Raw genomic sequence first — 119,074 nt, forward strand, 5'->3', positions numbered from 1 at the left:
TGGGAAAAGTTTGTTCTGAGTGATGACGTCTTGTACAGAGTGTCACGTGATCAAATTTCAAAGACAAGACGCCATCAGTTTGTTGTTCCCGATTGTCTGAAGACTAAAGTCTTGAAAGGAGTGCATGACAGTGCAGGTCATCAAGGTCAGTCAAGAACCCTGAGCATTGCCAGACAGAGATTTTTTTGGCTGCACATGGACAGAGATGTGAGAGAATACGTTCGTCATTGTCAGCGTTGTATAGTGAGCAAAATGGCCGAGCCTGTAGGAAGAGCTCCTCTTGAAAGTATTGTCACCTCCAGACCACTGCAACTTGTATGCATTGATTTCTGGTCAGCTGAAGATTCGCACAACAAATCTGTGGATGTTTTAGTAATGACCGACCATTTTACCAGACTGGCTCAGGCCTTTGCCTGCAGGGATCAATCAGCCAAACAAGTAGCGAAAGTCCTCTGGGAGAAGTATTTCTGCGTCTATGGATTCCCTGAGAGGATCCACAGTGACCAGGGTCCAAGCTTTGAAAGCGAGTTGATCGCTGAACTTCTACAGTTATCTGGTGTGCGAAATTCCCATACTACTCCATACCACCCGATGGGAAATGGCAGCGTCGAACGTTTTAATCGAACGCTGGGCGATATGATCAGAGCTCTTCCCTCAGAATCAAAGCAAGACTGGCCCAGACGTTTACAAACTCTCACATTCATGTACAATTGCACTGCCCATGAGACAACAGGATATGCACCATTTTACCTGATGTTTGGAAGGGTGCCCCGTCTTCCAGTAGATATCCTGTTTGGAAACATCTTGACTGACCCTGATGTGACCGACTTTGGCAGATATGTCACAAAGCTGTCTGAGGACCTTAAGGAAGCCATGCTAATTGCTCAAGAGCATGTGACAAAGGAACAGAACAGACAGGCAAGACTGTATAACAGGAAAGCGAAAGGATCGACAATTGAAATTGGAGACCGAGTGCTTGTGGCTAATAAGAAAGAGAGAGGAAAGAGAAAAGTTGCTGACCGATGGGAGTCTATTGTTTACACTGTGACTGAGCTGAATCCCCAAACGCACACATATAAGATACAGGACACTGTCACAGGGCCTGAGCGGATTGTCCATCATAATCTACTTATGCTGGTGAATTTTCTTCCTATTCAAGATGTGCCACAGTCTTCTCAGTCTGGTCTCTCAATGTCCTCCATCCAGTCCTCCGTCTCTGTCCATTCCATGGCCTCAGGTCAAGCTACGTCAGAGCACACTCAGACTCAAGTGTCCGTTCAGCAGGATGAGACTCAATGTGGAGTTGATGATGTGCACAGTCTTGTGAGCGTCCCTGAACCTGAAAATTACTCAGATATCCTGCCTGCGTCTGAGGAGAGAACCAGAGAATGGGTCAGTCACCTGAACAACACCCCAAGTCAACAGTCTCCTGAAGGAGGTGCTAGGGAGCCTTCTGCTGACTTTACTAATGATGTGTTCACTGACAAGGTCCCAGACTCACACCCTGAACTCTCTCACGCCTCACTCACTGATGACACTGTTGATAGGGATGACAGCTCGACTGTTAGTGGCCATCACACAGTTTTGTCTACAGTTACTTCTGACTCTGTAAGGGACGCTGCACATACTGTTGCACCCACTGAACTGCCTGAGTCTGCACCACACCGCACTACACGTCTGGGTCGTGTCGTTCGACCAGTTAACAGGCTCCTTTACACTATAGCTGGACAAGATGTCACTAGACGACTGCGGCAGAATGTTCAGACTGTATGCAGCGCTGTAGTTCAAGCTCTTAGGGCATAAGTCTCTTTGTTTTTTTCTTTTTTTGCAGATCTTTCTAATGTCTTTAGAAGTGCGGTACTAGGTGAACACTTATACCTACTTCTATGTGCATTGACAGTTTTTGGGCAAGTGTAGAATGTGTAAGGCATTCTATAACTGGTGGTTGGTTGGAGAGTTTTTGACGTCGCTCTCTGTCCACCTCATCCTTAAAGGATACTTCTAGAGTCGGTCTTCTTGTGTGTAGTCCCATGACACCAGATGAATCATAGGTATAGTTTGTGAACACGTGTATAATTTTGTCCAGAATTCAGTGGGGGTGGGTGTAACAGAGTTGAAAATGACCTCACTCAGATAAAATGAATTCTCCCAAAATTTGTATTTTAACATGTTATTGTAATCCAATGCTTTTTGATGGTTTGTGTAAACCCCAGATGTTGTACCGCATTCACTAAGGTTAAATATGAGGCTGCGCGACTGTTTGTCTATTTACTCTCACTTTGACACATTTTGGGCATTTGCGCGATCCGTACCGTAGAGCTAGGCCATTTCCGCTGGAGACTTGTATGCAGTCGCGTTGCAGCAGAAATCTCATGGCTTGTTTTATTTGTGAATGCAGGCAATACAAGCCACTGTTAGGAACCCCTGGTCTGAATCTCTATCACGAACACCTGCACAAGTGAGGGTCGTTACACAGGCTTATCAGCAAGTTCTGTTAGGTAATGTCTTGAATTGTCCTCTAACTATCAACACACACAGAGGGTTGTATCACTGCAATAGGTTACCCTACGGTGTTGCTAACGCCCCTGCTATTTTTCAAAAGATTATGGATCAGGTTCTTCAGGGTATGGAGGGGGTCATCTGTTATTTAGATGACATCTTAATTACTGGAAAAGATACAGAATGGCACCTGACTAATTTGGAAGAGGTGCTTAGCAGACTTGAAACTTGCAATCTCAGGGTTAAAAGAGAGTAGTGTGCATTCATGCAGATCAGCGTTTCATACTTAGGGCATGTCATTGATGCCATGGGCATACATCCAATGAAGGAAAAGACATGCTATTCAGAGGGCTCCAGTTCTGAAAAATGTAACTGAACTCAGGTCATTCTTAGCTCTGTTACACTACTATGGGAAGTTTATCCCTAATCTATCTACTCTGATTCAGCCAATGACAGCACTGCTGCATAAAGATGCAATCTGGGAATGGTCAGAGAAATGTCAAAGTGCATTTGATAGTACAAAGAAGTCTCTTCAGTCAGATAAATTGTTAGTACATTTTGATGCAGAGTTACATATCATACTAGCATGTGATGCTTCTCCTTATGGAGTTGGTGCTGTAATCAGCCACAAAATGAAAGTGAGAGACCTATCGCATTTGCATCTAGAATGTTAACTAAAACAGAACAGAATTACTCTCAACTGGAAAAAGAGGCACTGGTTCTTGTTTTTGGAGTTATGAAATTCCATGAGTATCTTTATGGAAGGAAATTCTGGGGCCTAAAACAGGTGTGCCAACACTGGCTGCTGCTAGATTACAAAGGTGGGCTCTAATTTTGGCAGCGTATACATACGAAATCCAGTACAAGAAGTCAGAGCAGCATAGCAATGCTGATGCTTTATCAAGATTACCTGTGAAGCCTCATGTAGATGTGGTGTCAAACCCAATGTACAGAGTGTCTTACCTGGAAGACTTACCTCTTACTGCTAGAGAAATAGCCAAAGAAACAGACAGAGATCCTGTGTTAAGAGTGGTTAAACAGTTGGTGTTAACTGGATGGCCTAAGCATGTACAGGATGAGTCACTGAAGCCTTATTTTCAGAGAAAATTAGAGCTTAGCATTGAGGATGATTGTTTATTATGGGGTTACCGTGTGGTAGTGCCTGATAAACTAAGAGACTGGCTATTGTCTGAATTACATGAGCACCACTGGGGAATAGTTAAAATGAAGTCCCTCGCCAGAAGTTTATTCTGGTGGCCTACATTAGATGACAGTATTGAACGTGAAGTGAATCAGTGTACTATTTGTCAGCAGCAGCGTAGTATGCCTGCTACTGCACCGATACATACATGGAAATGGTCTTCGAGTCCATGAGAAAGAGTACATCTTGATTTTGCTGAGGACCACAAGCAGATGTTTTTAGTAGTGATGGATGCCTATGCTAGATGGCCAGAGATAGTTCCCATGACCACTACTACTTCATCTAAGACAATTGAAGCAATGAGAAATGTATTTGCAGCTTATGGGTTGCCTAAAGAGGTTGTAACTGATAACCGACGTCAGTTCGTATCGCAAGAGTGAGAGTCATTTTTGACTAAAAATGGAGTAAAACACATCAAGTCCCCTGCATACCATCCTGCAAGTAATGGTTTAGCTGAAAGATTGGTCCAAAATCTTAAGAAATCCTTTGCAAAGAATAGAGCCATTGGTGGTATGACGCTTGAGCACTGTGTAGAACATTTTCTGATTGGGTACAGAAACACACCCCATACTAAGACAGGAAAGACCCCAGCTGAGCTATTTCTGAGAAGACAGGTGCGAATCAGGTTGTGTCTCATCAAACCAAAGTTCTCTCAGAGAATGCAGACCGAGTCTGAACCAAATCTTCCCCGTGTTAGGTCTTTTAAGGTTGGTCAACATGTGTTGGTAAAAAATTACAGGGGAGGGGAGAAATGGTTGAATGGAGTTATAAGTGTAGTGTTGGGTCCTGTCACATACAGTGTTGAAATAAATGGAAATTGTGTGAAAAGACATGTGAACCAGATGTTGGGTGTCAAGGGAAATCCAAATCAGACTCAGATGGACTCTTGTGATAGAGCTTCTTGGGAGATTGATGATTTCAATGCAGACACTGATGTGTCAGAACATCCTGAACCACAGGTTGTGGAAGAACGATCTGTAGAACCACCACCACCAGTTGTGGAAAGGAACACTCGTCCTGTGAGAGACAGACGTCCTCCTGATAGACTGAACTTGTGACTGACACGCAGATTGGTTATTGAAAAAAAAAATCTGTAATGTAATGTATGGTTACTGTTGAAGAAATACTGTACAAGGTTATGAGCTTAAGAGCAAAAAGGATATGTTAGAATCCTAGAAAAAAATGAACTTTGAATTTAAAAGGGGAGGAGCTGTGGTGTTCCCAACACAGAATATTAACCAGTGTGGTTTTATTAGTTTTGAATATACACAGATCAATGTGATTGGTACTGAATAAGGTGGAGGTCATCTATTGGTTGTTCCTGAATAGTATATAAGGCAGAATCGCCACCAGGGCGTTCTCTTGGTACTCTGCTCTACTCTGGATAGCTAGGTTGTTACAGTGTAATAATAAATATACTACGTTACTGTCATAAGTCTGCCGTGTGCACTTTCCAGTTATCTGCTTAAACAGCTTAGAACATTATTAGTGTTTCATACACGACACACTGAAAATAGGCTTATTGCCCAGAAACTGGTCACTTATGTAAAACTCTATCAAACCTCACACAATACTATTAAAACTGCAAACAGCAAGTTACCAAGGAATATATTTATAAGCTAAAAGGATAACTAAGTCAAAACAGCTAGGCAACAAGAAATATTTAAGGGCACACTAGGTGAAAAACAGCTACAGCTAGAATAAGTAAATAAGACAAGTATGTAAATAAAATAAAGACAGCTAAAGCTAGAATAAGATCCCACTAGGAACCAGCAGCAGATGTATAGACAAAAATACTAATACTCAAGCAGCTGGAATAAGAATAGTAGCAACTTGTTAAGCAAGAAAGACGATACTTACTCTATTCTAGATGAACCAGCAATTCAGAATCACTCCAGAAGTTAAGATGCACACTGGATTAAAGCCGAATCAGGCCAGATTTATAAATCCCTGTGATGTTCTGGCCACATGACACCCAATTGGCCGAAGAGGTACACTGAAACTAGGCCTATTGCCCAGAAACTGGTCACCTATGTAAAACTCTATCAAACCTCACACAATACTATTAAAACTGCAAACAGCAAGTTACCAGGGAATATATTTATAAGCTAAAAGGATAACTAAGTCAAAACAGCTAGGCAACAAGAAATATTTAAGGGCACACTAGATGAAAAAACAGCTACAGCTAGGTTAAGTAAATAAGACAAGTAAGTAAATAGAATAAGACAGCTACAGCTAGAATAAGATCCCACTAGGAACCAGCAGCAGATGTATAGACAAAAATACTAATACTCAAGCAGCTGGAATAAGACTAATAGCAACTTGTTAAGCAAGAAGGAGGATACTTACTCTATTCGAGATGAACCAGCAATCCAGAATCACTCCAGAAGTTAAAATGCACACTCACTACTACATACGTATATACACATATAACAAACAAACAAACAAACAAAAAAGCAACTGAAGACGCCGGCTCTTAAATAACCAGGATTAGGTAGCAAACAAACTCAGATCAGACTGAAAAAGGAAACAAAAACAACAGCACGTTTCACTCTCCTTCTCAAGGAGTTAACACACGTTTCACCCTCCTTCTCAAGGAGCGCTGACTACAAACACAAGCGCTCGCTCTCTGGCTGCCAATAGTGACCCAGTGGCACAGTTGGGCATCTCTCTCCAAGTTATATCCCCAGTTGATGAGGGATTGGAATCACCTTGGCTCATCCAGCAGCCCCACAGGAGGCGGGGCATTACCTGGGAAGGGATAATTACACACAGAAAACACACGACACTACAGTCGTAACATCAGTAAAAACTCTTCCATCCCCTGGCATGCCTGCCATTACATTGTCCAGTTGTCTCCAGAAATCCACCTTTTCTTCCTAATTGCACCCCACCTGTGATGCAGACGAACTTAGTATGTCCATACAAATCCAACCTCATCCAAATCAGCCTATCAAATTCCCTCTTTACTTCTACGATTTTCTGTTGTAGCTCTCTGGCTAGAATTATTCCCACACATTCCTTTTACTGTCTGTATAATCTCCCCCAATCTCTCTTGCCTTGCTTCCTTTCCACTTTGTCTCTTGAACACACATCACTTGTATTCTTCTCCTGTTCATCATGGCTGTTGTTTCTCTCCCTCTGCTTGCCATTGTCCCAGCATTAAGTGTGGCCATTCTAAAGTCTTTCTTCTTCAGTTGTCTCCTCTCTTTGTCCTGTCTTGCCTGTACCCTTCCTCCCCTCTATCTTTTCTTACGTTTCCCAGTGGGCGCAAAGTTTCCTTTAGTACCCTGTGAGGGCACGGCATCAATGGTGGTTGTTGTTAACCTGGGCCTCGACCGGTCCGGTATGTCATTACTGGTTTTATCTATTTTATCTAGTCAGCAGCCCTCCCCGGATCGGCAAAGGGGGTGGAGCAGTGAACGGGGAGGCTCGGAAGAGTGGAGTAAATTGGCCAGATACAATTGACAAGTGAGGAGAAAAGGGGGATTGAAGGGTTTCAAACAAGAACGCTGTGTTGGTTAGTGTGAGGGAGAAACTGTCGACGCACAACATTTCTCTTTCTTCAAATGAAACTTTTAGGTCAACAGGAAAACAACACTGTAGAATTGAAAGTCCTTTATTGTTTACTGTATGTATGGCGAGCACGTGACAAAAGTGTAAAATTATATATTCATCAAATACAGGCTTCACAGGGTCCAGGTTGGAGTTGGACAGTTATTTTATTTATAGAAATTAGATGTTTTGTGTTGTATGTATGTACGGTTGTAGTTAATACAGTACATTATATGTAAATAATATAACATTGAAATTTACAGTTTATGTAGTCATTTTATTATGATGACAACCATAGGGGAAGTAGATAAATAAAATAAATAAATTCTCACACAAAATCTTGAATGAATGAATGAATAAATAAATAAATATATACAGCTCAGTAGGGTACACAAGCCTGGTCCAGGCTACATTAGGGACATGTTGGTTAATGATTTTGTTAATTCACATCATCAGTTTAGAAAAAATAAATAGAAATATAATAATATATAAATAAATGATACATTCATAAAAAATGGCGGCCCAATTCCTGATGTTGTCTTCACCTGCAAGCCTCCTACCTTTATTGTTTGTTAGTATTACACAGTCCCTTTGCCTCCAAGTCTTTCAACTCTTCCCCCACATGTTCCAGCAGATCCTTAAGGCTGGATATGACGGCCCATCCATAGCGTTTCTTTGTAAAGTCGCTAATGTCGGGCAGCTCTGGTGGAGCTGGCTCAGTTGGGGGAGGCTGTTCTGGGTCAAGGATATGAAGGAAGTGCTTTACTTTTTGGAGATGATAGGTGAGTCGCTCCATAGTGAGGTTTATATACTTCTGTAGTGATTCCGGGTTGCCCCAAACTTCGACCTGGTGCTTCTGTATTTTGCGGAGATGCCAGCGGAAGAGCGCTTCCTTGGTGTAGATGTCCTGCAGTCTCTCGGTGATGCTGGTGTTGGAGATTGTGGCACTGGGTACCACATCTGGCATGGCGGTTTTCAGGGGGTCATGGACTAACACCTAATGGAGATTCAAAGGGATCATAATCAATCACCTGAAGCTTGATTTAGAGCACACAGAGACATAAAGTTGTGCAGACAAGTTTTTACTGACAGAAACTTGCTTTAAATGCGGAACTTAAATCCTTAACGGTTCTGTTTCGTGGATAATCAGCTTCGATTTGTATTTGAAACTCAGGTTACATGAACTTGCGGCTTCATAACTAAGTTCCAGGGTTTTTGTACAGTTGAATGAAAAGTGCCATGGATTTATTTCCAATTCATGACGAGGTGTACAAAGTAAAGCCAGGAGTACACACATTGGAATAAAGGAAGGAAGACTTTCATTTATTCATTCATTATCCAAGCCGCTTATCCCAACTGGGGTCTTGGGATGCTGGAGCGTATCCCAGCAGACATTGGGTGGCAGGCGGGGAGACACCCTGGGCAGGCCACCAGTCCATCACAGGGCCGACATATTAATGCCTAGGGACAATTTAGTACAGCTGATTCACCTGACCTACATGTCTTTGGACTGTGGGAGGAAACCGGAGCACCCAGAGGAAATCCACGCAAACACGGGGAGAACATGCAAACTCCACACAGAGGACGACGTGGGATGACCCCCAAGGTTGGACATCCCCGGGGTTCAAACCCAGGACCTTCTTGCTGTGAGGCGACTGGGCTAACCATTGCACCACTGTACCGCCCTACTTTCTTTCACAGGTGTGCAAAAAAAAACTATTTCCAACAGTACACGAACTTAACTGTACGTCCAAAGTAATTGCTGCCTATGTTAGAGAATGGACATATTATTGGCAAACTTAAGTCATGTGAATGCACAAAAATGAGTACATCTTTTTTGTCATTATATGAGCTCCATACAAATTTTTAGTATAATTGTTGCTAGCTAAACATTACTGAAGTTTGGGTTAGATCAATCTCTGTTCTGATTTTTCACACATGACAACAAAAGTCTTCAGAGGGACTTGGAGGTAGGTATGTAAATTGGTTGCTCAGTTCATGTGCACATAGAAAAGTTGATGATAAACGGTAGCCAAGACCAAAAATACCCAACTGACCTACACCCTGTGGTAACTGCATCGTGTATTAATTCAAAGCAGCACCAGGAAGGCTTTGCTTTAACCGCATCCTTACATTTACTTTGGTCGCATAGTGTAGTGTAGATGGGAGAATGACACATGGCTGCTTCCCAAACACAATTACGTCTCAAGTCTAAATCTGACAGCTATGCAAGTATGTGGATATGCAAGTACTGTAGTCAAAACCCTTTGTGGTTCACTTTAATACTTGAGAGTTGAAAGAAACATCTTGAACTGGGTCACTGGGTCAGACCACCTACAGAACATTTCCTGTAATGGCTCTTGTTCAAGTTGCCTATATCTTATCTTATCAGAAGCTTTTTAAGAGCATTAATAAAATATTTAAATAAATATTATTTAGAGAAATAATAAATCATATATAAATAATTAATATATTGATAAAATATTGACGATATATTGATAGAATAATACTATGTATAGGTTTCGACAGAATTAGGTTTTGTTTATGCAACAACATGATCAGGATTTTACTTTCGCTAGTCTATTAAGAGCAGATGCATTGACTCTCACTGCAACAACTCCGCATGCTGCACCTCTATGGATGCAGCAGTAGTGTTACCCCACTGCTGGAGTATGACCCTGCAGCACAGGGCACACACGTGTATGTATGTGTGTGCGTACGTGCATGTGTGTTTTGAGACTGCTGTCATCCCACAGCATCGCTGACTGGTACTCACATACTCTTCCAGTAGCAGCTTCATCTCATAGGCTGCAGTCTTGGAGAGTTGCTTGGTTTTTTCTAAGGCACGGCTACAGCCACTCTGTGTGGGAGTGGGCATGGAGAGCACCAGTCTCATCTTAACAACCAGGAGAACTGAGAGGAGTACTGGGAAAAAGAGGAGTGGGGTTACTGGTGGATGAGACAGGCTGGATTTTGTCCAGGACATATTCACAGTAACACTAAATGAGTAAGTTAATGCTAATGTTACACAACTCTGCAGATACAGACGCGCACATACACACACACACACACACACACACACTCTTCCGATCTCATGTGTAAAAATCAATGAAAAGATGATATCTAAGGCAGCATGTAGATAATGACAATGTAAAAGGTGCTCTTCAAAACAACTGTCATCACACCGAGTCCTTGAGTTGGATTGACTGTACTCTAAATTATTGTAAAGATATTTACCACAGCGGCATAGAGGTCCATTTGGTTGATAATTCATGGTGACAACAGCACGTGAATGGCTCTGATTTATTGTTGAACCAATTATGTCTGTTCAGAGCATCAGTAACTTTTGGTTGGTAAGCTGGTCTATATATTTTTGAAGTGCCCCTCCCCTCTTTACTCACCCACACACACAATGACACAATAAGGAAGGACACCTTTTTTCTTTTTTGCAAATTTCCGCCTAATAAAACATTCACTTGTTATGAGTGTGCCGTACGTGTGAATCCTTTTTTTTCCTTTTTTTTTTTGCGCAGGTATGGCCTCATTGTTCTATTCTGATCCATCCACGTATCCAAGGGTAATCAGTGTCAACCCTAAACTTGATGTAGAGGCATCTCTTAGAGGCAGAATTTACAGAAGAAACTGATTAAAAAGAAACAACAACAACAAAAACATGGCTTTATATATAATTATAACACAAAACCTTAATTAAAAAAAAACACATCACATCATCATCAGTTCCGTAACCTGTGGAAGTTGTAGGAGCACAGCTGATGCCTCAACATGTCTCGGTTGAATCATCATGGTGTTTCAGTAGGGGGAGTACCTGGTGGTCCTTATCTCCTCTCCAGGTATGGACGGCCGTTGGTTCACAGGGGAACTCATCCGCCCTCTGGCAGGTTTTGTTTTTCGTCCCGCTGGGTATCCACACCTGCTCCTCACAACAACCCAAGGATTGAAGTGGGGGTGCCGGTTTAGTTGCAGACGACCCGACAGTTGCAGTATAACGTCATACCCAGGACATCACATCATGCAGACAAACAAATCTGAACAAGACCAGACGGTAGCGTTACACAACATCGAGTCTACACTGCAGTTTCTCACCTTAGTGCAAAGAAACTTCCCTCACATCAAATTTCAGACTTGTTATTAATCCATTTCTAGACAAATCCACCCACTAATAGGAGAATTAAAAGAGACAGGTGAAAGGTCACCTGAGGTTTGATACAGTTGTCATGTCTAGCGTGCTGGTTTTCCACCTCTTCACCGACGGCATGCCATATTTCCGTGACATGATTCCATGAAAGACACAGTCGGCTTCATTCACATTATAACTATAAATGGACTGTGACTGCCCAGCCTCAACACCACACACACACGCGTGCGCGCACGCACACACACACACACACACACAACTGATTCAGGACTGAGAAGTTTCCTCTGACAAGGTAATGACTAGACAAGAGGAAGTACAGACGGGAACCGGCCTCGGAGAAAATGAGCTCTTTTCTCCTTATCGGCCAGTTTCCGTACGTGGTACAGCTCGACAGCCGTGGTGACACTTTGACAGCAAGGCAACAGAAACTGGAGCTTATTTCATCATCACATTGGTATAATAATCACCAAAAAATTAAATATATATATATATATATATATTATAACCATCCCCTTGTGTAAGAAACAAAATTTTCATTTGGGAGTTGTAATTTTGTTAAGATTTAACAGAATTGTAATTGTGTTAAGACCCCAAAGCATGTGCAAATCCAGTTTGCCCTCACCCGACATAAAATGATGGCAATCAGTTGGACTAATAATTACATATTTTAACTTCACTAAATTAAAGTATATTGCATTGCACGTTTATGTCAGAAGTGCATTATATGAATAAAATTCTATCGACTAATTTAATTCAGGGTTTACTGTAAAGGACTTCTTGTTGAGTTGCATGTCAGTGTGAAGAGACACAAACAGGATCTTAAATAACCCCCCCCCAAAAAAAATCACCAAAATAAACTTGCTTTCATACATTTGTATACATCTGAAATAAAGAAAACCGAGGGCTTCGTTTCAATTCTCTTTATTCCACGAGGCAGCACAAAATAACATTTTACCAAATACTGGTTTAACTTCAAATTTTACAAAATGTTACTGTACCAAAGAAAACTTATATAAATGATAGTAGCTACTTAAGTCTTGGAGTGCAAATAACTAGACGTAAGACATCGTGCTGACCTAAGGGTATAGTGTTAAAAGGTTAAGAAATGTTGACCCTTTGAAAGACAGAAAAATACTTGTGCCGCTGTAAAATTCCACTGACCAGCATCGCTGCCATGACTGACAGAATGTGACATGGTCTTTATTTCTAATACGACAAAAACTGCACATTCTTCCTCAACAGAAACTGAGTCTTATCCCTGGTAAGGATAAATAATAGCTTAGACTTTCCCTTTGCCAAAAGTCAACACCAGATGACCACTTAAACAGGCCTCAACCTCACTCTTTACTGAGTTTTCACAAAATAAAGGGAAGAAAAAAAAAACAAAAACTCAGTTCTTGGCAATGACCTCAAGACACAAATGGGCCGTTCGGACACTTGACATTACAATACTAACACCACTGGAAGACTCGGTTGTGTGTTCACAGCAAGAGTGATTCATGATTATTCATTGTGTACTGTTGTGAACGGCCAAGTAATGTTTACAGGAGCGACCCACTTCAGACCAGAGATCTGACAGTTGGGAGTGTTTCTGCATTTGTGTTTCTCTGCATGTGTGTTCAAATGAGAGAGGGAGAGAGAGAGAGAAGGGAAAGATGGGGAGGCAGAGAAAAAACTAGAGACCTACAAATGTGCACACATCTGCTTTTGTGCTTGTGAATGTGTGTGTGTGTACTTATCTGAGAAAAAGGGAGAAAAAAAAGGGGGAGGAGGAAAAAACAGAGTTGTACATATCTGCTTTTGTGTGTGTGTGTGCCGGTGTGTTTTACATCTGATGGTGCATGAGTGTGATGATGACAGGCCCGCCAAAAAGTAAGCGCATTTGCCCGTTAGGTAAGACAAGAGGCCTAAGCGCCCCCCCCCCCCAGAGAAGCGCTTCGGGTAGTCATGGCAAGGAGTTCATAGTAGTTAATACTGCTGGCAATGCAGCCTAGTCTAGGCACGGTTAACCTCCTCTTCCCCCAGGCTACTGCAGTGGAGGAGGGGTCGCAATCGGGACCAGGAACATCTGACTGGGATGGGAGACACCACTCGCTGCTGGCTCTTTCCTCTGATGATGGAGCATATCAGTCACACTCACGATATCCTCCTCAGGGACCTAGAAAAGAGGTGAGAGGAGAGGAAACGTCATTTTTAAAAATGAATCAGTTGCATCTTCGGTTGTTCCTGTGACCTACCTGTGTACAAGGTGCAGCAAGATTACATCATCAAAAAGACTCATGAAACCAGAAGAGTAATTATTTGCCAATGGACGAATTCAAAAATCCCTCTTTTGCCTATAATCTCTTCATCAACATTTTCAAGTTTCTAAATCAAGTGAGTAAAGACTTTTTTTAAATTTGTTGCAGTGACTAACTGCATTCTCTGCAAGGGCAGTTATACCAACCTTCTGAGTTCACTGATTTGTAAGATAAGGGACAAAACATGTCAGACATCGAAAAGTCTTTGCATTAAAAATCAAGAAAGTAATAATAATAAAAATACTTTAAAAGTTAAATCTGACGGACCTGTGTATACGCATGACATTAACTTCATATGTTTTTAAATAATTTCATTAGAATTTTTTAAAATGCAGGCTCTGTACTCGGGAAAGTACATGTAACTTAACCTGTCCTCAGCAAGAGGTCACAACGTCAAACTGCCAAAAAGAGTGTGAAAAATTTCTAAAAAATGTACAAATATAAATATCAAATGAAACGAATGGCTAAATAAGATGTCACATAATTCATAAAGTGAACTTTAGTTTATATTTTCTGTAAAAAACTGCCTATCAAATTTGCGTCCTCACTTTCCGCCAACTCCCGTCAGATTTTTTTAATATTCCTGAATAAATCGGGTAATGTCATTGTCAGCTATAACCTTGGGGACCCCTTTTCCACTTCCTGCTGTTGGTGGACACAACAGTAGGGTATTAACATTTGATCTCGTTTGTAAGAAGAGGGGTTGATGTGTAAGCAATATAACACTGCACTGTTGAACTCTGGACCATGTTCACATCAATGGGGTGGAAGTGGAGCGTGTTTGCAGCTTTAAATTCCTTGGAGTCCACATCAGCGAGGACCTTTTGTGGACATTAAACACGCAGGCCCTTGTGAAAAAGACCCAACAACGCCTGCATTTCCTGAGGAAGCTGAGGAGCGCCCGTCTACCCCCCAAAATTCTCACCAACTTCTACCACTGCACCATAGAGAGCATTCTGACCATCTGCATCTCAGTGTGGTACGGCAACTGCACCTCAGTAGACCAGAAAGCTCTGCAGCGGATCGTCAAGGCGGCCCAGCATATCACTGGTACCCAGCTCCCAGCCTAAAAGACATTTATCACAAACTCTGCCTTCGAAGGGGTCACAGCATCAGCAGAGATCCCACCTACCCCAACCATGGACTGTTCTCCCCCCTGCGCTCTGGGAGGCGCTACGGGAGCCTCAGAGCCCGCACTACCAAGCTCAAAAACAGCTTCTTTCCACAAGCTGCTGCCCACCTGAACCTGGCCACCCACTGACTGTCTGTAGATATTTTAAATATTTTGTACTCCAGCTCTCTTTTAACTTATTTTTGCTGTGTTTGTCTGTGTCTGTCTTGCACTGTTTGGTGAAGCCACAGCCCTCATTTCATTTTTAACATGTGCCTGCACATTGTTTTTAATGACAATAAATTGAATTGAATTGAATTGAATGTTCCCTACATGGCCCTGTATGCAAGCTACCTGGGAGATTCCAAATGAAGTTTAAAATTACAAAAAAATAAAAAATAAAATTCGTATAAGAATACTAGGATGCTTAAATTGATTTTTCCCCCTTTTTTTTGGATGAGAACTCTCACCCAAAAAAACAGAAATTAGAATACACCGTGTCACAAATGAAAGGAGTTCCCAAGTAACACACTGACATTAACTGGAAACTGACTAACCCTCTGAGGTAAGAATCTGGTGCCTCCTGTCATCCAACATCCCCTTGTTATGTTTCTCTTTTGTGTCACTATGTTTTGCCTTTTCCTTGCTCTCTAATACATTAGCCCCCCCCCCAAACGAACAAAAAAAAAACAAAACAGTTTGGCTGTAAATGAAATGACAGGGAGGTACCCATTTCATAATGAAAATGTGCAGTTTGCAGATTCTGTGTTCACACGGGCTTCTTCCCACAGTCCAAATGCATGGCTGTTAGATGCATCAGCGATCTTTAATTTTGATTTTGATTTTTTCGCCCCTTTTTCTCCCAAATTGCGCCTGGCCAATCACCCCGCTTTCTGAGCCATCCTGGTCGCTGCTCCACCCCCTCTGCCGATCCGGGGAAGGCTGCAGACTACCACATGCCTTCTCTGATACATGTGGAGTCACCAGCCTCTTATTTTCACCTGGCAGTGAGAAGTTTCACCAGGGAAACGTAGCACGTGGGAGGATCATGCTATTCCCCCCAGTTCCCCCTCCCCTCCGAACAGGCACCAGGCAGAGGAGGCACTAATGCAGTGACCACGACACGCCCACATCCGGTTTCCCACCCGCAGACATGGTCAATTGTGTCTGTAGAGACGTCCGACCAAGCCGGAGGTAACATGGGGATTCGAACCAGCAATCCCCATGCTGGTAGGCAACAGAATAGATCATTATGCTACCCGGATGCCCCCGGAGACCTTTAATTTACCCATAGGTATTCATTTGATTGATTGGATGGGGCCTGTGATGGACCTGCCAGGGTGTCTCTCCCTGCCTTCTGCTGCATCTGTCCCTGGATAAGTAGGCAGAGAGATGGACTGACAGCAAAGTAGAAAGACAGTGAGCCGTCCCTTATTCATTACCATAGACTTCACAGTAGTGGACCTCCAAATCAGTGAGGCTGAATGCTTTTTAAAAAAAAATTATTTCTGATTTTTCCCTTTTTTCTTCCAATTTAGTGGCCAATCAAGCCCTATTTTAGTTCAAACACCCACCCTCGTAGTGCATGCATTCGCCAACTGCATCTCTCCGGCCGGCAGTCTCGAAGGAGACGCCTCCCCACTTTCGTGGCAAGACGAATCCAGGCCAAACCACTGCTTTTTCCCACACACACAGAGACGCATTCATGTGACGAACACAAGCCGACTCCGCCCCCCTCCCGAAGACAGCGTTGCCAATTATTGCTGCTTCGTCAAGTCTGGCCATAGTCAGATCTGACGAGACCGGGGCGTGAACCCTAGTCCCCAGTCGGCAACTGCATCGACACAAAGCCGATGCTTAGACCGCTACACCACTGCGGAACCTGAATGCTCTTGAAATAGCATCCTATGAGAAGACATCTTTCTCTCCCTGAACATTTTCATGACACAAGGTAGGAACTTTTTCTTCACTTGTCAAGAGTGTCCTAGGTTGTTTCAGAAGTCTTTCCACCCTGCCTGTGTACATTTTTAAATAAACCACGATGACATGCATGAAAATAGGTTACAAATATCAGTAGCCAAAGATAAAAAGCTAATCATATCATTTAGCCAGACTGATTCACCAGGAGAGAATTTTGTAAGCACAAACTACTTGTAATCTCAAAGCCATCTTTTTCATTAGATCTGTTCAACAGGGTAAGATGTTATTAGCAACGTTTGTCATCAAACTGTAATCCCTTTCATGTGACCAACAATGTAATCGTAATTATGAAATGCTATGATGTCTGCAATGGAAAATAACCTGGTTCCAAAAAAAGGACTTTATTTCCATGAGACACAATTGAAAAGAAAATAATTGCGAAATGGATTGAGCATATCTTGAACCTCTTTTTGTTGACCCACTAATTCACATTCGCTCAATGTCTTGATAAAAGGCCCATTTACTTGCATGAACCTCCCTGCAGTAGAGCTGGAAAAAACACTGATATTGTGATATTGGAGAATAAATTGTCTGGGATTTTGGTTATTGTAATGCGGTGATATAACGTGATGTTGTCATGAAATTGAAGGTGTATTGATGAATGTTACCAGTGCATATGCCCTGCAAGTTGGGTGTGAGATGGAAGAGAAAGAAGAATTTTGGATGAAGTGGTAGAGTGTGTACTCAAGGAAGAGAGAGTGGTGATTGGTGCAGACTTCAATGGGCATGTTGGCAAAGGAAACGGAGGTGATGGGTAGGTATGGTGTCAAGGAGAGGAATGTGGAATGACAGATGGTGGTGGATTTTGTGAAAATGATGGAAATGGCTGTGGTGAATACATATTTCAAAAAGAGGGAGGACACAGGGTGATGTATAACAGCGGAGGAAAGTGCACACAGGTGGACTATATCTTATGTAGGAGGCGTGATCTGAAAGGGATTGGAGACTGCAAGGTGGTGAGAGGGGAGAACGTAGCTAGGCAGCAACAGATGAAGGTCTGTAGGATGACTTTGGAGATCAAGAAGAAGAAGAGAGTGAAGGCAGAGCCAAGGATCCAACAGTGAAAGTTGAAGAAGGAAGACTGTTGTGTGGAGTTCATGGAGGAGTTAAGACAGACACCGGGTGGTAGTGAAGAGTTGCCAGATGGCTGGGCAACTACTACAGAAATGGTGAGGGAGACAGCTAGGATGGCATTTGGTGTGTCATCTGGAAAGAGGAAGGAAGACAATAACACTTGGTGGTGGAATGGGGAAGTACAGGAAAGTATACGGGGGAAGAGGTTGGCGAAGACGATGTGGGACAGTCAGAGAGATGAAGAAAGCAGACAGGAGTACATGGAGATGCAGTATAAAGCAAAGAGAGAAGTGGTGAAGGCAAAGGAAAAGGCATATGGTGAGTTGTATAAGAGGTTGGACACTAAGGAAGGAGAAAAAGACTTGTACCAATTGGGTAGACAGAGGGACCAAGCTGGGAAGGATGTGCTGCAAGTTAGGGCAATGAAGGTTAGAGATGGAAATGTACTGACAAGTGAGGAGAGTGGGTTGAGAAGGTGGAAGGAGTACTTTGAAGGGCTGATAAAAGAAGAAAATAAGAGAGAGAGAGAAGGTTGGATGATGCGGGGATAATGAATCAGGAAGTGTGGCAGATTAGCTAGGAGGAAGAGTGAGGGCAGCTAAGAAGAGGATGAAAAGTGGAAAGGCGGTTGGTCCAGATGACATACCTGTGGAGACATGGAGGTGTTTAGGAGAGATGGCAGTGGAGTTCTTAACTAGATTTTTAAAAACACCATCTTAGAAAGTGAGAAGATGCCACGGAGTAGAGAAGAAGCATACTGGTACCGATTTTCAAGAATAAGCGTGATGTGCAGAGCTGTAGTAACTATAGAAGTATAAAGTTGATCAGCCACAGCATGACGACATGGGAAAGAGAAGTGAAAGCTAGCTTAAGAGCAGAGGTGATGATTTGCAGCAGCAGTATGGTTTCGTGCAACTAAACAGCATTACAGCTGCCATGTTTGCTTGAGAATATTGATGGAGAAGCATAGAGAAGACCAGAAGGAGTTACATTGTGTCTTTGTGGATTCAGAGAAAGCATATGACAGGGTGCTGAGAGAAGAGGTGTGGTATTGTATAAGGACGTCGGGAGTAGCAGAGAAGTATGTATCACATTACATTACATTACAGTAATTTAGTCGAAAGTGCATTTAAAGTAGGAAATCAGGAGAACTACTAGTCATCAGAGGTCATAAGTGCATCTTCTCTCTAAACAAGCATCTAAGAGCAAAACCAGTGCTAAAGTAAAAGCGCAAGAAAGAGTTTTTTTTTTAAAACGAGTGAATACATTAAGTGCTAAGAGCAAGTAACAGCGTAGTAGTTCTTGAAGAGGTGAGTTTTCAACCTACGCCAAAAGATGAGGAGCGACTCCACTGTCCTGACATCAGTGGGGAGTTCATTCCACCATTGTGGGGTCAGGACAAAAAAGACCTGTGACCGGGTTGATTGGCAGCAGGGGCCTCTGAGCGACGGGGCAACCAGGCGTCCCAAGGCAGCAGAGCAAAGTGGTTGGAAGGGGGTGTAGGGCTTGACCATGGCCTGGAGATAGGAAGAAGCTGTTCCTTTCACTGCCCTGTAGACTAGCATCAGTCTCAAACTGGATGCGAGCAGCTACTGGGAGCCAGTGTAAGGACATGAGAAGGGGAGTTGTGTGGGAGAACTTAGGGCGGTTGAACACCAGATGAGCTGCAGCTTTCTGAACAAGCTCCAGAGGTCTGATGGCCGATGCCGGGGCGCCAGCAAGGAGGGAGTTGCCGTAATCCAACTGGGAGATGACAAGAGCCTGGATGAGCACCTGTGCTGTCTTGTCAGTGAGGAATGGGCAAATCCTCTCCTCCTGATGTTATAGAGGAGAAATCTGCAGGAGCGAGCAACTGATGCAACGTTTGCAGCAAACGACAGTTGGTCATCCAGGATCACACCCAGATTCCTCGCAGTCTGAGTTGGCATCACCACGGTGTTGTCAATGGCGATGGCCAGGTCTCAGTGCAGGCAACCTTTTCCCAGAAGGAACATCAGCTCTGTCTTGTCCAGACTGAGCTTCAGGTGGTGTGTTGCCATCCACTCCGAGATGTCAGTCAAGCACGCAGCAATGCGCGTCTCTACTTGTGTGTCAGAGGGAGGAAGGGACAAGATCTGCTGGGTGTCATCGGCATAACAATGGTACGAGAAGTCATGCGAGCGAATAACAGAACCCAGGGATGTTGTGTACAGGGAGAAAAGGAGAGGACCCAGAACCAAACCTTACTGAACACTCGTAGTCAGTCTGCGAGGCTCCGACACAGATCCCCTCCATTTCACCTGGTAGGAGCGACCAGTCAGGTAGGATGCAAACATTGAGAGTGCAGAGCCTGTGACACCCAGCCCCTCGAGGGTAGAGAGGAGGATCTGGTGGTACATTGTGTCGAACGCAGCTGACAGGTCCAGGAGTATCAGGACAGAGGAGAGAGAGTTTGCTCTCAGAGAGTGCAGCAATTCTGTCACTGCAAGGAGGGCCGTCTCTGTCGAGTGACCCGCCCTGAACCCAGACTGGTTGGGGTCCAGGAGGTTGTTCTGGTGGAGGTACAAAGAAAGCTGTTTATAGACAGCAAGTTCGAGAGTTTTGGATAGAAAGGGTAGAAGGGAAACCGGTCTGTAGTTTTTTATGTCAGAGGGGTTAAGTGATGGTTTCTTGAGAAGTGGTGTGACTCTAGCAGTCTCGAAGGCAGATGGAAAGCATCCTGCCTGGAGGGAGGTGTTGATGAGGTGGGTTAGAAAGGGAAGGACTTCAGGTGCTATGGACTGAAGAAGAGGGGAGGGGACCGGGTCAAGGGAGCATGGGGTGGAGCGACTGGATGTGATGAGGTTGAGGACCTCGTCGGGGGAGAGTGAAGTGAGGTGGGATAGGGTGGGATGTGGAGAGGTGAGGGAGGGTGCAGATGGTGGGATAGTGCAAGCAGCACTAACCGGGTGGTGAGAAAAGGAGGATCTGATGTCGTTTACCTTCTTGTCAAAGAAGTTAGCAAAGTCATCAGGGAGAAGGGAGGAAGTAGGAGGAGGAGGTGGGGGTTGAAGAAGTGTAGAGAAGGTTTCAAAGAGTTTCTTAGGATTAGAGGCAGAGGATAGGACTTGAGAGTGATAGAAGGCAGCTTTAGCAGCAGAAAGGGAGGAGGAGAAAGTGGAAAGAAGAGATTGGAAGTTGAGAAGGTCCTCTGGGAGTTTGCCTTTTCTCCATTTGCGCTCTGCCACTCTTAGGCTCCGTCTGTCAGTACGTACTGAGCTGGACAGCCAAGGGGCAGGTGGAGTTGGGCGTGCAGACCTGGAGGTGAGGGGACAGAGATTGTCCAGAGAAGAGGAGAGGGTAGAGAGAAGAAGATCAGTAGCAATGTCAGGGGGTAGTAAAGAGAAAGATTCAGGTGTAGGGAGGATAGAGGTAACAGAGGAAGAAAGATCAGTGGCAGAGAGAGAGCGCAGGTGTCTACGGGTGGAGACCATGTGGGTTGGGGGAGGGGCCGAGGAGCGAGAGAGAGTAGGACATGAAATAGTGGTCAAAGAGCTGGAGGGCAGTAACAGAGAGATTGGAACGGGGACAGTGTTGATATGCTTTCGGCACTGCAGACTGGCAATTCCAGAGCCCCCCCGTCATCACTTGCTCAACGTGAGTAGAGAGAGTGGGATCGATGAGATTGGTAGGGTCACAGTGCCTAGGAATGACCCAACATCTATGCCAGCCCCGGGAAGAGGAAAGGACAGGAATGCAAAGGAAACACATAATCTATACTAGGTACACAAAATACAGATGACTGACCGGATCTAAAAGGAGCAGTCCTTGCTTGACGAAATCGTGGCTTGACGAAGTCTTGGCTTGAAAAAGTCACACTTGCCTTTGTTCACTCTAGCCTTTGTTCAGCCTAGACCTAGGAGCCTAGAAGTGGTGCAGGATATGTATGAGGGAAGTGTGACAGTGGTGAGATGTGTGGTAGGAATGACAGGTGGGTTCAAGGTGGAGGTGGGATTACATCAAGGATCGGCTCTAAGCCCTTTCTTGTTGGCAACGGTGATGGACAGGTTGACGGACGAGATAAAGCAGGAGTCTCCATGGACTATGATGTTTGTGGATGACACTGTGATCTGTAGCAAGAGTAGAGAGCAGGTTGAGAGGAGGTGAAGGTATACACTGTAGAGAAGAGGAATGAAAGTCAGTAGGAGCAAGATGGAATACATACGCGTGAATGAGAGGGAGGACAGTGGAATGGTAAGGATGCAAGGAGTAGAGGTGATGAAGGTGGATGAATTTGAATCAGGGATGGGCAACATGATCCAGAAAAGGCCAGTGTGGGTGCAGTTACACACCTCATTCTATTAGTCAACCAATAGTCTCTGCTAAGAATCTTGATTTGTAGATTTGTAGCCCTGCACCCACACCGGCCTTTTCTGGATCATGTTGCCCATCCCTGGTTTAAATACTTGGGGTCAACTGTTCAAAGCAATGGGGAGTGCAGAAGAGAGGTGAAGAAGAGAGTGCAGGCAGGGTGGAGTGGGTGGAGAAGAGTGTCAGGAGTGACTTGCGACACAAGGGTACCAGCAAGAGTGAAAAGGAAGGCTTACAAGATAGTAGTTAGACCAGCTATGTTGTATCGTTTGGAGATGGTGGCACTGATGAAACGACAGGAGGTGGAGCTGGAGGTGGCAGAGATGCTAAGATTTTCATGGGAGTGACGAAGAAGGACATGATTAGGAACGAGTATATTAGAGGGACAGCTCAGGTTGGATGGTTTGGAGACAAAGCAAGAGAGGCAAGATTGAGCTGGTTGAGCATGTCCGGAGGAGAGATGCTGGGTATATTGGGAGAGGGATAGTGAAGCTGTGAAGATGGAGCTGCCAGGGGAGAAGAAAAAAGGAAGACTAAAGAGATAGTTTATGGATGTGGTGAGGGAGGACATGCAGGTGGCTGGCATGACAGAGGAAGATGCAGATAACAGGAAGAAATGGAAGGATGATCCGCTCTGGCGACCTCTTATGGGAGCAGCCGAAAGTACTAGTACTAGTACTAGAAGTAGTCTGAGCAGACCAAGTTAATACTCATCCAGTTAGGAGTGGTTAGGAGTAATGTTAAGCATACACCGTTTGTATGTTCCTTTAAAGACTGTCAAATGGGGGCGTCCGGGTAGCGTAGCAGTCTATTCCATTGCCTACCAACACGGGGATCGCCCATTTGAATCCACGTGTCACCTCCGGCTTGGTCGGGCGTCCCTACAGACACAATTGGCCGTGTCTGTGGGTGGGAAGCCGGATGTGGGTATATGTCCTGGTCACTGTACTAGCGCCTCCTCTGGTCAGTCGGGGCACCTGTTCGGGGGGGGGGACTGGGGGGAATAGCGTGATCCTCCCACATGCTACGTCCCCCTGGTGAAACTCCTCACTGTCAGGTGAAAAGAAGCAGCTGTGGGTAAGGATAGAAGAAGAACTAGTATACCCTTCCTCCCTAGAGGCATCTCTGACACAAATGGGAAGAGCAATACCATTCAGGAACCCATTGTTATCTTTTGCTCGGGAATCTTGGAGAATGGCGCATCATATTATGAAATCCAATACATATCTCACACCTAAAGCATCCATATGGTACAATAAGAAGCTTCTCATAGGCAAGAAGACATTCATGTGGGAAAGGTGGGCTAGGTCAGGTATACATCTTCTTGGAGATCTGTTTGGGAAAGATGGAATGAAATCCTTTGAGGAAGTGAAGACAGAATATAATCTAGACAAATCAGACTTTTGGAAATTTTTGCAAATTAGACATTGTATATTGGGCCAGGTAAAATCTGAATTGAATCCACAAACTAGAATACAGGATCTATTCCATACAACATGGATGGGAAAAGGGGGGGCCTCAATATTTTATGTGCATATTAGGGAAGCACACAAGCTACAACTAGAGGGCCTGAAAATGTGTTGGGAAAAGGATGTTGGGGGGGAGATTTCGACAGAGGTCTGGGAGAAGCGTGTTGCATCGTGGCATAAATGCTCACATGAAGCACAGTCACAACTCATTCATTATAAGGTGATCAATAGAAGCTACTGGACCCCATGTAAACTGGCCAAACTGAAACTAAGGGACAATGATGCTTGCTGGAGATATGGGAAGGAGTCTGGGACTTTAGTACATCTACTGTATTATTGTGAGAAGACAGTATGTATGTGGGACGACATCGTTGTTTTTCTGAACGGGATGTTGAAGTTATCACTGATTAAAACCCCAGCACTGTGTCTTTTGGGACTGTTACCAGAAAATGTCAGAATGTCTAATCGGATGAAACTATGGGTACAGCTGCCTCTGATAACTGGCTGTAGAATCAATCTGAAACACTGGAAATCCTCTGCTCCTTCAACCTACAATGAATGGATGGAAACAATGTATAAGATGGCAACATATGAACGAATCACTTATAGAGTGGCGGGTAGAGAGAACATGTTTAAGGAGGTCTGGGGCTTATTCTTCACAGAAATGGAATGTGGACATTGAAATAGATGATTACTCTGCATGAATATTCATATGGACTCTATGGCTATGTGTCTTGTCTAATTGTTTTTTTTTAATTTGTGTATGTTTACTTTGTTTGTTTTTTTTGTTGTTTGGGTGTATGTTGTTTAAAAACAGGAAAAGAGGACAGTTGAGTTTGTTGGATACTTGTGTTATGATGCATTGTGTTTATGGATGCAATTGTTGATCTGTCCAGAAAAATATCAATTAATAAAAAATAAATAAAAATGAAAAGAAGCAGCTGGCGACTCCACATGTATCATCGGAAGCATGTGGTAGTCTGTAGCCCTCCCCAGATCAGCAGAGAAGGGTGGAGCAGTGACCGGGATTGTTCGGAAGAGTGTGGTAATTGGCCAGGTAGAACTGGGGAGAAAATGGGGGGGGGGGGACTGTCAAATGCCCATAAAAGGGGGATTTGAGGTGAACGGAGTACCAAGCATCTTCATGTTCTTGGATATGCATTTATCAATTTTATGTTTTAGTTATTTTGGTTATCAAGGGAGGGGTCCTAATTTCTTGTATACTTGTATCTGTTCATGTTTGAGCAGACCAAGGCAATTTCCTAATATCCCAATGTTGATGCGACAGTTGAAATTTTTCAAACTCAAAGTTAAATGTGCGTTGGTAATACAAGTATTCAGTGCATCCATTCTCTACAGTGCCTGAAAAGTGTCACTTGCATTACGACTCTCCTAGATGACCTGACCAATAATAGTATTGTATTTAGGTCTGGTCTACACATGACTTATGTCTTTATATAAGACTCTCCCTACCATGTCACAAGTCAAACAACACTATGGTAGCCATAAAGCAATCTTTAAAAACCGTTTGATTGGTTCTTTAAAGTTACAGTCCTGAAGATCATTGATTTTGTTGAACTGATGAATGCCTTATACAGTATGCGGTGACTGCAGTGGAGTTTGAGCACTCATTTCCATTCCAGATGGAACAGTCTCCAGCGCTGTTGCGTCTCCACCTTCATTCCCGCCAACCAGAAAGAAAATGTATGGTTAAACCTCGGTTTTAACTGTAACTACGTGCCTTCTTCATCCACGTTTGGTTGCTATAGTTAAAGACGGAAAACGAAATACATCATATCATTTTTCTTGGACAAATCCTAAAATCAGCTAATAAAATTAGTCATTATAAAAGTGTTCATGTTTTGGATTTTCAAACTGCTATTATCTATATGCGATTGGAAATCGAATACACGATCGTAACTTTAAGTTATGATATGATTATTATGATGGCATCTGTATGACCTGGAAGCATCAGTGCAGCTCTGGCTTTAGTAACCCATTTAGGGCATCACCCGTTTTTGATATGCTTCTGGTAATGGCAAAGAAAAAAAAGGCCACCACCCCCATAAATATGTCATTTGGCAAATGACAGCACATACACCCACAACCCTGGGAATGAGAGGAAACAAACAAGTAACCACAGAATTTTCAAAACGATTTTATGTGGTAGGGACAGTAAGTAAGAGGTTCGCAGGTAGATTTCACAATCTCACAGAGTACTGAAAATGAAATCAAGATGGTTATCAAAAAAGTACGAAGAAGTAATTAGCATAAAACAGAATCCAGCATTACTGTACGTAAAGGAAACGGCAGTAAACACTGATTACATGACTGACTCTTCAGCATCAAAGTTCACACAGTTTCTCATTTTAGGTGAAATTTGGCCACTGACAAATAATTACATATTTTGCTGGGGATTTTGTGTATGGCAGTCTTGATTTCCCCAATCTGTCTCTCCCTCTGTCAGGGAGAACTACAAACAAGGTGCAGCACACCATTTTCACTTGTGTGCCATCAGCTCAGTAGTAAACAGTTCCCACCATTGTAAAAATGGCATACTCGGACCAAAGCCAACACCATCTAATGTATTAAAAACTACATCAAACAATATAGGACCACTGTTGTACTGTAATATTGATTGTGGAATTGGCAGATTAGGCTTGCAACAGAAGAATCGCCTCATCATCTTCATCATATTTCAATGCTTTTTCCTGCTGCTGCACCAGTGTTTGTCCCACCCGGTAATAAATGTTAAGTTGTATATGGAGAGTTTCTCCGACCATTGTAAAGATGCCAGTTAGTAATATGTAACCTGACTTCATGCTCCACATAGATAAAATAACTATTCATTAATTTGTAATATTGGGCTATACAAATAATTTTAAAAAAGACTATTAATGGAGGGAAATACCATATTTCGGCTTAAAGAAAGTGTCGACATCACCAGCTGATGGTAAATATTTTCAATGGTAAATAAATGAAAATATTCAAGTGGTCCTGGGTGGAAGTTAAACAAGAGCGAGCTATATCTTGAAAACATTACTGCAAAAGAATCCGCTCCCTCGCTTCTGCATAAGAACGGTTTGAATGTGCAAACTGATTGACAGAAAGTAGGGGCCAATGGAGTAACTGAATTACAAAGAACTCTCCTGATTGTCTGATAAGGAGCAAATACAGAAAACATTTCCTGTCTCCTTTTACAGCATCTAGGACGGCTACAGAGACCAGAGAATTTTCTCAATGCATCTACTTTACTTGATAGAAGTCGCGATGTAGAAAGAATTTGACCAGGTATGATAAAAGGTGTTCTAAACTAAAATTGCTGATAGGCACTTTAAGGGCAGCAAGAGATATACTGTAGGGTAAGGGTAGAGCCAAACCCAGCAGGGAGCTCTACGTCTGACCCCTGTAAGAACTCATCTCAAGAGAGAGGTCCCTCGTGTAGGAAATGCAAAATTTTAAACGTAGGAACATGGAGTGGCAATCATTTTAGATCCTAAAACTAAAAAAGCCCAATAAGCTATGACCCAATATCTGATCGTATCCTTATGGTAAAGCTTGACACAAAACCAACAAAAACAACACTTATTCAAGTCTACGCACCAACCTCTCAGAGTACAGAGGAACAAGTACAGGATTTTTATGAACAGCTACAAACAGTCAAAGACTCCCGGAAGGACAAAGACCCACTCATAATAATGGAAGATTTCAACGCAAAATTTGGAGAAGGTGAACAGAGGAACAGCGGTCTCGGACCGTATGGCCTAGGACAACGCAATGACAGAGGAGATAGACTTTTGAATTTCTGTCAAGCAAACAAAATGACCATCATGAATACAATGTTTAAACATCATCCAAGAGGACGCTATACATGGATTTCACCTGATCAACAATCAAGAAACCAGATTGACTACATTTTGGTAAATAGAGGTTGGATGACATCTTTTCTCAACTGCAAATATCGTCCAGCAGATTGTGACACCGACCACATCTTGGTTTGCGCAAAAGTAAGAATCAAAACATTCAAAGCACAAGCAACAACGCTCACGCTAAGTCATGATGTAGAAAAACTCATAAATTAAAGCATAAAGATGAATTTCCAAATTAAGACAGAAAATAAATTTCAAACTCTCCTCACAACCATCTGAGAAGAGACACCGCCTGAGGAATTATGGCAAAGCATCAAATCTATATATTTGCCCGCCGCAGACACAACATTAGGGAAAAAGAAATGAAAGAAGACAAAGCCATGGATAAGCAATGAAACTGTAAAAACTGCAGAACAAAAGAGAAAGGCTAGAACAAGCAACAATTTAAAGGAATATAAGAATCTCAAAAGAAAAGTACAGCGACAGATTCAGCGAGATAAGCGTACTTGGCTGGAACAGGAATGCCAGAAGATTACAGAATTTGACAAAGAGAACAAATCAAAAGAATTCTTCAATCAAATTAAGTCTGTGAAACGAAAACCTTTTTCACCTAATCAACTATGTGTGAAGGACAAAGACACGAACATTATAAATGAAAATGAAAAAGTCATGAACAGATGGAAAGAATATGGAGAAGAGCTTTTCTGCCTCCTGCAAAATGAAGTCAGCCCAATCATAGCAGAAGTAAAAATAGAACTTGAACCTCCGCCACTTATGAACGAAACTGAGGATGCTATAAAACACCTTGAAGCAGGCAAATCACCAGGTTTAGACAACATACCTGCTGAACTAATTATACATTCTGGAATCTTAGGAAAACAGGCCATCCACCTGCTATGCACCAAGATTTGGCAAAAACAAGAGTGGCCACAAGAATGGAAAAAGCAAGAAGTTATCATGCTTTACAAATCAGGCGACCCAAAGGAATGCTCAAATTACCGGACCATAGGTCTTACTAGCCACACAAGCAAAATTTTACTTTACATCATTTTAAACTGACCGAAGAGCAAAATAGAGACTGAAATTGCAGAAGAACAAGCTGGTTTCAGAGCCGGAAGAGGAACAGCTGATATGCTATGCACATTACAAGTCCTCATTGAGAAGATTAACGAATACAATGAAAAAGAGGGGTACATAGTTTTCATAGACTACAGTAAGGCTTTTGATAATGTAAGTCATGCAAAACTCTTTGACACAATGGAGAATATGGGCTTTCCACCTCACCTCATATCACTCATAGCATTGCTATACAAAGACCAAGAAGCTGTTATCCGTTGGAACAACAATCACATAAGCCCCTTCAAAATTCAAAAGGTGTTCATCAAGGATGCATCCTCTCTCCTCATCTCTTCAGTATCTACACTGAACAGATCATGAGAGAAGCAGAAGTTGAGAATTCAGGAATCAAAGTCGGAGGCAGGAAAACATCAAACCTGAGATACACAGACGACACGGCTCTCTGTGGAAACAACCACCAAGAAATAACAAACCTCCTCGACAACGTAAACAACGAAAGCAAGCTAAAGAATATGAAATGAAATGCAAAAAAAGACCAAAGTAATGCACACTGGGAAAGGCAAATACCAACCCATCAAAATAGAAGACAAAGAACTTGAAAGAGTTGAACACTTCAAATACCTGGGCTCCTTAAAATCTCATGATGGCTATTGTTCCAAAGATATCCAAACACGTATTGCCATTGCAAAAACAAAAATGATTGAACTGAAAAATATCTGGAAAGACAAAGACCTATCCAACAAACTAAAAATAAAAATTCTAAAGGCAATAATATGGCCTACTGTGACATATGGGGCAGAAGGCTGGACATTGAGACAAAAAGATAAAGATAGAATACAATCTGCTGAAACATGGTTCTACCGAAGACTCTTAAACATCAACTGGCGAGAGAAAAAAACCAATCAAAGCATCCTACAACAACTTGGTGTCAAACGAGAACTATATGGTGCCATTATTAAAAGAAAGATGAGCTTCATTGGGCATTTTAGCCGTAACAAAAAATGCTCTCTCACAAGAGACATCGTACAAGGGTAGATGGAGGGTAAACAAAGATGTGGCCACCCCAGGATGAAGTATATGGACAATCTAAAGGAATGGACAGGACACTCTATGGCTGAAACTTTCAGCACCATTAAGAGACAGGGACAGATGGGGCAACATCAACAGGCAGGCAGCGTGAGCAGCTAACACCCACAAGGACGATGCTGGATGAGTGAGAGAGTGATTGGGGTGTCCGGGTGGCGTGGCGGTCTATTCCATTGCCTAACAACACAGGGATTTCCGGTTCAAATCCCCATGTTACCTCCGGCTTGGTTGGGCATCCCTACAGATACAATTGGCCATGCCTGTGGGTGGGAAGCCAGATGTGGGTAGGTGGCCTGGTCGCTGCACTAGCGCCTCCTCTGGTTGGTCGGGGCCCCTGTTCGGGGGGGGGGGGTAGTGTGACCCTCCCATGTGCTACATCCCCCTGGTGAAACTCCTCACTATCAAGTGAAAAGAAGCAGCTGGCGACTCCACATGTATCAGAGGAGGCATGTGGTAGTCTGCAGCCCTCCCTGGATCGCCAGAAGGGGTGGAGCAGCGACCAGGACAGCTTGGACAAGTGGGGTAATTGGCCGGATACAATTGGGGAGAAAAAAAGTTAAGGCTGAATAAGCTGAATCAATCCAGAGGGCAGTGGCCCAGTACGGGAAGCAAAGCAGCGTGTTTACAACCCTATGTGCCGCAGGAAACCAAGCTACAAAGGGCAGCTATAAAGCTAACCCTAACCCAAACCCAAACCCAAACCCTATGACTTAAGTCACAGGAAGACCTTCAGTAACCAGAAGACACTCTTCTATGCATTCCAGGCAACTCTCACTCCACTCAAATGAGCGCAGTCAGAAACAGGAAACCATTATCTGGTTTCACGCGCCTCAGTATTCTTGTTTATCACACCACACAAAGATGCTCAATGATGTGACCCATATATGGTTTTGCTAAATCTGTCCAAGGTTGACTCCCTTGTAGAGAAACCTGTGATCTTTGTTTTCTGTGTCATCGAGTTGGGAAACTCCACAAAACATTGACACTGTGTGAAACAACCTGTCGGGCATCACTGCCTTTAATGACATCTCACTGAACCTAATCGTTGGCAAAAACGCACTGGCTCTGTTGGCCACAGTTTTAACCTATTGGTACAACTGAAATACAGTTTTAATACAGTAATAATTTTAATCCAGTAAGAATTTAACATTATGCGGCCATCCTACGGCAGCGCTTGTCAACAGTGACATCTGGTGGCCAGAGTATGCCAGTGAAAATCTTACCAGTGCGTGGTCAAAGCTGAAAGTGCTGATGTAGTAAGCAGAGATGTCGCTGTCTGCTAGTGGCTGAGATATCTGGGCAACGATGCCACACTCATCTAGATGAGGGCAAAAGGAAGGAGAGCAGGGGTTAAATAACAACAGTTTATGCTTCAGTTGACAGCCACTTACAGATAATGTTAAAGGTACAATCCATAATGGCCTGCGCTGCTGTGGCTGTGTGGAGCACTGCGATAACACAAGCGCTCGACTGACAACAAGAAATGTGACATATCTCGCCATAGCGTCAACATTTTGAATTTGTAATTTGTTTGCGAAATGGAGACAACTGAAAGCCTCAGAAGGGGTTGAAAACGACGCAGCATTGGCTTGTTTTGTTGTTTGCAAATAGTTAAGGTAGCAAGGTTTACAAAGTCTGACCAAAACAATGGCAGGAGCGGGTCAGAAAGCCGCTGTGTGCGTCAAATTGTGGATTGTACCTTTAACTTATGGCACTTTAAAATAATGAGATCAATATCTGATGCAAGTATACGACATCTGAACTCTGGGCCATCTTACCAAAGCCGAGAGGTTGTCCTCCGATGCGCACCATCCTCCACAGCTCCCCAGAGGAGGAGGTGAAGAGGAGATCAGCAGGAAATCTGAGTGACCAAAACACAATCAGTTCATGTGACACAGAGATGTGTCATGTCAAACACATTAGGGATGGGGATAGGAGAACTAACTTGTTAGGGTGGGCGAGAGAGAGAGAGAGAGAGAGAGAGAGAGAGAGAGAGAGAGAGAGAGAGAGAGAGAGAGAGAGAGAGAGAGAAACAAAGTAGATGAAGGGTAATGGTGGCATAAATACCATAGTTAAGGTAAGGTGTGAAATGTGGTGTTGGGGGTTGACATCAGTTATGAATCCTGGTTTTTGAGTAAAGGAGTGAAAGTTTGGGATTGAATATAGGGGAGGGTTAGGAATAAACTGGGTTTGGATTTAAGTGTAGATGGAACACACACACACACACACACACACACACACACACACACACACACACACACACACACACACACACACACACACACACACACACACACAAAGTATATGGCCACAAAACTTACTATACACAACACACTGCTACGGGCAGTTACCATGTAGGTGTTGTAAGTGCATCAGTAGAACGTCTCACCTGACATCCTTTCAAAAACGCTTTCCAAAGGCCTGCAGTACTTTGCATGTGCCCTAGGGGGCACCAGGCCCATATACAAGTGCACGCATTTTATGAACTATCATCGTTGCCAGTTGCCACCAGCAATAATTACATCTGATGGTTGGTGGCCGCAGTGACTTTTGGTTTCTATTCAAGCGATGACCAACCTGTCATCACTGTGATGGTCATTGCACCTGTAACCCACATGATTACATGTACCCTGTGACGTATGTAAGTTCCACGAGTAGCCTCTAGGAGGCACACGAGCTACAGAGTTTAAACCATGCAAACAACCGTCGACAATAGAGAAGAGAAATACGGATATTTAGAAATACGGACAACTTTGACTATGGATACCTGAATTATTGATATTTGAACTACGGATATTTGAGCTACAGGACATTTGAACTACGACAAAAAAGATCCCTCCCACGAAGCTTCCTTGACAGATGATCTCCCGTTGAAGGAAGAAGGAAGACTCTTTTCTCTTGTGTTTTGTACGCTGCTGGAATCCTGACTGGTTTTTTAGTACCCCGAACAACCCCCCTTGCTACACCCTTTTGGAACCCTTGGATACCCCCTTTGGATTGCCCCCATCATCGCCCTGGATTTGGATTCATCATCATCGCCTCTACATTAACTTGCCCCTGTGATTGTGGTAGGACCTGGACATTGCACCTTGCACAGATTGGAAGACTGAATCATTCCCCCTTTTCTTTTCTTTATTATTTTCTTTGAGTGCACTCATACTTTATTTTGGATTATTTTCTTTAATTTGTTAGTGTAGAATATGGCTGCATGAGTAATATATTAGAAGGGTATAAAATAGAATATAGATAGATATAGACAATAAATAGAATATTAGGAAGAACTTTTAAAAAGTATAATAGAGTAAAATATATATATATATATATATATATATATATAACACATCTAATTTAGTATTGATATTGAAATAACTTTACTTTGAACTGTTGAAATAAATTGGTTTTTTATTGTAAACTATACCCACGAGTGTGTGTGTTGTCTTTGGGGTGAGTACTAGAATCCGGTCTAGAAAAAAACCTACACCAATCTCCACTGAACTTAGACATTAGACTGTAAACTGTCCCTGCGCAAGCATAGGCCCATTCCCCTGTCGTGCAGGTTTCAGAAAGCTGGCTCGCCAACTTTCTGTAACCTGCACGACAGGGGAATGGGCCTATGCTTGCGCAGGGACAGTTTACAGTCTAATGTCTAAGTTCAGTGGAGATTGGTGTAGGTTTTTTTCTAGACCGGATTCTAGTACTCACCCCAAAGACAACACACACACTCGTGGGTATAGTTTACAATAAAAAACCAATTTATTTCAACAGTTCAAAGTAAAGTTATTTCAATATCAATACTAAATTAGATGTGTTATATATATATATATATATATATATATATATATATATATATATATATATTTTACTCTATTATACTTTTTAAAAGTTCTTCCTAATATTCTATTTATTGTCTATATCTATCTATATTCTATTTTATACCCTTCTAATATATTACTCATGCAGCCATATTCTACACTAACAAATTAAAGAAAATAATCCAAAATAAAGTATGAGTGCACTCAAAGAAAATAATAAAGAAAAGAAAAGGGGGAATGATTCAGTCTTCCAATCTGTGCAAGGTGCAATGTCCAGGTCCTACCACAATCACAGGGGCAAGTTAATGTAGAGGCGATGATGATGAATCCAAATCCAGGGCGATGATGGGGGCAATCCAAAGGGGGTATCCAAGGGTTCCAAAAGGGTGTAGCAAGGGGGGTTGTTCGGGGTACTAAAAAACCAGTCAGGATTCCAGCAGCGTACAAAACACAAGAGAAAAGAGTCTTCCTTCTTCCTTCAACGGGAGATCATCTGTCAAGGAAGCTTCGTGGGAGGGATCTTTTTTGTCGTAGTTCAAATGTCCTGTAGCTCAAATATCCGTAGTTCAAATATCAATAATTCAGGTATCCATAGTCAAAGTTGTCCGTATTTCTAAATATCCGTATTTCTCTTCTCTATTGTCGACGGTTGTTTGCATGGTTTAAACTCTGTAGCTCGTGTGCCTCCTAGAGGCTACTCGTGGAACTTACATACGTCACAGGGTACATGTAATCATGTGGGTTACATTCTCCCCCTCTAAACCGCATCAGTCTCTGCATGCGTCTAAACACTGTATGGTCTTGCAGAGGGCACTCTAGAAGAATCAGGGACATTTCTGCCCAAACTTTCGAAAAATGAGGCCATGGCTAGGACTAAAGGTCTTCCTAGTTCACCATAACAGAGTCTCTCAGGGGGATGTCTTTCTCTGATAGATCTTCTGATCGGTTCGCTCTCAGACGGGTTTCCGTCAGACAGGTCAGCCTGGCCTGTCACACCAGTGGGCGGTGCACTCTCGGGTTCAAGTGGGTTGTTTTCAGGTGAACGTCCTTCAATAGGTCCAAATTGAGGTACAACAGTAGTGGATGATGCGGGGTCTCCCTCAGGTAAGTGTCTTCGAACAGGTTGAGAGAATTCATCTGTGACTACTTCTGTCTCACGCCCAATTGGTTTCTTTTCAAGTAACTGATTGTGAACAGACTCAGGGGTATGGGGTACTTCACTAAGGAGTGGACTATCAGATTGGGAGAACTCCGACGGACTTGGATTCAACCCGACTGGGTTCAACAGTTCCGTGGCACGTGCTAGAGGGGTGGCCTGTGTGGTTGTCCTAATGCTTTGGGGAAACCTTGTGGAGATCTGTGGATAGCAATCCTCATCCTCGTCACTGCTGGGCATATCTGAGTCAACAATATTGTCGTGCCTGGTCTGCTGCGAGACTGTTTCCCTGCGTCTCAGCCTCCTTGTTGGTAAGTTTGTGTCAGGTTCTGAGACTTTATCTGTAACAGGTAGAAAGCCGCAGGGCAGAAGAAGGTCTCTGTGAAGGGTACGGTGTGGACCTTCACCCTGTTCTTGCTTGACGACATACACTGGGCCATCTCCCATCCTCTTCACCACAGTATGGACTTCCTTTTCCCATCTGTCCGCAAGTTTATGTTTTCCTCTTAAATTGACATTCTTCACCAGGACTCTATCTCCGGTAACAAGTTCTGCGGCTCTGATCTTTTTATCAAACCTGGCTTTATTCTTCTCTCCCATCTTCTTAGAGCTTTCAGAAGCAAGTGCATAGCTGTCTTGGAGGCGCTGTCGAAGATGTTTAACATACTCTGAATGCGACTTGAATCCAATTTGGTCTGGTGTAAGGCCTAGAACCAGATCAATGGGTAGTCTTGGCTGTCTACCAAACAACAATTCATATGGAGAGTAGCCTGTGGTGTCATTTTTCGTGCAATTGTATGCATGGACTAGCGGTTTGACAAAGTCCCTCCAATGATATTTATCCTTGTCTTCTAGTGTCCCGAGCATGCTGAGAAGGGTCCTGTTAAATCTCTCGACAGGGTTTCCACGTGGATGGTATGGCGTGGTTCTGATCTTTTCGGTTCCAATCAGACAACACAACTCCTTGATGGTGTGGGATTCAAAATCTCTCCCCTGGTCACTGAGAAGGCGACTTGGAAAACCATACTGTACAATGAAGTTTTCCCACAGTGTTTTGGCAACCGTATTCGCCTTTTGGTCTTTCGTGGGGATGGCAACGGCAAACTTGGTGAAGTGATCCGTGATGACGAGGATGTTTCTAGTGTCCTTACTATCAGGCTCAATACAGAGGTAATCCATACACACCAGTTCAAGGGGATAACTGGTCTGTATATTCTCCATATGAGCAGCATGCTGGGAATTGGCTTTCCGCCTCACGCATCTTTCACAAGTCCTACACTTCTGTTCAACAGACTGAAACATCTTTGGCCAGAAAAATCTGGAACGAACAAGATGAAGGACACGCTGAGCGCCAAGATGACCGACTTCATCATGAAGGCCTTGCAATGCTCTTTCTCTGTGGCTACTAGGCAGCACCAGCTGATAGATCTGATTCCCACGATCAAGACATTTCCTGAACAGTACTCCATCTATAAGCTCTAGTCTATTCCATTCTCTAAGGAGCAGCTTGACTTCTGACAGTTCAGAGGACATCTCTTGAAAAGTGGGTTTTCGGTTTCCTTGAATGAAACTGATCACACGTCTGATAGATGGATCCTGTCTTTGAGACTGATACCAGTCATTGTGAGTCATTCCAGGGAGGGTGCCTTGTCCAGAGAACACAAAGTCATCAGGGATGGCAGAAGCATCTAAAGCTAAGGATTCAGCAAGAATGGGGAGTTCTGGCTGCAAATAGTCAGCCAAAGTGGTCACAGAGTGGCGTTGACATAAAGCAGACAGCATGTCACCAGAAACAGTTTTGCTTTCTCCATCCAAAACCCTTTGCTTCAGCTCTTCTATCCTCGCTTTCTCCTGCTTGAACTCCTCATCTTCTTCTGACGGACTCTGGGGTCTTCTGGACAACCCATCGGCATCTTGATTGCTGATCCCAGCCCTATACTTTATAGTGAATCTGTAGGTTGACAGAGCGGCTAACCAGCGATGTCCTGCTGCATCAAGCTTTGCTGTGGTCAACACATAAGTTAGGGGGTTATTGTCTGTTAAAACCTGAAATTCTGTTCCATAGAGGTAATCATGGAATTTCTCACAGATGGCCCATTTCAAGGCGAGGTACTCTTGCTTGTGGGCAGGATAGTTTTGTTCACTTCTGGATAGTCCTCTGCTGGCATAAGCTACAACCCTCAGCTTCCCATCGTGTTCCTGATAGAGCGCAGCACCGAGACCATCGCGGCTGGCATCAGTATGCAGGACGTAAGGAAGATTGGGATTGGCGAAGGCAAGAACAGGGGCCGAAGTCAGTTTATCTATGAGAGTTCTAAAAGCAACGTCACACTCTTCAGTCCACTCATTTCCAAAAGGTAAGGTGGGATTGATGGAAGTCTTGACCCTGTCCTTCTTGTAAATCTTCCCTCTTTTCCTTGGAGCAACATAGCCAGCAGTTAGAGCATTCAATGGCTTTGCTATTTTAGAGTACCCTTCCACAAAACGTCGGTAATATCCAGCAAATCCTAGGAAGCATTTGAGCTCTTTTCTGTTGGTGGGTTGAGGCCATTCTCTCAAAGCAGAGACTTTGCTTGGATCTGTGTGGACTCCATTGGCATCTACAACATGGCCAAGGTATTTAACAGAAGTCTGGAAAAAATGGCATTTTTCAGGGGACAACTTTAGGCCATAGTCTTTGAGCCGGTTCAACACTTTCATCAATCTGGCCTCGTGCTCTTCTAGTGTGTCAGAGAAGACAATCAGGTCATCCAGAAATACTAGTACTTCATTGAGATGCAGGTCTCCAACACATTTCTCCATCAGTCTCTGAAAGGTGCTTGGTGCATTTGTCACACCTTGGGGCATACGATTAAACTCATAGAAGCCTAGAGGGCAGACAAAAGCGGTCTTGTGCTTATCTTCCTCTGCAACTTCTACTTGATAGTAGCCTGACTTCAGATCCATGACAGAAAACCATTTGGCTCCACTAAGAGCAGAGAAGGTGTCTTCGATGTTGGGGAGAGCATAGGCATCTTTGATCGTTCTCATGTTCAGCTTCCTGAAATCTATGCAGAGTCTTATTGCACCATTCTTCTTCTTGACAACTACAATGGGGGAAGCAAATGGAGACTCTGACTCGCGAATAATTCCAGCGTCTAGCAGCTCTCTTAGGTGTTGTTTGACAGCTTCTCTGTCAGAGGGATGAATGGGTCTGGGTCGCTCTCTAAAAGGGGCCTCATCCTGGAGTCGGATGCGATGTTTTACTGCAGTCGTATGACCATGAGACAAGTCATCAACAGCAAACACCTCTGGCATGCTGTTCAGCTGGTGTGTGATCCGTTTTTTCCACTCTTCTGGAATGGGGGAATCTTCCAAATCAAAGTTGGTGGTGTTACTCTGAGACTGAGGGATGTCAGGCACAGTCATATTTTGGGATTCAGACGGCATCACATACTGTGCTACCATCATTTCAGCTATCACCTGCCTTGGATGCAGTGTGACACTACGATCAGTCACATTTCTGAGAATGACAGGAATCTTGTTTAAAGATCGAAGTGGAGTTTCTATCAAGGAATTTTCAACGAACACTCCACCAGGTAAGGAAACGGTTTCAGGGGATTCGACCACGAAAAGGGAACGTGGGAAATGTTTCTTCACTCTGACATCTCCAAAGACAGACACTTTTCTTCCTGGTGGAATGGTGACAGGATGGCGTCCATGCAACTTAACATGATTGGCTGAAATCTCTTCCTGATGACTTAGGGCAACATGCTGGAACAGCAAGATACAGTCACTATTGATATTGGGCCTTTGTAAGAATTCTCTTCCATGCTTTTCTATGCCACCTTCATATAATCTGTCAAGGACATTGGTTCCAATCAATAGGGGAATCTGAGTGTTAAAATGGCAATTTGGCACAATGAGAACTAATGAAGAGACCTGTTCAGCTACGCCAGTGATGCTGCTGGGGAAGGAGATGAGGGCTTGGATATAACCCTGGTAAGGAACATGTTGGCCACCTGCACCTTCTATCTGGAAAAGAGTCTGAATGGGCTGGATGGGGAGGAACGATAAGTGGTTCAAGTAGAATGTCTCTGAAATGGTTGTTACTTGGGAACCGGTGTCAAGGATTGATTCACATTCTATTCCTTCAATGGAGACAGATGCAGTGCAGCGTGGCCCTACAAGTTCACAGGGAAGGGATTGGCTATTTTGGTATCTTTGTCTGTATCTATTTTTTCTTGTCTGGGTTCTATTCATAATATCATTAATGGGTTTGGGACTGTTATGCTGGTACTTAGCTCCTGAACGTCCCGAAACAGAAGCTGCTACTAGTTTAAAGGCATGGAGGTGAGGGTATGCGTATTCCTGTGAGCTTCACGTTTTTGTCTCAGCTTGGTGTTCTTTTGATGGACAAGAGCGGGGTTGGGGGCACTCACACAGTGGGCAGCAATGTGACCATCTCCACCACATTTAAAGCAGAACCATGGCTTGGGAAAACGACGCGTGTAAATTCGAGGTGTGGAGGCATTCATGACCATGCAGCTGGTTTCAATCTGAGTTCTGTTTGGCTGTGGTTCTTCCTTGATGGACAGGGTTGCAATTTGTTTCTTTAACTCAGCTACCTCATCGCGGAGTTTCTGTGTGTCTTCATTTTTGTTTTCGGCTGGGGCTTCGATTCCATAAACAGTGTGGGCATGCACTGAAGCTTTTGAGCTCCCTAGATGTTTCTTCATCCTATCTAGTTTAGCTGAACGACGGCCTTCTTCTGTCCTAAGCTGATGAAGCAATTCAGGAAATGAGGGTGGGCTATTTTTTTTTTGTTCAAGCTGAAGACCTAAAATCAACGAGTGGTCCCAGCATCCTCTGCAGAACTGTCTTATTAAGTGTTTTTCTGAATCTACAAGTGAAGCTCCCCCTCTAGAGATGACTTTAGTGAGGAGGGTCTGAAGTCTGAATAAATAATCAGATGGCTTCTCTCCAGAATTCTGGTTTGCACTCAAGAATGCAGCAAAAAGCTCTTCTCCATCTTCTACGACTCCAAAGGCTGATTCGATGTGGTTTACGTACGCAACAGGGTTAGGTATAAGGCCAAGGGTATCTGGGGTTATCCTGGTGATTGACTTTTCACACTCAAATTCTATTATTACCCTACCATTAGGTTGGTTGGGCTCATCCACAACTCTGATGCAGGATGAGATCTTCCCATGTTGTTCGAAGAAGCTTATTATCGTTTCGGCAGAGCTCATTTCATTGACACCTTCAACTAATAAGCAGTTTTGTCCATGGACTTTATACTGATTGCAAAGATCCATATTGACTGTGTTATTTTCAAAATAAAAATATATATAATCAAGTATTTTATAGAGAGGTGTGGTCAGTGGGGTAGTATATGGCCTGAAACGCTAATTAACCAATCTCCTGGCTGGCTCGCCAACTTTCTGTAACCTGCACGACAGGGGAATGGGCCTATGCTTGCGCAGGGACAGTTTACAGTCTAATGTCTAAGTTCAGTGGAGATTGGTGTAGGTTTTTTTCTAGACCGGATTCTAGTACTCACCCCAAAGACAACACACACACTCGTGGGTATAGTTTACAATAAAAAACCAATTTATTTCAACAGTTCAAAGTAAAGTTATTTCAATATCAATACTAAATTAGATGTGTTATATATATATATATATATATATATATATATATATATTTTACTCTATTATACTTTTTAAAAGTTCTTCCTAATATTCTATTTATTGTCTATATCTATCTATATTCTATTTTATACCCTTCTAATATATTACTCATGCAGCCATATTCTACACTAACAAATTAAAGAAAATAATCCAAAATAAAGTATGAGTGCACTCAAAGAAAATAATAAAGAAAAGAAAAGGGGGAATGATTCAGTCTTCCAATCTGTGCAAGGTGCAATGTCCAGGTCCTACCACAATCACAGGGGCAAGTTAATGTAGAGGCGATGATGATGAATCCAAATCCAGGGCGATGATGGGGGCAATCCAAAGGGGGTATCCAAGGGTTCCAAAAGGGTGTAGCAAGGGGGGTTGTTCGGGGTACTAAAAAACCAGTCAGGATTCCAGCAGCGTACAAAACACAAGAGAAAAGAGTCTTCCTTCTTCCTTCAACGGGAGATCATCTGTCAAGGAAGCTTCGTGGGAGGGATCTTTTTTGTCGTAGTTCAAATGTCCTGTAGCTCAAATATCCGTAGTTCAAATATCAATAATTCAGGTATCCATAGTCAAAGTTGTCCGTATTTCTAAATATCCGTATTTCTCTTCTCTATTGTCGACGGTTGTTTGCATGGTTTAAACTCTGTAGCTCGTGTGCCTCCTAGAGGCTACTCGTGGAACTTACATACGTCACAGGGTACATGTAATCATGTGGGTTACATTCTCCCCCTCTAAACCGCATCAGTCTCTGCATGCGTCTAAACACTGTATGGTCTTGCAGAGGGCACTCTAGAAGAATCAGGGACATTTCTGCCCAAACTTTCGAAAAATGAGGCCATGGCTAGGACTAAAGGTCTTCCTAGTTCACCATAACAGAGTCTCTCAGGGGGATGTCTTTCTCTGATAGATCTTCTGATCGGTTCGCTCTCAGACGGGTTTCCGTCAGACAGGTCAGCCTGGCCTGTCACACCAGTGGGCGGTGCACTCTCGGGTTCAAGTGGGTTGTTTTCAGGTGAACGTCCTTCAATAGGTCCAAATTGAGGTACAACAGTAGTGGATGATGCGGGGTCTCCCTCAGGTAAGTGTCTTCGAACAGGTTGAGAGAATTCATCTGTGACTACTTCTGTCTCACGCCCAATTGGTTTCTTTTCAAGTAACTGATTGTGAACAGACTCAGGGGTATGGGGTACTTCACTAAGGAGTGGACTATCAGATTGGGAGAACTCCGACGGACTTGGATTCAACCCGACTGGGTTCAACAGTTCCGTGGCACGTGCTAGAGGGGTGGCCTGTGTGGTTGTCCTAATGCTTTGGGGAAACCTTGTGGAGATCTGTGGATAGCAATCCTCATCCTCGTCACTGCTGGGCATATCTGAGTCAACAATATTGTCGTGCCTGGTCTGCTGCGAGACTGTTTCCCTGCGTCTCAGCCTCCTTGTTGGTAAGTTTGTGTCAGGTTCTGAGACTTTATCTGTAACAGGTAGAAAGCCGCAGGGCAGAAGAAGGTCTCTGTGAAGGGTACGGTGTGGACCTTCACCCTGTTCTTGCTTGACGACATACACTGGGCCATCTCCCATCCTCTTCACCACAGTATGGACTTCCTTTTCCCATCTGTCCGCAAGTTTATGTTTTCCTCTTAAATTGACATTCTTCACCAGGACTCTATCTCCGGTAACAAGTTCTGCGGCTCTGATCTTTTTATCAAACCTGGCTTTATTCTTCTCTCCCATCTTCTTAGAGCTTTCAGAAGCAAGTGCATAGCTGTCTTGGAGGCGCTGTCGAAGATGTTTAACATACTCTGAATGCGACTTGAATCCAATTTGGTCTGGTGTAAGGCCTAGAACCAGATCAATGGGTAGTCTTGGCTGTCTACCAAACAACAATTCATATGGAGAGTAGCCTGTGGTGTCATTTTTCGTGCAATTGTATGCATGGACTAGCGGTTTGACAAAGTCCCTCCAATGATATTTATCCTTGTCTTCTAGTGTCCCGAGCATGCTGAGAAGGGTCCTGTTAAATCTCTCGACAGGGTTTCCACGTGGATGGTATGGCGTGGTTCTGATCTTTTCGGTTCCAATCAGACAACACAACTCCTTGATGGTGTGGGATTCAAAATCTCTCCCCTGGTCACTGAGAAGGCGACTTGGAAAACCATACTGTACAATGAAGTTTTCCCACAGTGTTTTGGCAACCGTATTCGCCTTTTGGTCTTTCGTGGGGATGGCAACGGCAAACTTGGTGAAGTGATCCGTGATGACGAGGATGTTTCTAGTGTCCTTACTATCAGGCTCAATACAGAGGTAATCCATACACACCAGTTCAAGGGGATAACTGGTCTGTATATTCTCCATATGAGCAGCATGCTGGGAATTGGCTTTCCGCCTCACGCATCTTTCACAAGTCCTACACTTCTGTTCAACAGACTGAAACATCTTTGGCCAGAAAAATCTGGAACGAACAAGATGAAGGACACGCTGAGCGCCAAGATGACCGACTTCATCATGAAGGCCTTGCAATGCTCTTTCTCTGTGGCTACTAGGCAGCACCAGCTGATAGATCTGATTCCCACGATCAAGACATTTCCTGAACAGTACTCCATCTATAAGCTCTAGTCTATTCCATTCTCTAAGGAGCAGCTTGACTTCTGACAGTTCAGAGGACATCTCTTGAAAAGTGGGTTTTCGGTTTCCTTGAATGAAACTGATCACACGTCTGATAGATGGATCCTGTCTTTGAGACTGATACCAGTCATTGTGAGTCATTCCAGGGAGGGTGCCTTGTCCAGAGAACACAAAGTCATCAGGGATGGCAGAAGCATCTAAAGCTAAGGATTCAGCAAGAATGGGGAGTTCTGGCTGCAAATAGTCAGCCAAAGTGGTCACAGAGTGGCGTTGACATAAAGCAGACAGCATGTCACCAGAAACAGTTTTGCTTTCTCCATCCAAAACCCTTTGCTTCAGCTCTTCTATCCTCGCTTTCTCCTGCTTGAACTCCTCATCTTCTTCTGACGGACTCTGGGGTCTTCTGGACAACCCATCGGCATCTTGATTGCTGATCCCAGCCCTATACTTTATAGTGAATCTGTAGGTTGACAGAGCGGCTAACCAGCGATGTCCTGCTGCATCAAGCTTTGCTGTGGTCAACACATAAGTTAGGGGGTTATTGTCTGTTAAAACCTGAAATTCTGTTCCATAGAGGTAATCATGGAATTTCTCACAGATGGCCCATTTCAAGGCGAGGTACTCTTGCTTGTGGGCAGGATAGTTTTGTTCACTTCTGGATAGTCCTCTGCTGGCATAAGCTACAACCCTCAGCTTCCCATCGTGTTCCTGATAGAGCGCAGCACCGAGACCATCGCGGCTGGCATCAGTATGCAGGACGTAAGGAAGATTGGGATTGGCGAAGGCAAGAACAGGGGCCGAAGTCAGTTTATCTATGAGAGTTCTAAAAGCAACGTCACACTCTTCAGTCCACTCATTTCCAAAAGGTAAGGTGGGATTGATGGAAGTCTTGACCCTGTCCTTCTTGTAAATCTTCCCTCTTTTCCTTGGAGCAACATAGCCAGCAGTTAGAGCATTCAATGGCTTTGCTATTTTAGAGTACCCTTCCACAAAACGTCGGTAATATCCAGCAAATCCTAGGAAGCATTTGAGCTCTTTTCTGTTGGTGGGTTGAGGCCATTCTCTCAAAGCAGAGACTTTGCTTGGATCTGTGTGGACTCCATTGGCATCTACAACATGGCCAAGGTATTTAACAGAAGTCTGGAAAAAATGGCATTTTTCAGGGGACAACTTTAGGCCATAGTCTTTGAGCCGGTTCAACACTTTCATCAATCTGGCCTCGTGCTCTTCTAGTGTGTCAGAGAAGACAATCAGGTCATCCAGAAATACTAGTACTTCATTGAGATGCAGGTCTCCAACACATTTCTCCATCAGTCTCTGAAAGGTGCTTGGTGCATTTGTCACACCTTGGGGCATACGATTAAACTCATAGAAGCCTAGAGGGCAGACAAAAGCGGTCTTGTGCTTATCTTCCTCTGCAACTTCTACTTGATAGTAGCCTGACTTCAGATCCATGACAGAAAACCATTTGGCTCCACTAAGAGCAGAGAAGGTGTCTTCGATGTTGGGGAGAGCATAGGCATCTTTGATCGTTCTCATGTTCAGCTTCCTGAAATCTATGCAGAGTCTTATTGCACCATTCTTCTTCTTGACAACTACAATGGGGGAAGCAAATGGAGACTCTGACTCGCGAATAATTCCAGCGTCTAGCAGCTCTCTTAGGTGTTGTTTGACAGCTTCTCTGTCAGAGGGATGAATGGGTCTGGGTCGCTCTCTAAAAGGGGCCTCATCCTGGAGTCGGATGCGATGTTTTACTGCAGTCGTATGACCATGAGACAAGTCATCAACAGCAAACACCTCTGGCATGCTGTTCAGCTGGTGTGTGATCCGTTTTTTCCACTCTTCTGGAATGGGGGAATCTTCCAAATCAAAGTTGGTGGTGTTACTCTGAGACTGAGGGATGTCAGGCACAGTCATATTTTGGGATTCAGACGGCATCACATACTGTGCTACCATCATTTCAGCTATCACCTGCCTTGGATGCAGTGTGACACTACGATCAGTCACATTTCTGAGAATGACAGGAATCTTGTTTAAAGATCGAAGTGGAGTTTCTATCAAGGAATTTTCAACGAACACTCCACCAGGTAAGGAAACGGTTTCAGGGGATTCGACCACGAAAAGGGAACGTGGGAAATGTTTCTTCACTCTGACATCTCCAAAGACAGACACTTTTCTTCCTGGTGGAATGGTGACAGGATGGCGTCCATGCAACTTAACATGATTGGCTGAAATCTCTTCCTGATGACTTAGGGCAACATGCTGGAACAGCAAGATACAGTCACTATTGATATTGGGCCTTTGTAAGAATTCTCTTCCATGCTTTTCTATGCCACCTTCATATAATCTGTCAAGGACATTGGTTCCAATCAATAGGGGAATCTGAGTGTTAAAATGGCAATTTGGCACAATGAGAACTAATGAAGAGACCTGTTCAGCTACGCCAGTGATGCTGCTGGGGAAGGAGATGAGGGCTTGGATATAACCCTGGTAAGGAACATGTTGGCCACCTGCACCTTCTATCTGGAAAAGAGTCTGAATGGGCTGGATGGGGAGGAACGATAAGTGGTTCAAGTAGAATGTCTCTGAAATGGTTGTTACTTGGGAACCGGTGTCAAGGATTGATTCACATTCTATTCCTTCAATGGAGACAGATGCAGTGCAGCGTGGCCCTACAAGTTCACAGGGAAGGGATTGGCTATTTTGGTATCTTTGTCTGTATCTATTTTTTCTTGTCTGGGTTCTATTCATAATATCATTAATGGGTTTGGGACTGTTATGCTGGTACTTAGCTCCTGAACGTCCCGAAACAGAAGCTGCTACTAGTTTAAAGGCATGGAGGTGAGGGTATGCGTATTCCTGTGAGCTTCACGTTTTTGTCTCAGCTTGGTGTTCTTTTGATGGACAAGAGCGGGGTTGGGGGCACTCACACAGTGGGCAGCAATGTGACCATCTCCACCACATTTAAAGCAGAACCATGGCTTGGGAAAACGACGCGTGTAAATTCGAGGTGTGGAGGCATTCATGACCATGCAGCTGGTTTCAATCTGAGTTCTGTTTGGCTGTGGTTCTTCCTTGATGGACAGGGTTGCAATTTGTTTCTTTAACTCAGCTACCTCATCGCGGAGTTTCTGTGTGTCTTCATTTTTGTTTTCGGCTGGGGCTTCGATTCCATAAACAGTGTGGGCATGCACTGAAGCTTTTGAGCTCCCTAGATGTTTCTTCATCCTATCTAGTTTAGCTGAACGACGGCCTTCTTCTGTCCTAAGCTGATGAAGCAATTCAGGAAATGAGGGTGGGCTATTTTTTTTTTGTTCAAGCTGAAGACCTAAAATCAACGAGTGGTCCCAGCATCCTCTGCAGAACTGTCTTATTAAGTGTTTTTCTGAATCTACAAGTGAAGCTCCCCCTCTAGAGATGACTTTAGTGAGGAGGGTCTGAAGTCTGAATAAATAATCAGATGGCTTCTCTCCAGAATTCTGGTTTGCACTCAAGAATGCAGCAAAAAGCTCTTCTCCATCTTCTACGACTCCAAAGGCTGATTCGATGTGGTTTACGTACGCAACAGGGTTAGGTATAAGGCCAAGGGTATCTGGGGTTATCCTGGTGATTGACTTTTCACACTCAAATTCTATTATTACCCTACCATTAGGTTGGTTGGGCTCATCCACAACTCTGATGCAGGATGAGATCTTCCCATGTTGTTCGAAGAAGCTTATTATCGTTTCGGCAGAGCTCATTTCATTGACACCTTCAACTAATAAGCAGTTTTGTCCATGGACTTTATACTGATTGCAAAGATCCATATTGACTGTGTTATTTTCAAAATAAAAATATATATAATCAAGTATTTTATAGAGAGGTGTGGTCAGTGGGGTAGTATATGGCCTGAAACGCTAATTAACCAATCTCCTGGCTGGCTCGCCAACTTTCTGTAACCTGCACGACAGGGGAATGGGCCTATGCTTGCGCAGGGACAGTTTACAGTCTAATGTCTAAGTTCAGTGGAGATTGGTGTAGGTTTTTTTCTAGACCGGATTCTAGTACTCACCCCAAAGACAACACACACACTCGTGGGTATAGTTTACAATAAAAAACCAATTTATTTCAACAGTTCAAAGTAAAGTTATTTCAATATCAATACTAAATTAGATGTGTTATATATATATATATATATATATATATATATATATATATATTTTACTCTATTATACTTTTTAAAAGTTCTTCCTAATATTCTATTTATTGTCTATATCTATCTATATTCTATTTTATACCCTTCTAATATATTACTCATGCAGCCATATTCTACACTAACAAATTAAAGAAAATAATCCAAAATAAAGTATGAGTGCACTCAAAGAAAATAATAAAGAAAAGAAAAGGGGGAATGATTCAGTCTTCCAATCTGTGCAAGGTGCAATGTCCAGGTCCTACCACAATCACAGGGGCAAGTTAATGTAGAGGCGATGATGATGAATCCAAATCCAGGGCGATGATGGGGGCAATCCAAAGGGGGTATCCAAGGGTTCCAAAAGGGTGTAGCAAGGGGGGTTGTTCGGGGTACTAAAAAACCAGTCAGGATTCCAGCAGCGTACAAAACACAAGAGAAAAGAGTCTTCCTTCTTCCTTCAACGGGAGATCATCTGTCAAGGAAGCTTCGTGGGAGGGATCTTTTTTGTCGTAGTTCAAATGTCCTGTAGCTCAAATATCCGTAGTTCAAATATCAATAATTCAGGTATCCATAGTCAAAGTTGTCCGTATTTCTAAATATCCGTATTTCTCTTCTCTATTGTCGACGGTTGTTTGCATGGTTTAAACTCTGTAGCTCGTGTGCCTCCTAGAGGCTACTCGTGGAACTTACATACGTCACAGGGTACATGTAATCATGTGGGTTACACACCCATCACAGAGACTTAAATTTTATTCAACTTTGACCCCATCGTGGGCTCAGATGTCATGAAGAAGGTTCTTATTCTAATCATCACATCATCCGTTTGAACTTACAGCACATGCAGTGCCTGGTTTTCTGCCTCCCCATCTTAAGAGCAAATATCTCAACTTTGGCTACACGGTCTATTATCGCTACTAGAAAGAGCATCCAAAAACAAAGTCAAGCGGTGATGCAATGTTGGTAACATTGATCTGGCAGTCATAAATCACCAGATCAGTGCCAAAACCCAAAAATCAACATTGCAACAGGACGCTAGTCATCTCGGCAACCATTTCTAAAATTCAAATTTACAATCACAGTTTGTGTTCATAAACAAACTTGTGGACATGTGTGATTTACTCAAAGAATTATGTCAAGCTGCCCTTTTTGTTAACAATGAAACCATATCATTATCCTTCAAGTGTCAGCCATGGAAAGTGAGAGGAGACCAAGTGGAAAGCAGTCATTATAAGTAGGATGTGGGACACGGTCATGGTCAGACTTGAGAGTTGGGTTTCATGGCGTCTTACTGTCTCTGAGCCTCAGTGTCCATCACCAAGGAGATGTAGCCGTCGATGAGGGAGAAGGAGAAGAACTTGATGCAGTCCAGGCCCTGGCTCGGGGTCGACTGTGCCTCCCCCTGCGGGCTACCACAAAACAGACACGATAAGATGAGGAGAAAGAGAATTCTACTCACCTACAGTTTTCAAGATCATTTTAGACAGAAGGAAAGCTGAAATGGAAGATGAGTTGGGGCATCTGATCTTAGGCTGATCGGACCTCAGCTATCTCTCGGTCGGTACACTAATGCAGTTTCTTTTGACACCTTGACAAAAGCTCGGGATGTCCACAGACTAGTGTGCCATTACAGATGCACAGGTCATATAATAAAACACCAACGGTGCTTGAGAAGTAGGACAAAATGTGAAAAATGTGCTGGAGCACAGGGTACACAGAGTACCCACCCAACCACACAGGGAGGTCAGAGGTCAGGTCAGAGGTCAGGGTTGTAAAGGTCAGAGGTCAGGGTTGGTTTTAGAATAGCACTCGAAGAGCTGTATGAGAAGCAATGTTTTGCTCGAGGACACTTCAGAGTGTTTGCCAACATGGGAATTAAACCCCCGGCCCCCCTGATGAATAACAATTTCTCTACCTATTCAATCATCACATATGAGCTTCAGCAATGACTGCCATTTTCAAACACTCAACAAGATTAAAAAATAAATTAACCGTGCCTTAGTATGTCGCTGTCAAAATGTGCTGCCGCCTTGTGGTTCAAACAGGGATCTCAATAGTAGGGTAACCAGAAACTCACCTGTTGGAATAGAAGAGTACATCTATAAGGGTGGTTGCGATGGACGGCAGCGTGTCTGGGTCGAGGGACATGACACAGAACTGGTTCTGGGGGATCAGAACCGGATGAACTGTAGGCTGCATGGCTGGGGACAGTAGAGATGACATTATTTGTGTTTTTTTTCTTCCCTCAGTGGAAAACTGGACTAAAAGCTAACCTACACCAGAGCTGAGGGGAATTTGTCATCTTTTCTATTGAACGCAAACTTTCCTTATCACAGTTTTTCATATTGAATTTTATACCGCCAAACACATTACTAGAATCTTCCTTTCGCTGTGGAAAATGTCCTCAAAAGCTGTGATCCATTACTTTTCTCGCTATTTTATCCATTTGAAACATGATGACGATGTGGCAAGTCTGCTCGGCAGAATTAATATTACAATACAACAACGCTCTAATATAGTTTGATGTAAGAGACGGAGAGAAAATAGACATGTTGCGACTGATTTACTGACTACAACCAAGGTGTAGCAGCCATTGTCGTTGGTGTGCCGTCAGCTCGCCAGGTAAGTAGTCCGCACCCTTGTTAAAATGGCATGTTTGGACCAAAGCTAACATGGGGAGTCTAATGCATTACAAATTTCAAGAAGCATGTCTTAAAAAAGACATGCCTATTAGGGTTAATTCTCCTGTCTGTGCCCCTGAGCAAGGCAACGGAAAGAAGAACGGTAGTCGGTCCCCGGGTGCTGCAGCTGCCCACTGCTCAATAAATGGAGTTACGACGGTCCGTCCAACAGAAGCGCTGCCACGCCGGCGTCACGTTTCAACCTTTTCCCCCGCTGGAGTTGTTCCCGACACGTAGCTACATGTTCGCCGCTGCACCAGTGTTTGTGTGACCCTATCAAAACATTTCAACAGCGGTACACGTAAGGTAAGGACGCCGGCTTATATTATGTAACCCGATACCGTGACCCAGATGAAAGATTTATCAGCAAAGAAACATGTATTTTCAGCTTTAAAAAAACAAAAAGAAAACAAAAAACAACATATTACAAAAAACAAAAAAAAAAGCTTTTCTATATAACTGTGTGACGGCATCACTTTGTGGTACACGAAAATATGAAAACGTTAATGGGAGAAAACACCGCTGAGTGTGACATCAAATGCCACAAACCGAAGCTGCTTAACACAAATCAAGAAGAACGCTCCTATTCATTTCAATATAAAACCCCCACACTGCCAGCGGTCTAGTCTCTAGTTGACGTAACTGGATGAACTGGGAACTGTCAGGACACTGTTCAATTCCCAGAAGCCAACGCTCATACGCACTCATATTCTGTGGGGAAAAGGTGTTTGCTGGTTTTGCAGAGCCATGCTAAATACAGAGCCCTTCACATTTGGCTGGCGGCGGCTGGCACGTCTGCTGTTTGCTAGAGACGGCAATGAATTCAAGTCCTCCGACTTGCCAATCTGTCCCTACAACAGCATGTGTGGGCCCTAAGTGATGACACATCACACAGTACATCCTGCAAAGGACACAATGAGTCAGTCCATGCGCCTGTGTCTGCCCTCCTTTACCTTCCCGAGCTGTTTGCGATCATGCACAAATGTCCAGCTGACACATAAAATATTCAGTTAAGTCAGCGAACCCTGGCCCACGCTCACTTGAAACGCATCAGGTTTTCTTGCACAACTGGTTGTTCTTGTCGAAAACAAGACGTTTTTAACACATACTTTCCCGTGTGTCTCTTCACTATGACGCAATCTGTCAATGCCAGAGTAGCAAATGAGTTCAACTCAAAATGGAAAATGTTCCGGTACCTTCTTTGCCGTTCTTCTGAAGGCCGTTGTGCACATCCTGACTCTGTAGGGGGACAGACTCCCCTTCGACCTCTCGGTAGATGTTAAACTCCTCCTCCAGGGTTGTGATGACTATCGACAGGTCTTTCTCTCTCACCTATGGGATAAAATAGTATGATATAAATATGGCCAGGAAGATGTTTCTGATGCAAAAGATCTAGGAATCTCTGAAGCAAATGTTTGAGGACTGAGTTATTGTCGTGCAAGGTCAACATGTATTATTATTAATATTTTTATTTTTTCCCCCTTTTTCTCCTGTTTGTACTTGGCCAATTACCCCAGTCTTCCGAGCCGTCCCGGTCACTGCTTCACCCCCTCTGCTGATTCGGGGAGGGCTGCAGACTACCACATGTCTCCTCAGATACATGTGGAGTCACCAGCCGCCTTTCACCTGACAGTGAGGAATTTCACCAGGGGGACATAGCACGTGGGAGGATCACGCTATTCCCCCCTATTCCACCTCCCCCCTGAACAGGCACCCTGACTGACCAGAGGAGGTGCTAGTGTAGTGACCAGGACACATACCCACATCCGGCTGGCTTCCCACCTGCAGACACGGCCAATTGTGTCTGTAGGAACGCTCAACCAAGCCGGAGACAACACGGGGATTCGAACCGACAATCTCCGTGTTGGTAGTCAACGGAATAGACCACTACGCCACCCGGACGCCCAGGTCAATGTGTATTATTGATCTTTCTCTAACAAATACTAATATGGTTTATAACTATGTTTCAAGCCACAGCATCACTGGCTCGAGTTTTAGGGGACATCCATTTTCATAAGTCATCCTGCAAGTCAGCTATTAACACACATGCTGACAGAACTCCTTATGAAGGTTTTGACCATTTATGTCCACTTAACACTTTCTCTTGTCATCCATCAACCAGCTTTTAGCACCCTTGGCTCCACAGGGTATTAATGCCTTACTTGTTAAAGTGGTGAGTAGACAAAATACAACTTGTGTTTGCGAGCACAGTCTGTCAAAAGCCTCATTGTGAAACACAGTTCAAGCAGGACTTGGAAATGTAGCGTGCAACATTGCGCTTCACATTTGTGGGTGAGAAAACAGAAAACAAAGGGACTATTTTGTGATAATGTAACCTCAATTTGAACTTGTGGGTACTGAATACAACAACAATGCCTATATTCTGATTCTGATTCTGATTATATTATCAGACTGGACTGGTTCATTTGAGAAAAAGGCGGGACTTACCAGGATAAAGTCCGTCTGATAGGTGGAGAGCATGAAGACGGACACGTGCTGCTGGGCCAACGGAGCGATGACAGACTTGGCGATCTTGGTCACGCCTACCGCCTGGGAGCTGCTAGAGGCGTTGCCGTTGGAGACCACGTTGAGTGGCAGCCAGACTGAGCTCTCCACTTGGAGGTGCTCTGAGGACTGGAGCTCTAGGCGGGGTTTGGGGGGCAGTGGATCAGAGATCACACATAGTCAATGATGACTATAACGAATCATAAGTGCTTTGAGTGGCTGTTGCAGCTAGAAAAGCGCTATGTAAAATGCAACTTGATTGATTGATATTATACTTTAGTACTAGAGCAGAAAAGTATTTTGGGTTCCAATACAGAACCGAACAGCAAATAATGTATGTGCATCCGTTACTGATACTGTGCCTTAATTTTTGTCTATTTATGTTATCCTTTCATGCAATGCATCATCTTCCTATGATCTGTATTCGAGCTATTGTCATCTTCATCATCCTCCTGTGCTCCGCCAGCCTCCAACTGCCATTGAGAGATGATTAAAAAGGTGCAATGTTCCCTTTTTCCTGAAGCATTTCCTGAAGCAACATGACTAATTTAACACAATAAAAAGTTCCTCGCGTCTGCGTGGGTTTCCTCCGGGTGCTCCGGTTTCCTCCCACAGTCCAAAGACATGTACACATGTGTGTGTTTGTGTGTGTGGGCGGGGGGGCTGTGTGATGGTCTGGCGGCCTGTCCAGTGTCTCCCACCTGCTGCTACAGTGACTGCGGGGTTAGGCTCCAGCATCCCCGCAACCCTGAGAGCAGGATAAGTGGTTCGGATAATGGATGGAAAAAGTTTCATTTCAGTCGATACCAATCATTATCGATAATTTTAAATTACCTATAACCCTTTAAAGACCAGGAGAAAAAAAGGTCACGTTTAACCACTATTTTGAATTTAACCACCACGGTGTTAACGGTCAGACTTAAAAAAAAATCAATTTCCTCACCGCCTGCACTCCTTTTCTCACTCCACGCCATTTCTGTTGTTGTGTCACACGTCGATGGTGCAACCGAGCAGCACACCTGTTAAATGATTGGCTGTTTGCATGTCATTCGTATCACGCTCCATTATCAAGGGATATGATAGGCTGTTTATGAGCCAAGGAGGGAGCATGCGTATTCGTTATGTGCTTTCATGGCGGTTTGCATCTAATGCAGTTAAGTTATCGAACTATTTTCTCATTGCTATTGATGAAGTGTCTATCGCCGGTACATATCGCTATTGTTTGATTGCCCAGGCCTAAGTAGACTTCAACAGAAGACCGTGGTTGCACCTGAGGACCCCTGCAAACTATTGTCCATTCCATCCATTATCCGAACCGCTTATCCTGCTCCCAGGGTCGTGGGGATGCTGGAGCCTATCCCAGCAGTCATTGGGTGGCAGGTGAGGAGACACCCTGGACAGGCTGCCAGGCTATCACACAGGGCCGACATACACACACACACACACACACACACACACACACATTCATACCCAAGGGCAATTATTATTTATTTATTTCTGTATTATTAGTATATTATATATTTTTATTTTATTCTTATTTTTTTCTTTAATTTATTATATATATATACATATATTCATTTATTTATATTTATATATAATACATTTAATTAATATTAATACATTATTATTTTATTAATATAAAAATATTATATATAATATATGTTATATATATATAATAAATTATTAGTTAAAATATAGTTTCTAGGCAAACTACTATAAGTTATTTTATCGAGTTATCTCTAAGTGTAACGCTCAGAGTGATTTTAAGTTCGGTCATGCAGTTTATATGTTCAGGGGCTCTTATTGTGAAGGGTATAAGCAGAAGAGGTGTATCTGTATGCGGGGGGGGATGAACAACGTAGAAGGTGTAATGTGAGCAATAAAAACACGCCGCCCTGGTTCAGTCTTCGGCAAGTCTGTGTTGTTATTTTCTCACTTTAATAAGTACAGGCGCACCGTAACGCTTGGTTACACGATGGCGCAAATGCGGCGATCTACTGATGTTTGGAAATGGCGGCTGTCTGTGAACGTGCCCGCTTCATCTCTATTTAAACGTTCTCATCGTGCTGCTTGTGCAGGGGTCAAGCCATTTTCTGTTTTCTGTTTTGGGTTTGTTGTGCAAGTCATGTTGTTTAACAGCAGAGGTCAGCATTCAGGTGGCAATTACACATTAAACATTTAAAGTTTGCTCTGACCAAATCAAAATACACGAGTTCTTAAAAAGGAAGAGGCGACCGGCCTGGTCGGGCGTCCCTACAGATACAATTCGCTGTGTCTGTGGGTGGGAAGCCGGATGTGGATATGTGTCTTGGTCACTGCACTAGTGCCTCCTCTGGTCGCTCGGGGCAGCTGTTGGGGGGGGGGGGGGGGGGACTGGGGGGAATAGTGTGATCCTCTCACGTGCTATGTCCCCCTGGCGAAACTCGTCACTGTCAGGTGAAAAGAAGCGGCTGGTGACTCCACGTGGATCGGAGGAGGCATGTGGTAGTCTGCAGCCCTCCCCGGATCAGCAGAGGGGGCGGAGCAGCGACCAGGACGGCTCGGAAGAGTGGGGTAATTGGCCGGATACAATTCGGGGAAAAAAAAAACGTGAGAAAAGAAAAGCTAGAACCTTCCACTTGTGCAGTTATACAGTTGTACAATTACTGGTAAAAGGAAACATTCACAAAGATGGGAATTAATTTGCAGATGCAAATCTCGGAAAGTTCGGTTTGAAATATTAATTAACATAGGTTACAATGAGCAAATGTTTTAGAATGACAATATATATAAGTTTAGTTTGAGTTTATGTCTCCAACATGTAGCCAATATACTACGACTACATACTATTTCTCTTAATTACTCTTGAAAATTCGCTCCTTAGTGCTTGTTGACCGAACTACCTCTCACCTTCCCCAGCCCACTTCCTGTCCTCTAATGCAAGTTGTAGAGAGGCTGTATATGACCCAGTTGATTACACTGTGCAGCTAGGTGAGTCTCAAACCCGGAGAGGTGTAGACCACAGCATGCACGGCCATATAAAATCAACTGATACTCATGCATACATTCAGGCAGGAGCAGGTCCACACACATGCACATACACAAACAGATAAACACACACACACACACACACACACACACACACACACACACACACACACGGGTCCTGGTTGGAGTTATGCAAGGGAGGTCAAACTTTCAAACAGGGTCATCCCTCAGGCTTGGCCATATCGCCTCACACAGGATGGGCAGACATGACAGAACAGACCACACCAACTGGGTCTGTCTCTCAGCCAAAATGGACAGACAGGATAACCTCACTCCCCAACCCGGAAGTAAGCAAGGAGAGGACAGACGGAAAAGGAATTCTGGACTCGTGAACTGGGGAGGGGGGTGGTGGTGGTGGTGGTGGCTGCAAAGCAACCTTCCCCAAGGTCAGGAAAACAGCAGGTCAAGTGACACCACACATTCCCCATTTCTGGCGCATATCCTCCTCACATCTAAAACACTTTCCTGCCCAGCAGGGAACTTGAGTGGGAAGTCAAAAGGGGGGAGGGGGGGTAATTATTTTCACCCCTGCATCTTAAAGACCCATTTCCAATTAAAGCCCTGTGCAGAGTTTAAGAGCAGCTACAGAACTTTTTAGCAGGGAAAGAAATAATACAAATACAGAGATTTTTTAAGCTAACATTCATCTACACCTTCAAACAGCACCTGCTCCCCGCTGTGAAACGTCTCCTCCCCCCCCTTCTCCTTCCCCCTCCTCCTTTTCTTTTCATATTCTCTGTCTTCAAAGGGCCGCTGTTATGGTTGGCATAATTTGTCAGAGGCAGCCTCTTGGTGGCTTCTCTGCTCTACTGTTCACCTCTTAAAATAGACACAAAGACAGAAGGAAGGAGAGGGAGAGAGAGAGAGAGAGAGAGAGAGAGAGAGAGAGAGAGAGAGAGAGAGAGAGAGAGAGAGAGAGAGAGGGAGGGAGGGGGGGCAAAACAACCTGGAGGCAATGTATGACTTTTAATAGCTACATCTAAGTATAAAAAGGCCCAGATATAAATGGGGTGACAGGGTGTGTGTGTGTGTGTGTGTGTGTGTGTGTGTGTGTGTGTGTGTGCATTCCCATTCAAAATAGATACTTAAGAAGTTGTCTTGCTTAATGTGACCTTTAAAGCTCTGACAAGTCTTCCCCTTCTGATCCTCCATCCGGTCCCCCAATGTCAGGTATCTGAAGAGTGGCCTGCCAGGGATTTTTGTTTCTAGGAAATTACTCTATGGTAATTTGTCACCAGCACCAGTATCCTGGACGCGTGTGTCGGTGTATGCTGGATCACCAAACACCTCACAAAAACCAGCTCACTACCACCTGAGCTCCAAATTAAAGCTGAATTTTGGGTTTTGGTTTTTTTTTCTTCGCCAAGCAAGTTTGCATTTAGAAATGATGGACGTGGGTAAGAGGGCTTGCATGCGGCGTTAAAACGGTTTCGATCCGAGTCCCTTTTACGTTTACAAGGCTCTGAAACACAAAGCCATTTAGTCCACAAGTGCATCACAACACAGGGGGTTAAAAAAAAGGAAGAAAAAAAAAACACGTGGCTAAAAGCAACGATAGGTAAGTTACTGGTCTCATTCCCCGTTGACTTCCATGTTGTGTAAGTGAGGCGCCAAGTCTCGGGATGCGCATTTGATTTCCCTGTACTCACATAAAATTAGAAAACGACCATTCGCTACCTCAGCTGATGCCCATATATATATATATATATATATATATATATATATATATATATATATATATATATATATATGTGAGCAAATTAGCTACACCCACCACAGGTGAGTCTGACTATTTTATTCAACACTAACGGCTTTTTGTGTTTGGAGTCAGTGGCGTGCTCAGTCCTCTCTGTAGTTAAGTAATTAAAAAAAAAAAATTTTTTGGGTGCTCTTTGGTCCAAGGTTAGTAGTTTCAGATGAGTAAAAGAGAACAAATCTCTCTGACCAAGGCACTCCGTGTAGTTAAAATGTCTTTATTGGAACTTGGACATATCCAAAAAGGACCTAAAAATGCCCACGCGTAGCGGCTCGGGCCTTCTTCAGGGCATAGTGATGCCCATATATATATATATGTGAGCAAATTAGCTACACCCACCACAGGTGAGTCTGACTATTTTATTCAACACTAACGGCTTTTTGTTTAATGCATGCCCAACATAACTGTATTAACTATAAGCTGGGTAATCTGCTCCACTGCAGTGGCTCACTGTGACGCCGCATGGTGCAGGGAAACGGCGTGACGGGAGATTGCTTTTCATTGTCGTGTTTTGTCTTTATGCCTGACTCGCGTATGATTAACCATAGACGTGACGGGTTTATGACTGTTTAGTCTGATAAGGCATACCATGCAATGAATGGTTGCTCTAATAGTTGTTTGTTTACAATATTGTCAAACCTCACTCCGCTCAGCAGTCCCCGCCGTGTGAGAGAGGCATGATGTGCCAGAATTGCAGCTATTAACAGTCCTATTTAAATTAATTTGACCCATTTAACAATTTTATATAAAAAAAGTGGTAAAAATAGTGTTAAAATCTTGAATTTATTCATATTTATTTATTTCTCAATAATCTAATTAAAATCAGTACCAATTTTACAGAGTACTAATGAGTACTAATGGAAACAATAAAATCGCTGTGGTGACCCCCGAGAAGCAGGGAAGAAGCTGAAAGAAGACGAATCTAATTAAAATCTGCCTCTAATATTTTAGTGCAAGGACACCGAATATTTTCAGATACTGTGGTTCTGAATGAGTACTGAGCACTCACGCCCGTCCCTTGTCAAGGCAAACTGTTTTTCCTTGATTTCTGTACAGGCTGTTACCTAACCATGCTGCAAGGTTAGGTCCGCAAGAGGAGAAGGAAACAAGGGAGGAGGGAGGGAAGGAGCATTCGAACACAGCCAATGTTTTCATTAAGGCCATATGGGGGCGGAAGGGCCCCAAACTGATTAATGGCGTAAGGTGTGTATGTTTGTTACCTTTGAATCCTTCTTCATCAAGGACGACGGTGTAATTCTCAGGTGTTTCAGTTAGACTGAGAAATTTGCATCTGCAATGAGAGGAAGGAAGGAAAGAAGGAAGGACATACAAAGATAGAAAGATACAGAGGAGGGAAAGAGTGCAAGAAAACAGTGTTATACTTTTTGAACCAAAAAAAATGATAATTTCATAATTTCCTATGTATACATTTCAATCATAACATTAGATGAAATCTAATGTATGCACAGGTCTCTGAAATGTACAATGGGCTTTAGACAAACATGCATTCCTTGGCTCGACACCAATTTAGACTCAGCCCCAACGCCAGCATCCTCCAATGGGCTCTTACAGTGGCGGACAACCAACCGGAATGGAGCGCTGCTTCGGTCACCGGCTGTTTAACTCTGAGATGGTTGGGTGACACCACTTCTCAGGGGGAAGGGCTGTATGTGTGTGTGTGTTGCACCATACAGTATTGAAGGTACCTTGTCTTTGTTTTGTGTGTGCTCACATGTACTATGACACCATACCTTTTCAATACAGCCCTTGCAGCAATGTTAACTCGACAACTTTATGGCACTCACTGTTAAAAATGTTCTGATGTGTTTGAGGTCTTGTTCGACATCGGTTAGCTGCACCCTGTCAGGCCTGAGGCCAAAACCATTTGCTTTCAAAGACTGTTGTCTGACCCGGGCGCAGTGTTTAGTTCTATTGAATGTGGCCTTTGTAAGAGGCTTTGAAAGAGGGTGGCTGGGGACCACGAGTAAAAACAAAATGTAAAAAAAAAAGAGCCATATCGGGACTAGTGTTGGCCCAGGAGCGTACTGTAGATGTGTTAGATAACACTTCTGCTCAGAAATCCAATTAGTTTTTAAGGGTGATGAACTCTACTTCAAAAAACAAAAAAAAAGAAGAAAAAAGAAAGAAAACTAAATGAAAAAAAAAAATCCCCCCAACATTAAAAACCTCTGGCGACGTAACAGCAGAAACAGAGTCACTGAGTTAGAAATGGCAGGTGTGTATGCTGTATTGTGAGATGGGCCAGGATTGAGAACTGAGCGATGACAATGCCGACATGCTTTACACACTGAAGCCTCTTGTTAACGGTCGCGCTGACAGTGGGTGAAATGAGGTGAGCGCTAATCGCCTGCCCATGTGAGAGACCTGGGAGCGGAGGGGTTACTCTGGGCTTGCGGCTCCTTTCCATCTCCCGGATCCTAAGGAGCTACAGGCAACAGGTTTAGGTGTACTTTTATGGTACCGAGTCAAATGTAAAGATGATGATCAACCGTTAGGTTATGCTTTGCCATGCGAAAGACGTGACACTTAACATCCGCTATATGGTCATTATGCAATCTTTATTTTACTACTGAAATACTTGTTTATGCACAGAAATATATATACACGGGCATCCGGGTAGCATGGCAGTCTACTCCGTTGCCTACCAACATGGGGTTCACCGGTTCGAATCCCCGTGTTATCTCTGGCTTGGTCAGAGATAACATGTCTGTGGGTGGGAAGCCTGATGTGGATATGTGTCATGGTCGCTGCACTAGGGCCTCCTCTGGTCAGTCGGAGCGCCTGTTCGGGGGGGACTGGGGGAATAGCATGATCCTCCCACGCGCTATGTTCCCCTGGAAAAACTCACTGTCAGGTGACAAGAAGTGGCGGGCGACTCCACATGTATCGGCGGAGTCATGTGGTAGTCTGCAGCCCTCCCTGGATCAGCAGAGGGGGTGGAGCAGCGACCGCAATGGCTTGGAAGAGTGGGGTAATTGGCCAAGTACAATTGGGGAGAAAAAGTGGGGGGGAAAAAAGAAATTATATATATATATATATATACACACACACACACACACACACACATTACTTACACAAAGTATGGGGCTGCAACGATTAGTCGACATAATCGACGACGTCGATCATAAAAACTCGTCGACGCAGAATTTTAGCTTCGACGCGTCGTATAAAAACAATCAGAGCCAGTAACGTTAACTCAAAACCGCACAAATGTTCATTTGTAACTGCAATGCCCTATAGGAAGTGCTGGGGGCAGTATCGCTTCCATCGTCTGATATAACTGCATTTTGCATGAACGACGAAGAGAAGAAGAAAGCGTATGAACGATGGCGGAAAGGAGAGCGAATGAGGCTAATGAAGAGCAAAAACCAGCGAGACCGAGACTATCAAAAGTCTGGGAGTATTTCACAGATGACAAGCCAAAGAAGTCAGTTAAATGCAGAATATGCAAAGCCGAATTGGCATTCCACAGCAGCACTACGGCGATGCACGAGCATTTGAAACGCAAGCACCCTGGAGCCACGATGATTGCTACTTCGGATCATGGGTAAGTTTAGCTAGTTAGCCACAGTATCGTAATGTTTACGTTAGCTTAAGTTACATGTTGGAAAACAGAACGTCTCAAGGGTGATGCTTGCTAAGCGAACGCTATTTCAGTTATGTGGATTCTGCGTATCCACCAACGAGCTGTATGTAACATTAGCTAAACAGCACCAAGCTTGCAGCATAGCACACTACAGCTTAGAGTTGTTTAGCTCCGTCATTTATCACCGAGTGTCGTGTTTTTGCAGACTGGAGTATTAACTAGCTAAGTTAAGATTGCTAACGTTAGCTAAATGTTAACGGGTTCTAACATTCACTGACTCTGCAGTAACTTACGCTATGAGCTCTAGGTTTCTTTTTTTTCAGTTGAAAAAAATTGAACTTTTTGGGCTAAAGCGCAGGCAAGACTGCAGAGACGGGGAACGTTAGCACCATCTAACATTAGCTAGCTATCTTACTTAGCTAGTCAATCTGCAGTCTGCAAAAACACGACACGGTGCTAACGTGAGCTGTCTGTAGCCTAGACAGTCAACTAGCTTTCACAGTGCGCTCTAATCAGCTGTAGCTTGTCGTAGCGTTAGCTAGTTAGACTGGGTTGGAGCATATCAATAATTCAGTTGTAAGATATTTATTCATTTAAATGGTTTAATTGGTATTAGGCAGTACACTAAGATAAACTGATACCATAGCCTACAACTTGTGATGATAATTAATACAGCTTTCTGTTTTGTTCTCTTTCTATTTTAGTACTAAGCAAAGGCGTGTGGATGAGTTCATCCTGAAGAGAGGCTCATGCACCCCTCAAATGGCTGGAGTCTTAACAGAGAGCATCCTCAACATGCTCGTCAATGACATGAGACCAATATCCATGGTTGAAGATGGGGGATTTAAGCAGATGGTCACCACATTCCATCCAGGTTACACCTTACCTTCCAGAACTCATTTTACTAAGCTTATGGAGGGAAAGTATGAAGCTACTTTTGGTAAGGTTAAAGATGCTCTTAAAGCAACCAAGAACAAGATTGCCCTGACAACTGATGTCTGGACCAGTGTCGCGACAGAGGCATATCTTGGCATCACCTGTCACTTTATAAGTGATGACTGGGAGCTCACTAGCTTCTGCCTTACAACCATGCCACTCGAAGAACGGCACACTGGACCCAACATTGCTGCATGGATTGAGCAGGCTCTGGAAAGGTTTGAGATCCCTCCAAGCAAGATTGTGGCAGTTGTTCATGACAATGGCTCCAATGTCGTACTGGCTGCAAACATCTTGCAGGAAAAACATGGGTGGGTGTCTATCCGCTGTGCAGGCCACACTTTACAGTTGGTGATCAATCGTGCACTGAAACACCCTCAGATCAGTAAAGCACTGGGAGCAGCGAGGTGTCTCGTCGAGCACTTTAAAAGGAGCGAACTGGCTTCAAGCAAGCTTAAGACAAAGCAGAAACAGATGGGGACCCCGGAACACAAACTTGTCCAAGATGTCTCTACCAGGTGGAACAGCACCTATTATATGGTGACTCGCATGCTGGAACAGAGATGGCCACTGACTGCGACTCTGTCTGACCCGGCAGTAACACAGAGAGGGAAACAATACCTAGACCTCAAAGCTGATCAGTGGACCCTGCTAGATGAACTGGCCAAAGCTCTCCAGGCCTTTGAATGTGCCACTGTCTACTTGAGTGGTGAAAGCTATGTGACAGTCTCCGCCCTGCCTCCACTAGTCAGAGGGCTTTTGAAGTCCACCCACACTGCCTATAATACAGCTCCTGTGCAGGCCTTCCAGGCGGCTGCTTCAGAGGAGACCACTGCACGCTGGTCAAGAGAGGTCACCATCACAGATGATGACCCAAGCAAACAGATCATTGCAGCTGCACTAGACCCACGATTTCGAAAACTGAAATTCCTGACACCAGAGGAGAGGTTTACTGTTCAGAATAAAGTACAAGCTCTGGCCCTACAGTCCAAGGATGGGAGTACTGTGAATAACCAGCACACCAGTGGGAATGAAGAAGCCACAGCAGCATCAGCTGACAAGGATGCCACAGACTCAGCTGAGGGAACTCCAAATAGGTCTGTTTCAGCTCTCGATTCACTGCTTGGATGTGACTCAACAGACAGTGACAGTGAGACCAATGATGAACAGGATGCACGCAACCAAGCGATCAGTAATGAAGTGCTGATGTACTTCGGAGAGCAGCCCCTCTCAAAGACAGAAAGTCCCCTGTCTTGGTGGAAATTGAATGAGGCAAAGTATCCAACCCTTGCATCACAAGCCAAATCGTTTTTGTGTATTCCAGCTACTTCTACTCCCTCTGAGTGTCTCTTCTCAGCAGCTGGGAACATCGCCTCAAAGAAGAGAGCCAGCCTCACTCCAGAGCACGTCGACATGCTCACGTTCCTGCACTGCAATTTAAAGCATTTATGAACTGCATGAGATCAGAGTAAGACACACATATACACACACACAGCTCCTCTCACTCACACACAGCAAACAAAAGACCTACAAGTCTGTCTGATCTGACTCATCCTCCCCTCCTGTTGGAGATGGTGGAGCCTAGTGAGTGGATCCACGTCCCCCTCCTGGACCAGGTTAACAGCCCCATCAGAACCGCGGTGCTGGGGCAGAGGCTGCTATTTTGAGTTACTTTTAAAACATTATTTGCACATTATCTTTACGTTTTGACTTGCACTTTAATTTGCATTGTTTAATTTATTTACTTTGTTTTTATTATGATTGATAATGCATTGACTTTCATTTGTATTATTTAATGTATTTATTTAGTTTTCATTATGATTGATGATGCATTTGATTAAACAAGTAGCTCCAAAACAAGTTCCAAATTCAAATGTTTCATGAGTCATTATTTTAATTCGCTATGGGATCGTGTTATGTTAAGACAGAGACACAGGGCGACATTCACAGGTGTGCAGACTTAAGCATGTGAGGTAAAACATGCACTGGAGCCCGGAAGAGGATCCGCGCCCTCAGGAAGCAGAGATGGAGGGTGTGAAAGAAATAATCGTTAGATTAGTCGACTAATCGAAAAAATAATCGACAGATTAGTCGACTACCAAAATAATCGTTAGTTGCAGGCCTAATTAGAGGGCACATTGCCAAAGGGAAATGGATAGTCAAATGTAAAATTTTATATTTAACCTACCATACTCCTGGTGGAATGTTGTCAAGATAAGCTGCAGGCCTTGACAACATTCCACCAGAAGTATGGAAAACATGCAATTTTAATGATATACTCCTGAGAAAGCTCTGCAGCGGATTGTCAAGGCGGCCCAGCATATCACTGGTACCCAGCTCCCAGCCATAAAAGACATTTATCACAAACGCTGCCTTCGAAGGGGTCTGAGCATCAGCAGAGATCCCACCCACCCCAACCATGGACTGTTCTCCCCCCTGCGCTCTGGGAGGCGCTACAGGAGCCTCAGAGCCCGCACTACCAGGCTCAAAAACAGCTTCTTGCCACAAGCTGTTGCCCACCTGAACCTGGCCACCCACTGAATGTCTGTAGATATTTTAAATATTTTGTACCCCAGCTCTTTTTTTAAACTTATTTTAGCTTTTGGTCTTTATGTGTGTATATCTTACACTCACTGGCCACTTTATTAGGTACACCTTGCTAGTACCGGGTTGGACCCCCTTTTGCCTTCAGAACTGCCTTAATCCTTCGTGGCATAGATTCAACAAGGTACTGGAAACATTCCTCAGAGAGTTTGGTCCATATTGACATGATAGCATCACGCAGTTGCTGCAGATTTGTCGGCTGCACATCCATGATGCGAATCTCCCAGTCCACCACATCCCAAAGGTGCTCTATTGGATTGAGATCTGGTGACTGTGGAGGCCATTTGAGTACAGTGAACTCATTGTCATGTTCAAGAAACCAGTCTGAGATGATTCGAGCTTTATGACATGGCGCGTTATCCTGCTGGAAGTAGCCATCAGAAGATGGGAACACTGTGGTCATAAAGGGATGGACATGGTCAGCAACAATACTCAGGTAGGCTGTGGCGTTGACACGATGCTCAATTGGTACTAAGGGGCCCAAAGTGTGCCAAGAAAATATCCCCCACACCATTACACCACCACCACCAGCCTGAACCGTTGATACAAGGCAGGATGGATCCATGCTTTCATGTTGTTGACGCCAAATTCTGACCCTACCATCCAAATGTCGCAGCAGAAATCGAGACTCATCAGACCAGGCAACGTTTTTCCAATCTTCCCTTGTCCAATTTTGGTGAGCCTGTGCGAATTATAGCCTCAGTTTCCTGTTCTTAGCTGACAGGAGTGGCACCCGGTGTGGTCTTCTGCTGCTGTAGCCCATCTGCCTCAAGGTTCGACGTGTTGTGCGTTCAGAGATGCTCTTCTGCATACCTCGGTTGTAATGAGTGGTTATTTGAGTTACTGTTGCCTTTCTATCAGCTCGAACCAGTCTGGCCATTCTCCTTTGACCTCTGGCATCAACAAGGCATTATCGCCCACAGAACTGCCGCTCACTGGATATTTTCTCTTTTTCGGGCCATTCTCTGTAAACCCTAGAGATGGTTGTGCGTGAAAGTCCCAGTAGATCAGCAGTTTCTGAAATATTCAGACCAGCCCGTCTGGCACCAACAACCATGCCACGTTCAAAGTCACTTAAATCACCTTTCTTCGCCATTCTGATGCTCGGTTTGAACTGCAGCAGATCGTCTTGACCATGTCTACATGCCTAAATGCATTGAGTTGCTGCCATGTGATTGGCTGATTAGAAATTTGCGTTAACAAGCAGTTGGACAGGTGTGCCTAATAAAGTGGCCGGTGAGTGTATATTGTGTTTGCTGTGTTTGTCTGTGTCTGTCTTACACTGTTTGGTGAAGCCACAGCCCTCATTTCATTTTTAACATGTGCCTGCACATTGTTTTTAATGACAATAAATTGAATTGAATTGAGTCTCTGTAATGCAGTTTATAATCAGCAAACAATCAACCGATGGAGAGAAGGATGCATTCTTCCTTTTCCAAAGAAAGGCGACCTCAGCCTACCTACAAACTACCGCGGCATCACACTTACAGCAATAGCAGCAAAGATATACAACAAGATGCTGCTAAACAGAGTACAGCCATCCATCAACAACATTCTTCATAAAAATCAGAATGGATTTCGCAAGAACAGCTCAACAGTTGATCACATACTGACAGTGAGGCGAATCATTGAGGGTGTAAAGGCAAAGAATCTACCAACTGTAATTTTGCTTGTCGATTTTTCAAAGGCCTTTGATTCAATCGACCGTGATAGAACGAAAAAAAATCATGCTAGCTTACGGCCTTCCACAAGAAGCTGTCGCAGCCATCATGATGTTATACAAAGGCAGGTGCTCAAAAATTCTCTCTCTGGATGGAGATGCAGTTTTTTGATATTGCTGCTGGCGTGTTACAAGGTGACACGCTAGCACCATTTCTTTTTATTCTGTGTCTCAATTATGTACTAAGAACCTCCATTGACACAATCAAGGAGCTTGGCCTTACACTGAAGCCCAGGAGAAGCAGTCGACATCCTGCTCAAACCTTAACTGATGTCGACTATGCAGATGATCTTGCCCTTCTCACTGACAACATTGAGCATGCTACCACACTGTTGCACAGTCTTGAAAATGCAGCGAAACAAGTAGGCCTACACATCAACGCTAGGAAAACTGAATTCACCGGCTACAACCAAGAAGGAATCATCTCCTCATCAGATAGTCATAACATCAAATTTGTCTCGGAATTCATTTACTTCGGAAGCAACATCGAATCCACTGAAAGAGATGTGCAGCTTCGAATTGGAAAGGCTTGGGGTGATATTAAAGGACTTAACGTCATCTGGAAGTCCACGTTACCAGACAAACTGAAGTGGGAATATTTTCAAGCAACAGTTGAGTCCGTTCTCACTTATGGATTATCTTCTTGGACCCTCACTAAACGGCTTGAATCCAAACTTGATGGGGCTTTCACCAGAATGCTGCGTGCTTCACTAAATGTATCTTGGAAGAAGCACCCTACAAAGAAGTGTCTATATGGCAATATACCCGCCATCTCAAACACTATCCGAGAATGAAGGGTTCGATTTGTTGGTCATTGCTGGAGCAGCAAGGAAGAACTTGCAAGCGACACTGTTTTGGTCACCCAAACGTGGAAAGACACGAGTGGGAAGACCTGCAAGAAATTACATCAATCAATTTGTCGACGACACAGGATGTCCATCTGAGGATCTTCCAGCTGCTATGCAGGATAGAGATGGGTGGCATGAGAGGGTCAGATCCATCCGAGGACACTCGACCTGATGATGATGAACATTTAACCAGTGCTAACTGGCGTGTTCATGGAGTGGCTTTACTAGTCCTGCGAACATGAAACTAGTCCTCTTGTGACAAAATTATTCCGTCAGAAAGTTTCATTCGTTTCCTTGACTCTGGTGCTCTAGTTTTACTTTCATATGAATAGCAAGCTATTGCAGCAGTGTCTCTCATGGGGAAGCAGAAGGAGCCAGGGTGTTCTTGCTACAATATAAAAACGACTAAGTGAAGTTGACACATTTTATCAGCAGCATCATTTCTGTCTTCAGTATAAACTTAAAAAGCCATTTATTCAGAACCAGTCCAACAGGTAGCTCCTGCATAAGAAGGATGAACCAAATATGTTTGCTTTTATTTGCTGACTTCTTTTCGTCTTTTAATAAGAAGCAACCTCACATTTTGATCAAGCGGCTTGCTTCTTATTTTAATTTACCTGATCAGCTTTTAATGTTGCTTTTACACTTTTTAACACACAGAACCCTGCAGGTTTAAATTAATGGAGTTATGTCCAATGTCCTGGTCACAACAAGGGGCTCACCGTAGGGTTGCGTTCTTTCCCCCCCGCTTTTTATTTTGTATGCAGACAGCTGCAGGTCTTCTAAAGAGGGTAACTACCAGGTGAAATTCTCCGACGATACCGCACTTTTGTCTCTTCTTCAGGTCTCAAAGTCAGATCACGGTTGTGCCCTACCTGCCTTTGTTGACTGGTGCGATGATAGCTTCCTTGACCTTAATGTGTCAAAAACTAAGGAACTTATCATTGATTTTAGGAAGAACAGTGGTATACCGAAAGCTAGCACTATACATGGTGAGGATGTTCTAATTGTTGACACTTATAAGAACTTGGGAACTGTGTTCGACTCCCAACTCAAGTTCGATGTGAACACAGAATTAATTGTCAAGCGTGGACAACAAAGAATTCACTTAATGCGGAAGCTTAACTCCTCTAATGTCTGTAACACCATCTTATGTATTTTTTACCAGTCATTTGTTGAAAGTCTTTTAACTTTTTCCTCTATTTATTGGTTTAATGTGTTGACTGAAGGACAGGAATAGCCTAAACAGTATCGTTAAGATCTGCTCCAAAATAATCGGAGTCCAGCAGAGAGACTTGTGCTCCCTCTGGGAGAAAGGTGCGGCCAAGAAAGCAAAAGGAATTATTAGCCAATCTGACCACGTCCTGTCCAGTGAATTCACTGTAATGCCCTCTAGGAAAACGAATCGCTATTCTAGGTCCTTCATTCTTACTGCTATCAGGATGTAAATGCTGAGACTAGTCATTTTAAATAAATGGTTTATATTGTATTAAACCACAATAGTTGGTTTATACCTTGTTTGTTTTTCGCATGGCTTGTGGGCCTGGACGTTCACTGACTGTAGTGGGGGAATGTAACATGCAATGCATCTTAGAATGTTTTATTTATTTATTTATTATTCTATTCTTTTAACTTACATGAATTTTTTTCGGTCCTCGTGTGAGTCTGCATGCAGGGCCACATGAGGGTGACAGTGTGCATCTCTTGCCCATGTACTGATCTGTCTATTGTCTCTAACATAATGATGATTGCCGCTTGTCAATCAGTTTGTGTATGGTCTGGGTCAGCGGTGGCTAACCATGTGCCACGGAGAGCCATGTGTATGCAGGTTATCATTCCATCCCGACTCCACACCAGGTGATTTAACAGATACATTCTTCCTCTTTGGTTGAAGGGTTGCTAATCAGTGAAATCACCTGGTGTGGAGTTGAGTTGGAATGAAAACCTGCATACACATGGCCCTCCATGGCACATGGTTAGCCACCCCTGGTCTGAGTAGATTGTAAAAACTGAATTGCCCTTCTGGGATAAATGAAGTTATATGAATCTGAATCTGAATATGTGACTAAATACTTTTGAGTGAATTCACTAACTAGATGTCAGAGCATTAATTCAGGGTATTTGGTAGATTATGTGATTAGAGATTGGCTATGAATTCAATGTCCCAATGAACATTGATTTAGAAAGGTGATTAGTCACTTTTGACTGGAACTACTATGCGAAACGGAGCTATCGTAAAAAATACGGGGTGGCAGTATGTGCTTCTACATAAACGAAGGTTTGTGTACGGATATCAGTGTTGAAGAAATCATGCAGCCCTCACTTAAGAGACCTTTTCTGTTGACTGTAAACCATTCTACTCACTGCGGGAATTTTCATAATTTATTCTGGTCGGTGTCTATATTCCACCCCAGGCCTGTGTTAAAGAGGCGTTTAAACACCTAGGTGATCAAATTACAAACATGGAGCTCAGATATCCTTGGGGATTTTAACAGAGCAAACCTCAGCCATGAACTGCCAAAATACAGACAGCATGTTAAATGTCCCACCAGAGACAAAAACACTGGATCATTGCTACACAATATTAAAGAACGCCTATCGCTCTGTCCCCCGTGCAACCCTGGGCCTCTCTGATCACTGTCTGATTCATCTTATCCCAACCTACAGGCAGAAACTAAAATCTGCAAAGCCTGTGGTTAAAACTGTGAGGAAATGGACCAATGAGTCAAAACTGGAGCTCCAGGACTGCCTCGCCTGCGCTGACTGGACTGTTTTTGAGGCTGCATCCACAGACCTGGATGAACTTCCTGACACTGTTGACATATTACATCAGCTTTTGTGAGGACATGTGTGTGCCCACCAAAACCTTCTGTACCTTCAACAACAATAAACCCTGGTTCACAGCAAAACTCATGTAGCTTTGTCAGGCCAAAGAGGAAACCTACAGGAGTAGAGATAGAATCCGGTACAACAAAGCCAGCAATACACTCACAAAGGAGATCAGAGGCAAAAAGGTGCTACTCTGTTGTTTTCTGCCAACGACCCATCATCAGTCTGGGGTGGTTTGAAAGGCATTACCAACTACAGGAGACGATCACCCCACACTGCAGGGAACAACCCCCCCCCCTAAAAAAAAAGCAGTCTGCAGCAGATGAGGAGGACATTGGCGAAGAGGTAGAAACATCAAAGAGGAGTGAGTGGGGAGCAGATGCTTTGTCATGCTTAGATACTATGTGTGGTGAACAAGCTAAATGAACTAGCTTACATGCTATGTGCTGTGAAATAGCTAAATGAACTAACTAAAGAACAAAATGTTTTTGTTAACCTTGGGCTTTCAATGCTAGAGTCCCGCTGCAGGTTTGACCATTTTCAAGGTTTAACTAGTTTAGAGAAGTTTACATGAAATTTCTCTAAGGTGATAAAAAAAAAGGTCATCAAATTCGACTATAAATGGGTAAAATAAAAACATAAATTTGACAATTTTCTTCAAGACTACTCAATTCATTTTCACAATATAGCCTATAAGGTCAGCTTTGTTAAATACTTACTCTCCAATCTAAATAAACAAGTGAGCATGGCTTTGAACAAGAACGGGAAAGGATGGAGGAGGAGGGAGCAGGAAGCTGCAGATTCAATTAGAGGTGCACTATTGAATGTTACTGTGAAGTAAATTTGAGCACAATACGTCGTTCATATGATCAGGTTTAACTACTTCATTCAAGTGCTTTGTGTGTAGTGTGAATATAGTGTGCTCCTGTTTATACAGTCTGCTGAATCTAATTTAGTTCTCTGTGTTTAAACACTGTTGACTGTTTCACAATATTTTAAATAATTCTGATAATAAAAGCAGGCTATTAAATCAAATTATTTGTTAGGTGATTCTTCTTCTTTCAGCTAATTCCCTGTTTCTCAGGGGTCGCCACAGCAGATTTTATAGTTTCCATCGGTACCCTGTGAGGTTACATTTTACATGTACAATTTTACAAATGACATGTCAGGTGATAATTACATTAATTCAACTTCAAAATGTTGCTTTCTGTACACACAGACATGAGGACGAAAACCTTGGAAAATGAGTTTCATCATTTTACATTTTGTCCATCACAAACAATACAAATTAACAGATTTTTTTAAAAAATGTTTTAATTATTGAGTCGTTGATCGACAAGCATGTTGTGTCAGTTCAGATTTGGTGTACCAAATGGGACTGCTTGACAGCAAATTCCAGGGGTGCCTTTTGTTGCCAGTCCGCCCCCGCAATCCAGCATCACTTATATCAACTGGTATGTCTGTTACCTAGCAACTGATGCAACTTTTCTCATCTCGCTGAGCTACACAACTTTGTAACTGATGGTTTTTCTCATCGAAACATACTGACACAGACACTGAAACTTCCACAAAAAAAGGGAGCAAAAACGATTTTATATATATATATTTTATTTTATTTTTTTCATTCTACTATTTTTTTTTTAATCCCCGTGGGGCAATTCTTTCTCTGCATTTAACTCATCCTAGCTGTGTAGCTATGAGCAGCGGGCAGCCGCTAGTGCAGCTCCCGGGGACCAGCTTTAGTTCTTCTTGCCATGTCTCGGTCAGGGGCACAGACAACAGTATTATCCCTAACATACATGTCTTTTTGACGATGGGGGAAACCAGAGCACCCGCAGAAAACCCATCGCAGACACGGGGAGAACATGCAAACTCCACACAGAGGACGACCTGGGATGACCTCCAAGGTTGGACGACCCCGGGGTTTGAACCCTGGGTTTCGGACCCAGAAGCGCTAACCACTGGGCCACCGTGCTGCCCATATCCATCCATCCATTACCCAACCTGCTTATCATGCTCTCAGGGTTGCTGGAGCCTATTCTAGCAGTCATTGGGCGGCAGACAGGGAGACGCAATGGACAGGCCACCAGGCCATCAAAGGGCCGACACACATACACACTTATTCACAACTAGGGACAATTTAGTATGGCCGACTCATCTGACCTACTTGTCTTTAGACTGTGGGAGGAAACTGGAGCACCCAGAAGAAACCCACACAGACCCGGGGGGAACATGTAAACTGCACACAGAGGATGACCTGGGATGACCCCCAAGGTTGGGTTACCCTGGGGCTCGAACCCAGGAACTTCTTGGTCTGAGGCGACTGTGCTAACCACTGCGCCACCGTGCCACCCAGAATAATTAAGAGCTCATTTTGCTTGATCTTTGGATCAATTGTTTGATGGGCATGCCGCACATATATATATATATATATATATATATATATATATATATATATATATATATATATATATATACATACATACATACAGTGGCTTGCAAAAGTATTCATACCCCTGGAACTTTTCCACATTTTGTCACGTTACGACCACAAACATAAATATATTTTATTGGAATTTTATGTGAAAGACCAACACAAAGTGGCACACAATTGTGAAGTACAAAGAAAATTATACATGATTTAAAAATGTTTTTACAAATAAAAAACTGAAAAGTGCGGTGTGCAAAAGTATTCAGCCCCCTTTTCTCTGAGTGCAACCAATTGCCTTCAGAAGTTGCCTGATGATTGCTGAATGATCGAATGTTGACCTACTGACTAAATAGAGTCAACCTGTGTGTAATCTAATCTCAGTACAAATACAGCTGTTCTGTGACGGCCTCAGAGGTTTGTTAAGAGAATATTGGGGCGCAAACAGCATCATGAAGTCTAAGGAACACACCAGACAGGTCAGGGATAAAGTTGGGGAGAAGTTTAAAGCAGGGTTAGGCTATAAAAAGATTTCCCAAGCTTTGAACATCTCACGGAGCACTGTTCAATCCAGCATCCGGAAATGGAGAGAGTATGGCACAACTGCAAACCTATCAAGACACGGCCGTCCACCTAAACTTACAGGCCGAACAAGGAGAGCACTGATCAGAGATGCAGCCAAGAGGCCCATGGTGACTCTGGATGAACTGCAGAGATCCACAGCTCAGGTGGGGGAATCTGTCCACAGCACAACTATTGGTCGTGCACTGCACAAATCTGGCCTTTATGGAAGAGCGGCAAGAAGAAAGCCATTGTTAAAAGAAAACCATAAGAAGTCCCATTTGCAGTTTGCCAGAAGCCATGTGGGGGGCACAGCAAACATGTGGAAGAAGGGCTCTGGTCAGATGAAACCAAAATTCAACTTTTTGGCCTAAATGCAAAACGCTATGTGTGGCGGAAAACTAATACTGCACATCACTCTGAACACACCATCCCCACTGTCAAACATGGTGGTGGCAGCATCATGCTCTGGGGGTGCTTCTCTTCAGCAGGGACAGGGAAGATGGTCAGAGTTGATGTGAAGATGGAGGGAGCCAAATACAGGGCAATCTTGGAAGAAAACCTGTTGGAGTCTGCAAAAGACTTGAGACTGGGGCGCAGGTTCACCTTCCAGCAGGACAACGACCCTAAACATAAAGCCAGGGCTACAATGGAATGGTTTAAAACAAAACATAATTCATGTGTTAGAATGGCCCAGTCAAAGTCCAGACCTAAATCCAATTGAAAATCTGTGGCAAGATATGAAAACTGCCGTTCACAAATGCTCTCCATCTAATCTGACTGAGCTTGAGCTGTTTTGCAAAGAAAGATGGGCAAAAATTTCAGTCTCTAGATGTGCAGAGCTGGTAGAGACATCCCCCAAAAGACTTGCAGCTGTAATTGCAGCAAAAGGCAGTTCCACAAATTATTGACTCAGGGGGGCTGAATACTTTTACACACCGCACTTTTCAGTTTTTTATTTGTAATTTTTTTTTTAAATCATGTATAATTTTCTTTGTACTTCACAATTGTGTGCCACTTTGTGTTGGTCTTTCACATAAAATTCCAATAAAGTATATTTATGTTTGTGGTGGAAACGTGACAAAATGTGGAAAAGTTCAAGGGGCATGAATACTTTTGCAAGCCACTGTATATATATATACACACACACACACACACGTATGTATATATATATATATATATATATATATACATACACACACACACACACGTATGTATGTATGTATATATATATATACACGTATATATATACATATATTATATAAACACATACACACACACACACACACACATATATATATATATATATATATATATATACACACACATATATACATATATTTACTGACAGCTGATGATTGCTTATGGCATGAAACAGGCTTGTATTGTCTCAAAGAATTTACTTGACTCACTGGATTTATATATGTATATACACTCACCGGCCACTTTATTAGGCACACCTGTCCAACTGCTCGTTAACGCAAATTTCTAATCAGCCAATCACATGGCAGCAACTCAATGCATTTAGGCATGTAGACATGGTCAAGACGATCTGCTGCAGTTCAAACCGAGCATCAGAATGGCGAAGAAAGGTGATTTAAGTGACTTTGAACGTGGCATGGTTGTTGGTGCCAGACGGGCTGGTCTGAGTATTTCAGAAACTGCTGATCTACTGGGATTTTCACGCACAACCATCTCTAGGGTTTACAGAGAATGGTCCGAAAAAGAGAAAATATCCAGTGAGCGGCAGTTCTGTGGGCGAAAATGCCTTGTTGATGCCGGAGGTCAGAGGAGAATGGCCAGACTGGTTTGAGCTGATAGAAAGGCAACAGTAACTCAAATAACCACTCATTACAACCGAGGTATGCAGAGGAGCATCTCTGAACGCAAAACACGTCGAACCTTGAGGCAGATGGGCTACAGCAGCAGAAGACCACACCGGGTGCCACTCCTGTCAGCTACGAACAGGAAACTGAGGCTACAATTCGCACAGGCTCACCAAAATTGGACAATAGGAGATTGGAAAAACATTGCCTGGTCTGATGAGTCTCGATTTCTGCTGCGACATTTGGATGGTAGGGTCAGAATTTGGCGTCAACAACATGAAAGCATGGATCCATCCTGCCTTGTATCAACGGTTCAGGCTGGTGGTGGTGGTGTAATGGTGTGGGGGATATTTTCTTGGCACACTTTGGGCCCCTTAGTACCAATTGAGCATCGTGTCAACGCCACAGCCTACCTGAGTATTGTTGCTGACCATGTCCATCCCTTTATGACCACAGTGTTCCCATCTTCTGATGGCTACTTCCAGCAGGATAACGCGCCATGTCATAAAGCTCGAATCATCTCAGACTGGTTTCTTGAACATGACAATGAGTTCACTGTACTCAAATGGCCTCCACAGTCACCAGATCTCAATCCAATAGAGCACCTTTGGGATGTGGTGGACCGGGAGATTCGCATCATGGATGTGCAGCCGACAAATTTGCAGCAACTGCGTGATGCTATCATGTCAGTATGGACCAAACTCTCTGAGGAATGTTTCCAGTACCTTGTTGAATATATGCCACGAAGGATTAAGGCAGTTCTGAAGGCAAAAGGGGGTCCAACCCGGTACTAGCAAGGTGTACCTAATAAAGTGGCCAGTGAGTGTATATATATATATATGTGTGTGTGTGTGTGTGTATATCAACACGGATACAGGAAAAAAGATTTTAATACATTGCAGTAAAGGCCTGTTTTGTGCGTCTTGCACTCATCAGCTGCTAGTGTGAGTGCGAGACGCACGAAGTGCGAGACGCACGAGTGCAAGAAGCACGAAACAGACCTGTACTGCAATGTATTAAAATCTTTTTTCCTGTATCCATGTTGATATTCCGCTCCTCATTTGTCGAGCACTCATAACACCATTGACAGTTTCGGAAAAAAACGCTATATACACTACCGTTCAAAAGTTTGGGATCACCCAAACAATTTCGTGTTTTCCATGAAAAGTCACACTTATTCACCACCATATGTTGTGAAATGAATAGAAAATAGAGTCAAGACATTGACAAGGTTAGAAATAATGATTTGTATTTGAAATAAGATTTTTTTTACATCAAACTTTGCTTTCGTCAAAGAATCCTCCATTTGCAGCAATTACAGCATTGCAGACCTTTGGCATTCTAGCTGTTAATTTGTTGAGGTAATCTGGAGAAATTGCACCCCACGCTTCCAGAAGCAGCTCCCACAAGTTGGATTGGTTGGATGGGCACTTCTTTGAGCAGATTGAGTTTCTGGAGCATCACATTTGTGGGGTCAATTAAACGCTCAAAATGGCCAGAAAAAGAGAACTTTCATCTGAAACTCGACAGTCTATTCTTGTTCTTAGAAATGAAGGCTATTCCATGCGAGAAATTGCTAAGAAATTGAAGATTTCCTACACCGGTGTGTACTACTCCCTTCAGAGGACAGCACAAACAGGCTCTAACAGGTACTATTTAATGACGATGCCAGTTGGGGACCTGTGAGGCGTCTGTTTCTCAAACTAGAGACTCTAATGTACTTATCTTCTTGCTCAGTTGTGCAATGCGGCCTCCCACTTCTTTTTCTACTCTGGTTAGAGCCTGTTTGTGCTGTCCTCTGAAGGGAGTAGTACACACCGGTGTAGGAAATCTTCAATTTCTTAGCAATTTCTCGCATGGAATAGCCTTCATTTCTAAGAACAAGAATAGACTGTCGAGTTTCAGATGAAAGTTCTCTTTTTCTGGCCATTTTGAGCGTTTAATTGACCCCACAAATGTGATGCTCCAGAAACTCAATCTGCTCAAAGAAGTGCCCATCCAACCAATCCAACTTGTGGGAGCTGCTTCTGGAAGCGTGGGGTGCAATTTCTCCAGATTACCTCAACAAATTAACAGCTAGAATGCCAAAGGTCTGCAATGCTGTAATTGCTGCAAATGGAGGATTCTTTGACGAAAGCAAAGTTTGATGTAAAAAAAATCTTATTTCAAATACAAATCATTATTTCTAACCTTGTCAATGTCTTGACTCTATTTTCTATTCATTTCACAACATATGGTGGTGAATAAGTGTGACTTTTCATGGAAAACACAAAATTGTTTGGGTGATCCCAAACTTTTGAACGGTAGTGTACATACTACGTACATACATACACACACACACACACACACACACACACACACACACACACACACACACACACACACACACACACACACACACACACACACTAGGGAAGCAGAAGACAAAATAGTAAATGGCCTGCTCCTCAAAGAACCATCCAAAAAGAACCATCCAAAGTGTACTCCCAGCAAAGAGTAACAGGGGAACAACATCAGACCCAACCAGAGCAGAGACTGAGCGATACTGGGAGGACATATGGTAAAAAGAGGTACCACACAACACCAATGCCCACTGTCTGGAGGACCTAAGAGCAGACCACAGCACTATCCCAGAACAAGAACCAGTTATCATCACAGTGGCCGACATCCAACGATGAGTCTCAAGCATGAAGAGCTGGACTACACCAGACCCTGACATGATTCATGTCTACAGGCTGAAGAAGCTAATGGTATCCAAAAATCCATGAATGCCTGGAGACATAGATGAACCAGCTGCTAACATCAGTGTCTCACCCTGACTGGCTAGCACAGGGGGAGAACAATACTGATCATGAAAGATCCCCACAAGGATACAACACCTGCAAAATACTGGTTGATAACCTGCCTCTCCACAACATGGAAGATCTTGTCAGGCATCATAGCAGCTAAGCTGAATGGGCACACAAGTCAATATATGAGCCAAACACAGAAAGGAATTGGGAACAACACCAGAGGGTCAAAGCATCAGTTACTGGTTGATAGAGCAGTCACCCAAGACTAAGACCAGACAGACCAACCTGAGCACAGCCTAGATTGACTACAAGAAAGCCTACAATTTCAGTGCCCCACATATAGTTATTGGAATGCTTGGCACTATACAAAGCCAACAGGACACTAATAGCCTTCATCAACAACTAAATGCAGCAGTGGAAAACACTAGAGGCCAACTCAAAGACAATCACACAGCTAACCATTAAATGTGGCATATACCAAGGTAATGCACTATCCCCACTGCTGTTCTGCATAGGCCTGAACCCCCTCAGTCAGATCATCACGAAGAGTGGATATGGATATAGGTTCAGAAGTGGAGTTACCATCAGCCACCTCCTATACATGGATAACATCAAGCTGTATGCCAGGAATGAGTTGAGACATTGACTCGCTGATCCACCTCACCAGGATCTACAACGATGACATCGGGACATCATTCGGACTGGACAAGTGCAGTTGAATGGTGCCAAAAAGAGGAAAGGTGGTGAGGACTGAAGGGGTTGAATTACCAGATGGCCGGATAACAGAGGTACAGGACATGTACAAGTACCTGGGTGTTCCAAAGGCAAATGGAAACCACGAGGAGGCAGCAAGGATGTCAGCTACAGACAAATGACTCCAGAGAGTAAGGTAGGTCCTGAAGAACCAGCTCAATGGGAAGAGTAAGATCTAAACCATCAACACATATGCCCTACCAGTCTGGAATAAGCTGGCCAAAGGAGGAGGTAAAGGCTACAGATATCAGGACAATGCACAGATGGTTCCACCTGATGTCCAGCAGACTGAGACTGTATGATAAGTGAATAGATGGGGACGGAAGTTTAGTGAGTGTCAGAGCCACTACCCAGGATGAAACAAGGAATATTCACAAGTACATCAGAAAGAGGGCCCCCCAGCACAAACTGCTGAGTGAGAACCTCAGGCACCAGAAGACAGAGTGCAGAGGAAGAAGAAACGGAGGTATCATGGAAGACTAAGCCCCTCCATGGGCTGTAACATTGGCAGATAGAAGACATGGCTGGTAGAGAAATCCTACCAGTGGCTAGAAAAGGCTGGACTGAAGGACAGCATAGAGGCTCTGGTCACATCAGCAAAAGAACAGGCACTCAGCACTAGATCAGTTAAGGCAGGGGGTCTACCATACCAGACAAGACCCAAAATGCAGGCTGTGAAAAGATGCCCCAGATGTCCAGCACTCAGTAGTAGGATGTAAAATGCTAGCTGGGAAAGTGTGTAATGAATGCATAATCAAGTAGCTGAGATAGTGTACAGGAACATCTGTACTGAATACAGACAGAAAGTTCCCAAGTCAAAATGGGAGACACCACCAAAGGTGATTGAGAATGGCAGAGCTAAGATCCTGTGGACTTCCAAGTTCCAGACTGACAAGCAGGTGCTGGCAAACCAGACATTGTGGTGGTCGACAAGGAATAGAAGACAGCAGTAGTGATTGATGTAGCAATCCCGAGTTACGGCAATATCAGGAAGAAAGTCCTGAAAGTAAATACTTTCTTTCTCTAGCTTCATATGCTCTAAGGGCTGAAGGAAGAACTAGATCAGAAGTTGAAGGTGAAATCCATAGTATTTCCAGTGGTAATAGGAGCACTAGGGGCTGTGACCCCTAAACTGGGAGAGTGGCTCCAGCAGATACCAGGAACAACAGCTGAGGTCTTTGTCCAGAGCAACTAAGATACTGCGCAGAACTCAAACTCCCAGGCTTCTGGTAGACAACCCGAGCTTGAGAAAGACACACACCAACCAAAAAAGGGTGAGAGGGATATATATTTTTGCCATGTCAGCCACTTCACTTTGAAAAATCTCCTTTTGCAAAAAATCTAAGCGCATTTATCAGGTGCATCACAACTGGGAGAGCCCCATGTCATCGGGTCGGCCTCTCCAAAGCTGGTCAGAGTTGCTCACCTTACTGCAGGATCCTGCCTGGGGTAGCCTGTATCTACTAACAAGGATTTTGTCATCAAACCGCAACACATTGTTAGGGTCTAACATAAGCCTCTCAGTGAATAAGTTCCCCCTATTGACATTTTGTTGGTTGTGTAAAAGCAATAAAAGAGCCACCATACAGATAAAACAAGTTAAAGAAACTTTCCTAATTTTAGGATAACCATTAAGCTGTTCTTACTTTCACTTTTGGGAAGATATGATGCTTGTGTAATACACTTTTCCCTTCTTACAATAAGGGAAAAATTACGTAGGAACTCTTCCATTGATGTAGGAACTCTTCATCTGTAATGGCTTTTTCTCTAAATCAGGTCCTAACACCAATTACCATGGTTACCAAACAATTAAGATTGGCTCTGTAAGTTTGGTAGTTTCTGTAATACAGCCCAAAGTACATTATATGAGCACCATATGCACTGATCAGTCAAAATATTAAAATCACTGACAGGTAAGTGAATAACATTGATTATATCATTAAAATGGCACCTGTCAAGGGGTGGGAATATTAGGCAGCAAGTGATCAGTCAATTCTTGAAGTTGCTGTGTAGAAAGCAGGAAAAATTGGCAAGTGTAAGGATCTGAGCAACTTTGACAAGGGCCAAATTGCGATGACTAGACAACTGGGTTGGCACATGTCCTAAATGGCAGGTCTTGCGGGGTGTTCCCAATATGCAATGGTTAATACCTACCAAAAGTGGTCCAAGGAACGACAACTGGTGAATTGGCGACAGGGTCATGGGTGCTCAAGGCCCAATGATGTGCGCGTGGGGAGCAAAGGCTAGCCCATCTGGTCCAATCCCACAGAAGAGCTACTATAGCTCAGATTACTGAAAAAGTTAATGCTGGCTATGTAAACACATGTCCGAACACACAGTGGATCGCAGCTTGCTGCATATGGGGCTGTGTAGCCACACACCGGTCAGAGTGCACATGATGACCCCTGTCCACCATCGAAAGTGCCTAAAATGGGCACAGTGGTGTCATAGCTGGACCATGGAGCAGTGGAAGAAGGTGATCTGGTCTGATGAGTCACGTTTTCTTTTCCATCATGTGGATGGCCGGGTGCGTGTGTATCATTTCCTTGGGGATAAGATGGCAACAGGATGCTGTATGGGAAGATGATAAACCGGCGGAGGCAGTGTGATGCTCTGGGCAATGTTCTGCTGAGAAACCTTGGGTCCTGGCATTCATGTGGATGTTACTTTGACACGTACCACCTACCTAAACAATGTTACAGACCAGGAACACCCCTTCATAGCAACAGCATTCCCTGATGGCACTGGCCTCATACGCCCTGCCGCATTGCAAAAATTTTTCAGGAATGCTTTGAGGAACATGAGAAAGAGTTAAAGGTGTTCCCTTGCCCTCCAAATTCCACAGATCTCAATCTGATCGAGCATCTGTAGAATGTGCTGGAAAAACAAGTCTGATCCATGGAGGCCCCCCCTCACAACTTACAGAACTTAAAAGGGATCTGTTGCTAACGTCTTGGAGCCAGATACCAGAGAACACCTTCAGAGGTCTTGTGGAGTCTATGCCTTGATGGGTCAGAGCTGTATTGGTGGCACAAGGAGGACCTACACAATATTAGGCAGGTTGTCATGATGTTTTGGCTGATCAGTGTATAGTTTCATGATACATCCAAATGTATTATAACCTCAGTGACACTGTGAGTGGTCCTATGAAGCTCAGTAATTGGAGCGCCTCGTGTACCTTAAGCATGGCATTAATCCCGCCAAAATTCAGGGCCATTTAATGGGGCTGACCATACTGTTATATGATGTAAAGCGCTTTGTGTCCTCGGACTAGAAAAGTACAATATCAATGCAGCCATTTCATAAAAAAGCGCAGTGGCCCCATACTCCATTCAGCACAATGTAGGCCAGAGAGAAGCACCATAGAAAGAGAAACAGAAGGGGTGAGGTGAATACAGATGAGGGATTTCAGAAACGGAGATACAAGAAGAAAATGCCAGCTTTGTTTCACCAGTCATAGCAGCCTCAGAAACCCCGGAAATCTGCAAGTGACCCTGCACAGAGGTAAAGAGAGTCAGGTGAGAGTCACATTGCATTCGTCAACAGTCTTGCTGACCCTAAAAGACTGAATAACCTAAACAAAAAGATGAGATCTGTTAAGTATTTATCTATTAACTATTAAATATTTTGTATGAGTGACATTCTTTATTAGGCTATGAATTTTACTTCTATAGAACTATGATTAAAAATTTTTTTTGGGAAATGGCCTATTAAAACTACCCAGACAGACGTCGTCTGATGTTGGGTTATCCTCCAAGTTTGGAAAATGTCCTGACAATGTCCTGAATGACTCTGCATGTCTACAGTTTACTCCTTACCAATGTGTTCACAGTGACATGTCAGAACTTATTACTCAGGTAAACTAATTACAAAGGACTTACTTTGGTGACTACTGGGACCTTTGGTTAGTTAGAAAAACAAAGCATGAGAGAGGAGGGCAAAAGGTAACTTATTAATGGGAGGTTCCATGTATGGGGGGGGAGCCGCTACAAAGCCTGTTGTTGTATTGAATGCTGGGAAGATTTTGTAAGGTTCATTAGTGCCTTGGTACGTTATCACTGTTTCTCTGTTGTGTTATGTTTATTAATCTTGTAAAAATGCAAGCAATGTTATATTTGTCATTCTGATTTTTTTTCCTTTGTGTTGCTTTTGTGAACGGTGACCCTGTTACCTGTTTATTTTCGCTACTTTGCCATTCAACCATTCAGCGCCAAACTTAAGACTGTGGCCTTTTTACAATACTGATTTGATGATAAATGAACAAGTATGACAAACACAGCTTAAATGTCCATGCTAAGCTTATTAGATATCTATTTCAGGCAGGGAAATAACCAACAATTGCATTGGAGGAACATGTAGGTGTAGTTCAGTCTAAGAAAATAGTTCCTGCGTGAAACTGTTCACAACTAGTTCTGTGGATTATCTTGAGAGACTGAGTCATGGTTTCTAGAAAGAGACATTGCTGTTGAGTTTTTCAAATGTATTTTGGCACTTTGAGCAACACAAACCGAGTGCCATCCAGTTCCATTCTAATCGTGAGAAGGCAGACATCTATACAGCCAATATCTCCAAAACTTGGCAACTCACACCAAAATGATCTAGAGGGATAAATAGCACTACATCCATCCATCCACCCATTATCCGAACCGCTTATCCTGCTCTCAGGGTCGCGGGCATGCTGGAGCCTATCCCAGCAGTCACTGGGCGGCAGGCAGGGAGACACCCTGGACAGGCCACCAGCCCATCACACAGGGGCCACCAGCCCATCACACAGGGCCCGCCCGCCCACACACACACACACACACACACACACACACACACACACACACACACACACACACACCTAGGGACAATTTAGTATGACCGATTCACCTGACCTACATGTCTTTGGACTGTGGGAGATACTGGAGCACCCGGAGGAAACCCACACAGACATGGGGAGAACGTGCAAACTCCACACAGAGGACGACCCGGGACGACCCCCAGGGTTGGACTACCCCAGGGCTCGAACCCAGGACCTTCTTGCCGTGAGGTGACCGCGCTACCCACTGCACCACCGTGCCGCCATTTTTCCTTTAAACAACTTGGGATGATCAGTTTCCATTAAAAAAAAAAATTATAAATGTATTTCTGAGTTTTCCCTTTTTCTCCCAATTTAGTGGCCAATTGCTGCCTATTCTAGTTCAAACACCCACCCTCGTATCGTGCTACATGCATTCGTCAACTGCATCTCTCCGGCCGGCAGTCTCGAAGGAGACGCCTCCCCACTTTCGTGACAAGGCGAATCCAGGCTGAACCACTGTTTTTTCCGACACACCCAGAGACGCATTCATGTGACGAACACAAGCCGACTCCGCCCCCCTCCTGAAGACAGCGCTGCCAATTATTGCTGCTTGATCGAATCCCGCCATAGTCGGATCTGATGAGGCTGGGGCGCGAACCCCGGTCCCCAGTGGGCAACTGCATCGACACAAAGCCGATGCTCAGACCGCTACACCACCGCGGACCCCCATAAATATTTTAAGTTATCTGAAATTGTTTCATCAGGAGAAAATGAGAGCAGGAAGGCATGCGGGAGAGATCCTTAGAAGTAAAAAAGGGGCGTCCGGGTAGTGTAGCGGTCTATTCCGTTGCCTACCAACACGGGGATCACCGCATCGAATCCCCATTACCTCTGGCTTGGTTGGGCATCCCTACAGACACAATTGGCCGTGTCTGCAGGTGGATTAGACGGATGTGGGTGTGTGTCCTGGTCGCTGCACTAGGGGGGAATGGCGTTATCCTCCCAAGCGCTATGTCCCCCTGGTGAAACGCCTCACTGTCAGGTGAAAAGAAGCGGCTGGCGACTCCACATGTATCGGAGGAGGCATGTGGTAGTCTGCAGCCCTATCCGGATCAGCAGAGGGGGTGGAGCAGCGACCGGGACAGCTCGGAAGAGTGGAGTAATTGGCCGGATACAATCGGGGAGGAAAAAGGAGGGGAAATCCCCTGCCCAAAAAAAAAAAGTAAAAAAGGAAGAGAAGAGGAACCATGTCGCTTGCTTGCAAAGCCAGGTGGATCCATTTCTGGACTCGTGGATCAGCTCCAAACCACAGCCTGTGAAAAACACTCAGAGGAGGCCACTATCAAGAGCTGGCAGGAGAAGTCGTCGCCTCTCTCTAGTGTTTAAAGTCAAGAAGTTTGTGTCGGCAGCGCCATATTTTTACAGATTTGAATTTCAGGCTGATTTGATTTGCCAAGATGTAATAATAATAATAATAATAATAATAATAATAATGTTTTTTTTTATTTGTGGGCGCCTTTCAGAGCACTCAAGGACACCTTACAGAACACAGTAAAAAACAAGCAGCACTGTGTCAGACAGCATAAAATCAAAACAAAGCAGGGTAGACAATAAAAAGTTAATACAACAGATAAATATAAAATCATCATCATCTGAACAAAACGCAATGAAGCGTGGATCAGACTGGATATGCCAGTTTGAAAAGGTGTTTTGAAATAAACAGTTTGAAAATAAATACAATATTCACTATGTTATCAAATTCACAGACGTTTGCAGTTGGGTTCAGTAAACTTGAAATTGCTTGAAAATCCTGTTGTCTGAGTTGTACTGTCTGCCCCTTGTGACCAAAGCAGTCGGCCATGACGGCAGGCACACGAACAAACGTGAGGTCACTATAACTAGCTAAAAATACATTTCAGCAGGATGCATACTGTCATAACAATAAACCTGGCAAGTCAATAACATTTTAAAGACAATTTCCAGAAGTTATGGAAATGCACAATTTTGTGAAAGCTAACGGCAGTGCACGTTCTGCTAGAGAATAGTTAACGTTTTTTGTTTTAAATCAACAGATAAGGACTCCAGAGTACTGATAAAAAGTGTTCAATTAAAAAAAAAAACTGGTACCTGCCCAAGAGGCTTAAAGTAGCGCTCTTTACTCCTTATCCCACACAAAAGCCTTATTGGCTGAAAGCTGTTATTTTCATTTACTCACCCTCTAGAAATTTGTTTGGAGCTATTTCAGCAGGGTGATACATCTTGAGCTCTTTTAAATAACTGACATTAACACTGAAATACTTGTGCAACATTTTCCTTCTGATGCACAACATTCTGCTAAAGGCACAGCCTCCATTGATTACCAGTCAGTTGAGCCTATGGCAGCAAATTCCTGAGCGAGTCGGTTCAAAACCTGACTCTGCAAAACCTTATCCCTGGCACAGATACTGTAACTCCACTGGTTGAACAACCAAGTCTAGCTGCCTATTGTGTAGCGATACCCCCCCCCCTCCATTTCCTGTTGTTGACCTTTCAACTTCCCCTGCCCACTACTTCCTGCAGGTAGACTATGCCAAGCATCGAACAGGGCCAGTGAAAGTGCCGGGGGGAAAGTTCACAGGATGCAAGTACATGCACTGGAAAATGAGTTACTTCCATTAGGTCTATCTCAGGCCCACCATAGTATACATACTTATAGCATAGGTCTCAACATATAGATCAATGCATGACCTTGGTTGCAAGTTCGGTACTACCGAGGGCAACTGAAAATCTGATAAGCTTTTGCGGGTTTGCAGAACTCAACAAACAGACCCCACAATCTTCAATCCAATTTGCATTGACTTTCAGACCAAGGTTACATGACGTTAAACCGCGAACTGCTGTTGGCAAGTGTGTGTGTGTGTGGGGGGGGGGGCATCTTCAGTTTGTGAGCGAGGTTAAACGCTAAAAGAAGAGAAAGCAGCTACAGGTGGCGAAGGAGCAGGGAAGGCCAGGGAAGGGAAGATGAAGGAGGACTTTGAAAGACCTGAGCATGCGAGACACTGGACTTTGATCCAGCTCTACAAAGTGGTGGGTGGGGAGCAGGGACAAAAAAAAAAAATAGAAAAGAAAAATTATTTCTGCAACTGATGCTGCTGAGGAAATGCGATAAGAGGAAAGCGGGGCCGCAGTTGTTACGAGCGTGCACAGCGTGAGCTGGCTATCATAGCACCATCTTCAGCGGCCTGGTGGGGACGAGATGTTTGTATGTGTGTGTGTGTGGGGGGGGGGGGGGGTCCACACAGTCCGCTACCTTCACAGCTTGCAGCTGTATGACCTGTGGAGCGGCGTACTTGTGCGCGTTCTCAAGGGGATCGCCTGTTTTCCAGAACAATAGGGTAAAGTTTACCCTTGTATTCCTCTGCTTGTTATTGGAAGGGGCCGGCCCCGCGTGAACGGAGGAGCAGACGCCCTCACCAGCGTCACAGACCACACTGCGGCACACAAGAGGAAAACTCCTGCTGGGGGGGGTGCGGGATGGGGTGGAGGGGTTTCTTGGCGGTTATGGGCGCCATTTGTGACCCCGTGCAATCACTAGAGAGACTCAGAGAAGGGGGAAGAGGGAGAAATGGAGTCAACACACACACACCAGATGTGACATATCTGTATAGCCCCGCTGACCGCAGGTGAAAGCAGGGGCCAAGCGTTTGTTAACAGCACAACGGTCTCAAGCTTATAGCTTAACTCTTGACTTCACATGAACAAACTTGATGCTGAAATGTTTTATTCTAGAAACTTAGTTTTCAATTGGCCGTGTCTGCGGGTGAGAAGCCGGATGTCGGTATGTGTTCAGGTTGCTACAATAGCGCCTCCTCTGGTCGGTCGGGGCGCCTGTTTGGGGGGGGGGGACTGGGGGGAATAGCATGATCCTCCCACGCACTACGTCCCCCTGGCGAAACTCCTCACTGTCAGGTGAAAAGAAGCGGCTGGCGAATCCACATGCATTGGAGGAGGCATGTGGTAGTCGGCAACCCTCCCCAGACTGGCAGAGGAGGGGAGGGAGAAAAATGGGGGGGGGGGGGGGGATTAGTTTTAAAAATGTAACCAAAAATAAGTGTCTTTATTTCTACAAACCATCTTTGCACACAGAAGAAATACAGACTCGCCATAACTTATGCACGTTATGTGTTCTATTATCTTATAATGTACACTCAGAGACATCTTTATTATGGAAATCTGCCCAATAAAGCAAACAGCCCATTCTCCCAGATAGCAAATCATGTGACTGCAACTCGCTATACAAAGTATGTGGATAGGCCCTAGAGGCTCAGTTACTGTTTGATTTAATGGTAGAGGAGAATGGGCAGGACACGTGATCTGAGTGAACACGGCACGAGCATCCAGCATCTCTGAAAGGGCTGCCCTCTTGAAACTTTCATGCCCTAGTGTCTATACTTAACCGAGAACAGTGCAATGAATGAAAAAATAATAGTCTGTGGCAGTCCTGCTGGCAACGGTGTCTTGCTATTGACGGAGGTCAGAGGCAGAGGAGAATAGCAATACGCCTTCACAGATTAAAAGCGTAGCAGACTATGGGGCTGACCACACCGATATCGTTTTGTTTTATTTTGTCACGGCCTTATCAGAAAAGGGTTCTTGTCCCTGGTCAACACAATGAGGTTTCTCTGATTACTTTCATCCTGTGCGTCCTTAAATTCAGTCAACAGGAAGGGCCACGAGAACACAACAGCTTGGTAAAACAGTAGTTGGCAGAAGGGCATCTCTGAACACACAACTCGTAAAACCTGAAGAGGATGAGCCACAGCAGCAGAGGACTGTGCCAGGTTACACTCCCGTCAGCTAAGAACAAGGAAATAAAAGCTAAAACGGGCAAGTAATCACCACAACTGAAGAGTGGAAAAAAACGTTGCTTGGTTTGAGAAAACTCGGTCTCCGTTGCAAAATCTTTGTAGCAGGGTCAGAATTTGGCACATACAACATGAATCTACCCTCCTTGTGGTTCAAGGATCACCTTGGCAGTGATGGTACAATAGTGTGAGCAATGTTTTCTTGGTACACGCTAGACCCGAAAATACAAAATCAGCACTATTGAACACAATATCACACCTAGGCCTTGATGGTGACAAAGGGCATCCATTCATCCAGTCTAGCTTTTCATCAAAAAGACTTGTCCAGCAGGACAATGCAGTACATTACATGACCTCAACACGCTGCAGAGCAACTGTGGAACGAGGCAGAACGGGAGGCTCACAGCATGAAGGTGTGGTGGGGAAAAAAATGCAAGAACTGCATAACACCGTTGAGTCAGCATGGACCTAGATCTCTATGAATGTTACCAGCACCCTGTTGAATCATGCCTCAAGGTCTCAACTTATCTCTTCAGGTTTTTCTGGAGACAGCCTCATGATCTGGGTGGGGACCCTGCCTTATGCTTGATAGGTGTAATTCATAAATTTGAGGATAAACTGTTATGGTAAGAAAATTACAATTTTTGTGATGACCATTTATGTTATCCCAACATAACAATTAAGAGGATAACTAATGTGTCCTATCTGGACTACCATAGACATGCATTCACCACTGCAAGGCTGCTTAGATACAGACCCACACCAGCACAGGTGGCCTTCACGGATTAAAAGTGTAGCAGACTGTGGGCTGAGCACACAGATGTTAAATGGTGCAGCCTCATCAGAGAAGGGTGCTTATTCCTGGGCAAGACAATGAATTTCATTCCTTACACCCTTAAATTCAGCCAAGACTCAAAGGGTTAAGCTTAACATATCAGTCGAAGCGGATGTATCTTGGGAGAATATGCACCTACAGAACATTTTGAGATAGGCCGTGCGTCTAGATTCATCACCCCGAGGTGCCGCCTCCTTAACATTCTAGTCAGGATTGGCTGCTTTCAAACCACTTTGTGTTCATTTCCAGTGAACTGCAGCATGATGAATAGCAGGGGCCTGAAAGAGGGAGATGACTACAGACAAACAAGGCCATTAGCAGTTGTTATGCTTCACCATTGTTTTAAGTTGCCATGAATCACCCCGCCCCAAAATAAATGCACAGTAGACCCCTGACAGGATGATCATATAACTTCAAAGAATGCAAGCCAATGCATAAAAAAACAGACATGGGCCTGCTAAGCCAAGAAAGTACAGCTTGCGTGGCATTGCTGGTGCTTTCATGCCTAATTCTTCTCTGTGACATTGTTGTACAAGTAATGGTGCACATTCATATGACCCATGCTTAGTTTAAAGTCTGCTTATGTGTCATAAACTTCTTTTTTTTAATTCAGGATGATGAACTATTACAGACCTGCAGGCTAAAATATAAATAAAATAACACTGACTGACTTTACATCAGGATGCACCGACTATTATTTACAGAGACTAACCCATTTGTATGCATTTTGAGAGCCCGTATCAATTATAATTCAACGTGTCTTATATGCACACACAAAAACGATTGCCTGAAGTGACAGGCAAACGAGTATTGGCAACAGTGGCTCTGTGAATAAATGTTGAACGGCTGATAGCAAGAACGTGTGGCTTCCTAAGTTATAAAGTTGGTTAAGCTCATTTTGAAATGAATTCTGAGGGGACAAAAAAACGGACAAGTACTCTCGGATTATGGCTGGACAATATTGACAAAATCAAATATTTTTGAACGAATACCTCAATATTAAAAACGTGATGATATTTTGGGGCTAAGCATCGCTTCCGTAAGATATTTACACACAAGAAAATTATCATTAGTAATGTGGATATGATGACCGGGCAGGTAGAGGTATATTAACTGTTCATTTCACTCAGCTAAAACAGTCTAATACTTTCAGAAATATGCATCACTTTATTGTGATGCAACCTTTAAGAGCAGGGGATGACAACATTTAAGTTAAATCATGTTGTTACAATAACCAAACCCTGGACGATATCTAGTCTCATATCACATTATCGATATTACATCGATTCACTGCCCAGCTCTATTTAGGATCCCAATCCCATCTTGCAGGAGGGGACGAGACATGGCACAGCATTATGCTGTAGATCTGACCTGCATGATGGGTTTGATTAGAAAATCCTTGAGGACGGTGATATCTCAGATGTCACAGAAAAACAAATGGAGATCTACGGAGGACAATGTTCCCCGCCTTGGTTTGGGAAGGATTCCTTCAGTTTACCAGAGTCCAGGCTTTAGTTTAGCCAGTTTAAAACAGAAATTCCCTTTTTGAACCACCCCTCATGAAAGGAGCTGAGCCAGTATACAGCCATTCATCATCATGGCAGAGCGACCACATAGGGCGGCTTGGGGCCAGATGTTAAGCCTTTCTTCCGGTCATGCATATGTGGCGCAGCCATAGTAATAAACAATTACATAACAATGGGAGGATATCCAGGAGATTAACTCAAATAAGCGCAACCGTTGCCAACATGAGTTCTGGGTGACTTGTGAACTGGATATTGACCGAGTGTTATTCATGACCGAGGGAGTAAAGTGTGTCTGAGAGAATTGGGGACCTTATTGTGGTACTTCATCATGTGCCATGGAGGGTGATGTGTGTGCAGGTTTTCTCTCCAAACAAACCCTACACCTGCTAATTTCATTAACGAGCATTACTTCAACCAGATGAATCAGTGAGATGAGCTGGTGTAGTGTTGGGTTGGACAGAAAAAAACCTGCATAAACATCCCCCCCATGGCAAATGGTTGAGTACCACCGGTGTAAAGGCCTCGCACAGGCTTTTTACAGTTCATCTTTGCAACTGGCCACAGATTCCCATTTTAACACTGATCCCTTTCAGTGAATACAGGTACAGGTAAGGTGAAGGGGAGGGCTTACCCCCACCTTAACTCAGTTTACCCACATGTCTATTAGGGAAACAGATAACTCGTCTTTTTTAGCTTGCAATAAACTTTCATGGCGTCAATCAAGGATACACAGGTGAGGATAGGATATTTTAAGGGCATTTTTTGATTTAAAATTAATGTGCACGTTTGTTTTAATGACAGCTTATTTACCACTACTCACCAGGTACTGAACATGTGATGTGCTGCGCGTTGTGGCAAAAATATAAGCTGAATTCTAGCTGCTTTCTGTAAAAACAGTCCAAAAAAAGATGCTTATCAAGCAGCAAGGCCATTTACAATAGCAATCGTCCCTAATTTGGGTGATTTCCAAAACTGCGGTACATCACATTTCTGTACATCTATAGAAATATGGCACTTTTAACCTCTGGTGGTGGAATAGCATGATCACCAAGTCAAGCAAAGACCCCTGAAGCAAAGCCCCCTCCGATTCCCAACAGACCAACGCATGACCCTCGTGGACACCGTGTCGTTAGTTCGAGCCTTCGCAGGGACAGCGTGCACGGGACACGTGCACGGGGCAACGTTAGGCACTCACAAGTAAACACAGTGCATGGCACCTGGGGGATGCTTCATACGCCCGTGTAGATGCCCGCACTGCTTCGCAAGGTAGGAGGAAAAACATCCGGGGCCGGGTCCATAAAACTTACCGCGTCCTGTTCCGGAGGAATATCAGTTTAATCAGCGGGTGTGTAAAATTCACCAGCCCGTTCTTGGCTATGCTCGTGACCCGCAGCCTGTGGTCCAGTATATGCAGGTCCATGTTACCGGTCGGGAACAGCGGGGTTGCCAGCCTGTGCTCATGCGGTGCCACCGGCGTGTCGCCGGGAGGAGGGAGCGACGGAAAAAAACCCAGGAGACCACCACTTCCTAGATGTTCTGCATTACCTACGGCGGCAGCGTTAATTAGGCGCCGAGCCGAGCCTGCGCGTCTCATCGGTGTCGAATAAGCAGAAAAAACATCCGACGCAATCCGACTCCGGCGCCGCTGCGCTGCCGCGTATTCAAACGGAGAGACGGCCCCGGCACAGGCCACGCCCCCTCCCCTTAAAGCTGCAGGACACCGTTTCCTGACAGACGCGCACGCTCACGCGCACGCTGCCCCCACCGCCTCTCTTCCGGACAGCCGAGTTACAGCAAACCTTTGGCACCGCAGTCAAAATACAGCCCGTTGACAAATAAATACACACAATTGTTTGGAGAGCCAATATTACTTCATCGAAAGCAAAATTATTTGGATTGCAAACATAGATTTGGTGGCTGAATACGAATTAATCAAAAGCAAAACTATTCGCTCTTTGCTTGCAGTTTCCCCCTCGTTGGTTTTGCCCCCCCCCCCAGACTCACCGCTGTGCAAATGTTCATTCGTGAGCCCAAGTTTTTGGTTGCGAATAATAATTTTTTTTAAAAAACTTGAGTCAATCTCCTCATCCAGTAAACAGCCTTTAAGTTCCGACACCAGATACAAGTGCAGTGGCAGTCTGTGACTCATCTGCATGTGCTCTGATAAGGACACCTCTTATCATGCAGCAACCGCTCTGGCATCCCTTCAAGATGTAGCTAGCTACTTGCAAAAATTAGCAGCAGTTGTAGCTACTGTTTTTTTTCTTTGTTCAGAGGAAATGACTCTTGACAATCCTCCTTTTCCAATATAGACTGTTCCTTTGTCCCATCTCCCAACTTTGCTGTTGAGACTACAATAGCAGTCAGCCAGTCCCCAGTTTTATAATGGTTCAGACAAACTCACTGCATTCCAATAGCAAGAGTGAAGTCAGTTAACATAATTGTCTCCTTGAGGGATTTGAAACATTACAATTTCCCATTAAAGGTCATGGTGTAAATTTAACTTTTCGGCAGTAGAATAAAATGAAGAGATGCCAAAACATCAAATTCTGTAGAATATGGCTTTATTTTATTTTATTCATCATTACTGGCTAAACAGTTTTCACTTCAGTTTTGTTAAATTCCATTATAATCACATTTCTGACTACCGGTCTATCGTGATCAGCTGCCAGGTTGGTATCTCTGCAGTATCTGACATTATTGCTGAGGTGGAAAGGGAAATCTGGAGCTCCCTGGTTGCAGGTTAAATGCCTGTTCCATCTCAGGAGGACTGGAGGTCCATTGCTGCTTCTCTTAGAGACCAACTTTCCTAGTTAGTAACTGTGCAAGAGCCATTGATGGGACGCATGTTCATCAAGGCTCCTCCAAATTCAGATCTCTCCATCTACAAGGGAACATTCTCAGTTGTTTTCTTGGCAGTTGTAGATGCCAGGTGTGTAATGTAGTTAATGATGTTCACTGTGTAGGATGGTGGAGTTTTGCATGAACACCTCAGCGTCATACCTCACCCCTATGCCAGGTACTGCTTTAGGGATGTAGGCGCTAATGGGAGTAGCAGCGGTGGAAGAGTCTTGGCCCGCTCCATCTTCGGACAAGCACTCCAGAGAGGGACCCTCGACCTTCCAGAGGAAACTCCATTGTCAATAGAGGAACACAGAGGAAAACAGCCTCCTGGGTTTGTTGCAGATTAGGTCTTTCCTCTGCACACTGACCTGATGTAGCCCTACCCTGCACCAACCTTCCAAAACAAGCAATTGGTTGTAGTGATGAAAAATTAAGTCTACAATTTTAGGCTCTTACTATGTAATGTCACACTGCATAACTAAGCCTTAGGGGGTAAATTCAGAATTATGTAAAGTAATAAGTATATTAATAATGATATACTTTCAGCAATACTTCCAGTAATACAGTTCATACTTCCAGTAATGTTGTCAGCTAACCAAAAATAAAACTGCATAGAGATTAAAGTGAGGAGAATCCATTGCACAGGTTAAAGGGTGAAGAGATAGAGAGAAACAATAAATACATTGTTTCCTTGAGGCACATGTGGACACAGCTACTTATTGCATTACCAGTATCCATGTGTATGCAATAATCAAAATATTGGCATAAACTATGTCCTAATCAGATTTCTGGTTTGCATGTAAACACACTCATTGCCGCCAGTGAAGTTTCTCAGTATTAAGCCCGTGTGACAGCAAGAGGCTGATAACATGGCAGCCTCTGAGTAAGAAAGAAAGCCACTTTATTTTGTGATATACGTAGGTTACAATTAAATTGTAGGTTACAATTAAATGTGTTCTCTGCATTTAACCCAGCCTATTATATAGGAGCAGTGGGCAGCTGCAGTGCCCGGGGATCAACTCTAGTTTTTCTTTCCATTGCCTTGCTCAGGAGCACAGACAGGGGTATTAACCCTAACATGTATGTCTTTTTGATGGTGGGAGGAAACCCATGCAGACATGGGGAGAACATGCAAACTCCACACAGAAAGGACCTGGGTTTGAACCCAGGACTTTCTTGCTGTGAGGCAACAGTGCTAACCACTGGGGTACCGTGCACACAGCGATACATAACCACTCACAAATTTCTCATAAGTGTAAAACATGTGTGAAACTTCTTATAGGCTGTCAACATTACAAGGCAAACTACCAACCTATGTATGTACTGAAATTACATTTACAACCCCATTCAACATGTTTATCCACAGCGATCCGTGCTGCTGACATTAATTTGATTGCTAATTCTTGGACATTGGCGCTTTGATGGATATACTGCAGACATCAGATGATGAGATGTTCTATGTCTACACCATTAAACCTCTATAAGACTTTAGAAGGTGTCCACTGAAACATTCCAATGGATGGAAAATTTAAATTAGCCACGCAGCTAGCAGAAATGTTTTCTAGATTTGATCATTTTTGTTGCTTGATTTGAGTTCATGTCTTTTTTTCCCATAAGAAATTAAACATATAAGACAGGAAATGTAATTGGATCTGATTTCTGTAGACATCTTCCTCATTTTTCAAATTCAGTACTGAATACTTAAGACTGGAAATTTTGTTCAAGCTGACTTGATATTTATTACTGCAATTAAATACAAAAATTAAAATTAAATCAATACTCACCAAAGAGAGAACAGTTAAATCATTGGTTCTCAACCTGGGGGTTGCGAGATAATTTCCAGGGGTTTCTAGTTGGTTGTGGAGAAAAAAATAAAATAACATATCTTAGACCAGGGAATGGCTTTTATATTACATTGCCTGTGTCAGTCATATAATTTGCTTTAGAATAGAGTTTATTGAGTGTGTCTGTGAGAGTCAAAGTGTGTGTGCACATGAGGTGCCGTTATTTCAATAAATCTAAAAACACTAATTAAAGCCAAAATCGAATCAGTTGTTGTTGTCTGCGGGCAAAGCAATGGTCCTGCTGTGTCAGTCTGGTAGCTTCCATGTGTTATATTACAGTGCTATGGGGGGGGGGGTGTCGCGAACACCAACCTGATTATTCTGGGAGGTCGTGACTTGAAAAGGTTGAGATCCACTGACTTAAATGACCTTTGAAATGACATTTTTCTTTATATACTAGGGAGGTAGAGCAGGCTAGTATCTTTATTCATGTCAAAAAGACATCTCTCAGTCATACCTATAAATCTAAATATGATCTCATTCAGTAGAATGTATAAACACATGCTCATGATGGCACGCCCTCTTAGGGTTACAGCAGCGGTTGGAAACCAGACAAATGACCAATCAAGTAGCTATCAAAAAACCAACAACAGTAAATAAACAGGTCATCAAGTAGTTAGACTTGCATCCTCCTTGTATTGAAATGCTACAAAGTATTGTCTTGATGAATGCTCAATAATCCAGGTAAGAAAATCAAAGAAGGTTGAATCAGTTCATCTGGATACAATGTTTATTGACAGATACATTTCATCACTCAACTACGTGACATGTCACGTAGTTGAGTGTTATTTTAAACATCTGAAGAAGGAAAAAAAAATATCACATTTTTGTTCACATTTCTGATTTCTGAAATATCAGTAGTTCAATATTCCTAAAATATGTACAGTACAATATCTATTGCCACGCATACCATATTGACTATGGTGCATATTTGATTGTAGAAGATGCCTTGTAGTTGACATTTGCAATATCAAATGTGCGGGGGGGGGGGGGCAAAAAAAATAATTTTACAATGAGCAAAATTAAACTTTGCTACTGGTCAGTACACCAATGAGTGAATAAATTAGATTTCCACTGGTTCATGACATCCAGGCTGTGGCTTGAGCCTCCTCCTCACTGTAATGGGGAGCTCTTGGTGGGAATCATTATTCTGGACTCCATGCTTCTGATCAGAGGCACTGGTGAGGAACACATAGAAACATTTTAAGGGTTTAGTGTTCCACTTTTATAAGCATAAGTAAAAAAAAAGGATTAAAAAATCAATTCAGGTTGTAATAGCATTGATGTCACCACTGGATGGATTCTCTCCATTCTCAATATATTTTTGACCACAACGTTTTACCTTTAAGTTTAATTTCCCTCGATTGAAACCCTTCAAAAGACCTAGTCTCGAGCCCTTGCCTCCAATAATCTACAGGCCAGTCTTTCAACTGTTGTGTTCATACAAGGTCTTTACAAAAACCTATCTCCACCACCTGGGTAGGTAATCTAAAATTGTGCGATCATATCTTCACTTTTCGATTACTTCACAGCAGAAATTGTTAGGGTTACAAGGACCAGCTCTATCTAGTAGCCAGTGCTGGGGGGATGATCCTTTCCCATTCTTCAAGACCTCAGTGCAATGTTTGATTCCACAGAAAATACCATTATATTAGATGGCCTAACACGTTCTGGTTCAATTTCTGTTTTTCTGACATCAGAACAGCTAACTTGGATGCAATGGTTTTTAGTCAGCACAGACAATTATTATTCATCTTTAGCAGATACTACATGAGGCATCCCACAGGGCTTCATTCGGGAATTAAAATGACTCTTCATTTTTCAGAAAAGTTACATGCGAGTACTAAATCCAGCAATGCAAAGGTTCTAGCCATTCTAATAAACTGGCTCGGCGACATGAAGCACCAGATGGCACCACACTGTCATGAACTGAATGAAACCACATCATCCTTTTGGCTGCAATCTTCATTGCCATGAATGAGGAAGGCTACTCTGTCCATAAATGTAAGCCTAAACTGAGAACTAAGGTAATTTTTTTTTGTTCCGTTTTGGACCCCCCCCCCTTTTCTCCCCAATTGTATCCGGCCAATTACCTCACTCTTTCGAGCTGTCCCAGTCACTGCTCCACCCCCTCTACCGACTCGGGGAGGGCTGCAGACTACCACATGCCTCCTCCGATACATGTGGAGTCGCCAGCCGCTTCTTTTCACCTGACAGTGAGGCATTTCACCAGGGGGACGTGGCGCATGGGAGGATCACACTTATTCCCCCCAGTTCCCCGTTCTCCCTGAACAGGCGCCCCGACTGATCAGAGGAGGCGGAGGCGGAGGCGCTAGTGCAGCGACCAGGACACATAACCACATTCGGCTTCCCACCCGCAGACACGGTCAATTGTGTCTGTAGGGTAACCCAACCAAGCTGGAGGTAACGCGGGGATTCGAACTGACAATCCCCTTGTTGGTAGGCAACGGAATGGACCGCCACACTACCTGGATGCCCTAAGGTAAAACATTTTTAAAGTAAATTTGAGCTTTAACAAACAGGTTAACAGAATTGTCAACGGGCAAACCAAATGTCCACAAGCCAAGCTCAGGGACAGGGGAAAAAATTAAGTTAGCTTTACATCGTCTCATACAAATACCAACCTGTATCCACAAACACACAACACCACAGGCATAACGGTGCAGTTTACGTCTGCATGAGGCACGTAGGCCCTTTGGCCTAGTTGTATATTTTCCCCTTGAGTGCATCTTGTGTTTGTTATCTCCCCTACCTACCTGTGTAATACACACTGGAGTCCCAACCGTCCTTCAGCCAGGCCAAGTTCCTGGTGTCCTCTCGTGACTGGAGGCTTTTGTAAGCTTTAAACATATGAAACAGAAACCACAAAAACATTAGCATATTCTATGAAGCTTGCATCTATAACACCCTATAAACATCTATAATGCCCTATAAGTGTAGCTATAAGTCATTGTAAGATTCATTATAACCATGTATACGCCCTCACAACACCTCATAACCACCTTTGTGATACAATGTCAATTTAAAATGGATTTATTCATTATAAATATGTCATCATTAGCCTGTTTATCTGTCAGATGTCATAATGCATCATAGCCAACTTGTTTTGCTGAAGCTTTGTAGAGATGCATCATGAGACTTCAGTGTTATTTCAGTCTTCAGCCATAGCCATTAGTCATTGTAATACACATTATGGGAAAGTATGGCCGTTATAGATGCAATAGATGCTTATAGGGCATTATAGATGCTTATAGGGCATTACAGATGCAAGCTTCATAGAAACTGTTACCGAACTTTTTTTCCCCCATTTCTTCAAAGGGAAAAAGTCGATGTCTCGATAGAAACATAGGCGCTCATGAGAGCAATAAACTGCAAACCCGAACTTTCTACAAGTGCTTTTTTCTTGCAAATATTTGCTGACAGTGTTGTGCCTGGGGAGATTATTATTAAACAGATAAAAAAACAGTTTACACAAACACACCTGATTAAAAGTCAATTTTTTTTCCCACTTTATAAAAGCTCCCTTAACATTTGAAGCATGGCTAGTGCATCTGAGAGTTATGGATTTCTTTTTTTGCCAGTAAAAGCAGTGCCTTTATTGAGACACCATTTGTGTGCACGTGTACTCACCCCATAAGTGATGCACCACGTACAGGTCACCAATCTGTGAGAAAAACCCGCCCACTGCCTCATTGTTTTCCTGTCTGTATTTGATTGCCCTCGCCCTATTATAAGAGGTATAATTAACAAACAAGTACATATAAATAATATTTACATGTGGCACACAGCCAGTATTTACATGACTCATACCAAAAAAACCAAAAAAAATCCAGTTGTACAAAGTCTTACCAGTGGTTTCCCCACTCGATCATGGTTCCTGGCTGAAATGAAGAGCAAAGAGGATAGAGCAGAAAAGTCAAGAAAAAAGAAGGGAAAGAGTCGTGATATGTCTGTGAATGTTCTCATTCATCCAGGTCATAGTTATCCAAAGGAGTTGAATCAAGTGCAACTGGACTTGGTATATATCCGTTTCACGGATATATACCAAGTTGCACTTGATTCAACTCCTTTGAATAAAGAGTCGTGATGAAAAAAATAAAATTGCAGAGCTGCTTCTTGCCTTCAGTAGGGGCACAGCTCCGACACATGAAGGTGTAACAACAGACATGACCCCCCCCCCCTTTTTCTCCCCAATTGTATCCGGCCAACTGCTCCACTCTTCCGAGCCGTCCTGGTCACTGTTCCACCCCCTCTGCTGGTCCAGGGAGGGCCGCAGACTACCACATGCCTCCTCCGATACATTTGGAGTCGCCAGCCGCTTTTCACCTGACAGTGAGGAGTTTCGCCAGGCTGACGTAGCGCGTGAGAGGATCACGCTATTCCCCCCAGTCCCCCCCCCCGAACAGGTGCCCCGTCCGACCAGAGGGGGCGCTAGTGCAGCAACCAGGACTCATACCCTCATCCGGCAACCCACCCGCAGACATGGCCAATTGTGTCTGCAGGGACACCCGACCAAGCCGGAGGTAACACGGGGAATCGAACCGCCGATCCTTGTGTTGGTAGGCAACAGAATAGACCACTACATTACCCGGACGCCCTAACAGCCCTGTGGAGAAACTTTTTGTTAGCCTAAAGGTGGGGGAGTGTAGTAACTTGTGTAATAAACCAGATCCACTTACCTGTATGTCCACTAGGTGGCAGTAGCAGTAAATTGGTTTACCCATTACTACCTCGAACCCTCCCCAGATGTAGTGCTGTTGTGTAATGGATGCCTGCCGAGATGGCTGTGCTGTGTTGTGTTGTGCGCCCAAAAGTTTTCATCAATATACAAGTAAACAAATCCTGTGTGTGTGCTTGTTTCATGTAGTCAAGATACTACATCTTTCGACAGTGTTGTGCTGCATCGACACATCAGCAATGTTTGCTGGGGAAAGAATGACAGCGTTCAATCAGAAAGTCAAAGGTTGTGTTTTCCAAACTATTTTTGACGAAGTTATGACTGAAAAACAAGTCAACGGGGTCATCCAGGACCTGCACAAAGAGATGTTTCATGCACTCCTGTATTTTGGATTTTTGTTGTTTTCTTATTAAATTTACGGGAAAACAAGTCACGTAGAGCCAGGACTGGCTCACAGTGCTTAACCACACAGAAAAGAGGTACAAATCTTAAAACGATGCTCTTTAACTCTCCTTTTTGTGACGAAGGTTCCCATGTTAAGTAGGGAGCTACATGCACGTGTTTTGGCTGTGTGACACTGTTACGGACCTGTGGCGAAACGTGACAGAGGTCCTTATTGGGTACAACCCAAACATTTCCCAAACATTTTTCTGACAACCAACAACTTAAAATAGTCTCGGTGGCTTCAATGGCAGTTAAAAAGACTATTTTGAAGAGCTGGCTCGAACCTATAACCCCAAAGAAATTGTATTTCATGTTTTGTTGACATCTGCATACCAGAAAGGCCCACTGCTAAAATGAACAGCGGTTGTAGTTCATCCCTGTCTAACGGGTCTCATGCTGCTGCAGCAATTCAAACTTTTATGTAAAACATTTCATCTCCACGACCATGTGACTGGTCAACATCATTGGTGGTCACTCAGGATCAAATATGACTGTCCTCCCTCTGGGTCTTCAGGTGGGTGTAGAGGCCGATCCTGTGCCTGACAGCTTTTTACGTGGAGCGGCTGATGCACCTGCAGCCACCACACGGTCCTTGGCGGGGGGGGGGGGGCAGAGTCCAATGGCATGGAGAACCAAGACGTTGGGGACCACCCTCTGTTGTAGCCTTCATCCACCTTCACCGCAGTTTTGACCTGGAGACATCTTCCACCAGCTCCACCGTCGAGGTCTTTGTTGGCTCATGCTTCATCTGGAACTTGCCCCTTGACCTATCCGTCTTGGGTGACCCTACCAGGAGCCACGCTCTGGACGGCATAGCTCTTGGGATCATTGGTACATTCAAGCTTCTCCACCACGGCAAGGTGGTGATCCAGGAGAAGGATGTGATTGGTAAACCATGCTATATAACTGTATTTCATTTTATTATCTTTGACTGATCTTTCTATCCATTATTTACTGTTTTCTCTAATGTAATAACTTCTGTATTATCCATAACTTTTTGCGGTCTCCTTTTATTTTGTGTATGTTGCTTATTTTTTGTTGTTTTTTTTCCTTTAGCTTGCTTACTGTTCTCTCTCTCTCTCTCTCTCTCTCTCTCTCTCTCTCTCTCTCTCTCTCTCTCTCTCTGAGCGGAAGTGCGAGTGAGCGTGCTGAGCAGACGCCTGAGAGCGGTTGTGAGCGTTTTTCTATCTTTTTTGCCATTTTTTCCGTGCAAATATTGTACATGGTGTGTTTTGTAGGGTTACTGGCTTGGTTTGTGTATATAAGGGGGTTTCAAGGGGTTTTGTGTGTGTGCGTGTTTGTGGTCGACCAGCGCTTACTGGGTGGCATGCTAAACGCCGGCATGGAATTTAGCAAACTCACCAGGGAACATGGACTTAATTAAAGTATCGCCTAGTTTTCTGTGTTCGGTGGAGGACTGTGCCCTGGCAGTGGGGGAGGTTGTGGGTCACAGCAGCATTAAATCTGCTGATAGCATGAACGGCGCTGTGGTGATTTTTGTCGACGCTGTAGCCAAGGCACACCAGGTGGTTGAAGCAGCGTTGTTGTTAATGACAGTTTGGTGTCGGTGTTGCCGCTTACCACGCCGTCGACAAGAGTCACCATTTCGAACATCCCGCCGTTCATCTCCGATGAGTTTTTGACAAGAGAGCTGTCGAGGTATGGAAAAGTAGTCTCGTCCATCAGGAAACTGTCTGTCTGGCTGCAAATCGCCGCTGGTGCGCCATGTAGTTTCACACAGACGACAGGTTCACATGATCCTGAACAAACAAGACCAAGACTTGGATGTGGCTTTTAGGGTGAAGGTGGATGATTTTGCCTATGTCATCTTTGTAAGCTCTGGGACCTTGAAGTGTTTTGGCTGTGGGGGAGAGGGTCATTTGGTTCGGGCATGTCCTGAGAAACACTCCTCTGAGGGCAAAACGCAGAGTGAAGCGAGAGGACATGAACAGAGTGAAACCAGGCAGAACAGCGAAGAGACAACAGAAAAGGGACAGAGTCCAGATCACAGCGACAAAACTGAACCACCTAAACAGAGTGAGAAGTCTAAACAGGAATATGTAAATGTTGAAAACAAAGCACAACGTGAACAGGCAATGGTATCAAACACTACAGGTGGAGTTTCAGAAGGTGTAGTGTTGAGCACTGAGGAGGACTTGCTGGAAGACGAAAAAGTCTGTAAGGTTCCTGTGCTGAAGAGAAAGCAAGCAGCTAAAACGAGTGGCTTTCAAGCCAAGAAAGGAGCATTGACAAGGGAGAGAAGCAGGCAGTACGAGGAGCACCTGTCTGGGGATGAGTTGAGTATGGAGGAAGAGGAGGAGGAAGGGGACTGTGGTATAGGCAGCCGGGTACCTGTATTAAAGAAGAAGCAGCCAGAGGTACAAATGTCTAAAGATGAGTTTGAGGAGGATGGTGGTGTAGACAGCCAGACTCACACTTCCCCCCAGTTGTCAGGGGTAGCACAGCAGGAGTACTACGATGCACGCCAAATTAAGAAATTCTTGCAACGAACAAAAAGTTTGAGAAATGTCAAACTTGAGGACTTCTTTGCAGACAAAGAGCTGTTTCAGTACTCTGTTAAATCCCAGATGGGACACAAAGATGGATGCGGCTACACTGATCAGGAGATATACAGGTTACGGAAAATGTTCTGAAAATTAAACAAGAATTACAACATGAAGAGTCAGAGGCAATATAAAGACAAATCATGTCCCGTCCTGGTCAATGTTGTTGATGATGTTTAAGACCAGGCTGGTTGACAAGTGTGTTGCACCGGGCATTCTTCCTCCTGCTGCTGGAGGAGCCACTGATACATGGAACCAGGCTGGTTGTCTATGACTGGTGCCTTCCAGGATTTCCCAGGAACTGTTTCCCTCCCCGACCATCACCCCACAGCGCATAGTTGCTGCAGCAGGATTGGGACTCAACAACACCAAGGCTGTAGCTCAGCTGCTCGACATGAGGTCTCCATGCCGCACACAGGACTTATTTTACAGCTACGATGTAAAAACTGTCTGAAGGAGGTGTTTTTTACGAATACTTGTTTGGACCACCCAATGGGTTTTGTTTTCCCCTGAAACGTTTTTTTGTATGAGCTAGATTATGAAGAGATGATTGTATTTGGGTGTAAGCTGTTGGACTGTTGCGTATTTGGAATAAATGTACTTTTTAAAACTCTCTCTCTCTCTCTCTCTCTCTCTCTCTCTCTCTCTCTACATATATATACTTAGCACAAAAAGTAAGGAAATTTGTGTTTGGTAGATTATTTCTTTCTTGTAACAATGCTTCTTGGCAGTAAATCTTATGGAAAGCCTGTTTATTTCCCTTTTAATGGTGCCACATTTGTAAGGAACATGTATTTGTGGGATGAGCAGCAGAGCTGAGTATGTGGGTTGCGCCCATGAAAAATTTGCCAATCTTCTCTGCCAATGCCAAACAGCTTATTTTACTGTTGCTATTGACTCTTGTTTTGAGCTTCTGGTACCCCAGGTGCTGACACTCAGGTGCCTGATATAAGATTTATTGCCAAGAAGCATTGTTACAACAAAGAAATCATCTACCAAACACAAATTTCCTTATTATTTTTTGTGCTAAGTTTTTATATATGTATATATATATAGTTCCTGCAACAGTTTCTATTTTCATTTCTCTAACGAATAATTGGCGAATCTATATGTTGCAATGATATAGGTTATTTTGTTACAACAACAACAAACAACAACATAGGTAAAATCATCATGAGAACTAAGGCTACAGATTAAATTTCAGTATTTGAGGAGAGTGCTTTCTTTGAGTCATATAGTAGTTACCTTCAGTTTGTAGGAGCGCATTTCATAGATGTTGGGTCCAGATCGGGGCTGAGGCTCATTCCAGAAGCTAAACTCCAGGAGAAGCTGATTCCGCCTTGAAATCAGCATTTTCGCCCTTTCTTTCCGAAACTCCAGATACTCCTTCAGAAGAGAAAAAAAAATTCAAAAAGGTGAAATTGCAAAAACACAAGCAAACAGAATGATAACCAATGCAGAAGCCATTAGGGAATGATAAATCAGCTCCAATTCAAGCAAATCAACTACTACTACTTTTGGCTGCTCCCGTTAGGGGTCGCCACAGTGGATCATCCGTTTCCATCTCTTCCTGTCCTCTGCATCTTCCTCTGTCACACCAGCCACCTGCATGTCCTCTCTCACCACATCCATAAACCTCCTCTTTGGCCTTTCTCTTTTCCTGTTCCCTGGCAGCTCCATATTCAGCATCCTTCTCCCAATATACCCAGCATCTCTCCTCCACACATGTCCGAGCCATCTCAATCTTGCCTCTCTTGCACTGTCTCCAAACCGTCCAACCTGAGCTGTCCCTCTAATATACACGTTCCTAATCCTGTCCTTCATCACTCCCAATGAAAATCTTAGCATCTCTGCCACCTCCAGCTCTGCCTCCTGTCTTTTCGTCAGTGACACTGCCTCCAAACCATATAACATAGCTGGTCTCACAACCATCTTGTAAACCTTCCCTTTAACTATTGCTGGTACCCTTCTGTCGCAAATCACTCCTGACACTCTTCTCCACCCTGCCTGCACTCTCTTCTTCACATCTCTTCTGCACTCCCCATTACTTTGGACAGTTGACCCCAAGTATTTAAACTCATACGCCTTCATCACCTCTACTCCTTGCATCCTCACCATTCCACTGTCCTCCCTCTCATTCACACATGTGTATTCAGTCTTACTCAATTCAAGCAAATCAATTTGATCTTGAATGTGGCTGGTGACACCCCCCCCCCCCATTTCCCCCCAAATTTGTTGTAAAATAACAAACTTGTTGTAAAATAACAAACGCACTTTACAGTCAAAAGACAACCTACCTGGTTATTGTTTAATTTCTTCAGGCATTCGGTCAGGGCTGGGTAGCCTCCTCTGTATCGCCAAAGATGCACTGCACAAATAAAGCAGCAGGTGTCGGTGTTGCACCATATTTCAAAAAGACAACTCGAGCGACGCCTTCACCTTTGAGTGTGATCAATATTTTTCATTTTGCAATTTCTCTATAAAAATACTTTATACACACGCAATATACACAATAACTGACCACCACTGTGCTTATAAGGAAATGTGTGGTTTTTGTTATCTGGTTGCGTGCAGTGCTGGGGTACTTCTTACCAGCTTGGTCCTGGTCCCCGTACCAGGTATTCCAGCTTCCTACCACTTCACATGGGTAGTCCTGGTCGAGACTGAGCTTATTCTGTACCTCAATCCTGAAGTAAAAAAAACCAAAAACCTCACATCACCGTGCAGGGTGGTGTGAGGTTTTACCCAAAATGGACTACTTCATTCACACCACAGGACACCTTATGCAAGCCAGCCTTTGGCGTACTACAGGCTACCGAGATCCGTGTTACCAGGGCAAATGAAAACCCAATTTCTCACTTCTTCTGAAGCACATTTTCTATTAGCTTATTAGTTAATGGTTGGTTAGTCCAATTGAAATTGATTTCGTTTAATTCGCTGGACTTATTTTGACTTAGGTCAAGCGACCACCACCATGAACACGTACCAAAATCCATAAACAATAAGCAAAACAAATGATGCTTAAACCTATTTATGTCACAGAAGGCTGCACACTTAGAGCAAATGATCAACAAGGAGAGCCAAACAGCAAAGCAATGAAAAGCAAATACAAAGAAGACACTCACTCTAGACTGTTATACGCTTCCAGGCACTCTGGCTTGACATTGTGAACTGAGGAAGAAGGAGACCAAAAATGGATGTTTCGTCGTAGTATTTTTTTTAAAAATACAAGCAGTGATCATCCACTGAGGTAATTTCACAGTTCGATATGGCTAGACAAAAAAAAAAAATCCTATAAGCAACAGCAAATCATTTTCAATTGGCTACGCATGACAATGTTCAAATCCCAAGCCCGACATGGTGCGTTGTACCCCATTAAAAAGATCAATAGTGGAAAAGAAGAATGCATTTCTCAAGAACGTGAAGACAAGGCTATGACCGTATAAAGAGGATGAGAATGAAGCAGATGCGTCACACTTCATAGACTTCATACATCTATGTGGTTCAATGCGTGATTATCGATGCTAGCCATTTGCCGCGTGTTCCTGGATACTTAACATTCATCAATGCATTCCCCCGGCCTCAACTCTCGTGCAATGTTTAGTGTACGCCCAAGTCCCCAGGGCCAATACTCATTAAATTATGGCAATTAATTCACTGCTTCCTGTGGAGACAAACCGAATGCCATAGAGATTGCTAAACTGAATTCAATACAATATAGTGTAATTGTATCATATTCGCTTGGATTCGACTCTCCCTAACCCCCCGCTTAAGAGTAAATAAGCATTTCCTCACGGACGGCACGATTACTATTGGCAGGAGTCATGATTGCTGTTGGCAGGAGTTATGTGCCTACATTGCATTTTATACAGGTTACTGGTCTCCTTCTTTGACAAGAGGTTGGAATGGGCGTCTTTCCTGGCATCCACTTTGTGCACAAACAAGGAACGGAACCAGCCTTTGTCGCTGCTCTCTGCAAACCACCTGGAAAACAAACAGGACAACGGAAATGTTAATGAAAAGGCCCTAAAGCAACAACATGGACACAGTGCTAATCACTGTGTGCATAGTGGTTAGCATTGTTGCCTCACAGCAAGAAGGTCCTGGGTTCGAAACCCAGGCCATCCCAGGTCCTTTCTGTGTGGAGTTTGCATGTTCTCCCTGTGTCTGTGTGGGTTTCCTCCGGGTGCTCTGGTTTCCTCCCACCATCAAAAAGACATGCATCTCATCTCATCTCATCATCAGCCGCTACTCCGGGATCAGGTCGCGATGGCAGCAAGCTAAGTAGGGCACTTAAGATGTCCCTCTCCCCAGCTATGCCCTTCCAGCTCCTACTGGGGGATTCCAAGGTGTTCCCAGGCCAGACTGGACATGTAGTCCCTCCAGCGAGTTCTGGGTCTACCCCGGGGTCTCCTCCCAGTAAGACATGCCTGGAAAACCTCCAAAGGAAGGCCCCCTGGAGGCATCCTAATCAGATGCCCGAACCACCTCGACTGGCTCCTTTCGACCGAGGGAGCAGCGGCTCTACTACGAGGTTCCTCCAGATGTACGAGCTCCTCACCCTATCTCTAAGGCTGAGTCCAGACACCCTACGGAGGAAACTCATTTCAACCACTTGTATCCATGATCTCACCCTTTCGGTCACTACCCAAAGCTCATGACCATAGGTGAGCGTTAAAATAAAGATTGACTGGTAAATTGAGAGCTTTGCCTTCTGGTTCAGCTCCCTCTTCACCACAACGGTCTGGTACAATGTCCGCAATACCGCTGATGCTGCACCAATCCGCCCGTCAGTCTCCTGCTCCATCCTACCCTCACTCATGAACAAGACCCTGAGATACTTGAACTCCTTCACTTGAGGCAACAACTCATCCTCAACCCGGAGGAAGCAATTCATCATTTTCCAGTAGAAAACCACGGCCTCAGACTTGGAGGTGCTGCCTCTTACCAGCAATTTCACACTCAGCTGCAAACCTCCTCAGTGTGCGCCGGAGGTCACATTCTGATGACGCCAATAAAATCACATCATCTGTGAAGAGCAGAAATGCAATTCTGAGGTTCCCAAAACGGACACACTCCTCACCTTGGCTGCGCCTTGAGATCCTGTCCATGAATATCACAAACAGAATTGGAGACAAGGGAAAACCTTGGCATAGTCCGACACCCACCGAAAACGTGTTTGACTTTGTGCCAAGAATGTGGACACAGCTCTCACTTGGGTTATACAAGGACCGGATGGCTTACAGAGTGCCCCGGGGTACATGGTCATAAGCCTTCTCCAAGTCCATAAAACACATGTAGACTGGCTGGTCAAACTCCCATGCCTCCCTCAGCACTTTTGCAAGAGTAAAGAGTTGGTCTGTTGTTCCACGGCCAGGACAGAATCCGCATTGTTCCTCCTGGATCTGAGGTTCGACAATCGGTTGGAGCCTCCTTTCCAGCACCCTAGAGTAGACCTTCCCAGGGAGGTTGAGCAATGTGATGTCCGATAATTGAAGCACACCCTCCGGTCCCCTTTTATGTTTTAACCCTAACACGTATGCATAAAGACATGCATGTTAGGGAGTTGGTCAAAATTTAGAGTTGGTCAAATTTAGAGTTGGTCAAAATTTAGACTTGCACTTTTGTTTAACTTCTGCCATTAGAGACTATCTGTTTGTCCTGTACTTGCACTCTTGTGAACTTCTGCTATTAGAAACCACTTTGGGCCACGACCTATATCCAAACGCAAACGAAGAACTGGTCTGGACTGGCGTTCTACCTAAGGTGTAACCACGAGACATTCCGTTTCCCTTTCTCCCTTTCCTGTTTTCTGTGTATAAACATGGCTGCAGGACTATCCGTCTTTGAGCTTCTCTGACAGACTGCATAGCACTCTATTATGACGTTGCTCCTCTTGCAAGAATTAAATTCAGAAAGACAACTCTGCCTCATTTGTCTGGTATTTCAATTCTCACCAGAGACCTTGCAAAGACAAAATATTTTTGTTTCCACAACAGTCCCCAGGTGCTGCAGCTGCCCACTGCTCCTATACAATAATATAGGATAAATGCAAAGAACAAATTTCATTTTAACCTGTAAAATGACAAAAATAGTGTCTTTCTCTCTAAATTATCAGCAACATAATGAAATAAACAAAAGAGGAAACAATGTCATCTAAAAGAGATGTGATTGACAATATTTCTTGAGATATATGAATGATATTGTGGGAGACCATCCCAGCAGTAACTCGGCAGAAGTGCCAGTTCAAACACAACCATTAGCCTAATACTCGTGGGTAATTTCAAGCCTGCCCTTCACCTAACATAAATGTCTTGAACTGTGTGAAATAATCCGAGTATATGGAGGAAACCACGAAACAAATATACAGACAGATAAAATTATACTTACTTTATCTTGGATATCTCAATCCATATTTATGGAAATATCTACTCTCCCCAAAAAAACAGAAACCAAAGAAATAAGACTCGAAACAATAATATCTTTGTGCAGTCAAATCTGTAGTTGCTCCGTTTGGATGGAGAAAAGACGCTATTATGTGGCTGTCAAAGCAACCAGGATGAATCATCTTTACATTATGGTGTGGGTTTAAACTTTATTTGAGTACTAAAACGTAATTACATAATATAATTAGATATGCAATATTTACCAGCCTCAAATATAATATAAAGACTTTTAAAAATGGTAGTACACATATTTTGTTTAAAATTCATGTTTAGGCTATTTTGGAAACAGTGACTGCAAAACACTGCTGTGCAAACAAAACCACATTGTCTTGACAAAATAGCTCTGTAAGCAGGACTTGAAATACTGAATCAACGCATAAATTTTGGAAGCTGTAAACTATCAGGAGACAACTGTGCCAAAAGAATACTTCTGAAATCCTATTCTGATGCAAAGTCATTTCATTGTTAATCTTTGATAGGCTTAAATAGTGAGATAAGATCAACATGGACGTACTGTTCCACCTCCCCCCTTCCATTATTTTTTCCTAAAACGTATTTCTGCACAAATTGGCTTTTCAGCCTAGAGCGTCCCAAAAGAAAAAAACGCACAGTAACAAAGAAGGCAAAGATTTTTAAACAAGAGACAGAATAAGTATATCTCAAACTCCAAGACACCGGGGAAGAGCTTTAGTGTGCATGCTTTGGCTGTGCATTTCCATTAGAAGACAGACAGTGCATCTGTAGGGATCCAGGCAATGAATAATGTCATAAGCATGAGGACGCTGCACACCAACGTCAATCACCACGTCCATTTCTGAAGCCACTTCAGCTGTGAAATTATGAGGGAGATAAGAGTGAAGGCTGGGTGAGAGATTAACCAATACCTTGAGCCTCCAACTCAGTCGAGAGAGAAAAAAATCCATTTGACTGTCGCATTCTCTCAGACTGGCCAACTATAGTAGACTAGATGATCAAAATGACCCATCGAAACAGCCCTCAGCATTAAGATAAATAAACAACAAAAGCAACAACAACAACAACCTTTAGACGTCTGATCCAAAGAAATCCTCTTCAATGTAGAATATTCACTTGGCATCTTCAAATACTCATACTCAATTCTGCACACGCAGGTTTAGGAAATACCTTTTGCACCACTTCTAATAGAGCAAACCACCGGAAACGAGTCCCTTATTGTCAATGTCAATTGTTCTACAATCACGTGTACATGAAATGTAACCACAACATTTAAAATGACTTTGTTTCAAAATAAGTAAGGGTTTTCTCTGAGCATCTGGGACAAGAAGGTGACGCGCGCACCGTTGCGCGTGCACACCGGACAAGTGAGCGGCTCCGGGGACTCGTGCAGCGCCTCGGTGATACAGTAGCTAGCTTAGAGGAGTACGGTTCAAAGTTCAGCGGTCCAGAAACTGATTAAAGTTGATATGGGAAAACTCTCCTGTTGTTTTCTCAGCTTATAACCCCGGTCACGTACCTGTTATTGGGATTAATATAAAATAGTCTAGGCTGAAGCGCTGTTTAATTTGATTTACATTCACATCTGGCCACAGATATTGAACTTGCTGGGCAAAGCACCATTAACTCCCGTAATGGCGAAAATATAATGACACTAATGATAATTAATGACTGGTAAAAGTTTAGGCATGGGCAAAATGATAATAACAATAATAATAATAATAATCATAATAATAACTGAATGGACGCACCCCGACTGAACAAATGAGGTGCGGTGGACCGTCCGGACCACCAAAACATCTTTACCTCGTCACCTGCCGCAGGTTCAGCACGTGTCTGCTGGAGCCCTTACACCACGACAGGCCCTTCGTAGCCATCTTCCTCGGAAAAGTGGACAAGCGTGACTGTGCGGCGTTATGACACGACGTGAGCGCCGAGTGCGCGAGTTATCCTTTAACTTGTCCGTGTCTGACCAGGGAGGGCTGCGCTCGCCGCCGCGCGTTTAAAGGCGCCCGCGTTACGCAGTGCGCAGGGTTCAACGTGCATCATCGATCAGACCGGACCAGTGGAGTGGGACTTCCGCACACCATCCGCCCACCCGTTTCCCAAACCGCTCTTCCCCACTGGGGTCGCGGGACTCTGGAGCCTATCCCAGCATTCACTGGGGCGGAAGGTGGGGAACTTCGTCGGCTACGCGCTTCTGTTCACGACTTTCTTGGATTTGAATTGTTACAGCCACGTAAATTACTTGTATTTCCGATGTCTAATAAATGTACCACAGGAAATATGTATGTATGTGTGTGTGTATGTACGTATGTATGTGTGTGTAGCTGATGATTGCTTATGACATGAAACGGGCTTGTACTACACACACACACACACACACACACACACACATATATGGCCAACTTGGGAGCTGATGACGCACGGAACAGGCTTGTGCTGCTATGAATTAAAGTTTTTTTTCTTCCTACGTCTATCTTAATATTCCGCTCCTCATTTGTTGAGCACTCTCGTCAACACCATTGACGGTTTCTTAAAAAAAAAACGAAACGCTATACATACACTCACCGGCCACTTTATTAGGCACACCTGTCCAACTGCTCGTTAACGCAAATTTCTAATCAGCCAATCACATGGCAGCAACTCAATGCATTTAGGCATGTAGACATGGTCAAGACGATCTGCTGCAGTTCAAACCGAGCATCAGAATGGCGAAGAAAGGTGATTTAAGTGACTTTGAACGTGGCATGGTTGTTGGTGCCAGACGGGCTGGTCTGAGTATTTCAGAAACTGCTGATCTACTGGGATTTTCACGCACAACCATCTCTAGGGTTTACAGAGAATGGTCCGAAAAAGAGAAAATATCCAGTGAGCGGCAGTTCTGTGGGCGAAAATGCCTTGTTGATGCCAGAGGTCAGAGGAGAATGGCCAGACTGGTTCGAGCTGACAGAACGGCAACAGTAACTCAAATAACCACTCATTACAACCGAGGTATGCAGAAGAGCATCTCTGAACGCACAACACGTCGAACCTTGAGGCAGATGGGCTACAGCAGCAGAAGACCACACCGGGTGCCACTCCTGTCAGCTAAGAACAGGAAACTGAGGCTACAATTCACACAGGCTCACCAAAATTGGACAATAGAAGATTGGAAAAACGTTGCCTGGTCTGATGAGTCTCGATTTCTGCTGCGACATTCGGATGGTAGGGTCAGAATTTGGCGTCAACAACATGAAAGCATGGATCCATCCTGCCTTGTATCAACGGTTCAGGCTGGTGGTGGTGGTGTAATGGTGTGGGGGATATTTTCTTGGCACACTTTGGGCCCCTTAGTACCAATTGAGCATCGTGTCAACGCCACAGCCTACCTGAGTATTGTTGCTGACCATGTCCATCCCTGTATGACCACAGTGTTCCCATCTTCTGATGGCTACTTCCAGCAGGATAACGCGCCATGTCATAAAGCTCGAATCATCTCAGACTGGTTTCTTGAACATGACAATGAGTTCACTGTACTCAAATGGCCTCCACAGTCACCAGATCTCAATCCAATAGAGCACCTTTGGGATGTGGTGGACCGGGAGATTCGCATCATGGATGTGCAGCCGACAAATCTGCAGCAACTGCGTGATGCTATCATGTCAATATGGACCAAACTCTCTGAGGAATGTTTCCAGTACCTTGTTGAATCTATGCCACGAAGGATTAAGGCAGTTCTGAAGGCAAAAGGGGGTCCAACCCGGTACTAGCAAGGTGTACCTAATAAAGTGGCCAGTGAGTGTATACACCTTTGTGTGTTGGGCACCCAAGGCTCATCGATGCGCAGGGGCAACGGAAGCTACCCCGTCCGGTCTGAAGTGACAGAGGTCTACCGCGGCACAAGTCACACAGACGTAATGATGATTATGGAAGGAATGTGCCACAACACAGCGCAGCAAGGCATGGATCTCTATAACCACACACCGGCCAGAATGCCCATGAAGACTCCTGTCCACCATCTAAAGTGCCTACCATGGGCACGCGAGAGTCAGAACCGGACCTTGGAGCAGTGGAAGAAGGTCGCCTGGTCTGATCAACCCCGTTTTCCTTTAGATCACGTGGATGGCCGTGTACATGTGCGCCGTTTACCCGGGGAAGTGATGGCACCAGGATGCACCATGGGAAGACGACAAGCCCATGGAGGGATTGCGATGCTCTGGGCAATATTCTGCTGGGAAACCCTGGGTCTGGCCATTCATGTGGACGTCAATCTGACACGTGCCACCTATTTAAACATTACTGCAGACCGGGTGCACCCCTTCACGGCAACTGATGGCAGTGGCCTCTTCCAGCAGGATAATGGGCTCTGCCACACTGCACACATTGCTCAGGAATAGCTTGAGGAGCATGATGAAGTGTTCGAGGTGTTGCCCTGGCCTCCAGATTCTACAGATCTCAACCCGGTTGAGCATCTGTGGGATGTGCTGGATCGACAAGTCCGATCCACGGTGGCTCCACCTCGCAACTTACAGGAGTTGAATGATCTGCTGCTCTAATGTTTTGGTGCCAGATACCACAGGACACCTTCAGGGGTCTCGTGGAGACCATGCCTCAGCGGTTCAGTGCTGTTTAGGTGGCACACGGAGGGCCAAGGGCATATTAGGAAGGTGACAAATTGAAGGAAAAACCTGAATGCTTGACCCCTACAGTGAGGGGTTAGGGGCTCTGTTATGCTGTGGGGGGCATTTTCCTGGCATGGTTTAAGTCCAGCTGTCTCCTTAGAGCAGGCCTGGCCAATTATTTTCCATGGAGGGCCACATGGGAATGTATTTTTGCCATCGCAGGCCAGAATCATATTACAGGATTATACATAATGTGTATGACTGTGTCGACACATATATCTACTGTAGGGCGTCCGGGTGGCGTGGTGGTCTATTCCGTTGCTTACCAACACGGGGATCGGCGGTTCGAATCCCCTCTGTTACCTACCTCCGGCTTGGTCGGGCGTCCCTACAGACACAATTGGCCGTGTCTGCGGGTGGGAAGCCGGATGTGGGTATGTGTCCTAGTCGCTGCACTAGCGCCTCCTCTGATCAGTCGGATTGCCTGCTCGGGGGGGGGGCATGTGGTAGTCTGCAGTCCTCCCCGGATCGGCAAGAGGGGGTGGCGCAGCGACCAGAACGGTTCAGAAGAATGGGGTAATTGGCCGGATACGACTGGGGAGAAGCCCCCCCCCCCAAAAAAGATACATCTACAGTAAATCACGTCCATATAGTTACTTATTTTACTTTTTTTTAACGTGCACAGAAATAAACCCCCACATCCATGTTGTCCTTTTGGTGGGTATTTTCATTATTAAACGTGAGATGAACTACACGGACGGAAAAGTACACTGGGCATTCAGCACCACGGACAGAGCTCCTGTTAACGGGCATGCACAAGAACAGGAGCGAGCTCAACTTTACATTTAAACTGTCCAGCCAGTGTGAGGACGTGAGGTCTGTGGCGGGCGTTGACCAGAGCAGTGGAGTTGCGTATCGTTTCTGACGTCGCCCTGCGCAGGACTGCTGAGAGTTGAAGGTCAGTAAGAGGTGAGCTCTGCCCTGACTTGTAATATTTCGTCACGGAACATGTCTGTTCCCATCCATAGGTTGACCCAAGAGATGCACAGAACCTCGTCAGTGCCGATGTTTAGAGTAGTTCTCCAATCACTGCATCAGATCGATGAGCTCGAGCTGCAGGTCAATGGGGGCGTTATACACGTTGAAGGTGAAAGGAGCGGAGACCAACCAGCGCGTCATTGCAGGGACCAGCATTGCCACTACAATACCCATAACTCCCTGCTCAACCTCACGGGTGGTCTTCACCCACCGTCTCGCCCCAAACTGCAGTATTAGTGGTTACAGTGATATCTGGTGATGCAGTTTTGCCCATAAAACCAGGGTGGATTTGAACTTCGATCTCTCGTGTGGACCCGTGCACGCCACACGCGAGGGCTAGCCTCTCCCGCAGAACGGAAGCACAAAGGACCACGTGTCTTCTTCACGTTAGTTTCATTGGAAGGTACCCCAGTCCGGTTCATCCGCTATTCAGCTGTTATTAACGGTTCCGTTTTCCTGCAAGACATGCACGGAAAGAGAAGGCGGCCAGATCCATTTTATTTCTTAATCGCCAAGAAGACTCCTCCAAGATCATCAGACGACGGACAGAGCGTTGAGGAGTTTCCATCAGATGAGCTGCTGAGAGGACAGAGGCTTGGTTTTCCGTAGACCCGCGCTTCGACGCTGGACAAGGAAGGACGCACCTCTGAAAGCCGCGAAAGAGCGATCTCAAGTAAGGCTGCTGGAGGGCAAAACGTAGTCTCAATGGTGTAGCTGAAGTATCCCAGACAGCATCCGGATGTGGGCCACTTCAGGCAATACTGCGGCACTAATGGCCTTCTGGCCCTGACCAAATGGATGTGAGCCTGAAGTGGCCCACATGTGTAATAGCAAACATGGCCCAAATGTGCCACATCAAATGTGGGCCTATTTTGGTAAAGATGCGGTGCTCTCGGCAACATGTGATCCGGATGTGACCCTGAAGTGGCCCGCGTGGTAAATGGTGAATATGGCCCAAATATCACAAAACAAATATGGGCCACCTTTGGTCAATATGTGGCACATGTGGGCAGCATTGATATGGCTTGGTTCCGGCCCAGATCTGGCAAACAGGAGCGGACCGCCCAAGTGCCATGGTTCCATGTGGGCCGGATGACAGAAAGATGGGAGTCGGGTGTGGGACGGGTCCGGGCCACAGCACTTTTGCTATCTGGGATTTATCCTTAGTGTTAATTCGCAACAGAGAGTGTGTATTTTCGGAGCAGTGGGCATTTGTTTTCGGGTTAACGGACTGAATATATCTTACCATGCTATTTCACTTCTTTTTACTTTGTTTTGTGTATTTCTCGTCTTTCGTCTCTATTTGTTATTTTATTTTTCTTTTAATTAGTTCCCTGTCTTTAACATTGATCCCTGTATCATCAATGTTAATCTAGGTAGTTGCTCTATCATTCCCTCTGGTACCTGATCAAGTGTGTGTGTGTGTGTGTGTGTGTGTGAGTGTGTGTGTGTGTGTGTGTGTGTGTTCACCAGGTTTGCCCTTCACCATCCGCCCCCACCGCCAGTCATGTTGCGGGTCTGTCTCCCTCACCCCTCATGAACTACGCCATCCTCTTGCCCCTGAGATTTTCCGTGGGCAGTCTCTGGACCAGTGGTCTGGTTCTCCACTCACAAAGCAGCCATCATCCTCTGTTCTCCTCACTCTGCTCGGAGCATGGCTGCAGCCTCCACACTCTCCACCATGCCCTTGTCCTTGCCCTACAGAACTTGACCCTGATAAGCATGCAATTGGGCCATCTGCAGCTTGCCCGCCAGTTTCTCCTGTTTGCTTTTCTTCTTTTCTGCGAAGGCCACGGCTGTTATTTCTGGATGGGTTGCATAGTCTCTCTTGGTTTGCATTCTTCCCGTGTCCCAGCCAATGCAGACATACATCATGGTGAGTCCATCGTCCCCTGGATTTGGGTCTGGCACCTCCAGCATTGGCAGAACAGGCACAAGTCCAGGTGCTTGACACAACCGGGTGTGTGCTGCTGAAGGGCGGAAGCCCACTGAGTTACCTGACTTGGGTAGGGGATCTGATGAGGCCTCTGGCAGTGATGGATATAATGGTGGGTAGGGGGGCGGGTTTGGCTGTGGCCCCAGTGGCAGGTCTGGTCTGTGTTGGTTGACAATAGGGATCGTTGGCGGCGGTAGCATCAGGTCAAGGTCATCCTGTTTGCACTTTGTTTAGTTTCACCCCCCTTTCCCCCATCTGCTGTGTGTCGCCCTGCTTCACTCTACTCTGTGTTTGCTGGCCCCTGATATTCAGTCTTCTCCTGTCCTCCTTCAGCTGACTTTCTGTGGCATTTACCCATTTTGTTGCCTTTTGTATGGTCTGCTGATTTTTATTTTGCAGACACAATGTTGCCACTATTCATAGATACTGTTCAGTGTTATGAAATCACCATATGATCATTAACAGTAGAAGAGATAACATGGATTTTTTTTTTATTCAGCAGAGATGAGACAGCGCTCTCTTTCTCTCAGACACACAAACACACTCAAGTGAGCAAGAAGGGGGGGGGGGGGTTTACACACAGATGCAACAGCCTGCTCTCCCCCCTCTTCTCTATCATACAGACAGAGGCATGCTGTAGGAAGAGAGAAAAAAAATCCTCCAAAAAAAAAAAAGAGATTAAAACTCATATAATCAAAATAACTAAATAGGATCACTGCCTCACTCTCACTTAGATATCTTGGCTCTTTACCATCCTCTATTGAACTTTTAATAGGGTTTTTTCCCAAGGAATGACTTGGACAAAGAAACCAGTGAGTTCCAAACTCCTTTTAGCAAGGGGAATACTGCCCCTCTTCTATACCCAGTGCTATAGGCATGGGAATACTGCCCCTTTCTTCTGTCAGAGAATACCGCCCCGTCTTTAGTTTATTGAGGCTTTACTCGAAAGGACCCTAAGGCAACTGCTGCCTTGCCAGCCGAGGGGAGGGGGGATTTATTCTCACAGTGTGTAGAATCAGGCTGTGTAAAACAATTAATGTACAGCAACTTCATGGGACCAGGCTTCAACATGCGCACCTCTCCTCAGGAAGGCTCCCAGCCAACTGAGGAAAACTGGGCCAATTCACAGGAAGTAGCATCACCAAAATGTCAACGGTCACACAACCAAAACATTGTACCATTAATAAAATAAAAAGCTCCCCAAAAGAAATATACAGAAATATTTAGCCTATGTACATAAGAAACACCAACACATGAACAAAATGGGAAAATTGATTATTGGTGAAATATGAACCTGTTACATTAATACACCAGTTACATCAGGAACATTTGTCCTTTCATTCCATGCACCTGCGCACATGAAATGAAACAAAATGTCATTTCCCCCAGCGGTGCAACACAAAAACATATCCAAGCTACAAGAACACATATACATCCAAACTACAAAAACACATATCCAACATAAAAAAGAAAATGACACACACACACTGTCCAAAACAGTGAAACGCCAGGCTGACAGCCTGAACTGCCGGTCCGCATGGGCTAGCAGTTAGCTTAGCCTGCCCCACTTCCGCGTCCTGTTAGACCGCCCTCGGCGTTTCCTCCTCAGGTGCAGCTCCAGACAGGGCCATGGTCTCTGGGCCCACTGGACGCAGCAGACAAGGCTCCCCCAGCTGAGCCAATGCCAGCTCTCCCAGCCAGACACCTTCGACACACCTCCCCGCACTCCACACGTCGACACCAAAAACAGTTAACGCTAGGTGAGGCCGCTGCCAGACCGCCCTCGGTGTTATCGGAACTGCCGGTCTGCATGGGCTAGCAGTTAGCTTAGCCTGCCCCGCTCCCGCGTCCTGTCAGACTGCCCTCGGTGTTTACAGTACAGCTCAGAGTATCTATGATATCATCACACCCAACAAAACCTAAACAACCATCAATGCGTGTTTTAAAACTAAACCCACTTTTAGAATCTAAAAGAGTAAATGCAATTTCTATAATGCACTAAATAGCTATCAAAAGTTGAGATAACTTACTGCTGTCCTGTTTCCTGAAAAGATGAGTCCCGGCCGAGGACTGGTCAGCCTTCTCAAGAAAAGGTCAGCAGGTTAGCAGTCTCAGTGAGACCTCTAGATGTGTCATGGAAAAGTACCTGTGAACACGCTGGACTCGGAAATAATTGCACAGAGCAGTTGATGGTTGATAATAAAAGACGCTTAGAATTTTACAATACACCGATAAGGCAGGACAAGAGGAATACGGAGAAACACACAAACAGACCTCATGGGTCCATCCCTGTATTCTCCCGCTGTACCATATGGGGAACACCTCCCTGCATTCTCACTGAACAAAGCTGTCTTCCTTATATACCTTTCCAAGACAAAGACTTATCCCAGTACACTTTCCTATACCTCTGTGACAAAGTGGGTGAGTACACACCATTTGTCCCGTCATCAACCCTAACCATTTCCAGGTGTTGGCTTTCCCTGGCACAGCGGTGCAGCCTAAACTCAGGTGCTGCTGATAAGGCAGTATGTAGGCGGTAGCTTTGGCGTTGTTAGGTTCTGCAGCACGTCAGGGTGCAGATGTGTGCACGAGCAGTTCAACTGATATGAGTTGAGTGTTGCTCATTTACTTGTTAATTCAAAGCTCAATTATTGGGAGTTGAGTTTGTTCAGTTAAGATGAGTTAACTG

The 119,074-nt window shown here is 44.1% G+C and overlaps 2 protein-coding genes across 2 annotated transcripts; both read right to left on the minus strand.

Moving 5' to 3' along the window:
* Positions 1 to 12,321: 12,321 nt before the first annotated feature.
* Positions 12,322 to 91,665, minus strand: castor1 (cytosolic arginine sensor for mTORC1 subunit 1). The gene is made up of 9 exons (XM_056281141.1): positions 91,301 to 91,665; positions 58,322 to 58,392; positions 52,262 to 52,455; positions 51,010 to 51,145; positions 49,210 to 49,333; positions 48,425 to 48,541; positions 31,485 to 31,567; positions 30,930 to 31,024; positions 12,322 to 13,569 (listed from the first exon to the last, which is right to left on the minus strand). Exons 1-9 carry the CDS (start codon positions 91,585 to 91,587, stop codon positions 13,438 to 13,440), a joined length of 1,239 nt encoding a protein of 412 aa, XP_056137116.1. The 5' UTR covers positions 91,588 to 91,665; the 3' UTR covers positions 12,322 to 13,437.
* Positions 91,666 to 95,405: 3,740 nt separating this feature from the next.
* Positions 95,406 to 110,852, minus strand: nipsnap1 (nipsnap homolog 1 (C. elegans)). Its single transcript, XM_056286484.1, has 10 exons — positions 110,614 to 110,852; positions 106,245 to 106,372; positions 105,514 to 105,559; positions 104,981 to 105,075; positions 104,686 to 104,756; positions 103,634 to 103,774; positions 98,552 to 98,583; positions 98,333 to 98,427; positions 97,459 to 97,542; positions 95,406 to 95,859 (listed from the first exon to the last, which is right to left on the minus strand). The coding sequence occupies exons 1-10, from the start codon at positions 110,682 to 110,684 to the stop codon at positions 95,795 to 95,797; spliced, it is 828 nt and encodes a 275-aa protein (XP_056142459.1). The 5' UTR covers positions 110,685 to 110,852; the 3' UTR covers positions 95,406 to 95,794.
* Positions 110,853 to 119,074: the final 8,222 nt, after the last annotated feature.

This window comes from Lampris incognitus, chromosome 1 (genome assembly GCF_029633865.1).
Source record: "Lampris incognitus isolate fLamInc1 chromosome 1, fLamInc1.hap2, whole genome shotgun sequence".
Lineage (NCBI taxonomy): Eukaryota > Metazoa > Chordata > Actinopteri > Lampriformes > Lampridae > Lampris > Lampris incognitus.

Bases quoted from the DNA above. Each gene is read 5' to 3' on its own strand.
- castor1 (XM_056281141.1), bottom strand. From the start codon at position 91,587: ATGAGACGCGCAGGCTCGGCTCGGCGCCTAATTAACGCTGCCGCCGTA. The intron at 52,456-58,321 runs GTAACAAACATA...AACCCCGCCTAG, and splicing joins TGATGAAGAAGGATTCAAAG to AGCTCCAGTCCTCAGAGCAC. The intron at 31,025-31,484 runs GTAAGATGGCCC...GCCCTCATCTAG, and splicing joins AGGACAACCTCTCGGCTTTG to ATGAGTGTGGCATCGTTGCC.
- nipsnap1 (XM_056286484.1), bottom strand. From the start codon at position 110,684: ATGGCTACGAAGGGCCTGTCGTGGTGTAAGGGCTCCAGCAGACACGTG. The intron at 105,560-106,244 runs GTAGGCACATAA...CTTCTTCCTCAG, and splicing joins TAACCTGTATAAAATGCAAT to TTCACAATGTCAAGCCAGAG. The intron at 104,757-104,980 runs GTAAGAAGTACC...TTATTTGTGCAG, and splicing joins CGGGGACCAGGACCAAGCTG to TGCATCTTTGGCGATACAGA.